The sequence below is a fragment of the Schistocerca piceifrons genome, chromosome 1 (genome assembly GCF_021461385.2).
Source record: "Schistocerca piceifrons isolate TAMUIC-IGC-003096 chromosome 1, iqSchPice1.1, whole genome shotgun sequence".
Taxonomy (NCBI): domain Eukaryota; kingdom Metazoa; phylum Arthropoda; class Insecta; order Orthoptera; family Acrididae; genus Schistocerca; species Schistocerca piceifrons.
In genome coordinates, this window is record NC_060138.1 from 878,034,831 (window position 1) to 878,179,009 (window position 144,179).

Here is a 144,179-nt window from a genome sequence, read left to right on the forward strand (position 1 = left end):
AGAAAGGCAGCACGTTTTGTACTATCGCGAAATATGAGAGAGAGTGTCACAGAAATGATACAGGATTTGGGGTGGACATCATTAAAAGAAAGGCGTTTTTCGTCGTGACGGAATTCTGTCACGAAATCCCAATCACTAACTTTCTCCTTCGAATGCGAAAATATTTTGTTGGCACCGGCCTACATAGGGAGGGACGATCACCACTGCCGCGCGCTGTACGAGATTGGAATAATAGAGATTGTGAAGGTGGTTCGATGAACCCTCTGCCAGGCACTTAAATGTGATTTGCAGAGTATCAATGCAGATATAGGTGTAGGGAATGCATGAAAATTTTAAAATTTTTCCTCCGAACTGAATGTTCAAACAAATTTCATGCTTGCAGACGGTCGTTGATTAATTCATTTCACTCGAAGAGAGGCGGAAGTTGGAGGAGTTCCATGGCAGAAGTCGCAGACAGGTGGCAGAGCCTAAGTTACAGCTGTGTTCTCAAGTTGCAGAATCACTGTGCCTTCACACTGCTCAAAGAACATTGAAGATTATGACAGCATTCCTAACACATCTGTCATGTTAGTACAGGGGAGAGTGTTGTAGTTCAATCGCAAGATAGCTATCACTGGCTCATATTTGTCAGCGCTTCCTCAGTTCTTTAGGATCCTCGGGTGCTGGTTCCAGAGAAGCAATCACTGTCATCGTCACAGACTTGTTACTTTTCCTATTTCACGGACTTAGACCCGAGAGTTATTCAGTAACTTTGCCAAATCAGAGCTTCAGTTTGTAGTCACATGGTAACATACATCTTTGTACAAATAATTGTTTTTTGTTGTATTTTTATTCATGTGCCATAGTGTTACTTCAGTCTTGAGTTTATTATCACAACCATTTCTTTTGAATGATAAATGTTATATCGTTTCCCCACCTTCAGATTCACTGCTAGAGTCAATAAATTACAGCGTTAGCAAATCCGTTGCGTACATTAAATTCAGCACTGGATCTTAGATTCGTGATTAATTTCAGATTTAGTTAGGTTCCACATTCTCACAGTTGTGGGTTCTTGCAACCTCTTGTTACGGTTCGTCCCATACGAGCATAGTCTGTTAGCACCACACCAAGACAGTTCCAAAACAGACTCAGCGTAACTTTGGTCGATGACCGTAGGTTTTTTCCCCTTTCGGCAGTCGTGTGTCCATATGTTTGCACTGGTTGCTTTCCTCGTTTTTATCGGGTCATAGCGACACAGCCAGAAATCCCCCAACATAATTACGCGGATAAAAAAGTGATCTAGATTAGTCTGACACAGTTACCACATTTCGAATGCTGCTTTGGAGTTGAATTGATATTTTAACGAACCACCTAACCACTGAGTTATATGATTGGGAATTATTGCCGTGCACTTGCACCAACTCAATATACATTATAGCTGCGTTGTTCGCCTTCAAATACGGAAAACGCAATACTGTACGATAGTCCATTTTGTGACTGGTTTACGCAATTTTGGTTTGGCACCTTTAACCGAGTGCTACAGTACTGTGGTGCGGGGATTACAATGTGCACGAGGTTTGTAGACATGTACTTGCAAGTAAAGAAAAAAGTTACGGAACTTTATTTTCTTTTTAAACTTAATGATTATCTCTGCTGCTTTTACGAACAACTCGAATGGTCCACAACAGTGGTACTCTAACTGGTCACTATCGCTGATTCGTGGGCATTCCAGCTATCATGGCGGTGTTTCAGCGGTAGGCTTTTTAAAAACATTTTCAGTGTCATTTTGACGTCAAGTATTTGGTAAGCACTTATTTTTAATAGCTTAGCTTGCTGTAATTGTGCTTTATCAATTCTATAAAGTTTCCTCCCTATTTTATAAGTCAGCGTTACTGTGGAACTGGTGGGCGCCTAGGAAATTTCACTGCTGAAAGAGATATAAAAAAAATGTTCAAATGTGTGTGAATTCCTAAGGGACCAAACTACTGAGGTCATCGGTCCCTAGACTTACACACCACTTAAACTAACTTAAATTAACTTATGCTACGCAAACACACACATCCATTCCCGAGGGGGGGCTCGAACCTCCGGTTGGAGGGGCCGCGCAATTCGTGACATGGCGCCTCAAACCGAGCGGTCACTCCGCGTGGTGAGATATAAAATTTTAAGGCAGGTAAGAAAGGTTGACTACCACTGGTGTACAAGGTGGGATCTCAGAAGGTGCATTATCCATAAGTAGTCATCCGACAGTATTTAGTTAGGTGGTACAGCAGAGCACAGCTTAAGAAGTATTTAATGCCGTCCGGACAGCCGATTGTGTTAAAGCACACGCTTTGGGGTACACGGAGGTGCGCTGACTCCTGGACGAATCCACCCGGAGGAATAACGTCGGGGGCCGGCATGTCGGCCAGCCTGGCGTTTTCCACATCCCACTAGGGGAATACCGGGCTGGTACCCACGTCCCGCCTGATTTAGGAAACGCTATCACACTTGAACATGAGATTTACTCGAGGCACAGACAGATGGGGTACACAGATTGGGTCCCAGTTGGAAGTGGTGGCGTCAGGACGAGAATTCGATCACCAGCTACCACTAACATTTTCAAAACCTATATAACATGCTGACACTGCAGAGAAAGAGGAAAGGCAAACAAGAAAAAGTTAGCAGTAATATACAGGGTGTCCCAAAAGGTGCTTTAGAAATTTCAGTCATGTAACGCAACATGTAATTAAGTTAGAGAAAGAAGTAAAGCAACCCAAAAAAGTATTTTATGTAAGGCAATGAATAAATGTTCACGTTTGTAGGTGAAACGAGCAATATGACTGAAAAAAGTTTATTTGTTGTTGTAGGTTACTGAGATCAATGATACATGAATCGAAGAAAGTGCACAATAAAAGGCACAGTGTGTGGTTCGGTTTATTGAAACAGTCAGACACCAAAGTTCAGAGAAATTCCAGTCTCTTGACCATCAATAAGAAAATGGCACAGGAGCTTCTTATAAACAGGGAGTGTGGATTGCAAGCACGCGAGCCGCGGTGGCCGAGCGGTTCTAGGCGCTTCAGTCCGGAACCACGCTGCTGCTACGGTCGCAGGCTCTAATCCTGCCTCAGGCATGGATGTTTGTGATGTCCTTAGGTTAGTTTGGTTTAAGTAGTTCTAAGTTCTAGGGGACTGACGACCTCAGATGTTAAGTCCCGTAGTGCTTAGAGCCATTTGAACCATTTTGGTTGGAAACGCCATGTAGGCGGGCGAAGAAGTGACGAAGATACAAAGATAATTCTACTAGTTTTCCAGCGATCACCACAGAAGTCCGTAGGTAAGGCTTCAAAAGTTCTGCAAATGCCCATATTGACACTAGATACTCCGGAAGCGTTTTCATCTATTTACGTACAGACTGCAACTGTTACAAGAAATCAAACAAGATGACAATCTCTGCATGATGTTGCAATTGGAAGGCAGCTTCTGAGATAACTGACGTTGACATGTTAAAACGGGTTTGCACCGGATTTAAATATCGACTGGACACTGTACGTGTCACAAAGGCAGCGAATGTAGAACCTGATTAAAGAACTAGCAACACTTTTTGAGTTGGTGCATCACAAAACCTTTACTTTTTATCTAAATTAAAAGTTAAGTTATGTGACACTGAAAGTGTACGGTTGAGACCGACGTGCATTTTATAATTTAAATGGAAACAGAATGTCTCATTATCTGTAGTAGTTGATGAGTTTAGTGTGGGAATGACTGGTATTTACGAAGTGGCTGGGTAGCGACGGGTGGTAGCTGACTTCTTAGAGAATTAGGCCTTAGTACTGCAGAAGACATTCATCGATGGTTTCCCAGAGGACATAAGAAGAGAAATGTGAAATATTTTAAAAATCACGGGAATAGTTGGGATAAGTTACAGAAACATTCGCGTAATCTACATCTATAAAGGCTTTCTGGGAGTAAGAAGAGTGCAAATGAAGAAAGTGGGGACTGTTCTTCAGCATCTACATAAAAGAATCAGTGACGTGAAAACGTGACTCCATAAAGGAACTAAAAGCTCACGGTAAACAGATATTAGTCCTAAGTTTTGCTCTGGCCGAAGTAAGGGAGAACTGTTGAAAGGAAGATACAGGCCGTTTCTTACAGACTTTAGCTATCGGCGAGCACAAAAACGAAATGAAGAGGAGGGGGAAGGACAATGACGATTAGAGAATGGACCGAACGAAAAGACACAACAACAAAGTTCAGGAATTTGATTGTGAAGGTTGAGAATACGTTCCTTGTAACAGCTACTTTATTTACTCTTGTTTAGAGTACTATTGGTTTGAAAATATCACATCAGCAACGCTTTTCACAACACCAGTATGTGATTCGGTTGTACATTCATAATATCTGATAGTGAATAGATTCTGTCAAAGAATATCTTACCGCACATTTCCACAACGTTGTTGTGTGTCAGTACCATACTTACAGGAAGCGTTTAGAATTGTATCAAGAGTTTCTTCTGCCCGAATGGTATACTTACCCCACTTTTGTAGCAGGTTTGTTATCTCACCTTCAGTGCTCAAAGAAGTCCAAGGAGAACAACATATGTCCTGAGCAGATACATGTGCCAGTCATTGGGTCACTTACCTCTCGTCATCTTGGAGGGGTGGCAATTATGTATGCTCTGGACTCAAAGGTATTAGAAGACTTGGCGAATGTGGTGTCTTTCGCGTTGTGGATGGACACAGGAATACTGGGGCAGTTCTCTGTTTACGGACGAGCTGCTGTTGAACCAGGATAGCTACTCTCGTCGTTCGCTCGTATGATGTACATCCGGTGACATTTCATAGTCGGCCACTGTGGCCGAGCGGTTCTAGGCGCTTCAGTCCGGAACCACAGGTTCGAATCCTGCCTCGGGCATGGATGTGTGTGTTGTCCTTAGCTTAGTTAGGTTTAAGTAGTTTGCGACCGAACCGCCGAATCTTTCCATCAGTAAATGGGGTATGTTCTCAACTGACTCGGTTGTTTTAACCCCTCCACTGACGGAATGACCCGCTTCCTACTTCCGTATGTATAAAGCCAATACGGACTTGTAGCTGTCACGCCTTTGCGCTTACTGCTACGTATTTTAACCATAAATAGCTCAGCCCTAATGGTAAGAGTTAGTAGTGAATTCACGTTATTAATCTTTGAAGACAGCACAGCTGCCACAAGCTCAGCTCACTTTTACTCCACTCCTACCCTCGCCATTGCACCACATTAACTAGGTGCTACATGGACCTTGCTAAATTCACTTGCGTATACATTTTTTGACCGTTACTCGCCAGTATTTACCTATTGGATTAGCACACTCCTAACCGGACTATTTCTCAAAGAGCTGTGATGATTGAACGGGTTCGATCCACGGCCTACAGTGCCCTACAGTTCACACGGTAACACTGCCTACCTGACCCACTTAACTTGGTAGTGAGCTTATGTATCCAATCACCACTGCTAGCAGCAGTGGGTAATCCTATCAGCACGACGAGAGCAGCAGACTTACCGTCGAATCCTCCTGAAAATACTTATAACTACGGTCGCCAGCTCTGAAGGAGCAAAAGAATAAATCAGTTTTTTGGCTCGTTTCAAAGTGAAACGGCTTAAGTTGAATTTAAACTTAATTCTGAATATTACTATTTCTGATCATTCTAGGTGATTCTACAAAGCAAATACTCTCTCAATTTCTGTGAGTTGGCTTGGTAATTACCACCAAGACAACTTATGCAACTTAGGTTAACAAAATTCTATCCTTCAACTTATTTAATGATTTTGGAATATTACTCTTTGGACAATTGCTATAGAATTAGTTAAGTGACTTTACTTGAAAGGTTACTCAGAAAAATTTAAGTAACTATAAATAGGCGACTCATTCTGGTGTGACTATTGCTCTTTTCAACATTTTTAAACGCTAAAGTATTCTACAACCAAAAGAATTGTAAATGAAAGAGGCGATGGTGGCCTCAGTCTGATTTCACTACACTATGTTTCAGGTTACTACACTTTACAATGAACAACATGCGTCGTAATTTTACTCATTACTATATTCTGTCCTCTGCACTTGCACAAAAGAAAACTGGTATTCTCCTTTTACGTGTATACAAAGTTCGACTTAACAATTGCAAGCAGTCTTGCCTTGGGTAGACGTGTCGGTGCTGGTGGTGGGATGCATGTGGCTAACGCAGCTCTTCACGCCTCATGCCCTTAATGGCGGCTGGAACTACGAGCTGTAGCACTCGTATAAGCTACTGCACGTCCGCCATAAAATCTGGGCGCAGGAACTCTTACAATCAGCCCCAGTGGCATAGAGACGGCTTCGACAACCATTCGTCGCGTTCTAGTTCACAAACGGCGACGATATTCGCCTCTTCGCGGTTGCACAATCACTTTTGCGTGAGCACAGTTACGCACGTCCTGTCACGTCAACACTCTCCAGGCCATTCCCTTGTTCAGTCCCTGTGTCTCCAGCTACCTCTAGCTATGCTTGTATCACCAAGAGTGGGGGCGTTCCCCTACCATCTTTTCACTGAAATCATTTAGTATTTAAGAATATTTATATTTATTACCCTGGAGTTCATACCAGTCATAATAATTTACTACTAGCGCCTTATAACATTAAATCATACACTAATAACTTATAATTACCAAGAAAAAGAATACATTTGACTCCGAGAGCTTAGCGCATTGTCTGAGACAGTGCTAATTCCCAGTTTCGCCAATAGATGGCATCAGGGTGCACTCCCGGGCAATCTCACACCAGCGCGCCCGTTTCCGACGCGCGGGCTCCAAATTACTGTCAGCCCACCATTTTTTCAGTTCCGTTACACATGCCCCGCTTCTTATTGAAGTATCTAACAGTGGTAATTCAATAAGAAGTCTCTCCTATAATGAATCTGAAATTTTCATTAAGCTTTTTACCAAGGGTTTTCCCTTTCTTACTGATACACCTCGGTACTTATATTACTTATTTAAAATTAAACACCAATTCTTTCTATCTTTCCTGCTAAACATTACATAAATGATTTACATATATTCTTTACAATTTTCTTACATCTAAACACAGTACACTTTAAACATCTTTTTTACAAAATTTTTAAATACACTTCTTTTATCTCAGGCAAGTAAAACACACTTTAAGCGCCTATTACTTTATAGCCCGTCCTTTTCACTTTACCTCCTCACTTTTCTACCTCTTCCACAACACTTATTTACACATCTATTAAGGCTTTCTTAGAAGCTCAGTCTTTCCCAGTCTGTTTAGTCTCTACTTAAACTAGAAGTTTCATTAGAATACTGCAACATATTTTAGTGAACATTTACCTTTCACATAGAACAAAAGAAACAAAACTATTTACATATTGGTTTACTTTAATATTTATTTATATATTTAATTTCAATCTGGTAGAATTCGTGGTTCATACCTTTTGAGATCCACTATGTTTCTTACTCCCAGGCGTTTGCCTGTTAATGGGTACTCTAAATAATAAGCGTTCACATTGGGTATGGACACTATTTTAAATGGTCCATTATATATATATTTAAATTTGCTGATCTCGTTATTAATTTCACTTGACTTTTCATGTGTTTTTACAAGAACGAGATCACCTATTTTGAATTTAGGATTCCTTACTTTTTCGTCATAACGACGAATTCTCGCATCTGCTTGTTTTCTCATCTTGTCTTTTACTAAGTTCTTTTTACTATCATAATCTAATTCAACTCTATCTGGAAATTCTAGTAGGTCTTCTACTAGACTTTTACTTCTCGTCTTTTTCAGGATTTCTTCTGGAGTAAATCCAGTGCTCTCGTTTGTTAATGAATTCATGATTTCTTCGAATTCACTCACATACATGCCCCACTTCTTGTGGTTGGTATGGCAGTACGTCCTAAATAACCGACCTATCTCACGCATATATCTTTCTGCCAGATTGCTTGATGGGTGATAAGCTGAGATATGTACCACTTCTACCTGTTTCTCAGTTATCCCATCCTTCCACATTTTTGAGCAAAACTGAACACCATTGTCTGATAGTATTCTCTTTGGCTTCCCTACTTTCACAAAATAATCACACACCATTTTATCATACACAGCTCTGGCAGTAGCTTTTCTCAAGGGATATAGCTTTATATACTTTGAGAAAAGTTCAACTGCTACAAATATGTATACAAAACCCCCCCTGGTTTTCGGTAATGGTCCAAAGATATCTACTGCTACTATTTCTAATACTTCATCAGGTTTTATTGATTGCATGGGCCCTTGATTAGTTGCATTTGTTACTTTCGCCTTTTGGCATAGATCACAAGATCTTATCCTCTGTGCTACCCTTCGTGCCATGTTGTTAAAGGTAATGCATTCATCTAACTTATCGGTACACTTCCGTGCACCACAATGGCCATATGCCAAGTGAACATAATCTATCAGCACTTCAGTGTGTTGTTCCGGCCAACATACTCTCCACTTCCCTGGATTATTTAATCATTGAAGATACAGTACCCCTTTATGTATTTTATATGAAGCCCTTATGTTAGTTGCGTCTGGATTGTCAAACTTGACCTTTACCGACTTGAGTGCATCATCACTTTGATATCTTCGCATATTCCGACATATTTCCCTAATTTTTTCTCTCCCTTTCGCTTTTTTGAAGTAATTCACCTCAAAAACATCTTCCCTATTCTTTACACTTTCTAGTGTCTCACATCCTTCCGGTAATCTCGACAAAGCATATGGTACTGCATGTTCTTTCCCTTTAACATACTTGATCTCTATATCAAATTGTTGTAAAAACAGCGCCCATCTGGTCAACCTGTTATGTAACAATCTGCAGTCCTTCAAAAATATTAAAGCTTTGTGATCTGTATGGACCACAGTCTTATGCCCCCATAAGAAAAGTTGAAATTTCCTAAAACCCCATACTATAGCTAAAGCCTCCTTCTCTGAAACCGTATAGTTTCTTTCGTACTTAGACATGGTTCTACTCGCAAATGCTATTTGTCTATGAGTTTTTTCCCCATCTATCAGTACCTCCTGAAATATGGATACTCCCATCCATAATCTGAACTATCTGTTGCCATGTGGAATGGTTCACACAGGTCAGGGTGCCATAACTTTATGTTTTTAGCCAAATTGTCTTTTAGCCGGTTGAATGCTGTTTCACATTCCTCAGTCCACATATACACACTGTTCTTCTTAAGTAGGTTGTTCAGATGTGGGCTATTGAACACCTGATCATCCACATACTTACGATAAAAGGAACAAAGTCCTATAAACGACTTTAGTTGTTTTTTATTCTTGGGAGCCGGAAAATTTCTTATTGCTTTGACTTTATCGGGATCCTTTTCAATTCCCTCTGGTGTTACTATGTGACCTAAGAACTTTATTTCTTTCTTCACAAAATCGCATTTTTTCAGGTTCAGTGTCATTCCTCCTTTAATTATAGCTTTGAACACCCTGTCGCATAACTCCATGTGCTCTTCCCATGTCCTTGTAGCAATTAACAAATCATCTACATAACCCGTGATTAGCGAACTAAGTTCACTCCCTAAAATTTTGTCTAAAGCCCGAATGAACACTGAAACGGAAGTATTTAGGCCAAATGGTACCACTGTGAAATGGTAGCATTTGCCATTGAATAAAAATGCCGTGTACTTCCTAGACTCCTCACTTAATGGGATTTGCCAGTATCCTGCAGTTAGGTCTAAACTAGTCATGTACTTTACACCATAAAACTTCTGCAATAAATTATCTATGTTCTCTGGACGATCCAACTCCCTCTTCACTACTTTATTCAGAGTACGAGCATCTATCACTATTCGTACACTTCCATCCTTCTTACCTACTATCACCAGTGGGTTATTATATGGGCTAGAACTCCGTTCAATGACCCCACATGAAACCATTTCATCTATTTCTTTTTGAACTGCTTCTTTCTTAGACATGGGTACATTATATGGTGGTTTAAAGAAAGGTTCATGCTCCTCTACCTCCATGCAGTACTCATAATTTATCACTCGTCCCGGTTTGTCCGAAAATACTTCCTGATTTTCTTTCAGAATTTGCCATAGATCCTCCCTTTGGGCATCAGATAGTCCTTCCGTTTTACCCACTACATTTCGAAGGAGTGTCTCCTTATTTCCATCTTCAACTATCTGCCTCACCAGACACCAATCGAATTTTTGACCTATTCCTGAATCATGATCATCTCTAAATTCTACCCATCTCAGCTGGTTCTCTTCCATTACTCTAGATGATTCAAATGGTATTTCTAATACCGCACTATCATCTTTACAAACTATTATCCCTTTGGCACAATCTATAATTACTTTCTGTTTTATTAACCAGTCAATGCCTAAAATGATCTCGGCACTGAGCTCTGGAACTACTAAAAATGCATTCGAAAATAGCTTGTTTTTTTATCTTAAATTCCATCATCACTTGATGTTTAACAGGTTTACTACATTTCCCTGTTGCCCCTATCACTTTTACACCTGTTACTGGCATCATGACTACTCCTCGTTGCTCTTTGATCATCTCAAAAAATGCGTGCGAAATAGCACTTATTTGAGCACCCGTATCCAACAATACATATAAATCGTACCCACATACATTAATGGGCAGGATTGTTTGCATCCTATTGTCCTCTTTCATACTTTCTTTATCTTCCCATAATAAATCCTTTTCCACCGCCAAGTCTTGCCATATTATTTTTCCGGTTTTTATACTGACCATTCCATCTGGAGGTTTCTTTCTCCTTTTCATCCTAAATTCTTTCACCACTTTTTCCAATAGTCCTTCGTCTAGGCTCTTTAATGCCATCTCGTTCTCATTCGAATCTGTCATGCCTGAACTCTCGGTTGCGGAATCGGAAACTTCCTCTACTTCTTTTTCTCCCTGGATGCTTTCTGATGATTCTGACGATAATTCCTCCTCCTTAGAAATATTACCTTCTTCGGATTCAAATAATTCTCGCAAATTATAATCCATTTCTCTACTTTCCCTTTGTTGGATAGTGCATTCGCCACTCTTACTTTCATTATTTTCCCCTACTAATGGAATTCCAGTCTCACTCAATTCATTTGCTTCAGTACTACAGGGATCACAACACTCTTTCTCTTGGTTAGATATACTTTCTCTAATCTCTTTAAAATAATCTTCATCACAGTCATGTACTCTTGCTGTCACTAGGTACACATCATAATCGGTATGGCTCTCTAACACTGTCATATTCGGGTCCAAATTAATCACTTGAGTGGAAGATCTTTCTAATTGTGCTGGCTGGCTTTTGAGCTGATGTACATATTCTGCATACGAGGTAATTTCTGAATCGGCATGCGTCTCTGCACCATGCCCCTTTTTCTTATCCACCCTTTCCTCTTTAATTACTTCTCGATGCGATTCGTCGACTATTCGTACGAACCTTTTACCATAAGTCACATCACTCCTACCTTGCCCCTGCCTCTCTGCACAGTTGCCATCCCTACCGACAAACAACGCCTTCTCTGACTCTTCCATCATCAATTCGTCACTCTGACCTCGAATTGTACTTATTTCATTCACATGAGCCTTCCCATCTGGTCGATATCCTTTTCATACTTCATTTCCCTTAATAATTCCTCCCTGCTCTCTCTCCTCTGTTTGCATCCCTGCATTATACTTCGCAAAGTTTCGTTTATGAAACTGCTCTTCAGGCGAACGACGCACTATCCTACTATAGTACTGAATACTCCGATCTTCCCTATATTTGGGCCATTTCTTTCTTTCCGCGCGCGTTAGGCCCTTGACCTGCGCGGTATTTAGTTTTCCTGATTTTGATAATGCATCCCGTTTCCCTGATAGTGTCCTCTCCCTCGCTGAGAGTTACCTCCTCGACCTCTTCCTCTCATCATGTTAATTTGCGGTTCATTCCTACCACCTTTTACTATTCCATTCTGATTTCTGAAACCTCGAAACTCTCTAGTTTCACGCCACCTATCTTCATTCTCGATTTTTTCTAAAAATTCATCGAATGTTCGATGAGTGCCTCCTACATAACACTTTGAATCGTCAGGTAGCTTTTTCCACAACTCCCACACTATCATCGATTCTGATCTACGATCTTTAAGATACTCCAAACGCTTGAACCATCCTTCACAGTATTCTTTCATGAGCCCACGCCCATGTTCTGGCATTCTGGCGACAACGAATTCTCTCCACAACCTATCCCTCTGTTGTGTGCCCCAGAATTCCTCAAGGAACATTTCTTTGAAGTCTGTAAACTTCAAATTGTCGATATCCAAATTCAATCCCCAACGTTTAGCATGACCTGCTAAAGCATCTATTACTAAATTAATTTTTTCTTTATCCGACATGTCTGTTGGTAAGACACGTTCACAATTTTTTATAAAATCCATTGGATGCCATCCACCTTGTTTCTTTTGAGGATCGTATTTTTCCTCCCTACTCAGTATTTCCGATTTTTGCATTAGCAATGGGATACCACTACAGTTAAGAAACGTCTGATTCTGAACTTGCTGACTTAACAATTTTATCTCATTACGCAGTGTATTTTCCTGCTCCTGCACACATGCATCAAAACTCAACATGGTATTGCGCAGTGTTTCAATATCAGCTGCCATTTCTTTAACAATCTCTTTCTTTACAACTGGTACTATCACCTGTAATTTACTTTCAATTATCGGTTCTAATTTTTCACTAACCAAAGGTTCCACTGATTTCTCTATTTTCTGAATTTCGGTATCAAATCTTTTCTCTATTTCTCTGACTTTTCTCTGAACATTTGTTATTTCAGCCCTAATGCTATTTACTGATTTGTTTACCTCTGTGATACGTTGGCTTCGCATATTCAAAATATCTAAATTGGCTTTTATTTTACCAGATAGGTTTTCATCCAGTTGAGATATATGACTAGCCATTTCTGCTTTCAAACTAGCATTCCCTTCTCGAATTTGCGCCATCATACTATTTAACAAACTTGTTAATTCCATATCCTCTCCCTTGTGACTTGCATCCACAGATACATTGGGTTCACTTTTCACTACCTTTGGTTTCACTTCCCGTTCCTCCTGTTTTGTGGGTGTGGATTCATCTATAGGATTTTCCAACCCTACAACAGTATCTATGGTCCCTGATTCTGGGTCTGACCTTGTAATGTTTTCGTCTTGCTTGTTACTATTCGACTCCATCTTATGCTGCTGTATTTCGTGCCTAATTGAAATGTTGATTAAACCAAGTATTACTTGTTTAACTCCTACTATTGGACTTTCTTTTGCTGCTTTGCAAGTTGTCGTCTTGAACTTACCAATTGTGGTATATTTGTCTACAACAGAATTTAAAATTTAAAATTTTCTTGAAACTACAAGTTTATATAAAACACTTTTATTGCAGCCATTATTCTACAAACCTGGTAAGTCCTGTCACGGTCGCCACATGCGACCGAACTGCCGAATCTTTCCATCAGTAAATGGGGTATGTTCTCAACTGACTCGGTTGTTTTAACCCCTCCACTGACTGAATGACCCACTTCCTACTTCCGTATGTATAAAGCCAATACGGACTTGTAGCTGTCACGCCTTTGCGCTTACTGCTACGTATTTTAACCATAAATAGCTCAGCCCTAATGGTAAGAGTTAGTAGTGTCCTTGGATTAGTCAAGTTTAAGTAGCTCTAAGTCTAGGGGACTGATGACCTCAGATATTAAGTCCCATAGTGCTCAGAACCATTAACATATTAGCATTAATGAACACTTTTTTAAAGTCCTTCTCATGCAACTGCACTTAAAAACTTTTTTTTCCTTTTTTCCTTACAGGCTACAGATTTTAAAACAAATTCTTCCATGGAATTGTTGCAGTTGTCGAGGAGAAATGATTTTAGGTTAGATTTAAATTTGCTTTGCTACGTGGCAGGCATTTTATGTTATTCAGGAAATGATCAAAAATTTTGCTTGCTTTATATTTAACGCCTTCTTAGCCATGGTCTCCGAGCTGATAGTCCGTGCTGTTGCAAACGTCGTCGAACTGTTCGTGGAAATGGTTGTTGTCTTGCAAACGTCCCCATCTGTTGACTTAGGGATCGAGACGTGACTGCACGATCCGTTACAGCCATTCGGATAAGATGCCTGTCTTCTCGACTGCTGGTGATACGAGTCCGTTTGGATCCAGCATAGCGTTCCTTATTACCCTCCTGATCCCACCGATTCCATATTCTGCTAACACTCATTGGATCTCGACCAACGCTAGCGGCAATGTCGCGATACGATAAAATGCAATGGCGATAGACTACAATCCGACCTTTATCAAAGTCGGAAACGTGATGGTACGCATTTCTCCTCCTTACACGAGGCATCAGAACAACGTTTGACCAGGCAACGCCGGTCAACTGCTGTTTGTGTATGAGAAATCGGTAGGAAACTTTCCTCATGTCAGCACGTTGTAGGTGTCGCCACCGGCGCTAACCTTGTGTGAATGCTCTGAAAAGCTAATCATTTTCAAATCACAGGATCTTCTTCCTATCGGTTAAATTTCGCGTCTGTAGCACGTCATCTTCGTGGTGTAGTGTATATAAACAGGAACATATTTGTATTTTTGTGCTCCGATATGTGCATTCGCCTCTGTTAACCATATGGCTCAAGAAATAAGTTGGCAGCAAGAAATAAGTTTGACAGCACGTACACAAAATTTATTGTACTGTACCTCGACGAACTGATAGTGAGCCCGATCAATAAATTGGGTTGTTGGGTTGTTTTGGGGGAGGAGACCAAACAGGGAGGTCATCGGTCTCACAGGAATAGGGAAGGAAGTCGGCCCTGCCCTTTTCAAAGGAACCATCACGCCATTTGCCTGAAGATATTTAGGGAAATCACGGAAAACCTAAATCAGGATGGCCGGACGCGGGTTTCAACCGTCGACCTCCCGAATGCGATTACAGTGTGTTATCCACTGTGCCACCGCGCTCGGTAATCATTAAATATTTGAAGATAGATGTGATTACGACTATAAATTATTACAGAAGCCACTTTACTAGTGTATTACCTAAAACTATATCCTCATGTAATTAAATCCAATGTATCGATCGAGTTAAGAAATTAAGTTGAAAATATCCACAAATACATTTTATTCGTGTATCAATAATTTCATCTGAAAAAGAAAAAAAAAAGAGCGACTCATAAAATCGTGTTGCATATAAAGTAAAAATATTAGAAAAAAATTCGATTCTTCAAAATAAATGAAACAGGACATAAATTTTGAAAAACGCTCATTCAACTTTTATGTTGTAATTTGATACACGTGTACTATTTTAAATTTCAGGTGAAGGCTTGTTCCATTGTGTGTTAAAAAAAAATTGGAGGTGAACGATTTTGGGCACTGGAAATGGTCGTAAGGCTAGATTATGTTGTGCTGGTGACGGAGGAGAAGTATGTCTAGGGATCTGCGACAGTAACCGAGCGCCAGCCTGCTGGACCGGTCCTCTTTCTGCAAATCGATAGGGGCGGATACGTGGAAATGACAAGTGAGAAGATTGGGCACTCTGTCTCGACACTGTTCTGCGAAGGTTGAAGTCCGCCTCGACTGCAGGACAGCGCCGAGATCGCTGCCGCAACAAGAAACCGGAATAGTTTTCTCATGGTCGCCTGAAATCCAAACAAGCGTAGTATCTGACGAAGCACGTAACACTCAGCAAGCTGATTCTGCAGCTTACCCCGGAGGGGATAATGGATGCCTATGGAGCGAGCGCATCACTTCTAATGAGACCATCGTCAGTGTGACGTTAAAGACCAACATTCCCGTCCTACACGTGTACAATCGGTACACACGTTTAATCCAGTGCCATTTGTTGCATGAATTTCTTCGAAAAGAAAGAAAGCTATCATTGCGGTTTGATTCGAAGACTTACTCATATTATATATTTGACCGTATTGTGTACAATGATCATTCTCCCCCCTTTTACGCCAAATGAAATTGTTGCAGTTCCTGTTCAGGACTACCACTACCGGTTTTTGGTCTTTATATTAGGCCACTTTCAAATGGTTCTGAAAACTGCCATAAATGCGATAGTTATTTAAACATTGTAAACAGTAAAATACGAGAGAAGAAAGCTTACACACGTATAATTTCGGCACAGATCTCACATTATCCTGTAGAGAAACGACGTGCAAATGATAAAAGTATAAGCCAGATGGATTCAAAACGCTACGTGCCCAACGATTCCAACAGTCGCGAAATCAGCACATGGAGAAACTGACAACGAAAATTTCTTGCAACCTGAAAACAGAACACCTACTTTCGTTGCGAGGATAAATATAATAATTCTGAAGGTTTTTCATATGCTGTAGATGTACGGAATGGTGTATGTTGTTCACGAAAAAGAACAAGGCTGGTGACATTCTGATGTTCACCCACGTATTGGTAAAACGGACTGCGTAAACAAAAGCCTGGATCTTCCGAGTATCGATAAAATCTAGGATCTGGTCACGGGTACGTTGAAAAAAGACGATATCAGAAGCGGTCGACTGTTAAATTTATGGCAAAACTAGAAAGACATTTATGTTACCTCTCGTCTAGTCTAGAACGATTTTTTGGAAAGATGTCTGCATCATTCAATTACGCGGTTACTGCGTGGTTCGAAATTAATAGGGAGGCTCTCAGTATGTCTGTAGTTCTCTCTGAATACCTAAGAAGTTTTTCATGTTCTTCCAAATAATAAGGTTAGAATCTGTTGTCTGTATGTCCTGATACGTCTAGAGTGTGGAGTCTTTCATCACTCCGAGTGAAAGGGCATCGAATGATGGTTTCATTAACTGGTGGATTTTTCTGTCTCTGTCGATGTTCCATGAATGTTTGTTATTTTCAAGATTTGAAAATGTTCCTAAACTTCTGGCTTAAAATAGAATGATTCTTCCTGTAAATGAGAACCAAAACGTATCGTGTTATTCTATATTTTTTTCGCCGAGCCGTATTCCGTGTTTAGTTAGAGACGGCGGCATTCTAGCATTTTTGTGATGAAATCTGCAATTTACTTCGTTGGTGACAATGGATTTGTGGCCCTTAGAGCCTAGCCTGAGGCATGCTGCCGTCCCTAATAATTCGTCCCTACTGCGAGAGACATCCTCATATTCTATAAAGACGTAGTCAGTTAATTTTCAACGCCAGCTTGTTTAGCTAGGTGAAACAGAGAGCTGTTTATTGTTGAACACTTTGGCTAGCTGAACTCCCCTCACAATATCTGGTTGTATACTGTCAATTCTCTAAAGTTATTTTTCTCATTTACATGTACGTAAATACTCCGCAAATCACTGTGAGGTACACGGAAGAGGGAACATAGCGTGGTGTGGGGCGGCGAATAAGTTGTAAAAATATATTGCTGTATAAATGCTTGCATGTTGAATCAGTTTCTGGCTTTTAGAATGTTGTTAATGCTGTCTTTCGCCGTTCTCAACACTGGCTCTCTATTTACTTTTTAGCACCCAGAAAGTGATTTAACAAAACGTGAAGCCTGCAATTGGAGTTCCTAGTGCCCACTTCATCTGAGAATACCATTATAGCTGCAGCTTATAGCTCTGAGGAATTAGGAGATTGTCCGGGATTTCTAATAAAAAACGATTTTCCAAAATAGTTGAGTATATTCTGAAATTCACTGATAAAAAACACAAGTATCCCTACAACCTAACTAACAGAGCACTTCAGAGTCTAATGCGCTGATGCAACTATAAATGTCCGAATTAAATGTTAAAAAGAATGCTCGCCATAATTTGATGAAATATTTCATCAAACGCCACGCTAAATATTTGGTAGAATGTCTGTCCCGCGACGGCACGTGAAAATACCACAATACGCAAACTGAAGCTAGTTAATGAAAATCATCCCAGAATTAACACTATACGGCATCCGAGGCTGGTTGTAGCAATGATACCGACGCGACGCGACTCCCGACACAGATGCCGTGCTATCCAGCGTCTGGAGAGAACTGGGGCCTTGCTTCCTCGCGCAGCGTTCTTATATATAAAGCCGCGGTGCGGACGGCTAAGGGAACGCCTGATCAAATCGGCTCTCCCGACTAGCCGCTGGGCTAGTAATGCACCACTTCAAGTTACATAATAATTTATAGCTTCTTTTGCTGATGGCCGATGAAGCTCTTAATTTAAATGTGCATTCAGCACGCAGGTAAGTATTGATAATAAAATTTTGATGTGGCTAAGTTAAATATTTTGGGCGAGAGAATTAATTAAATTACACTGCACGCAGTAGATGAGCTCTGAACTGGCCCTTTTGAGATCCGCTATCGCTATAATTTTATAGGTATTCAAAAGAAACTTTTCACATCTTCATAGTCATAGTGGACCTCCAACCTATTTAAATCTAAACATCCTAGCCTTATTTATTAGCCTACTTAATCTATCTTGCTTCCTTCAGTTTTGAGACAAAAACCAGAAAATCATGAATTTCCACTAAAATCTTAATTTGTGAAATCCAAAGTACTGTTTTTATTAAATCATTATGAAAGATGAATCTAAATATAAATTTTGAAGTCTCTAGCTCTTTTCTGTTGCGCCAATGATTTTTTCAGAAAAACGTCCAAATTTCGAAAATGGCTGAAGTTATCGAACTGATATTTAACACACATTAATTTAGTATTATTCCTGACATGCTAGAAAAGTTTTAGGTCATTTGCTTCATTTTTAAGGTATTGCGCAACATTTATGACGTCAGAGCTAGTTACAGCAGACTGGCTGGCACACAATGGAAACTGATGTGAATTTACTACAGTGTGAGTAGGCTGCTTCCCTACAGTGGTACCACATGTTAGAGTTTCTTCCTGTTCCAGTCGCATATGCTCCCATACGTGCTGTTATTGGTCTGATCTTGTCTCCAAGATTCCTACGCAGGGGCTGAAGAAAACCTGTAGATTCTTCACTTACTACTAGTTAATCAAATTCTGTAAGTACGCTTTCGCGGAATTATTTGCGTCTGTCGTCAAGAGTCCGCCATTTCAAATTTTTACATTTTCCTAACGCTCTCCTCTGAGTGAAACAAACCTGTATCATACGCGCCGCTTTTCTTGGTGTGTAAGGGGCAATCAAATAAAAACGAGATATATAGAAGAAAAAAAAACCGGGCAAATGCGAGTATGACTTACTTATGTCTATAGATTACAATAATAACTTCACTGAAAATACCGTTGTTTGACCGGTACTCGCTCCTGCGAACCCCCGGTTTCCAGCCACTCGTTTTACCGCTTGATAACCTCTACCTATGTAGTTCATCTATAGGTTTTGATGAATGAATTTGTATCAAAATATGTTACATATCTGGCCGTATCTTTGGTTATACTCACTTAGAAACTTAAAGTTCATACACTGTCAAGGGATCGTTGATCTTGGTACCTGATACCTCTGTTCGCTACTGAGAAAAAGGGGTTTTAACACTGCGGAATTTTACTTCTGTCAAATTTTATAATTTTTGGTCAACAGGAAGTAAGTACCTTATAGGTTTTGATGAGTGGATTTGCGAATATCAAAAATGGCCGTGTCTTTTGACTGCATTGGCCTAGAACCTTAAATTTTTCACACCGCCAAGAGACCATAGACAGTAGTATGTACCACAAAATTCAGTTTTATACCTCTACCCTTTACTGAGAAAAAGGGGTCTTATAAGTTGCAGAGACAGACAGACAGACAGATGGACAGGCAGATATACAGACAGACAGACAGACAGACAGACAAACAAACAACAAAGTGATCCTATAAGGGTTCCGTTTTTACCTGTTGAGGCACGGAACACTAAAAAATAAGTAAACAGTTCAGTATTTCAAAAGTAATCGGCGTAACTGTAAATAAATTTATCCGACAGTGAGACAAGACAGTCACTGCTTTCATGGAAAAATGTTTGTGGTTGTCTACGTAACCACGATTGTACTCAGGGGTGCACCTCCTCAAGAAAATCGACGTGAAAGCTTTCTTCAAGACTTCAAAAATAAGGAAATCACATGGGGAGGGATCTGGACTGTATCGAGGATGTGTAAGGACCTGCCCACTCTGTGACATCTGCCAGATCTCTTTTTTTTTCCTTTATTGTAGTTTCCATTCCCCATCAGGGGCGGGCTGGAAGCAGCATAAGCTCTGCTCTTCAGCCGGCCGGATCTCTACGCGTGTCGGTGCGGAGGGATACCATTTGCTCTGTTGTGGGCGTGGCCATCTGGATATGTAGCGCCACCTGTCGGTCTTGCGGCGAGTGACGGTGAGTACGGTGCGAGTGCGGTGTCCACTGGTGGCCAGTCCGTAGTTACTATAATCGCCTAATTCGGAGCCGCGCGATGGCTGCGTCGTATGCGGTCGGCCTAAACACTACAAATCATTCAATTTTTTTAATTTAGACTGCTGATATAGCAGTATTTCGTTTTTTTCCTTTCTCTTTAAACGGATCGTCTAATGATGTGTATCTAAGAGGTCGAAATAGCGATGATACCATTTATGCGACCGGAGGCTGACAAGTACAATAAACTGAAGTTGTTTGCAAGACAGTCACCATGTTTCTCTTACGCATTACGTCTTGTTTATCAATCATTGCCTCAGTTTGGGTCTTGACCTACTTTCACTCGTGATGTTATAGTTGATTTGATCCATAACAGACCGTAGGAAATAACAATTGAATTTATACGACAAAGTGAAGACACCATCGTGGGGTGTGTGGTCGTTTAACACTGGCCTTTGCAAGTGAGATAATTACAGCATCATTTCAGTCTGTTGACTGACAGGCTCATGCTGCAGCGTGAGTATTAAGTTCGGTGAAAATTAAGTAAGATGTGCTGATTTTTGAGAAATTTTCCTGCCATACATAATTAAACATAACTCGTAAATCTGAACACCTAAGCAATTGGAGATTGTCTATTTACCGATAAAGATAGTTTCTTCAAAGTTTTTGAATAGAGAAATTAATGATTACTTTCATAATGAAATATTAATTACTAAGTTTACTAATTAATTACGCTATTTTTCGGCAAAGTTGCTGTGGGAGAAAGCAGCCCACAACATACAGCTGTGCCCCACTATGCCTGTGCTTGGGCGCCGTACACAGCTGTTTAATCTACGGATGCTAAAGCCCAAGTTCCTGATACAGCTAACATGGTACCGTTACGACAGTAGAGAAATGACATACGACATCTGCAGTTAGAAGTACAAATAAGTTTTACCAATACAACTAAATGAAATGGACATAGCTTTGCTGCTCTGTGATAATTCATTTTTACCTTGCTTACCACATAATTTATTGCACAGCTAAGAAATAATCATAAAGCGTGTTGATATGCTAGACCCCAAATCCAACGGATACGAAGTATCGAATACATCAGCAATGATTTTGAGCACCAGTTCAGAACTCACACTACATCCCTTAATCTGCAAGAATTTTGTTTCCTACACATACTCGTCTCGTGCTGTCTATTTACTCCCACGCACGAAAAACTCATAAAATCGATACACGACGAAATGCAACTGTGTTGCGTGCCGAAAGTTTCAAACACGCTCTGAGGTGGACGGTCATAATGTTGAGATTGATCACTGTGTATCATGCTCATTTCTCGCAGTCATAGTGAGTTAGAAGAATCGATACGGAGCAAAATTTCTGTTACTTAACACTGCCGCATTCATTTTTTACGTCCGGTGTCCATATCAAGGTGGATATCTAGAATGATCCTAATTTTCAACTTTTAGCGATAAACAACAGGATATTTTTCTTTGCGTGCTGCAGTTAACAGGTCATACAAACGCTTAACACAATTATCTAATAGATTAAGAAAAACTCCAGTTTTCATCAATCGTTTACTTTGAAATTGTACCTACGTATGTTCAGTGCTTCGTCCTCTCTGTATCAACGTGTGTCTTAAAGACGTAAAAAGTCCTGAATATTTCACCATAAAATCGACATGACTCGCCTGGAACGAAAATAAACATAGTCAGTGTCGGACCTTGTGGTAAAGCGTGTGGCTGGAAACAGAATAAACGTGATTTGGAGTCCCGGTCGAACGACTGAGTTATTCTGTCTGCTTTTTACCTAGCCTTCGCCACTCAAAGAGATAAAGATTCGTCAGGAAATACAGGTATTTTGGATTCAGTGGTAAATGTAGGTTCCAGGCCGTTCCGCGGTAGGGTTACTGGGATACGCTAGGGACCATCAAGTCATTAATGTGGCGTCTAGTTGAAAGACATGCACCATGCCGTTGAATTATTATTATTATTATTATGTAGTCACTAATCAAAAAAACCTTAGCAGCGATCTTCATTCCTCGTGACGGCATTCAGGATAATACAGAACAGTGTCTACAAAGCTGACTGCCATTTCACCGTGTCTATCACATAGTCAGATAGTGAAAGAATGGCCGCTTTCCCCGCTAGTTCTGACGTAATCGCTGCAGCCAGCACTCAGGACTCCACGGTAACGAAACTTAAGGCCTTTATTAGAAAAGCATTTAGTAGTTAGATCCTACAACTTGTCTTTGTAAAGCGGCAAACATTTTCAATGGAAGCATTTTGGTAGAGACCATTGAAACAGTTCGCACAAAACAGTAATGTCTTACGCTCTACGGCCACAGATCTTACCCATGTTACAACTGGGAAAAAAGTGTGCTGTTTGCATAAAGGATCGCACAAGGAGAGTACCAATTCGTCTATATCTGCATACATACTCCCCAAACTACGGCAAGGTGCAAGGCGGAGGGTGCCTAGTACTACTGTATATTTCCTTCCTGTTCCTCTCGCAAACAGAGCGAGGGAAAAACGACTGTTCAAGAGTCTCCGTACGAGCGATAATTTCTCCTGTCTTTATGGCCCTTACGCTAAACGTACGTTGTCGTCAGTAGAATTGTTCTGCAGTCGGTCTAAAGAGCCGGTTTTACAAATTTCCGCAATAGCGCCTAGCCCAAAACGAGCTTCGTCTTCCCTGAAGGGTTCCCAATTGAGTTCACGAAGCATGTACGTAACATTACTTTCAAGTAATATGAATCCACTGCTTACATGTTTTTTAAAAAACCTGATAGCTGAAAGGTAGACGACATCATTTAAAAAGTACTCATAATACTTGTATGATGATCGAACACACCAGTAACAAATCTAGTAACACGCCTCTGAATTAATTCGGTGTCTTTCTTTAATCGGACCCGTTGGGGATCCCAAACACTCGAATAATACACAAGAATCGTTCATACTAGCATTCTATCCGCCGTCTCCTTTACGCTTTCCCACAATCCTCCGAATAAAACAAAGTCGAGCATTCGCTTTCCCTACAACCAACATGATGTGCTCATATCAACTGGCCTGGAGACTCTAAAAAAAAAAATTGATCAATGAATGCAAGAGTCCATGCCAGTTGCGGTGACTCAAGTAGCCCCTCTCTGTGTACGCAAACCGTTGCCAACACAACGAAAAAAAAATGCCGTAGGAACAAAGGCACGTGGTTGTAAAAATATAACGCGGTGCACTCTCTAATTTTCCGTACGTAGACAATATGCATAAAAAACACCACGGTATAAAACACCATCGCATTATCAAAAATTTCTCAAGCGAAGGGTTCCCACACACTCTTATCACAAACGACTAACAACAGCTCATATCGAACAGTAGAAAACCATTTGTCAGTAGCACGGAATTGCATATGGGAACTCGGTACTTGTATCACACGGAGAGTAGTGGTGAATCCGGGCGATTAATAAGAACCTTCGACACCCAGCATGCACTGCGACAAACGGGGTGACTTCTCGAGGCTGTTAACCACCAACGAGGGCACGCTTAACCGTCATAGAACGCTGAATAATAGTATCTAATTTTATAGATGAAATTCTCGTGTACGCCTTACAGTCCCTTCGAGAAAATTTATTTGCAGGTCAAAATTTTCCACTGCCTTTTTCATGCCTTTTATGCAATATCTGTACAAAATTTAGATTTTCTTGCAGTGTAAGTAACGTAAAAATTGAAGATAAGGAAAGTCCCCCCCATCCCCCCGTCGTCCCAGGGACTCAACCTCACTACCCTAGGATTACCTTTCTACACTCTTCCGATAAACCAACTGGTACCTTGACACTATGCTAACATAAATGGCTCCTGTCGCAATCGATTCGCGCCAAAAATCCTATTTTGTCTAAATGATTGGCCCCTGGAGCTCCCACTGATGTTATTTTCATTTCTCTCTAACCCTTGCATATAGCATAAATTTGGACGAAATCGATTATGATGAATAGTCGCGGTCCCTGTGTCAGTTTGTCTCACGGCAGAATCTTGTGGAGCATTGCAACTACGGCATAAAAAGTATTTATTTTGCAGAAGTGTGCAATAAGAATATTGTAAAAAAGTTGATACCGAACATCTTGCAGAAGCATCTTCAGGGACATAGCGACCCTTACGTTTACTTGCCAGTACCTATACTTCCTCATGGTATATTTGATTAACAGCAGTAGTGCATTAAGGATGAACTCAGAAATTCACAACCACGATATTAAAAGAAGAAATAATTTCCACATTCCTTAGTCATTCTTTCCACAACATGGCAGGATCCTTTGCCGTAGGGATGTAAAGCCCTGTACACCTAGTATATGTGTTTGTTAGATCCTGATTTTATCAGTAGAGAGACAACTAACATAGGTCCATATAAAGTTACATACATGCATAGTTTAATATATTAGATGAGAACAGGAATTGAAGAGTGCAGGAGGGCATGTAGTGGCTTTTCTTTGAGCATTTGTTTTTCTCCTAGTCCACAAATATAAAGTATTCTAGAAGTAATTACAATAATGATCAGTTTGAGTCCATTAGCGTTTGTCATAATTTGTTGCTAGTATACCTCATAAGCTGTAATTGACAACGACAAAGACATTGTACTACAAATGACATTTGGCAAAAGTATGTTATAAAATACGTTATTAACAGGGAAAATGCTTAAATGATTTACCTTAAATTCGCTTCTATCGCTCTCTCTTACTTTCTACCTTCCACGTTGTACATGTCTCGCATATACAAAAATTGTGTTTGGCATTCCTTTGAAGTTATCAGGCTCAGCCGGACGCATTTGACTTCTTCAAACACGCGTGAGACAGCCTTGGCACGACAATGTTTGTTGTAATAATTCTTACTTTTCGCGTTATCTATGTACTGCTCCTCCTAGACTGAATCTATGAAACATGTAGTTCTCTTTGTGGTGTAAGCTGTACTGAACTGCGATGGAACCAGCCAATTACGTAAACGTAGACAAAAACGAACGAACTCTGTCTTGGACACCGAGCGCTCTTATTTATAATAAATAACGTCGAGAATATTTTAGGAAACTTAAAAAAATATCGATGTAGTCCAGGGGTGGTAGACCATTGTTACTTACAGTCCACTTTTCTATCTCTGTTAATAACAAAATTATCTCACCGTCCATCTGTTCAACGGTAGTGGTGATTTATGAAGTAGGGAAGTAACTAAGTAGGGAAGTAACTTTACTTCATAAAATGTATAAAGCAGTTACAGCAAGTGAAAGCATATAATAATAATTATTTATGAAGTACGTGGTCCGCCCCTGGTAGCTGAGTGGTCAGCGCAAACGATTGTCATACGTAACGGCCCGGGTTCGATTCCTGGCTGCGTCGGAGATTTTTCTCTGCACAGGGACTGAGTGTTGTGTTGTGTTTTCCTTATCATCATTTCTTTCCCATCGACACGCAAGTCGCCGAAGTGGCGTCAACTCGAAAAACTTGCACCAGGCGAACGGTCTACCAGACGGGAGGCTCTAGCCACACGGCATTTCCATTTCCATCAAATGCGTGATCTCAAAATTTTATAGAACCTAATGAAAAAACTTTTAAAACCCCACCACGAAAGCTGGAACGCCAACTGGTCGGCGGCAAGGGCCACGTTGACTACCACTGCGTAGTCGGACATGAACCTGCGATTTTTACTTTTGTAGATCACGACCACTGTCAATTACGTTACACCCTCTACGGGACAGTATTGTCCAAATTAAAATACATAATACACTGAAGGAAGAGAATCGCAACACTAATATATAATAAAGTAATGAAATTTCGTATATACATTTGTCTAGGTAACATATTTCAGTGGTTAAAATTGCAGGATCACAAGTTAATTTAAGTGCGAGATAAGCCATTGCAAATATGGACTGCTGATACGTTAATAACGGGCGTAACCGCCAGAAGGTTGACCGCAAACATGCAGAGGTGCATGCGTTGTGTTGTGGAAGACACCCCCTGCAATGCTGTACTTTAATGACAAAGTGGTTCAAATGGCTGTGAGCACTATGGGACTTAACTGCTGAGGTCATCAGTCCCCTAGAACTTAGAACTACTTAAATCTAACTAACCAAAGGACATCACACACATCCATGCCCGAGGCAGGATTCCAACCTGCGACCGTAGCAGTCGCGCGGTTCCAGACTGTAGCGCCTAGAACCGCTCGGCCACAGCACAAGAGCTTGAATCACTAGACTGAAGCACAGTTTTGCAGTCAGGATGTTTGGAATAACCACGAGACTGCTCCTGTTGTCATACGAAATCGCACCTCAGACCGTAACTCCAGGTATATGTCCAATGTGTCTATCTTGCAGACTGCTTGGTTGTAGGCCCTCAACTGGCCTCCTTTTAACAATCGCTGGCTCCGATGCAGAACCGACTTTCATTAGAAAACGCGAAAGACCTCTACTCTGCCTTCCAATCTCTCGCTTGACACCACTGAAGTCGCATACAGATGTGGTTTGGGGTCAGCAGAATGCACGCTACAGGGCATCTGGCTCGGAGCTGTCCTTGAAGTAACCGACTTGTAACAGTTCGTTGTGCCATACTGGTACGAACTGGTGCTCAGGCTGCTGCTGTAGATGCTGTAAGATGCACCAGAGGCATACGCTTAATACAATGGTCTTCCCTCTCGGTGGTACCACGTGGCCGTCCGGAGCCCGGTTTTCTAGAGATCGCGACCATCGCTGTCACTAATCATGTACAGTGGCTACATTCCTGCCAAGTCTTTCTGCAAAATCGCAGAAGTATCATCCAGTTTCTCGTAACACTATTGGTCGACCTCATCCAAAGACTGCGAGGTGTTGATTATAGCGTCTCTGTCACATTAAGGGCATTCTCGACTAACATCAACTCGCCCCACGCACTCCCGTAGGTAACTAATGCTCACGACGGTTATAGCACATACTTCAAGCGACCTCATTTTCATCGTCATAATGGCTCTCCTAGCGCCAGTCTTATGCAACTAGCGCGAAATTTGAATAGACATCATCTTTCGTATGTAGATGCACGCTTACCAACTTTCCATTATGTCGTACAACTCCTCCTTGGTGTTATGAGTTTTTCCCCGTCAATGTACATTTCCCGCATTTTACTTCTTCAAACATGCGGGGTAGCCCCTTGGCTCGACAACGTTTGTTGTAATAATTCTTACTTTTCACGTTATACGCTGTATATGCACTGCTCCTCCTTAACTGAATCTATTAACCATGTAGTTCCCTCTGACGTGTTACGTATGCTGAATTGCGAGGGAACCAACCAGTGACATAGACATATACAAATTTGAAGAAACGCTGTTTTGGACGGAGAGTGCTCTTATTTATAATAAGATCATACTTCTGTTGCATTAATAGGAAACTCCTAGGGTATCTTAGAAAATATAAGAAGTATGGATGTAATCCAGGTGTTTCAACGTTTTTTTAGTTTCAACCAACTTTTATATCTCTGTTAGTAGCAAAATTTTGCGACTGTTCAGTGGTCCGGTACTACTGGTGAAATACTAAGGAAGTAACTTTGCTTCATAAGTTAAATATTGTTAAAGCTTATATTACTTACCAAATACTTCATGTGAACATTTTATTAAAACCTAATGGAAATATTGTTAAAACCTCTACCGCATACAGCCCACCATGAAAGCTGTAACCCTGACTATTGTGCAATAGGGTCTAGATTGACTAACACTGTGTAGTCTAACACAAACCTGATATCTTTACCTTTGTACGTCCCGACGACAACCTATTACGCTAGTTTCTACAGGACAGTATTGTGCAAGATGTACTATATAATATATACAGATGTCTAAAGACTGTAATCTTAGATATCACATCTGATACTCGACTGTAACAAATTCTACAAAAGCGACGCCCTTTTCTTAAATCATCCATGCGCCGTAGCATTGAGATGGCATACTTTCAGAGCATATCACTTGTAATAATAAAAGCATTAAATAAGCGTAGTTCCCATCAGTCTGTTATAATAAACCACACCAAAAACGACGGATTTTCGAAAGATCCCCAACATGCAGGTGCTTGGAAGCAGTTTATGTTCATGTTTACTTACTTTTTTTTTTTACTTTACATGTGGCAAGGGCCTTATCGACCATACGCCTGCTCTATGAGCCTCTTCCACTTCTGCCTGTCCAATGCGCTGTTTGTCCAGTTGCTGCTGCTGTTCATCCTCGTTGTGTCCTCCCAAACGTTATACCGCCATCTGGTTCTGAGTATCCCTCTTCCTCTCGTTCCATCTATTGTTCTGCTGTATGCCATTCTAGGTAGTCTATTCTCTGTCGTTCTTGCTATATGGCCTGCCCAATTCAACCTTCTCCTCTTGAACACTTCGACGATGTTACGGTGTTTGTACAGCACTCTTAATTCTTCATTTCTTCTTATTCTCCATTTTATGTTCTTTTCATCGTATACAGGTCCAAAAAATTTTCCTTACTACTTTTCTTTCGAATATTAACAGTTTTTCTTCATCTTTCTTTCTAAATATTAATGTTTCACATCCATATAACGTCACAGGTATAATGGTCGATTGATATAAGCGGATTTTGAAGTTACTGCTAAGTAACTAAGTTCTTATAATTTTGATGAAACTAAAAAGGGTCTTGTTTGCTGTTGATAAACGGGCATCTATTTCTATATCTGTTCTGTTGTTATTACTAAAAATACTTCCTAAGTACTTGAAGTGGTCAACAGTCTTGAAATTGAATCCATCAACAGTCAGAGGCGCATCTTTTCTGGTTTCCCTACTTATGGGCAGGTATTCTGTCTTTTCTTCATTAACATGTAATCCTGTTTTCTCAGCAATTTCGTAGTAATTTTGCATCATTCTGATTAATTCTGTTTTGAAACTACCTATTAGTGCTACATCATCTGCATAGGCAAGTCTTGTAATGTTCACATCCTGTAGCTGGATCCCTTGTGGACTGGTTTCAGAAAATTCTCTGTCAGTCTTCTCTAGGACAAGGTTAAATAAAATAGGTGAAATGGCATCCCCTTGTCTCAGTCCAGTGTACACCTTAAAATCTTCAGTTTCTGCTACCGGTATCTTTATGCGACATAAAGTTTCATCTATACACATTTTAACTAATCTGATTAATTTTGATGGTATTTTAAATTCCTTCATTATATTTAGGAGTGTCTGTCGTTGTATGCTATAATAGGCCTTTTTAAAATCTACGAATAATATGTGGACACCTACATTGAATTCTCACGCCTTCTCAGTTACTTGTCTTAGGGTGAATAAGTAATCTAATGTCGATCTGTTGCTGCGGAAACCGCATTGGTAGTCCCCAATCAGTCCTTCTGTTATTGGTATCAGCCTGTTTAATAGGCAGCTCGATAACATTTTGTAGGTGACATCCGGTAAGGCAAATCCTCTGTAGTTATCACAAGCTAGTGGATCATTCTTCTTAAATATTGGGGCACACAATTGCAGTTTTCCAATCTGCAGGAATGGTTTCTGTCTCCCAAATTGTTTCTATTAATGCCTGTATTTCTAATTCCAGTTGTGGGGGTCTGTTCTTTAATAACTCAGCATATATCTTGTCCTCGCCACAATCCTTGTTATTCTTTAATTTCTTTATTGATTGCTGTATTTCATTTACTGATGGGGTAGTAACTGTATCAGCTGTATCAATTGTATCCGGTTCTTCCAATCTAAAGTAAGAGTGTGGTTCATTGCAGTTGAGAAGTTGTGAATAGTATGTCTTCCATCTGTTTTGTATGTCACTTTTGGTTGGTCAGTATTTTCCCATACTGATCCTTTATAAACTGTTCCCTTTTATTGAATTTACCAAAGGATATTTTTATATTTTGATACATCTGCCTTGTCCTGTGATGTTGGAAATCATCCTCTGCTTCTCTGATCATATTGTTATAGTATTTCCTTTTCTCTTGTCTTAGGGTTCTTTGCGTTTGTTGGCGGAGTTTATAGTATCTTTCCTTCAATGTCATATTGTCCCTTTCTTTAATCCATGCATTCCTCGCATTTCTTCTTTCCAGCACTTTTTCTTGACACTTTGTGTTAAACCAAATTTTATTAGGTCGTTTTCTTTCACCTATGATTTTGAAAGCTGCTTCTTGAGTGCAGCCCTTCAAGTGTAGCCATCTGCTTTCGACATCCTGTGGTTCTGCATTGGTCAGTCTCGGTTTTGTTAGAGTGCTTTTAATTTCTTTTGTAAAATTTTCTTTTATATCTACTTTCCCCAGGTTTCCTAGGTTATATCTTGTAATTTCTTCTCTATTTCTGTTTACTTTCCTTTTGAGTTTCCCTTTCATTTTTGATATTATGAACATGTGGCCTGTGTCACAATCCGCTCCCCTAAAGGTTCTGACATCTTTAATTCTGTTTTGGAACCGTTTCTGGATAGCTACATGATCTATTTGATTGACTACCTTTCCATCTGGTGATATCCATATTCCTAAATGGATGCGTTTATGTTGAAATTTTGTGCTGCTTATTCTGAGGCCATTTGTCATTTCAAAGTTTATAAGTCGAACCCCATTCTCTGAACTTTCCTCGTGTAAGCTAAAATTTCCGATGGTTGGCTTGTAGATTTCTTCTTTTCCTACTTGTTTGAACTCCCTCACTGAGTCATCTATTGATTTATGAATGTAGAAACCGGTTCCAAATTCATGGCGCTGATTGCAGTCTCCATACATTATTGTCCCGTCTGCTGTTTTCAGTGAACCTGTTCCCTGCCATCTTACTTCTTGGAGAGCTACCAATTGCACTAGATATTGTCTTAATTCGTTTGCTGGTATTTGGGCAGTTGCACGACGATACAGGTTTCTGAGGCTGGCGTTGAGTATCCTGATCGTTTTTTTTTTTTTTTTTTTTTTTGTTGCATGAGTGGGTTGGTAGCTCTCTGCACAACCCCCAACCTGGAGGACCAGGAGTCTTGATTTTGGGGTACTCTACCCCTAGGAGGGTTGCCTTCACCACGGCTGAGCGAGCCTCTCTTGCCAATGCTAGTTTTGGTCCACCCCAGGTATCTTATTTCCCCAGTACCCTCTTTATCTAGAGAGCATTCCCCTATCCGCCACCTGGAGAGGCGCCTGATGGGGGTCTAGCAAACCCCACATGGGAGTTTATGTTCATAACATGCAAAATTGCAGACCAATATCCTTAACATCGGTTTTCTGCAGAATTCTTGAAAATATTCTCAGCACGAATCTAATAAATTTGAATACACTTGTAACTGTGGTCTAATGCATGTGTGACTAGTCATGTGCATTTACAAATTAGGTTGTTTTACGATGTTTGAATACGTGTGCTCGCACTGTGTAACAATGACACAAATCTATTTAACAGGACTGACAACGACATACAAATATCACCTGGATCCCTCATCTCTGCTCTATCAAATCCAAAGCCCACAGCCGCCTCCGACTCCTCAACTCCTCTCTGGCCAGACATGAGGGTTGAACCACTCTACTATCCTCCACACCTACAAATCCTTAATCCATCCCATCCTCTGTTACGCCAGTCCCACCTGGATATCAGTCCCTCCCCCCGAAATGCTATACACATTTTAACTAATCTGATTAATTTTGATGGTATTTTAAATTCCTTCATTATATTTAGGAGTGTCTGTCGGTGTAAATCTCTCCAGATCCTCGAGGCCATGCACTCCGCCTCGCCTTCTGTATATGCCTCCCGTCCCCCATGTGGATCCTCTATGACCTGATTCCTCTCCCCCATCTGCCCCTATCCTCGAACATATCTGCATACTCTACACCTCCTGCTGCCTTGATCCCCCTCATCCCCTGGTTACTCCTCTCCTCTCCAACCCCCGCCCTTTGCTGCACCTTCACTGTTGCGTCCCCCCTACCCTCCATCTCTACACCCTTCATCTCCTTTCCCAAGGTGGCTTCCGTCAACTTCCCCTCCCGAATGATGCCCTCTCTCCCTCCATTTATCCCTCCTATCAACTCTGATCCTCACCTGCCCCTCGTTTCCTCTGTCCTTTTCCCGAGCTCCCTCTCCCCCCTTCCATCCTGTTTCTTCACCTGCCTACCCTCTCTCTGCCTCCCTTCCCTCCCCTGAGTCATCTTGCGTTTCCTTCCTCCACCTTTCACCATTCCCTCTCGTGTCTGCCCTGCTCCCCCCCCCCCCATGAGTCCTCTCCCTCTGTCGGTTCCCCCCCTTCGTATTTCATCCCCCTTTTTTTCCCCCTTCATCTGCCCAGGTCCCCCCCCCCCCCCCCCCATCTGCCATTGCCTGTGGTGTGTCATCTTTGTGCCGACTTTTTAGTGCAGTGTTTCCAGTGATTGTTAAGTGTCGTGTGACTTTTCCGAAGTGTTGTGAACTGACATCATACTGTCGCTGGCAGTGATTTTTATATCTCTTGGGAACAGAAACCAGACTGTCGCTGTGTTTTTTTAATTGTCTGTCTGCTATTTTACCTGTCTGCTTCCTGTGTATTTTGTTCTCATCACCCACCATTTGTTTTATGTTTTAACTTTCCACAATTTTCCGCCGTTTTACAATTTACGCCACCGTTTTATCGCCTGCTTTTATTGTTTCTTATCTTCTTATGTTTTAAAAATTCTGTAGGCTGAAGAGCAGCGTACTAAGCTGCTGCCAGCCCTCCCCCTACGGTGGGAATCGAAATCCAATAAAGGAAGAAAAAGACATACAAATGCGTCAGCTTACATTACGTTGACATGGCTTAAAACCATAATATCGGCACTTAACAATGGCCTAAGGCAGAAATTGCAATAGTGCAATAAAAACTTATAACAGTCACTGGAGTAAAGATAATGTCCAGCAAAAAGTATAATAAATTTTCTTGACAGAAAAGCTTCTGTCCACGAATGAGCACGGTTTTGGAAAGCATAGCTCGTGTGAAACTCAGCTTGCTCTTTCCTCACATGATATCCTATGAATCATGGATGAAGAGCAACATGTAGATTCTATATTCCTAGATTTCCGAAAAGCGTTTGACACGGTGCCCCACTACAGACTGTTAACGAAGGTATGAAAATATGCATATGTGAGTGGCTCGAGCACTTCTTAAGTAACAGAAGACAGTACTTTGTCCTAGACGGCGAATGTTCATCAGGAGTGCCCCAGGCAAGTGTGACAAGATCATATATATATATATATATATATATATATATATATATATATATATATATATATATATATAGAGAGAGAGAGAGAGAGAGAGAGAGAGAGAACATGTGAGTTAATGCAGATGAGTAGGAAAGACATTGCCGTAACATTCAAATACAACATTAGGGGTATGCTGCATGAGGCAGTCATGTCGATTAAATATCTAGACGTAACACTGCAAAGCGATGTGAAATGGAACGAGGATGTAAGGATTGTAGTAGGTAAGTGAAAGGTCGACTTCGGTTTATTTCGAGAATTTTAGGAAAGTGTCGTTCTTGTGTAAAGCAGATCACTATAGGACATTGAGTGCGACCCATTCTTGTGTACTGCTCGAGTGTTTGGGATTTATCCTGTGTGGAACTGGAAAGGAAATGACTAACGTGGTCCAGAGGAAATGACACACCTCCCTGCAGCCCTCCAGCGTTAAACGCTGTGATTCGCCGCCTCATAGCTTTATTGCCGCCATGTTCACTCAACAGTGCAGTAGGCCAGCGCCGGTTCAAAGTTCTGTGTGTATGCGGTCTGTTCTTTCGGACATATTCGAAAGAACAGACACCATTTTCATCCTGCAGCCATTATCAATCAAGACATATAGGAGCTACGATATATATCTGCTAGCGGGCATTGATTTACATGAGAGGGGGTTGTCGAAAATTTGCACCTGACCGCCTCTCGAACCCAGGCCTCCTGCTTACTAGGCAGATGCTCTGAACTCTGAGCTATCCGGGCATAGCGATCATGGCAGCTGCAGGGACTACTCTAGCGCACCTTCCGCCAGACCCAAATTCTCAGCTTATCCTCTCACTATTAATGTAGTGCCTCGTGCCCATTATCCTCATTACTCGCGGCGTTTCGCCGATTCCTGTACGAGTTCGAGCGTGGTGTGCATCTGCATTGAAGGAATCATTGGCGGTCTCGCAGTGATTATATATGTGGTGCCTGCTCTTTCGGACGCCACGAATAATGAGGATAATGAGCAGAGGCACTGTGTAAGTAGTGGCCGGGTAAGTTGAGAATTTGGGTCTGACGGGACGATGACCACTCTGTCTGAATACCTCAGAGCTCTTACCTGGGTGCTAACATGTTCGCCTCCCATGCAAGCGGGCCCGGGTTCGATTCCCGGCCGGGTTGGAGATTTCCTCCGCTCGTGGAGTGAGTGTTGTGTTTTCCTCGTGCCGGCACGGTGGCTCAGCGTATTCGGTCAGAGGGTTAGCTGCCATCTGTAATAAAAAAAATTTAAAAAAACTGAGTGAATGGAGCAACGCAGAACTTCAACGGGTGTCATGGGACGTCCGCCCCGAACAAACACAACGAACAATACCGAACAAAATGAGATAAAAAAGTGGTCAGAGTATCTGCCTAATAAACTGGAGTCCTGGGTTCGAATCCCAGTCCGGCACCAATTTCAATTTTCAACTTTCCCTATTGATGTAAATAAATTTTCAGTGGTAGCGACATGTAATTCCTCTGTGTCTTGAATGTTATGCGTTCATGTGCGATACCGTGTGTTCACGTGTAATTTCAGTCTTCTGAGGAACGGTTCACTGACGTTTATTTGGTAGTGAGAGAAATGCAGGAATAAGGGCCTATGTGTAGTGCTATTCCGATCGGTGAGTATAAAGGTCGAGAAAACATTAGGAAACAATCTAAAATTGTCTTTTATCGAATGTACTGAAGATTGGTTATTAATTTAGCAAACAGTGAAGAGGACAGGAATAATATAAATTTTGCGCAAGTTCATAGGATGACAATAAAAGTTGTGGTAATTCCAAAAGGACTGTACTCCTTATTAACAGTGCAGTAACATTGGCAGAATCTCTGGATGTGAGCACGTGTTTTGATTCTCCAAGAAAGGGATATAAATTGCAATGGAAATTAACGGAAGCCGACCGTTGTGGTCGAGCGGTTCTAGGCGCTTCAGTCTTGAACCGCGTGACCACTACTGTCGCAGGTTCGAATCCTGCCTCGGGCATGGATGTGTGTGATGTCCTTAGGTTAGTTAGGTTTACTTAGTTCTAAGTTCTAGGCGACTGATGACCTCAGAAGTTAAGTCGCACAGTGCTCAGAGCCACTTTGAACCATCTATAAGGTTTGAGAATGTTCATATATTATTTTCAGTCCAAATATGACTGTATTTGTGGTGTCACCGCCAGACACCACACTTGCTAGGTGGTAGCCTTTAAATCGGCCGCGGTCCGTTAGTATACGTCGGACCCGCGTGTCGCCACTATCAGTGATTGCAGACCGAGCGCCGACACACGGCAGGTCTAGAGAGACATCCTGGCACTCGCCCCAGTTGTACAGCCGACTTTGCTAGCGATGGTTCACTGACAAATTACGCTCTCATTTGCCGAGACGATAGTTAGCATAGCCTTCAGCTACGTCATTTGCTACGACCTAGCAAAGCGCTATTACCAGTTACTATTGATGCTGTAAAACATGTACCGTCAAGAGCGATGTTCACCATTTACGGATTAAAGTATTCCAACAGCTACGTCCTTTTTTGCTAAAGTCTAACTTCCTTGTCCTGTTCCAGACCTCACGCCATCCTGCGTGAGCTAAAACGCGTGCCTTTCGGCTTCCTGTCATAGTGGGTTGGCTCTCTTGCCAATCCACAACAGTATTTATGTTTTCCCTGAGGTTGAAGTAAAAAATAATAATAGTTTTTCTCCAAAATTTCGTGTAACGTTATTTTTTATTTATTTCTTTTCGTAGCAGCTGGCAAGAACTCTTTTTTGAAAAATACTGCGTTAAATTAGAGATGAGATGCATAATATATTGTCGGAATTTTTTACAACATTCTAAATTATCACTGGTAATCCATAATGAGATTTTCACTCTGCAGCGGAGCGTGCGCTGATATGAAACTTCCTGGCAGATTAAAACTGTGTGCCGGGCCGAGACTCGAACTCGGGACCTTTGCCTTTCGCGGGCAAGTGCTCTACCAACTGAGCTACCCAAGCACGACTCCCTCCCCCTCCTCACAGCTTCACTTCTGCCAGTACCTCGTCTCCTACCTTCCAAACTTTACAGAAGTTCTCCTGCAAACCTAGCATCATTGGTAATGCTGTAATACGGCGAGATGATCTTAAGGTGCCTATTTTCGTGATGGCTGCTATGGTAGTGGTACAGGGTACCCTCCTCCACGCACCGTACAGTGGCTTGCGGTGTATGTATACAGATGTAGATGAACGCTGTAAAAACCATTGTTATTGAGTTCCACTTAATATCGCTTAATCCAATATGGTTGCTCCTAAGTTCTGCTTGTGTCGTAAAACCGATGTTACGCCCCATTAGCCACATTCCTCTCCGCGACGCAGAAATCTGACATGGAAGATTCTTCCTTTCAAGCTTCACATTGTAGTGGAACGTGGAATTCACGCTGTGACGTCACTAGCTCATCGTCCACAAACATTTTCATAATAGGGATAGGAGGAGGATATTGGTGTTTAACGTCCCGTCGACAACGAGGTCCTTAGAGACGGACCACACGCTCGGACTAGGGAAGGATGGGGAAGGAAGTCGGCCGTGCCCTTTCAAAGGAACCATCCCGGCAATTGCCTGGAGTGATCTAGGGAAATCACGGAAAACCTAAATCAGAATAGCCGAACGCGGGATTGAACCGTCGTCCTCCCGAATGCGAGTACAGTGTGCTAACCACTGCGCCACCTCGCTCGGTATAATAGGGATAGCGGTTATCGCTGAAATAACTAGTTTTCGGGAATATCGCTTTTTTTCCACTCCGGTTTAGCGTGACTGTAAAAACCACTCAAAATACCCGGTTTATGAAATAATCAATTTTCGGTTTTTTATTGCCAATTTTCCTACAAAAGAAGTAGAAACCGACAAAGACTGGAAAATTTTGGCACGTTGAGTTTCTTGACACATGGAATCAAAATACTGTGCGATGATGCTGACATGGTTGCTAAGGATTTCAAACCTGTTGAAGAATGGAAAGGTCGGTGGGAAGCAGTGACAGATGTGCACCTGCATAACATCTTGCTAAACTTCCAAGTGGATTCGACCTACTACGCAAGACCTGGACTACTCTCAACAGAGCGCCGAGCGAGGTGGCGCAGTTCAAATAGTTCAAATAGTTCAAATAGTGGCTCTGAGCACTATGGGACTTAACATCTGAGGTCATCAGTCCCCTAGAACTTAGAACTACTTAAACGTAACTAACCTAAGGACATCGCACACATCCAAGCCCGAGGCAGGATTCGAACCTGCGACCGTAGCGCTCACGCGGTTCCTGACTGAAATGCCAAGAACCGCACGGCCACACCGGCCGGCGTGGCGCAGTGGTTAGCACACTGGACTCGGGAGGACGATTGTTCAATACCGCGTCCGGCCATCCTGATCTAGGTTTTCCGTGATTTCCCTAAATCGCTCCAGGCAAATGCCGGGATGGTTCCTTTGAAAGGGCACGGCCGACTTCCTTTCCCGTCCTTCCCTAATCCGATGAGACCGATGACCTCGCTGTCTGGTCTCCTTCCCCAAACAACCCAACCCAACCCAACCCAACTCTCAACAGAATTCGTACCAGCCATGGCCGAAGCAGGGATGCTCTCTTTAAGTAGAAGAAGCTGCCCAATCGAGCCTGTGACTGCGGGGCTCCATACCAGACTGTTCACCACATTGTCAGTGAATGCAGGATTCGAGCCTATCACGGTGCCGAAGAGGACTTCCTGCTACTAACTCCAGATCCAGTGCGCTGGATTGAAGGACTGGATATTCAGTTGTAAAGACGAACTTAAGTTTCTTGTGTGTCAATATGTACATATGTATATGTAATTTAATTTCATGATATGTCTGTATTAGCCATACGCTAAATAAATGAATAAACTGAATTAAATAGGAAAACAAAAGAACTTCGTCCATCTACCGTCCACTGCTTTTCTCGAAAAGTGATAAGTGGTTGAACACTACGAAAAGTCACCAGCAGTCTCCTGATGATTCTAATTTTTTGAAACTCTGCTCAAAATTCTTTTTGTAGTCGAGGATCATACCGGTATTCGGGCATTACGAATAGTCAGTGCTAAAGGGAAAAGCTAAGGTCGAAAACCTTACTCTTTTTTATTTATTACAAATGGCAGACAAATATTTAATGGTTCAAAGCAAATGAAGCATTGTACTTCATTGCTGTGTCACTTGGTAAAAATATTTCGAGACCAAGGGTTGGTGTCATGTCCGGCGACGACAGTGAGAAACTACCGTACCGACCAGTCGGAGAAAATCTTGCACGCTGCACGTACACGGGTACCTTAAGCCACAACACACGACATCAGGGACATTGTTGTCTGAGCAATGCTGTACGAATTCTTACGCCATGTGTTTGTTGCTCGTTTCTGTTGATGTTGTTATTAAAGTAGCATTGAACCGTTTTCCCATTCTCTATAATAACCCAATATTTCAATCCTGTGCAAATTTCACAAATAAAGATCACTCTTTTCTTTTTTTAAAAAAAAGGTTTATTTTAAAACGAAAAATTTTAACACTTTCGGTTTTTTACTCGGTTATCAGTAAAAAGTAATTAAAAACACCTGTTGTAAACGAGTCCAATCAAATACCGAAAAATACCATTTCTTGGGAACTAAAGTACCGGTATCGGTTTTAGTTGGTTGGTTGTTTGGAGGAAGAGACCTAAACATCGACGTCATCTGTCTCATCGGATTAGGGAAGGACGGGGAAGGAAGTCGGCCGTGCCCTTTTAGAGGAACCATCCCGACATTTGCTTGGAGTGATTTAGGGAAATCACGGAAAACCTAAATCAGGTTAGCCGGAAGCGCGATTGAACCGTCGTCCTCCCGAATGCGAGTCCAGTGTGCTAACCACTGCGCCACCTCGCTCGGTTGTATTGGTTTTAACGGCCGGGTTTTCCCATCCCTATTTCACAGCCCTTGAGAGAATGGCTTAAGGAAAAGAGATGTCGGTTGCTGACCGGAGAGGCTTTCTGCGTAGAGAGCGATCCGACGGCCGAAGACACGGAGCGGCGCTAAGGGCCGTCCACTGTAAGGCGCCGGCGGCACGCCACTCTTTATTAGCCGGGCCAGGCGGGCAGCACGCGAGCTCCCTGCTACGTCTGCGGCGTCCTCCAACAGGTCTCCGCTCCGGCGCACGTGGTGGCCGGCGACGGCGGCCGAGCGTCGGCGGAAACGCGCGACGCGGCCGCGGCAGGCGCGCCCGTGGAGCCGCGGCGGCGCAGTCTGTCTGCCGGCGGCCGTGGGCGTCCACGCTTCCAGCGCGCCACACGCCTGCCGCTCCGCCAACCTCCTCCAGGTAACGCCGCAGCTCGCACAGCCACACACACCCCCGAACACTACCGCCACCCCACGTACTCACTCCCGTCAGGGCTCCGTATTTTCAAAACACGTATCTGTTCAAATTTTAACAGTCTGCAGCAATTTATCGAATCACAGAACTATGGGTGACATGGTAACAACCATCACCTAACCTCGATTTACTTAATAGTGTAGTACTCAATACTTCGAGAATTTCAGAATTTCTATCGTTACATTTTTGATACCGTCTGGCGATCCTACAGTCAATGATTTACAAAGATCGTAACGAAAGGCGCCACTAAAAGCATTACTTCTTAACTGGGGATTCAAGTGAGAAGATATGTTCACGATTATTTATATACGTTTTCGCGTAAATGGTTATTAGTTGTCAGTATTTCCTGCTTATGTAATTCTCATGTTCTTCTATAACATTTTTCCTTTGACAAGTGTCAGTAAAGAGATCAGAACCTTAAAAATACTGTTTATCTTATATATTTTTCAGTCTCCGATGACTCAAACGGCACCATTACCGGCTTCGCCATGTTTCCAAGTCATCATTAGATGATACTAGAAGCAAGTTAGGGTGTGCAATTTGCGACCGCCAGCTACTAGTTAGCTATTCGTGTATTTCATCTACAGGCGGGAGTCACCCAGCCTGCTCCTAGTATCAATCGATGATGTATCGTTAACAAGCCCAAACCGTTATCAGTGATCTGAGACAATAAGCCTTGCCTTTTTTTTAAGTTAAAGACAAATATTCCGTTGATTTACGAACAAAACTACGGTTCCACTTTAAAGGGAAACTCAAACAAGGTTTTGATCACACGTTATTACTACTTGTGATTTTGCAGATACCCCAACTGCAGTTCCGTTGTTGCCGAAAGTTAGCCAAAATGTTAATTGCTGACTTAATTTATTGGCTCCCTCCGTAACATCCACAAATAAAAAGGTAAGGTATGTACTTAATGAATCAACATAAAAAGATAGATGAAGGGACCCTAAGGACAAGTATTATTTTTGTATTTTATGTTCGCCGTATCACATCAATCAAAAATGACAGTCGTCTGAAAAATTATATACGTCTTTAATTCTGTAACGACGTAGACCCTTAATCAAATGAGATCCAAGGTATCAAGAACTCGCAAACAATAATAGTAATGTAATGTGAAAAAGTATACCTCTTCCTAACAGTCATTCGAAAATGTTACGTCGGTACAATGACAAATGATTTTTAGGCTACACACATTCGCCTCTGCTCTGTACTTTAAAAACTTCGCCCAAAACTTAATAGTAAATGCGACGAATTCTCTCGAAGCCACAAACGCTACCAGAAAGTCGCGCATATCTTCACGTATCACTGACGACCTTAGAGCGTATGCTCTAAGTTATTTGTGAGCGTGACCTGGATACATCTAAGCTTTCATCACTCTATAAAGTTATTCGGAAGGAAGAACAACCCTTCCGTTAATGCGGACGATTTAAAAGAAACGCCATGGTCTTCGTTACTGTTATTGAGTAGGCATAACGGAAATAAGTTTTTTGAACAGTGTGTGAGGCATTAACATCTCGAGACAAACAAAATATTTTACAAAATTCAAGTCCCGAAAGGCACATGATTCGTAGGCAAATGTACTTATTCCCCTGTCTTCACTTGATAAGCAGTTGACTTTAAACTTTAAACTGATTCACATTTTCATAAGAATTCTTTACAGCGGTTAATTTCTACACACCGGATACGCGGAACTCATTAACGGTTCACTGTGCTAAGACTGCCAAAAAATCAGACTTAGACCTGAAAACAGAAAGGTAAGTATACTCTTAGTTAATTATTTATACGAATAGTGCTTGATAACTACGTGATGTTTTCATGATAACGAGACTGTAAGAGTTTCTGTTTGTAACAATGTCAGGAAATCTTCAAGCAGGATCTGGTAATTAATGCTCATATCAGGATGTCAGAACTTTCATCACGGACATTGTGCGTTACTGTTACATTTCTAGAAGTACATATCCAGCACGTCATAAGACTTTAGTCACTGCTCAACGGCACTGGTAGCGAAATATGTTGCTATGTCTTCTATGGGTATGCTACATAGAAACACCATAACGTCATCATGAACAAAAATTATTTCGTTTTCCTGTATACTAGATCTTACTTTTAGTGATTTCGTAACTACAGGTATAATGTCTCGTGATTTAACTGGTTTCCTCACACGGGACAGAAGTTAAAGTTTGTGCAACTGACACTAGAATCGGAATAGACAGGGATGAAATATACAAACAATGACGAGTTAATTATGTTAAGAAACTGAAGATGTGCTATCAAAACACAATGTGTGTTTTAATAAATATTATTTACTTTACAAATGAAACTGAGTGACTGTTCCAATACCCACCACAATGACAGAATTATTGTAATGAGTGTTTAAGTATTAATGAAATGCTGAAGGTTACTTTTGTCACGTTCACTAGGCAAGGGTTTCCTATTATCTTTCAGCGCTAGTTCATTTCACTCTTTATATGTTGTGTGCTTGTGAAAAAATAATAGAGAACATGGTCGTTATGGCGTATGTAGCTTGTAAAAGCTAAGGCGACGTGAAGAGTACATTCACATTCGTAACGCGTAAATTCATCTTCTACGTTCTACGTCACGTTTAGTACACAGAAACACTGTACTCGAGCTTCCATATCATCAACATTTGATGACTTATCGAGCCACCTTATCTTTCGCAATTTTGGCGCCTGCTCGTTTCTTACACTTGTATGTATACGTGTGTGAAACTGGTAGTCTCGACCGAAACGACTGAACAAAACAAAAATTGACTGGTTCCCTCAGCGCTTCTAAAGACGTCGCGAAGTACTGCAAATCCGATACGAATATGCTACCTCGGAGAACAAATAGTTGTCATCTGGTACGTTAAAGCTTATAGTAAATTTGCAAGGTTGTATATTGTGTGAGGCTAAATGGAGCGGTGAGAACAACATAGGATATGTAAGGGATCGTTCTGAGTGACCACGAAGGTAGTACACCGCAATGGCTGCCGTGTGCAACACGAGACGAAAGCTGGGCGAGTCTTTGGATGGTCTGAGGCAGTTTTAATCACGTGGAAGTGAGTTCTTTTATTGGAAAGAATCAAAATGGTCACAGAAACGCTGAACAACCGGATTTTTCTGTTTTCATACTTTTTCGTCGAGTTGCTGAAGGCCGAAACGGTACCAGGGACATGAGGAACGCTGATATGTTGCCTAGCTTGCAAAAGTTTCGGGTTTTAGCGCAACTGAAAATCTGGAGCATCGATTGGAACAGAACTTCTATCTTTAACAACTATATCCACAAAAACTGGACGAGCAGCGCGAATTATTGTAACAGGAATGATTTGGACATTGGTCTCTTCTACGTATACAGGTTAGTTAAGTCCTTGCCACAGTCATTCGCAGATATTACACAGGATCGTGCAGGTGTTACATACTACTAGTAGGGAAGTGATTAACTTTTAACACAATGAGCTTAGTTTCTTTTTTTGTTTTCCTTCGTATATCTCTCGAAAAGGCCATGATATTAAAATTAGAGGATTTCGGCCTTCACATGCAGGCATACCGACAAGACGATATTGCAGTTCTTGTGTTGCTAAGAAGAATGATGTAACGTTCCTTCGGACATTCATGCATATCTTATTTATACGCCGATACCGGGCTGCTACTTGCAATTAAATTGTCCTCCCCTGTACGGGTATTACATAATGCGCGTACGAGTCACAGGTTGTGACGTAGGTACGACGACATATGGAAGTTCGGGACTGGCAGTGAGTCATGTACGCGTATCCAAGGGGACAACTAGCGTAAAGCGGAAGATTGCAGATTCGGCACAAATATTTTTTTTTTTTGCATTCCCTTATACATCTGATAGTTGTTCGTATTCGTAACTAACAATACATTTCACATACCAACTATCATTATACCAGGACGCAATTCAGAACTTGAAAAGAAAAGCGGGGGGGGGGGGGGGGGGGGGGGAGAAAAGCGGGGGGGGGGGGGGAGGGAGGGGAGTGACTGTGGGCATAAATAGCTTCCGCCAGTCATCATAATGTCGCTTCCAGAGTGTAGATGTATTAGTGAAGCATTTGTATTTTTTAGTTATTGTATGACGAAAACAAATACAAATACGCAACATTTGTGAACAGATGTATATCATCATAAGCCTGTACATTACATGTCCAGATTTAGTTCCCTGATACATTCGTTCGCTTCATCCGCTGCATGGTCAGTGTCCATTACTGTTCCTTTGTACACTCGAAAAGAATACTCAACAACGATATGGTGGGTTGACTCTAAGGAAGGGCCACTGTCACAGTTTGTGGAACCAGCCCACACCCACTTACGCACTAGATAATGACATCTATCTTGTCCGGATCGAATGCGCTTCATCACCTCTCATTGATATCTGGGGCAAATATATCAGATATATTGCATGTTAAATTTTTTTTTTCAATGACTAACTTCCGGAATAGTTTCAATCACTAGTTTATCCATCTTCAGTTTCAGTTATCTGTTCTGTTGGTGTAGTCATACATTTTGTATCTATGACGATTTTTAAACACAGAAATACAGAAAGCTGCAACCAGTCACTTTTTAAAAATAGTTATTTGCTCCATACACCGGTTTTCGAACCCTGTCAGGCTCATCTTCTGATGGTGCACAGAAGATTGCATAACTGTTTAAAAGCGTAATGCTTGGTGCTGGCTCTGTGAAAAGAGGATGGAACATGCTTCAATTCATCCCTATGAGTATTTTTTGTGTGGTGATTTGGATCCAAAAATGAATTCTGTACTTACTGTGACAGTATGTGCGGCTTTGTTGTTATGGACTATTGGTAACAAATCACTCACTTTGTACAGGATATGTATGTATATACACCGTAGTTACGAAATTCTCCAGCATCCAGCATGCGCTCTACAACTGTTTCTTGTTACAAAGATCTTCATACGAAGATGCTACTGTGCTCAGACATTATTTGTTTTTGCTTGAATGTAATAAAGTCGACGTGTGCTCAGATACTTTATCAAAACTGACGTTAAGTCGAATTCCCAAAATAAAATAAATACATAAGTTACTACAATAACAAACTTCAAATTATCTGGTGTCTTATTTCAGTTCTTACACCAACATTTAATACATTTTATGGAAAATACTTTAATCAAAACCGGTGTTAATATGAATGCACAGACAGTTGTATAGCACAGGCCGGATGCTGGCAAAATTTCGTAACTGTTGTGTATGCACATACATATCCTGTGAAATGTGAGTGATGTGTTACCTATTGCCCATAACAGTAGAAGTTGATATTAAGAACAAAGCCTCCCATAATGTCGCAGTAAGTGCAGAATCTATTTCTGTATCCATATCGCCGTATAAACAATACTGATAGGGGATGCATTGAAGCATGTTCCATCTTCTTGCCACAGAGCCAGCATCCAGCATTACGCTTTGAAACAGTCATGAAAGCTCTTGTGCATCATCTGAAGTTCAGCCTGAGAAGATACGAAAACCGGTTTATGGAATAAAAAGCTGTTTCAAAAAAGTGGCTGGCTGCAGTTTTCTGTATTTATACTGAATTAACAGTTACGGGTCGTTAAACATCCTTAACATATAACATATATTGATACGGGCAAGTCTTCAGGACCAGATTGTATACCGATTAGGTTTCTTTTAGATTACGCTGATACAATAGCTCCCTACTTAGCAATCATATACAACCGCAGCTCACCGATAGATCTGTACCTACAGACAGGAAAATTGCGCAGGTCGCACCAGTGTTTAAGAAGGGTAGTAGGAGTAATCCATCGAACTACAGACCTATATCATTGGCGTCGGTTTGCAGTAGGGTTTTGGAGCATATACTGTATTCAAACATTATGAATCACCTCGAAGGGAACGATCTATTGATACGTAATCAGCATGGTTTCAGAAAACATCGTTCTTGTGCAACGCAGCTAGCTCTTTATTCGCACGAAGTAATGGCTGCTATCGACAGGGGATCTCAGGTTGATTCTGTGTTTCTGGATTTCCGGAAGGCTTTTTACACCGTTCCTCACAAGCGACTTCTAATCAAGCTGCGGGCCTATGGGGTATCGTCTCAGTTGTGCGACTGGATTCGTGATTTCCTGTCAGGAAGGTCGCAGTTCGTAGTAATAGACGGCAAATCATCGAGTAAAGCTGAAGTGATATCAGGTGTTCCCCAGGGAAGCGTCCTGGGACCTCTGCTGTTCCTGATCTATATAAATGAACTGAGTGACAATCTGAGCAGCTCTTTTAGGTTTCGCAGATGATGCTGTAATTTACCGTCTAGTAAGGTCATCCGAAGACCAGTATCAGTTGCAAAGCGATTTAGAAAAGATTGCTGTATGGTGTGGCAGGTGGCAGTTGACGCTAAACAACGAAAAGTGTGAGGTGATCCACATGAGTTCCAAAAGAAATCCGTTGGAATTCGATTACTCGATAAATAGTACAATTCTCAAGGCTGTCAATTCAACTAAGTACCTGGGTGTTAAAATTACGAACAGCTTCAGTTGGAAAGACCACATAGATAATATTGTGGGGAAGGCGAACCAAAGGTTGCGTTTCATTGGCAGGACACTTAGAAGGTGCAACAAATCCACTAAAGAGACAGCTTACACTACACTCGTTCGTCCTCTGTTAGAATATTGCTGCGTGGTGTGGGATCCTTACCAGGTGGGATTGACGGAGGACATCGAAAGGGTGCAAAAAAGGGCAGCTCGTTTTGTATTATTACGTAATAGGGGCGAGAGTGTAGCAGATATGATACGCGAGTTGGGATGGAAGTCATTAAAGCAAAGACGTTTTTCGTCACGGCGAGATCTATTTACGAAATTTCAAATGGCTCTGAGCACTATGGGACTTAGCATCTATGGTCATCAGTCCCCTAGAACTTAGAACTACTTAAACCTAACTAACCTAAGGACAGCACACAACACCCAGTCATCATACGAAATTTCAGTCACCAACTTTCTCTTCCGAATGCGAAAATATTTTGTTGAGCCCAACCTACATAGGTAGAGATGATCATCAAAATCAGAGCTCGAGCAGAGAGGTTTAAGTGTTGGTTTTTCCCGCGCGCTGTTCGGAAGTGGAATGGTAGAGAGATAGTATGATTGTGGTTCGATGAACTCTATGCCAAGCACTTAAATGTGAATTGCAGAGTAATCATGTAGATGTAGATAAGCTTATCTTCTTTTTTTAAAATCTCGCAATTTCTTTCCCATTGTATAGTCATTTTATTTTTGGTAAACTGAAACTACCAAGAAATAAGTTTACACACAGAAACATCGTTGTAACAGGTATTCGCCACTGAAGATGGGCAATCGAGTCTTCGAAACGCGCCATAAAAGTTTTTCTCTGTAAGTGAGTGGTAGATTTATTTATTGTAAAACGGAGAGTATTATCAGCTAAGTCGTACTTGCATTAAAGCTTCCGCAAAAAAAAAGAAAAAAGGAAACAGCGGAGGTGAGGCTAATGTGGGCAACAGAGTGCATACAGCGAGGCGTGGTGGTGTTGCCGTTGCCAGGGCCGGTCGCCGGGAGGAGCTGGCTCGGCAGCGCCCAGCTCCCAGCTCCCAGCTCCCAGCGCCGCGCCTCTAACAGCGGCGGCCCGCCGATGCCATGTCCTGCGGCAGAGCGCCCGCCGTCGCACACCCGTGGGTCTCCGTCCTGCAGGTAACACACCGGCCGAGCCAGCGCGGCCGCGCTTCACTACTGTACTGTGTTCATCGTAAGAGTAAACTTGGTGTAAACATTACACCGTGCGTTCTTCCGTGTGTGCTGCAATGTCTGTGGATTTCCATTCCCACAGGGAGGAAGCCCAGCAGTCTCGAGTACAGTCAAGTACGATAACGGCAATACGTTTTATACTGTGCGTTGCGCTCACATCGATTGGCGAGCAGAACCCGGCAAGTGTCCGGGCGGTGTGGCCGAGCGGTTCTAGGCGCTTCAGTCAGGAACCGCGCGACTGCTACGGTTGCAGGTTCGAATCCTGCCTCGGGCGTGGATGTGTGTGATGTCCTTGGGTTAGTTAGGTTTAAGTAGTTCGAAGTTCTAGGGGACTGATAACCTCAGATGTTAAGCCTACATAGTGCTCTTAGCCATTTGTACACTTTTTTTTTTTTTTTGGGCCCGGCAAGTGCCATAACCCGATTTTCTATAAACAGTGGAAGAGGAACCAAAATAAGTGAACACTTGTCTCGGATCATGCATAGAAACTCGACCGTTTCAGAGAAAACAACCGTCAAAATTTTTCGACAAAATTTAGATGCCTTTTAATGCGCAATAAGCTCAGACGGGCTGGTGGCATAGCGGCTATGGTCGCGGCCTCTGAGGTCTGCCTCCCGTGTTCGAAACCCGATTATTGTTTTTATTTAATTTTAAATTGTGTTTTTCATCTACCCACGTCGGTAGAAGGCTACTACACCAATGTTTCTTACAAAGTTAGGAGATACAAGAGCGTTATATTAATTGTAAAATTACAACTAAGTTTCCCAATAAGTATCATATATTTATTATACAGGTTGATCCATTGACAGTGACCGGACCAAATATCTCACGAAATAAATGTCAAACCAAAAAACAACAAAGAACGAAACTTTTCTAGCTTGAAGAGGGAAACCAGATGGCGCTATGGTTGACCCGATAGATGGCGCTGCCATAGGTCAAACGGATATCAACTGTGTTTTGTTAGAATAGCAACCCCATTTTTTATTACCTATTCGTGTAGTACGTAAAGAAATATGAATGTTTTATTTGGACCACTTTTTTTGGTTTGTGATAGATGGCACTGTAATAGTCACAAACATATGGCTCATAATTTTAGACCAACAGTTGGTAACAGGTAGGTTTTTTAAATTAAAATACAGAACGTAGGTACGTTTGAACATTTTATTTCGGTTGTTCCAATGTGATACATGTACCTTTGTAAGCTTATCATTTCTGAGAGCGCATGCTGTTACAGCGTGATTACCTGTAAATATCACATTAATGCAATAAATGCTCAAAATGATGTCCGTCAACCTCAATGCATTTGGCAATACCTGTAACGACATTCCCCTCAATAGCGAGTAGTTCGCCTTCCGTAATGTTCGCATATGCATTGACAATGCGCTGACGCATGTTGTCAGGCGTTGTCGGTGGATAACGATAGCAAATATCCTTCAACTTTCCCCACAGAAGGAAATCCGGGGACGTCAGATCCGGTGAACGTGCGGGCCGTGGTATGGTGCTTCGACGACCAGTCCACCTGTCATGAAATATGCTGTTCAATACCGCTTCAGCCGCACGCGAGCTATGTGCCGGACATCCATCATGTTGGAAGTACATCGCCATTCTGTCATGCAGTGAAACATCTTGTAGCAACATTGGTAGAACATTACGTAGGAAATCAGCATACATTGCACCATTTAGATTGCCATCAATAAAATGGGGGCCAATTATCCTTCCTCCCATAATGCTGCACCATACATTAACCCGCCAAGGTCGCTGATGTTCCACTTGTCGCAGCCATCGTGGATTTTCCGTTACCCAATAGTGCGTATTACGCCGGTTTACGTTACCGCTATTGGTGAATGACGCTTCGTCGCTAAATAGAACGCGTGCAAAAAATCTGTCATCTTCCCGTAATTTCTCTTGTACCCAGTGGCAGAACTGTACACGACGTTCAAAGTCGTCGCCATGCAATTCCTGGTGCATAGAAATATGGTACGGTGCAATCGATGTTGATGTAGCATTCTCAACACCTACGTTTTTGAGATTTCCGATTCTCGCGCAATTTATTTGCTACTGATGTGCGGATTAGCCGCGACAGCAGCTAAAACACCTACTTGGGTACCATAAACAATTGCAGGTCGTGGTTGACGTTTCACATGTGGCTGAACACTTCCTGTTTCCTTAAATAACTTAACTATCCGGCGAACGGTCCGGACACTTGGATGATGTCGTCCAGGACACCGAGCAGCATACATAGCACACACCCGTTGGGCATTTTGATCACAATAGCCATACATCAACACGATATCGACCTTTTCCGCAATTGGTAAACGGTCCATTTTAACACGAACACGGGTAAAGTATCACGAAGCAAATACCGTCCGCACTGGCAGAATGTTACGTGATACCACGTATTTATACGTTTGTGACTATTACAGCGCCATCTGTCACAAAGCGAAAAAAGTGCTCCAACTAAAACATTCATATTTCTTTGCGTACTACACGAATATGTAATAAAGTACGGGTTCCTATTTTTAAAAAACGCAGTTGATGTCCGTTTGACCTATGGCACCGCCATCTAGCGGGGCAACCATAGCGCCATCTGGTTTCCCCCTTCAAGCTCGACGAGTTTCGTTCTTTGTAGTTTTTTCGTTTGATGCTTATTTCTTGAGATATTTGGCCCTGTCACTATCAATGGACCACCCTGCATAATGTGGGATGGTTCTGGTATTCTTATATTTCATTATTATCTTCATTCATGTATTTTATTCGTATGTTTACTCTTCAGGAAGATTTGGGGCATTCTCTTGGATGATATCGACTGGAGAAACATTCGAAACATCGAAATTTCGAACACCACTCTCTGTGTCCGAGTGGTTCTCGGCGGTTCAGTCTGGAACAGCGCGACCGCTACGGTCGCAGGTTCGAATCTTGCCTCGGGCATGGATGTGTTCAAATGGTTCAAATGGCTCTGAGCACTATGGGACTTAACTTCTGAGGTCATCAGTCCCCTAGAACGTAGACCTACTCAAAACTAACTAACCTAAGGACGTCACACACACCCATGCCCGAGGCAGGATTCGAACCTGCGACCGTAGCGGTCGCGCGGTTCCAGACTGTAGCGCCTAGAAGCGCTCGGCCACACTGGCCGGCATGAATGTGTGATGTCCTTAGGTGAGTTAGGTTTAAGTAGTTCTAGGGGACTGATGACCTCAGATGTTAAGTCCCATAGTGCTCAGAGCCATTTTTGTACCGAACACCACTAGCACTGCGCGATGGCAGCTTTGCCACAGCGACATTTCTTCGTACGAATCTCACTCGCTAAGGAAACATCGTTAACGTCGCTGAAGACTTCACACGCTGACAAAAATTTGCGGCAAACCACATATAACGCATCACTTTTCTTAAAGCTGGCGCTTGCAATCGAGCCTAACCGAGATCTACAGGAATTCCACCGAAAACGATTTCAAATAATTTTTTCATTCATTTGTGTTTTTTTTCTAGAGTATTCATCGGGCATACAGTTAGTAGACGTATGAGAGCAACGTAATTTCAATATACATTGGAAAAATTCGTGTAGTAACCTTCTACCAATATGGATAGGTAAAGGAAAAACAAAAATCAAAATGATAATCGGTTTTCGAACACGGAACACAGAAGTGTGAAACCGCAACCCTTGCTACTGTGCAACCGCTTCGTCTGAACTATTTACTAGCTAAAAGGCACATAAAGTACCTCGAAATCTTTGACTATCGTTTTGACGGAAACAGTCTACGGATAAGCAGAGACACATGTTCCATATTTTGACTGTTCTTCCACTGAGTAAAGTTTCTGGGAAATCGAGTTACGGCACTTGCCGCCTTCTCATCGTGAGCGATAATACAGGGCAACAGCTTTAACGGCGTATTTAACTTGGACAGCATAGGCCAACCAGCTGGTTCAGCCAACCTGCAGTGATGGGAACAATTGCAGTTAAGACGTAAAAAGATAACGCCAGAGGAAGGAAATAGCTTCGAATGACATTTAATTTTTAAACCGAATGAAACAATATTCAGCAAAACTCCATCAATACCGCACGTTCCTTAGGGGAGCAGACGGAAACCGGAGCACGATCTCGATCTTAGCTAAAAAAGTATTGTAATTAAAAACAAGAGTTATGAAAATTCCTAACCTATGCACAGGGTCATTTTTCTGCCCGAGCTATGTGTGACTCAAAAACATATTGCAGGGACTTCATCGTGTAGTTTAATACTGAAGCCACTGAATGTATTACTTACAGTCAGTCGTCGGTAATTCTTCCATATCCGAATACGAGAAATATATTTCACTAATGGAGTTGTCTTCTGCCACGTTGATAATGAATCGATCAACAAAAGAATCCACGAAGCTATCCATATGCCATGTTTTCTCCTTTAATGACGTGCCGTTTGTATCCTATCAGCGTTCGGCAGTGACGTGTGACAAAGCATCGTGCATTAGTTCCAGCTCTAATATCTTGTAATTTCTCGCGACAAATCCCGTAACATGGTTCCAGATCTTTTCTGTAGGACGCAGATCGGAGTGTAAAAACTGTAAAAATGCAGCATTTTATTGTGTGATCGATTCCGTGAAAATTGTTTCCCATGTTTCTACAATATTTATTACTCTGGCTCGTGTGAGACCACGTCTGTGGTATAAAACAATGCACCCGATTTTTCATTTTTGTCCGGAAATTTAATTTGTTATATCGGATCATCAAGAATTTATATCTGAAATGGAAACGGGTTGGGTTGTTTTGGGGGAGGAGAAGAGACAGCGAAGTCATCGGTCTCATCGGATTAGGGAAGGGCGGGGAAGGAAGTCGGCCGTGCCTTTGAAAGGAACCATACCGCATTGGTCTGGAGCGATTTAGGGAAACCACGGAAACCACGGAAAACCTAAATCAGTATGGCCGGACGCGGGATTGAACCGTCGTCCCCCCTATGCGAGTCCAGTGTGCTAGCCACTGCGCCAGCTCTCTCGGTAGAAACTGGAATTTTGTGTTTAATACGTAATTATAAATAAGAATACATGCATTTTTCGTAAAAATCTGGATTAGATATTTGTTAATTAGCATATTTTTGACGAATTTTATAATTAAAAGCTGTAGATATTCCAAAGTGAATGAAAAAATAAAATCCAGTCGAGAGTTAAACCAGTGAGCCGTGGGCTATTCCAGATTATCATGTTACTACGTACACTACCGACTCAGCTATGCATCCTGTTTGCAAAAGCGCCAAAAGTATAGTAAATAAAGCGCTCGGAAAACTTCAACGCTGATATTATTCTGTAAACTTGTGGAAAACTTTGAGAGCAACCTATTTCTCGCCACTTTTTAACGGTGTTCCACGCGCATGTTTCTCTGCAGTACAGAAAGCAGCGTTAGCCGTGTTGACCATACGTACCAACAGCGCGACATTCAGTGCACAACAATACAGAGATGCGACTGTACACGCTTTTTGAGATAAAAACTACATCGCTAAATTATGATTAAGGAAAACGTTAATGGCGGTTAATACATTAAAATATCTGTTTCATTTACCGTAACATATTAACAACAAAACAAACACCCTCCGAACACCCCATGAAGGCTCAGAGGTAACCGAGGGCGGCCGCGGTGTCATCCTCAACCCTTAGGCGGATACACATACGTATCGGCCTATGGTCAGCACACCGCTTTCCCTACCGTTGCCAGTTTTCGTGACCGGCACCGCTACTTCACAATCAAGAAGCTCCTCAACAGACCTCACAAAGGCTGATTGCATCCCGCTTGCCAACAATACTCGGCAGACCCGGACGGTGACCCATCCAAAGGCTAGCCACGCCCGACAGCGCTTAACTTCTGTGATCTGGGGAGAACCAGTGTTACCAATGCGGCTAGGCCATTGGGGTAACCCAGTAACGGCACATCTAATAAAGAAAGAGCCCTATCAACAAGACGTGTAACAAACGCCAGTATACGTGTGCCATGGCTGCTGACCAGTCACTGGGAAGGAGGTGTTCTTCTTGCGAACAACTACTGAGAAATCATCTTGGGTATTAATAACCGCTTCAGCTGTATTTAGTCCTTTATTATTGTATCACTACCGGTGTCGTGGCGCTAAAAGCCACACCTTCAGGTGGACATGTGACTAATAAAGGACTAAATGCAGCTGAAGTGGTTATCAATACCCAAGATGACTACTCATGGTTGTGATTGCCCCACCTACAAGTTTGATCTGCACTATTGAGAAAGTTTAGAAGACCGGCGTTTGTAGCATACTACAGAACGATTCTCCTCCTACCGACTTACAACTTGCGTATGATCCACGAAGATACGATAACAAAAATCAGTGCTCGTACGAAAGCAAGTAGACAGTTGTTTTTCGCTCGATCGATTTGTGGGTGGAAAAGGAGAGGGAATTATTAGCAACGATACAAGGTACCCTGCCAGCCGTTGTGGCCGAGCAGTTCCAGGCGCTTCAGTCCGGAACTGCGCTGCTGCAACGATCGCGGGATCGAATCCTGCCACTGGCATGGAAGTTGTGATGTCCTTAGGTTACTTAGGTTTAAGTAGTTCTAAGTCTAGGGGACTGATGACCTCAGATGTTAGGTCCCATAGTGCTCAGAGCCATTTGAAGCAGTTTTTGAACAAGGTAGCCTCTGCCACGCACCGTATTGTGGTTTGCGGAACTTGTATGTAGATGTAGATTCCACCACTGAACGTTTACGCTCGTATCAGTCTCTGTGTACTGTACTTTGACGGTCGCAGGTTCGAATCCTGCCTCGGGCATGGATGTGTGTGATGTCCTTAGGTTAGTTTGGTTTAAGTAGTTCTAAGTTCTAGGGGACTGATGACCACAGCTGTTAAGTCCCATAGTGCTCAGAGCCATTTGAAAACTGTACTTTGACAGGCCTAACTTAACGATTAACATTTATAGTTTGTTAGTGTTGAAGATATTATATTGTTTTAAAAAAATTATATGTAGATTATTTTGGTTCTCAGTTGCGCATTCTTTTTAGTATGACTAGTTTCCATCTCCCTGGATCATCTTCAGATCTATGTAGAAGCTTCAGCAACCCGTCGTGTTGGTAGCAGAATTACACATTAGAATACTGACATAGATATGAAGATGATCCAGGAAGACTGAAACTAATCAGAGTGTAAAAAAATGAAACTCAGACTGAAAAAATAAACAGCATATAAATTTTTACAATATCAGCACAGTTTCTGAAGTCTCTCACGACGGACAATTTTTGGTTTATGGCATTGTAAAACGGCTACGATGAATTTGTAAACGTCTCGCTTGAGTGCACTAAAATATCGTAACATAAGTGTCAGCATCTAATGAGAGTTTCATGAACGATTAGATGAACTAAGGGCGCCAAACATGATTCTTACTTTCAGTTGCTAAGAGCGTCCTTGCTTGCCAGTGGGGTTTGTTTGATAATGTTCGTTATTTTGCACGTATCTTTTTGTTACTGGAAGTTGATTTTGACAGTATTTGCAACTTGTGCGTTAGATTGAACAGACAAAAAAAAACGTATTTTTCGACGTAATTGAATTTGATGATAAAATCAGTAGGTTGGCTTTCGAGAATTACGCCACATAGGCAGCAATTTTGTAGCCTTCGCTGCCATTGAAACTACGGGTTGCCATTGTGCGTGTTCAGGCTGCGTGCTACGTGATTTCCTGGACCACTTCGGCCTGTGAAAATACCTTTGTGCGTCGTCACCTGGTGCGAAAACGAGCAGCCACGTCTTCATCTGCATCATTACTTTTCAATCAAACCACTATGTGTGGTGGAGCATAGGTCTACACGGCCCAGCAGTACTATTTTACTCTTCCTGTGCTATTCACGGATGGTGCGCTGCAAGAAACCGTCACTACGCCTCCGCGGGGGATTGAATTTCTCTCATTTCACTGCCAAGATCATTACTTGAGGCATATATCTCGTAGCAGTTTTAAAATGAACTGGGTAACTTGTATTAGAGTATCAGTTAATATGTCTGCCACAGGCTGCAGCTGTTGCACATGTCAGAACCTTAATCTTAACTTGTACATCAGTAAACTGGTCGGTAGCAACACTCATCTTCGATATCTTCCTACCTTTTGTAAATTTTTCGATTCGCGAGATTGTTATTTTTTAAGTATTTAATTATATTTATTTAATTATATTTTCTTTGCACTGAAACCTTGCTTGTTGCTTTTTTTCTTGTTCCGTGATATCTTATGAGGCAACAATTCCTATGAACGTACCCAATTCACCTCCTCCTTCTGTCCCTTGAGAGTTCTCCACAAGTGAAACTTCCTTGCAGATTAAAACGATGTGTCGGACTGGGACCCGAACCCAGGATCTTTACCCTCTGTGGGCAAGGCTCCTACCAACTGGGCAGCCGAGCACAGCTCACTTCTCGTCCTTACAGCTCTTCTTCCGCCTGTGCCTCATCATCTACATTCCAAACTCCTCCACAAGTGTCCATCCTCTTCCATTCTACTCGAAATGCATTTGATCTCCTGGTTGCGTCAACGATTTTCTGTTTTCTGCTACTTAGCTCCTTAAACCTGGTGGCGTATTTCAATTTATCTCCATTCTTATTGATATTTAGCTTCGTTGATGCTTTGTTTCATGTCAAGATTTCAATTTGTCTCATCTGTTTCCGTATTGTTTTTAAGTGAAATAGCATCATTCACAACTTCTTTTCGGTTATGAAAACGGTGCGATGATTGCGTTAAGACATTTATAGCATACAGCCCAGACGTAAAATTCTCCCATGGACGAGTAAAAAGCATCCGTTTGTTCTCATCTGCATCATCTCTTCCGGCAACAAGCTTCAAAAATATATTCCAAATCGACCACGAGCAAAAATTGACAAATTGGTACGCATGTTGCAACACTATAATGGATTTCACTCTTTGTGTTCAGCAGACCAAAACGGAAACAGATGATAAACCAGTAGCTACGCTATTATCGGCCTTAAATCGCCATAACACGTTTTTTGTAAACTGGGGCCAAGATTGCCAGTCGCCTTCTGATATCAGTTACTCACCTGCCGAGCAGGTTCTAAACGCGACGAAAGTCAGAGCTCAAAGCAGAATCGATATGTAAAAGTGCGCCGGTTCGGGGGAGGGGGAGAATATTAATAGAGTCTTGCTGCCAACACGGGTTGAATTATGGGACCCTGCCTATAGCAGCATATGGCACCCCGTTACAAGTTCGCAGATGATTAATTGACCTATCGCTTCTCTGTGTTCCGCGTGCCTTTAATCCTTAGGAGTACTACCGTGCTTTCCTTTGATATACACTCCAACCACTGCAATTCGAGGGTCAAGACAATCCGGCACCAGCGCCTAACTACTTGACAGAGGATGATGTGTAGCGGTCGCGCGGTTCCAGCCTGTAGCGCCTAGAACCGCTCGGCCACTTCGGCCGGCAATTACACTCCTGGAAATTGAAATAAGAACACCGTGAATTCATTGTCCCAGGAAGGGGAAACTTTATTGACACATTCCTGGGGTCAGATACATCGCATGATCACACTGACAGAACCACAGGCACATAGACACAGGCAACAGAGCATGCACAATGTCGGCACTAGTACAGTGTATATCCACCTATCGCAGAAATGCAGGCTGCTATTCTCCCATGGAGACGATCGTAGAGATGCTGGATGTAGTCCTGTGGAACGGCTTGCCATGCCATTTCCACCTGGCGCCTCAGTTGGACCAGCGTTCGTGCTGGACGTGCAGACCGCGTGAGACGACGCTTCATCCAGTCCCAAACATGCTCGATGGGGGACAGATCCGGAGATCTTGCTGGCCAGGGTAGTTGACTTACACCTTCTAGAGCACGTTGGGTGGCACGGGATACATGCGGACGTGCATTGTCCTGTTGGAACAGCAAGTTCCCTTGCCGGTCTAGGAATGGTAGAATGATGGGTTCGATGACGGTTTGGATGTACCGTGCACTATTCAGTGTCCCCTCGACGATCACCAGTGGTGTACGGCCAGTGTAGGAGATCGCTCCCCACACCATGATGCCGGGTGTTGGCCCTGTGTGCCTCGGTCGTATGCAGTCCTGATTGTGGCGCTCACCTGCACGGCGCCAAACACGCATACGACCATCATTGGCACCAAGGCAGAAGCGACTCTCATCGCTGAAGACGACACGTCTCCATTCGTCCCTCCATTCACGCCTGTCGCGACACCACTGGAGGCGGGCTGCACGATGTTGGGGCGTGAGCGGAAGACGGCCTAACGGTGTGCGGGACCGTAGCCCAGCTTCATGGAGACGGTTGCGAATGGTCCTCGCCGATACCCCAGGAGCAACAGTGTCCCTAATTTGCTGGGAAGTGGCGGTGCGGTCCCCTACGGCACTGCGTAGGATCCTACGGTCTTGGCGTGCATCCGTGCGTCGCTGCGGTCCGGTGCCAGGTCGACGAGCACGTGCACCTTCCGCCGACCACTGGTGACAACATCGATGTACTGTGGAGACCTCACGCCCCACGTGTTGAGCAATTCGGCGGTACGTCCACCCGGCCTCCCGCATGCCCACTATACGCCCTCGCTCAAAGTCCGTCAACTGCACATACGGTTCACGTCCACGCTGTCGCGGCATGCTACCAGTGTTAAAGACTGCGATGGAACTCCGTATGCCACGGCAAACTGGCTGACACTGACGGCGGCGGTGCACAAATGCTGCGCAGCTAGCGCCATTCGACGGCCAACACCGCGGTTCCTGGTGTGTCCGCTATGCCGTGCGTGTGATCATTGCTTGTACAGCCCTCTCGCAGTGTCCGGAGCAAGTATGGTGGGTCTGACACACCGGTGTCAATGTGTTCTTTTTTCCATTTCCAGGAGTGTATGTGCCCGCTGGGTTCCCCGCCGCCTAATAGAAGACCATAAAGAGCAACGAAGCACTAACTGTGATCCGCTGTAAATACTGTGCGTGCATTGTTAAGCAAATACATTGTTATAACTGTACTGTTTACGGTTTTATGTTTTAATATTTTTATTAATATATAAGTGGCGTTCAGTAAGTAATGTAAAACAGTGAACAAAAGCACAATAGGCCGTTGTACAACGCATCTGCCATCACCGCAACAAAGTCGTGCAGACCTGTCCGATCTCGCGCCAGGCGACCGGCGGCACGCAGCTGTGACTCTTGCAATGCTGGAATGTGCGGACGCACCTATTCGCGGTGAACGACGGATCACAATCAAACACTTCGCTGCACAACTGGAGGTCGCTGTTGGTAGTACTGACACACTCGTCCACTAGTTGGGGTACTCAATTATGTGCCCAAAAAATGGTTCAAATGGCTCTGAGCACCATGCGACTCAACTGCTGAGGTCATCAGTCCCCTAGAACTTAGAACTACTTAAACCTAACTAACCTAAGGACATCACACACATCCATGCCCGAGGCAGGATTCGAACCTGCGACCGTAGCGGTCGCGCGGTTCCAGACTGAAGCGCCTAGAACCGCTCGGCCACAACGGCCGGCAATTATGTGCCCGCTGGGTTCCCCGCCGCCTAATAGAAGACCATAAAGAGCAACGAAGCACTAACTGTGCAGAATTGTTTGCGCTGTACGAAGCAGATCGTAACGATATTTTGTCGAACCGGAAAGAAGCGACAATCCGTGGAGTGGCGGCCCACGAAATATACTCGGAAGAAAACACTCGTGGCCACACCCTCAGCCGGCGAAGTCATGCTGACTATCTTCTGCGACTCTGAAAAATTATTCTGTTTGATGTGCTCCCACATCGAGCAACAATCAATTTGACGCGAGTTGTGTTATCATCAGAAAATTAAAGAAACGACTTCAGTATCTTCGACGCCACAAAAATACAAATGAATTACACTACTGGCCATTAAAATTGTTACAACAAGAAGAAATACAGATGATAAACGGGTATTCAGTAGACAAATATATTATATTGGAACTGACATGTGATTACAATTTCACGCGATTTGGGTGCATAGATCCTGAGAAATCAGTACCCAGAACAACCACCTCTTGCAAAAATAACGGCCTTGGTACGCCTGGGCATTGAGTCAAAATGAGCTTGGATGGCGTGTACAGGTACAGCTGCCAATACAGCTTCAACACGATACCACAGTTAATCAAGAGTAGTGACTGGCGTATTGTGACGAGCCAGTTGCTCGGCCACCATTGATCAGACGTTTTCAAATGGTGAGAGATCTGGAGAATGTGCTGGCCAAAGCAGCAGTAGAACATTTTCTGTATCCAGAAAGGCCCGTACAGGACCTGCAACATGCGGTCGTGCATTATCCTGCTGAAATGTAGGGTTTCGCAGGGATCAAATGAAGGGTAGAGCCACAGGTCGTAACACACCTGAAATGTAAGGTCCACTGTTCAAAGTGCCGTCAATGCGAACAAGAGGTGACCGAGACGTGTAACCAATGGCACCCCATACCATCACGCCGGGTGACGAATACACATTTCCAATGTGGGTTCACCGCGAGGTCTCCAAACACGGATGCGACCATCATGATGCTGTAAACAGAACCTGGATTCATCCGAAAAAATGACGTTTTGCCATTCGTCCACCTAGGTTCGTCGTTGCCATCTATGATGCAGCGTCACGGGTAACTGCAGCCATGCTCTCCGAGATTTAAGTCCATTCTGCTGCAGACGTCGTCGAACTGTTCGTGCAGATGGTTGTTGTCTTGCAAACGTCCCCATCTGTTTAGTCGGGGATCGAAACGTTGCTGCACGATCCGTTACAGCCATGCGGATAAGATGCCTGTCATCTCGACTGCTAGTGATACGAGGCCGTTGGGATCCAGCACGGCGATCCGTATTACCCTCCTGAACCCACCGATTCCATATTCTGCTAACACTCATTGGATCTAGACTAACGCGAGCAGCAATGTCGCGATACGATAAACCGCAATCGCGATAGGCTACTACAATCTGACCTTTATCAAAGTCGGAAACGTGATGGTACGCATTTCTCCTCCTTACACGAGGCATCACAACAACGTTTCACCAGGTAACGCCGGTCAACTGCTGTTTGTGCATGAGAAATGGGTTGGAAACTTTCCTCATGTCAGCACGTTGCAGGTGTCGCCACCGGCGCCAACCTTGTGTGAATGCTCTGAAAAGCTAATCATTTGCATATCACAGCATCTTCTTCCTGTCGGTTAAATTTTGCGTCTGTAGGTCATCTTCGTGATGTAGCAATTTTAATGGCCAGTAGTGTATTTTCTCTCGATAAGAATGCAAGGTCTCAGACAAGTCTGTGTACACGAGAAGAGCTCACAAAACTTCGTTGGACGGTTCTTCCTCATCCATTCTATAACCCGGATTCGCACCTTCCGACTTCCATTTGTATGGCCCGATGACGGATGCAATCCCCGAGAGGCAGTGCGTAGACGATGGGGATATTATTGATGCAGCAAGACGTTGGCTCTGACACCGCCCCGTAGAATGGTGCCATGCGGACGTGAAGGTCCTCCCAGTAAGGTGGCGCAAGACCGTCATATTGAACTAAGATTATGATGGAAACAGTGTTTTATAGCTAAAAGTGTGGGAAATAATATGGTGTATTGGCATCCTGGATAAAACCAACAAGCTCACTTGTTGAACGCCCCTCGTATATTTCTGCCTGGGATCACACGAGGGGTGTCAGTACTTGTTTAGGCTTATTACCAAGTTTTCATCAGTCTATCTGTTTGAAAAGATTGAAAAGGGAAAGAGTGAAACTCTGGAAAATTACAAACCAAATTAGCTAATATACAGAATCAGTTTTTCGTATCCGACAGGGGCGGCTCCTGCACAGGTTTGCAGGTTTTCGGTACCACCAAGGATAATTCTGTTAAATTATAAATCCTTTTTGAGCTTTCTGCACCTGTGAAGAAGTTGCGCGCCATTTATATCTTTCGAAATTTCTGTGCTCTGATCAGCAGAGTGGGACGAAAATTTGACAACGGCGAGTTGTGTTGCACTGGACCCGCGAACGCTGGCCTCAGTGTCTCGGAAGGGTTGCGGGGCAATGGTTGGCAACGCTCGTGTCGTGTACGGGGCTTGTGTGTATAAACACCCCAAAGCGAACCACCTGGGGGTGGAGGGTGAAGAAGGGAACGAATTGAGCTGCAGTCGCCCCCGACATACGGATGAGGCATTTTCTCGACACACCGCGAGGTTGACAGAGCGCGCGGACGCAGGCTGCAAAATCACTTCAGGACACTGGTAGCTCCTACCGTGGCTCGACTGATGGAGTTTGCAGCCGCAACGTGCGACGCTATAGTGACAGAGCTTCGCGCATTCAACTAACAACCAACAATGTTGACACCAAGAGCTCCAATTGAGGGTTTTACAGATTTACCTTACGGATGCTAAAGCTGTTCCCTTTATCCACTTCAAATAAATTCCTAATTACGAGGTATAAAATAAAGCCCTCTCCACATTTTAGCACAACAAATAAATAAACAGTGCAAAGTAGCTGGTACGCTCTCAGTGGCCCACCTGCCCCTCCCTTTCTGAAGAGAACCGGATCTGTCAGATCTTCGAACAAAGCAGAAATCTCGCGCCTCCCTACCAGATCCCTTGTAGCTGGGAGCGAAATAACGATCTTATTTTAGTGTGCAGAGGATTTTGAGACAGCAAAAGAGTAATTGAAGTAGTAAAACAAGTAATTTTCTTGCTCACTGAACCCATCGATTTACGCAGTTTTGAAGAAAAATAAGAAATAAAAGGGCTAGGTAGGTCGACTTCTATTTTAACCATTTTTCAGGTAGTTAAAACGAAAAGTTGTCGACTCAGTAAAAAATTTAACTCCGAACGGTCCAGCAAGCATGAATACCTGTGTGACTGTGATTTGGGGAACACCATGTTTTGTTTTCCTTGTTTATTATTTCGAGAGCTATCGTGGACTAAACACAGTCTGTGACATTCGACATCTGCACTAGAAAATTAGGAAACACAAACTTTCTTCAGTCCAGGTGAATAATAAACCGAATCTGTCAAGTCTAGGAAGTGTAAATATTGCTACCCAATTAGACATTGGGTACGAAAGGTCGATGCCATTAAACAACCAAATAGTCATCAATAACTGGTACATACTAAATCAATTGATAACTGAATTTGCTTCTGTGGTGCGTTGGGACTTGCTCTCAGACGACACGATGAGACTCAGTCATGTTCGAATCTTGGCATTTTTCGTGCCTTGATTAATTATAGTGAAGAATTAGACTTAGTATTAAAATCGCATGTAGAAAAAGTAAGTTTTCAAAGCCACCTCTAAAATAATCGAGAACGAGCTCCTTCAACGCGTGCCAAGTCTGCCAAGAGGAAATTAGAAAGTAAGTACGGGTGCGGAGTTTTTAGTTGTAATATCTGACGAAACCAGTGATGTAGTCTGTGTTTTGCAGATGATTATTGTACATAGGTACATGATTAATGGAAGACGAGCTAAAAGATTTTGGGATGTCATAGCACCAGAAAAGCATGATGCTCAGTCTTTGGCAACGTACATCACGGAACATAAAAATCACCATTTCGAAGATAGTCCACTTAAACTAGTAGCACAAACATGTGATGATGCAACAGTGATGAATGTTTCGTCACGCAGAGTGCAGGCTTTTGCTGATGAAAAACTTTACAATGCTTCATATGTTTATTATTATGGTCACCAGTTGAATCAAATAATGCTTAAAACCGCTTCGATTAACAAAAATGTGGGATCATTTTTCACCAAACCTCAGGGACTTTGTAGATTCTTTTCAACATTTCCACAAAGAAAAGCGGTCGGCGATGAAATAGTGCGGAAACGTCTACCACATTTAGTGCCTACTCGTTGCAATTTCCAGTCAAAGAGTGTCAATGCTGTTTTCGACTTATTTATTTCTCGTTCAGCTACAGGCAAAGCGTGATACACTTACAAACATCAACATAAAAATTTAAATTAACATTAACAATGATTTACAATAAAATTTTCAGGGTTTCCAGCCACAAAAGTGCTTGGTCACTTATCACATGTATGTCCATCAGATTTCCTCCCTTAAGTCCGTGTACGTCGCACTCAACTATATGCTGCATGGTTTGACTCTCTCCGCACTCACAATTGGGGTCCTGGGAGAAACCCCACTTTTTCAACAAATATCCGCACCGACCAACACCTGTCCGCAGACGATTTAGAGTTACCCACACTCTACGTTGGAGTTGGAAGCCTGGAACTCGTTGAGATGGGTCCTCAATAAGGAAACTGTTATTCACTTTGCTTTCCTGCCATTGCTGTTTCCACAGGTTATCGATATCAATCTGTTGTTTGAGTTCTTTCCAGAAGGGATTTCTTGACATCAATCTGTCAGGGGGAGGAGGTAGGTCCCTGAACTTTTCTTTGTACCTCTGGATTGCTCTTTCACGTCTAATCGAGGGTGGTTCGATATTGGCAAGGACGGGCAGCCAAGGTTTCGGGGTGGGTCTTACTGTTCCTGTTATGAGCCTCATTGTCTCGTTAAGTTGCACATCAATATATCTGACATGCCTACTGCGGGCCCAGACGGGTGCGCAATATTCCGCTACACTATACAGAAGTGCCAGTGCTGATGTGCGTAGAGTTTCAGTGGAACATCCCCAGGTTGTTCCTGCCAGTTTCATTATGATGTTGTTTCTTGTTTTCATTTTTTGGGCGACTTCGTACAGGTGGCTCTTATATGTGAGAGTGCGATCTAGCTTAACACCCAGATATTTTGGCGTTCTATCGTTTTTCAACAATTTACCTTTTATTTGCACTTTTAGCTCACGATTTGCATCTTTGTTACACAGGTGCATTATTGATGCCACGGATTTAGTCGGATTTACTTTGAGGTGCCAGTTGTCATAATATTGTTGTAGTCGTTCCAGATCCCTGTTTAAAATTTCTTCCAGTTCTTCGAAAGTGTTGGCGTGAGCCGCGATAGCGATGTCATCTGCATACATAAAAGAACGAGATTCCAGGTTTGGGATGTCCGCTATGTATAAATTGAAAAGGCATGGAGCCAGCACAGACCCTTGGCGGAGACCATTTTGTAGTGTCCTGTAGCTGCTTGTTTTCCCATTCAGAGATACCTTGAATCTCCTGTTTATCAACATATTTCTGACTAGATCTATGATCTTCTTGCATTTCACGACTTTTGACAGTTTATACAGTATCCCTTTTGTCCATACGGTGTCGTATGCTGAGGTGAGATCTAATAATACCATGCCCGTTTTCTTTTTGTTTTGGTAACCTCTTTCAATGAAAGTGGTTAGGGCGAGAACTTGGTCGCAACAATCTCTTCCTTTTCGAAAACCGCCTTGCTCTGGGGGAAGAGCAGCTTCTATTTTACTTTCTATTCTGCCTAGGATGACTCGTTCAAACAGCTTGTAAGTGGTGCACAATAAAGATATCGGTCTATAATCTTTAGCATTCTCTCCTGTTTTCCCTGGTTTCTGGATGACTATGACTTGTGCGTTTTTCCATTGCTTTGGTAACCGGCTGGTATCTATGATATTAGAGAAAAGAGAAGACAGCCATGCTCTTCCCTTTGGCCCGAGGTTCTTCAAGAATTCTGGAAGAAGGCCGTCACAGCCAGCTGTTTTACCAGGTGACATTTTCTTTAGTGCTATATTTATCTCTTCTTGTGTTACCCAGTTCGCTAAACCTGCTTCCTCCTCGCTTGCATCTAGCTCTTCGTTCATCAGTTGGTGCAGTTCTTTTTTCTTCGAGGCGGAGGCATGGATTCTGGATGTTTGTAGTATAGAAGAGCATATCTTGTTAGGGGTCATTTTATTATTGATGTTCCGTCCCTTGAATTGTGCTCCGCCAAGTTTCCTCAGTAGACTCCAGCTCTTCTGTGAGGAGTGCGTAAAGTCCATTTGTTCCATTCGCTTTTGCCATCTCTGTTTGCGTTCCTCGTCCATAGCTCTTATGAGCTGTTCTCCTAGTTCTAGATTCTCTGTTTTGTTATATTCATCGAGTAGTTGTTCGCACTCCTTTGTCCAGCATGGGATGTATTCTTTCCGCGCTCCTCTTGGTATTGAGTTATGTGCCGCTTTAATAATTAACTTCGTAAATCTGTCGTAATTTTCTGGAATTGGGGGAATTCTGTTTACATTATTTTCAATGGTATCTTTAAACTTAACCCAGTTAGCCTTCCTGAGGTTCCAGCGGGCTATAGGGGGGCTCTTTATTACTGGTATTTGGATCCCAAGGTCTATAATAACTGGTCTGTGTTGGCTCCGAGGAATACGGCTCAGTACAGTTCTCTTGGACGGAAGTGCTATTCCAGTTTCTCCAGATGAGACAAAACAAAGATCGGGCGTTGATGTTGTGCCCCACGCTCCTGAACAGAAGGTGGGGGTATCTTTTGCATCGTATATTAATGTATAATTATTTATATCTGCCCAGTCTGCCAGCATGAGTCCTTCTTTGTCTCAAGACTGATAGCCCCATCTGGGGTGGTGGGAGTTAAAATCGCCAATTATGACTGCAGGGTGTTGTGGGTTAGGTAAAACAGGTTGTTCCCATTTCTCTGAAGGTGGCTTGTACACGTTATACACAGTCATATCGTTTAGTTTGATTCCCACGGCAAATTCGTGGTGCATAGTTTCCTCAATATTATCAACCAGTTCTTTCTTGATCAGTGTTGCAATACCGTGTTTATTATGGGCTTTATAGCCCACAATTTCATAGCCTGGTATTAGAAGTCTCGAGATATTTTCTTCTGATAGATGTGTTTCCTGCAAGGTCAGCACATCAATTTTTTCTTCTGTTAGTAGCTTTGTGAGGATGTCTCCTTTTGTCCTCGTGTATCCTTCTATGTTAACTTGGCATATACGTATTCGTCCACGCACTTGGCTCCGGGGGGGAAACTGAGGCATTTGTCTCGCTCTCTTGCGTAACTTCGCCTGTGAGGGCCGGGAGGTATTACTACGTCCGGCCGCCGTTTGGTGGTGACATTTGCTTCTCGTGTCGCAGCTCGTTCTGAGCATTTCGATTTTCTTCTCGCAATGCGATCGTTGTGCGTTGTGCGGCACGATACTGGGGGGGGGGGGGGGGTAGGCCACGTCGAGGCTGTCACCATCTACCCCTGTTTTCGACTATAGGGAACGTACTATCTAATATATGAATAATATAAGCAACGGGGAAAAACTGTGTGGTGAAAATACAGTCCTACATGATATATGTGGACATTTTGTATAACACAGCTACCGAAAAGGGATATTGACCCAGCTCATGCACAACATCAAGTGACAGCCTCTGAGAATAAAATTACAAACATCAGGTAACGCGTGATTGAAAATTCGACAGATTTGGACGAATATTATAAAGGAGAAAGAACTGGAAATGGAAGAGTGCTGTACAAATTACTGTAGGACGCAAAAAAAGTATGTGACGTAATTTACAGAGTGAAAGGAAGATTCAAATTCTCATTCTACCAGAGAAAGCCACAACTTCCAGTTTTCCTGAGCTGCTGTTAGATGCTGTTCTTTTTCAGAAACAAAGAAACTTCGAACAGGACTCTTTGTTATTTATGGAAGAGAGGAGTACAAAAGTAAGGGGGAAGCTTTGAGCTTGCTGGATTACCTAACAGATAGTAGTCTTTGTGATACATTGACCGAATCTGTGAAACTCCTGCAAGAGAAAACTACAATTACAACGACCACGTCAGATGGAGAACGTTGTTTTCCATCACCGAAACGTATCGGAACCTTCTTACGTAATATTATGGAACAAGGAAATATATTGGCACTTGCAATACTATCTATCGAACGAGATTTCATTTTATAATTCCTGACTTCAGTCAAAGCGACGAAAAAAGCATGCCAAATGTAAAAGAACGCAAAATCCCCAAGATTGTCAAAGTTTTACAGAAGTTGGAAATATAGCGCGTAATTCAATGCGAGATGCTTTTAATAATTTTCACAACGAAATTCCGTCTCGAAATCTGGCAGAAAATCCAAAGAGATTCTGGTCATGCATAAAGCACACCAGTGGCAAGACGCAATCAATACCTTAACTGCACGATAACAACGGTGAAGTCAGAGCAGAGATATTAAACACGGTTTTCCGAAACTCCTACACCAAAGAAGACGAAGTAAATATTCCTGAATTCCACTCAAGAACAACTGCCAAGATGAGAAACATAGAAGTAGACATCCTCGGAGTAACGAAGCAGCTGGAAATGGAGGAGTGCTGTACAAATTACTGTGGGACGCAAGAAAAGTATGTGACGTAATTTACAGCAGCAGGGTTTTGGAACATATACTGTATTCGAACATTATGAAGTACCTCGAAGAAAACGATTTATTGACACATACTCAGCACGGATTCAGAAAATATCGTTCTTCTTAAACACAACTAGCTGTCATTTACCTTGTGAACCAGTCAGATTCCTCTCAGAATATGCGGATAAAATAGCTCCATATTTAGCAATTATATACAACCACTCGCTCATAGAAAGATCCGTACCTGAAGGCTGGAAAATTGCTCAAGTCACACCAATACCCAGAAAGGGAAGCAGAAGTAATCCGCTGAATTACAGGCCTATATCACTAACGTCGATTTGCAGTAGGGTTTTGGAACATATACGAGGTGCATTCAAGTTCTAAGGCCTCCGATTTTTTTCTCCGGACTGGAAAGAGATATAAACATGCGCATTGTTTTAAAATGAGGCCACGTTCATTGTCAATACGTCCCAGAAATGGCAGCACCGTACGGCAGATGGAATTTTACCGCCAGCAGCGAGAATGAGAACTGTTTTAAATACTTAAAATGGCGACGTTTTCCTTACTTGAACAGCGTGCAATCATTCGTTTTCTGAATTTGCGTGGTGTGAAACCAATTGAAATTCATCGACAGTTGAAGGAGACATGTGGTGATGGAGTTATCGATGTGTCGAAAGTGCGTTCGTGGGTGCGACAGTTTAATGAAGGCAGAACATCGTGTGACAACAAACCGAAACAACCTCGGGCTCGCACAAGCCGGTCAGTGGAGAGAATTGTTTCGGGGGATCGCCGAATGACTGTTGAACAGATCGCCTCCAGAGTTGGCATTTCTGTGCGTTCTGTGCACACAATCCTGCATGACGACCTGAAAATGCGAAAAGTGTCATCCAGGTGGGTGCCACGAATGCTGACGAACGGCCACATGGCTGCCCGTGTGGCATGTTGCCAAGCAATGTTGACGCGCAACGACAGCATGAATGGGACTTTCTTTTCGTGGTTTGTGACAATGGATGAGACGTGGATGCCATTTTTCAATCCAGAAACAAAGCGCCAGTCAGCTCAATGGAAGCACACAGATTCGCCGCCACCAAAAAAATTTCGGGTAACCGCCAGTGCTGAAAAAATGATGGTGTCCATGTTCTGGGACAGCGAGGGCGTAATTCTTACCCATTGCATTCCAAAGGACACTACGGTAACAGGTGCATCCTACGAAAATGTTTTGAAGAACAAATTCCTTCCTGCACTGCAACAAAAACGTCCGGGAAGGCTGTGCGTGTGCTGTTTCACCAAGACAACGCACCCGCACATCGAGCTAACGTTACGCAACAGTGACTTTTGGCTTTTTCCAACAATGAAAGACACTCTCCGTGGCCGCACATTCAGCAGCCGTGCTGCTATTGCCTCAGCTATTTTCCAGTGGTCAAAACAGACTCCTAAAGAAGCCTTCGCCGCTGCCATGGAATCATGGCGTCAGCGTTGTGAAAAATGTGTACATCTGCAGGGCGATTACGTCGAGAAGTAACGCCAGTTTCATCGATTTCGGGTGAGTAGTTAATTAGAAAAAAAATCGGAGGCCTTAGAATTTGAATGCACCTCGTACTGTATTCGAACATTATGAAGTACCTCGAAGAAAACGATTTATTGACACATACTCAGCACGGATTCAGAAAATATCGTTCTTGTGAAACACAAATAGCTTTTTATACTCACGAAGTAATGAGTGCTATCGACAGGGGATGTCAAATTGATTCCATATTTTTAGGTTTCCAGAAGGCTTTCGATACCGTTCCTCACAAGTGTCTTCTAACCAAACAGCGTGCCTACGGAGTATCGCCTCAGTTATGCGACTGGATTCGTGATTTCCTGCCAGAAAGGTCACAGTTCGTAGTAATAGACGGAAAGTCATCGAGTAAAACAGAAGTAATATCCGGTGTTCCCCAAGGAAGTGTTGTAGGTCTTCTGTTGTTCCTGATATATATATATATGTTAACGACATAGGAGACAATCTGAGTAGCCGTCTTGGATTGTTTGCAGATGATGCTGTCATTTACCGTCTTGTAAAGTCATCAGATGATCAAAACGACTTGCAAAATGATTTAGGTAAGATATCTGTATGGTGCGAAAAGTGGAAATTGATCCTGAATAAAGAAAAGTGTGGAGTTATTCACATGAGCACTAAAAGAAATCAGCTAAATTTCGATTACGCGATAAGTCACACAAATCTGAAGGCTGTAAATTCAGCTAAATACTTAGGGATTTCAATTACAAATAACCTAAATTGGAATTATCATATAGATAAAATTGTGGGTAGAGCAAACCAAAGACTGCGATTCATTGGCAGAACACTTAGAAGGTACAATAGGTTTACTAAGGAGACTGCTTACACCACGCTTGTCCGCACTATTCTGGAGTATTGCTGTGCGGTGTGGTATCCGCTTTAGGTGGGACTGACGGATGACATCGAAAAAATACCAAGAAGGGCAGCTTGTTTTGTATTATCGCGAAATAGGGGAGATAGGGTCACAGACATGATACGTGATTTGGAGTGGTAATCAATAAAACAGAGGCGTTTTTCGTTGCGATGGGATCTTCTCATGAAATTTCAAGCACCTGTCTTCTCTTCCGATTGCGAAAACATTCTGTTGCCACCCACCTACATTGGGAGAAATGATCATCACGATAAAATACGCTATTGGCCATTAAAATTGCTGCACCACGAAGATGACGTGCTACAGTCGCGAAATTTAACCGACAGGAAGAAGATGCTGTGATACTCAAATGATGAGCGTTTCAGAGCATTCATACAAGGTTGGCGCCGGTGACGACACCTACAACGTGCTGACATGAGGAAAGTTTCCGACCCATTTCTCATACACAAACAGCAGTTGACCGGCGTTGCCTGGTGAAACGTTGTTGTGATGCCTAGTGTAAGGAGAAGAAATGCGTACCATCACGTTTCCGACTTTGATAAAGGTCGGATTGTAGCCTATCGCGATTGCGGTTTATCGTATCGCGGCATTGCTGCTAGCGTTGGTCGAGATCCAATGAGTGTTAGCGGAATATGGAATCGGTGGGTTCAGGAGGGTAATACGGAACGCCGTGCTGGATCCCAACGGCCTCGTATCACTAGCAGTCGAGATGACAGGCTTCTTATCCCCATGGCTGTAACGGATCGTACAGCCACGTCTCGATCCCTGATTCAACACATGGGGACGTTTGCAAGACAACAAACATCTGCACGAACAGTTCGACGACGTTTGCAGCAGCATGGACTATCAGCTCGGAGACCATGGCTGCGGTTACCCTTGACGCTGCATCACAGACAGGAGCGCCTGCGATGGTGTACTCAACGACGAACCTGGGTGCACGAATGGCAAAACGTCATTTTTTCGGATGAATCCAGGTTCTGTTTCCAGCATTATGATGGTCGCATCCGTGTTTGGTGACATCGTGGTGAACGCACATTGGAAGCGTGTATTCGTCATCGCCATACTGGCGTATCACCCGGCGTGATGATATGGGGTGCCATTGGTTACACGTCTCGGTCACCTCTTGTTCGCATTGATGGCACTTTGAACAGTGGACGTTACATTTCAGGTGTGTTACGACCCGTGGCTCTACCCTTCATTCGATCCCTGCGAAACCCTACATTTCAGCAGGATAATTCACAACCGCATGTTGCAGGCCCTGTGCGAGCCTTTCTGGATACAGAAATTGTTCGACTGCTGCCCTGGCCAGCACATTCTCCAGATCTCTCACCAATTGAAAACGTCTGGTCAATGGTGGCCGAGCAACTGGTTCGTCATAATACGCGTCAGTACTCTTGATGAACTGTGGTATCGTGTTGAAGCTACATGGGCAGCTGTACCTGTACACGCCATCGAAGCTCTGTTTGACTCAATGCGCAGGCGTATCAAGACCGTTATTACGGCCAGAGGTGGTTGTTCTGGGTACTGATTCCTCAGGATCTATGCACCCAAATTGGGTGAAAATGTAATCACATGTCAGTTCTAGTATAATATACTTGTCGAATGAATACCCGTTTATCATCTGCATTTCTTCTTGGTGTAGCAATTTTTATGGCCAGAAGTGTAAAAGAAATCAGGGGTCACACAGAAAAATTGAGTGCTCGGTTTTCCCGCGAGCCCTTCGAGAGTGGAACGGTAGAGAGACAGCTTCAAGGTTGTTAATTGAACCCTCTGCCAGGCACTTTATTGTGAATAGCAGAGTAATCACGTAGATGTAGATGTGAAAGAGCGACTGAAATCTTCGCAAAAATGAAAGAAATAAGAATGGAATTCCTGCACAAGTGACCACCACACGGCAAACGACAGAGATGCAATCGAACGTCATCAATATCGGTGTTGCTGAAACAGGCTAGTAAGGTAGGCCAACTTTTTGCGTAAGTAGAGTTGCTAGTCGTCTTAACTTATTTTATTCTGCAAAATAAAGCTTTATTCTGTGTACATGGCTTGGTGCAGTTGTTAGTAGCTGCTGCAATGACATGAACAACCGATCTGTTTACGAGTATGCTATGGATTACGCGCTGATTTTCTTTCCGTTGTTAATGTTATTCGTGGTGAGCAAAATGCATCACTATTGGTTTTTTTTTCTCATGAGCCGCCACTGGTATCTGATGGTAATTTGGTTGGTTGGTTGTTTCGGGGAAGGAGACCAGACAGCGAGGTCATCGGTCTTATCGGATTAGGGAAGGACGGGGAAGGAAGTCGGCCGTGCCCTTTGAAAGGAACCATCCCGGCATTTGCCTGGAGCGATTTAGGGAAATCACGGAAAACCTAAATAAGGATGGCCGGACGCGGGATTGAACCGTCGTCCTCCCGAATGCGAGTCCAGTGTCTAACCACTGCGCCACCTCGCTCGGTGGGTAATTTGGTGATAGCCGGTAATAATACCAGTGGCGTGATCAGAGCCTAAACGTTTTAATAATAAAATGAATTACAAGGATGGCACTGTGTTTGATTGTAGCCATCCTCCTACGGAATGTGAAAACGAACGTGGACGAATCGTGACAGGCAAAACAAGAAGACGCGACAGATTTTTGCGTCATGCAGAGGAACCTGGTTTATGAGATTCAAGATCGCTTTGAATGTCACAAGCAGATGTTAGGAGAGCCATATTGGATTACGTCGTTTACAGTTAAAGACCATCTTTTTTGGTTTTTATATTGTAACTTTGTCATATGAATACATACTGTCTGAAGCACTGGTACACTGAGGTTATCTCAAAAATGCGTCGTTTTGTTATTTGTTGTTTTCGCTACAATAAAACGTCAGGGAACGTCATGTCAGTGCTTTAAAGACTTTTTGTATTTGTTGCTTTTCGTATTAAAATTTGCCCTATCAAAGGAAGGGCGCAGTCAAGATTTATCAAAAGCGTCATGTTATTGGTACTATTTGTTATGAATAAATATCGGGTAATGACATACTAAGTGTGATCAAAAAGTAGCGGGAATCTTTGTTTTGCTTAAAGAATCTTTATTTGTTCATCAAATTTCTCCCGTTCAAGGCAATCCCCCTCAGATATAATACACTTATGCCACACTTTTTGGGGTCTTGGATGCACTTTTGGAAATCACTTTCCGTTATGGTGTTCATCTTCTTCAGCGACTCTGTTGTTTTTCCTCTCATTAGTGACGACAAAACGTCATTTTGTGGTTCGCTTCAGCCTCGGGAACAGGAAGGAGCCGCGGGAGGGGGGTGGGGGGTGGGGGGGAAGGTTCGACGGATATAGTGATTGAATCAACATAGCGGTTTTGTTTTTTGCCAAAAAAGTCACGAACAAGTTTGGAGGTGTGAGACGGAGCATTATCGTGATTCCATTTCCACGAGTAGTCTTGCCACAGTTCTGGTCGCTTTCTTCTGATTACTTCGCTCAAATGGTGCATAACGTCCAAGTACTATTCCTTATTGACCGTACGACCGTGAGGTAAGAACTCATGATTCACTATCCCATCGTAATCGAAACAATGAAAAGGATCTGCACATGTGATCGAACTTATCGAATTTTTATCGTCTTTGCCCCCCTCCCCCCCCCCCCCCCCCCCCCATGAACCATGGACCTTGCCGTTGGTGGGGAGGCTTGCGTGCCTCAGCGATACAGATAGCCGTACCGTAGGTGCAACCACAACGGAGGGGTATCTGTTGAGAGGCCAGACAAACGTGTGGTTCCTGAAGAGGGGCAGCAGCCTTTTCAGTAGTTGCAAGGGCAACAGTCTGGATGATTGACTGATCTGGCCTTGTAACAATAACCAAAACGGCCTTGCTGTGCTGGTACTGCGAACGGCTGAAAGCAAGGGGAAACTACAGCCGTAATTTTTCCCGAGGGCATGCAGCTTTACTGTATGATTACATGATGATGACGTCCTCTTGGGTAAAATATTCCGGAGGCAAAATAGTCCCCCATTCGGGTCTCCGGGCGGGGACTACTCAAGAGGATGTCGTTATCAGGAGAAAGAAAACTGGCGTTCTACGGATCGGAGCGTGGAATGTCAGATCCCTTAATCGGGCAGGTAGGTTAGAAAATTTAAAAAGGGAAATGGATAGGTTGAAGTTAGATATAGTGGGAATTAGTGAAGTTCGGTGGCAGGAGGAACAAGACTTCTGGCAGGTGACTACAGGGTTATAAACACAAAATCAAATAGGGGTAATGCAGGAATAGGTTTAATAATGAATAGGAAAATACGAATGCGGGTAAGCTACTACAAACAGCATAGTGAACGCATTATTGTGGCCAAGATAGATACGAAGCCCACACCTACTACAGTAGTACAAGTTTATATGCCAACTAGCTCTGCAGATGACGAAGAAATTGAAGAAATGTATGAAGAAATAAAAGAAATTATTCAGATTGTGAAGGGAGACGAAAATTTAATAGTCATGGGTGACTGGAATTCGAGTGTAGGAAAAGGGAGAGAAGGAAACATAGTAGGTGAATATGGATTGGGGGACAGAAATGAAAGAGGAAGCCGCCTGGTAGAATTTTGCACAGCGCACAACATAATCATAACTAACACTTGGTTTAAGAATCATGAAAGAAGGTTGTATACATGGAAGAACCCTGGAGACACTAAAAGGTGTCAGATAGATTATATAATGGTAAGACAGAGATTTAGGAACCAGGTTTTAAATTGTAAGACATTTCCAGGGGCAGATGTGGACTCTGACCACAATCTATTGGTTATGACCTGTAGATTAAAACTGAAGAAACTGCAAAAAGGTGGGAATTTAAGGAGATGGGACCTGGATAAACTAAAAGAACCAGAGGTTGTACTGAGATTCAGGGAGAGCATAAGGGAGCAATTGACAGGAATGGGGGAAATAAATACAGTAGAAGAAGAATGGGTAGCTTTGAGGGATGAAGTAGTGAAGGCAGCAGAGGATCAAGTAGGTAAAAAGACGAGGGCTAGTAGAAATCCTTGGGTAACAGAAGAAATATTGAATTTAATTGATGAAAGGAGAAAATATAAAAATGCAGTAAGTGAAACAGGCAAAAAGGAATACAAATATCTCAAAAATTAGATCTACAGGAAGTGCAAAATGGCTAAGCAGGGATGGCTAGAGGACAAATGTAAGGATGTAGAGGCCTATCTCACTAGGGGTAAGATAGATACCGCCTACAGGAAAATTAAAGAGACCTTTGGAGATAAGAGAACGACTTGTATGAATATCAAGAGCTCAGATGGAAACCCAGTTCTAAGCAAAGAAGGGAAAGCAGAAAGGTGGAAGGAGTATATAGAGGGTCTATACAAGGGCGATGTACTTGAGGACAATATTATGGAAATGGAAGAGGATGTAGATGAAGATGAAATGGGAGATACGATACTGCGTGAAGAGTTTGACAGAGCACTGAAAGACCTGAGTCGAAACAAGGCCCCCGGAGTAGACAATATTCCATTGGAACTACTGACGGCCGTGGGAGAGCCAGTCCTGACAAAACTCTACCATCTGGTGAGCAAGATGTATGAAACAGGCGAAATACCCTCAGACTTCAAGAAGAATGTAATAATTCCAATCCCAAAGAAAGCAGGTGTTGACAGATGTGAAAATTAATAAGTCACAGCTGCAAAATACTAACACGAATTCTTTACAGGCGAATGGAAAAACTAGTAGAAGCCAACCTCGGGGAAGATCAGTTTGGATTCCGTAGAAACACTGGAACACGTGAGGCAATACTGACCTTACGACTTATCTTAGAAGAAAGATTAAGGAAAGGCAAACCTACGTTTCTAGCATTTGTAGACTTAGAGAAAGCTTTTGACAATGTTGACAGGAATACTCTCTTTCAAATTCTGAAGGTGGCAGGGGTAAAATACAGGGAGCTAAAGGGTATTTACAATTTGTACAGAAACCAGATGGCAGTTATAAGAGTCGAGGGACATGAAAGGGAAGCAGTGGTTGGGAAGGGAGTAAGACAGGGTTGTAGCCTCTCCCCGATTTTGTTCAATCTGTATATTGAGCAAGCAGTAAAGGAAACAAAAGAAAAATTCGGGGTAGGTATTAAAATTCATGGAGAAGAAATACAAACTTTGAGGTTCGCCGATGACATTGTAATTCTGTCAGAGACCGCAAAGGACTTGGAAGAGCAGTTGAATGGAATGGACAGTGTCTTGAAAGGAGGATATAAGATGAACATCAACAAAAGCAAAACAAGGATAATGGAATGTAGTCTAATTAAGTCGGGTGATGCTGAGGGAATTAGATTAGGAAATGAGGCACTTAAAGTAGTAAAGGAGTTTTGCTATTTGGGGAGCAAAATAACTGATGATGGTCGAAGTAGAGAGGATATAAAATGTAGGCTGGCAATGGCAAGGAAAGCGTTTCTGAAGAAGAGAAATTTGTTAACATCCAGTATTGATATAAGTGTCAGGAAGTCATTTCTGAAAGTATTCCTATGGAGTGTAGCCATGTATGGAAGTGAAACATGGACGATAAATAGTTTGGACAAGAAGAGAATAGAAGCTTTTCAAATGTGGTGCTACAGAAGAATGCTGAAGATTAGATGGGTAGATCACATAACTAATGAGGAAGTACTGAATGGGATTGGGGAGAAGAGAAGTTTGTGGCACAACTTGACCAGAAGAAGGGATCGGTTGGTAGGACATGTTCTGAGGCATCAAGGGATCACCAATTTGGTATTGGAGGGCAGCGTGGAGGGTAAAAATCGTAGATGGAGACCAAGAGATGAATACACTAAGCAGATTCAGAAGGATGTAGGTTGCAGTAGGTACTGGGAGATGAAGAAGCTTGCACAGGATAGAGTAGCATGGAGAGCTGCATCAAACCAGTCTCAGGACTGAAGACGACAACAACAACATCGTCTTTGGCTCATCTGACAGTTTCCATTGGGACGATTGGTCGTTGGTTACGAAGTGATACTCGTATTCACATGTTTCGTCATCTATATGATAGTGGCACACCCAAAAATATAGGTGCACAAACTAAATGTTTTGTGGCATATCGAGTTCTGGGAAAAGGCAAAAGGTATTTGAAGAAATGATGAACCGACGTTACAGTGGCCTTCTCCCGGGTCTATTGACAGAGCCACTGTAAACATCGCCGAAACATTGGTTTCCCCAATATGGTTTTTTACGTTATGATGCTGTACAATATTCAGAAAACTTTTACGTCATCTGACCCTGGCCGCGGAAATTATGCAGTAATATATGCCATGCTCCGTATTAATTTGTTTTAAAATACACAGTGTAGTTCATACAGCGTTCAAGACGTCGATATAAAGATGTTAAATAGCTCAGTTAATTAAAGCTTATCAACACGGGATCTAAATTCCTCTCCTTTATCTTCAGTATTTGCACCTGTGGTTGTGTTCACTAATAGCAAGCTAACTGACCATTTCCGGCTTAGAAAATACCAGCAAACCCTCCCACACCCGATCCTATAAAGAATCGAACTCCCCTGAATAAAACGTCTTATCTCGCGATGATATAATTGTAGAGGTCCATTCAGTGGTATTTGTGGATAGTGTTTGGAGAATACTCTGGTGTTCAAAATTAAAGCAACAAATCACTGTTTCCCCGTCCTGTACTTAATTTACTATATAATCATACAAACTGTTAATAGATGTCCGTACGATCGTGTTGTGCACGGAAGATAGCATTTATGTCAACGGAAAACCACGCCAACGATGACGTCAGGGCACCTATAAAACGGAGTAGAGTTTGTGGGATAGTCCCACATCCACAGTCACTGTGTATACAGGGTGTTACACAAAAAGGCACAGCCAAACTTTCAGGAAACATTCCTCACACGCAAAGAAAGAAAATATGTTATGTGGACATGTGTCCGGAAACCCTTACTTTTCATGTTAGAGCTCATTTTATTACTTCTCTTCAAATCACATTAATCATGGAATGGAAACACACAGCAACAGAAAGTACCAGCGTGACTTCAAACACTTTGTTACAGGATACATGCATCCACCCTCCGTCGCATGGAATCCCTGATGCGCTGATGCAGCCCTGGAGAATGGCGTATTGTATCACAGCCGTCCACAATACGAGCACGAAGAGTCTCTACATTTGGTACCGGGGTTGCGTAGACAAGAGCTTTCAAATGCCTCCATAAATGAAAGTCAAGAGGGTTGCTGTCAGGAGAGCGTGGAGGCCATGGAATTGGTCCGCCTCTACCAATCCATCGGTCACCGAATCTGTTGTTGAGAAGCGTACGAACACTTCGACTGAAATGTGCAGGAGCTGGCTAAAATGGTTCAAATGGCTCTGAGCACTATGGGACTAATCATCTGTGGTCATCAGTCCCTAGAACTTAGAACTACTTAAACGTAACTAACCTGAGGACATCACACACATCCATGCCCGAGGCAGGATTCGAACCTGCGACCGTAGCAGTCGCGCGGTTCCGGACTGAGCGCCTAGAACCGCTAGACCACCGCGGCCGGCTGTGCAGGAGCTCCATCGTGCATGAACCACATGTTGTGTCGTACTTGTAAAGGCACATGTCCTAGCAGCACAGGTAGAGTATCCCGTATGAAATCATAATAACGTGCTCCATTGAGCGTAGGTGGAAGAACATGGGGCCCAATCAAGACATCACCAACAATGCCTGCCCAAACGGTCACAGAAAATCTGTGTTGATGACGTGATTGCACAATTGCGTGCGGATTCTCGTCAACCCACACATGTTGATTGTGAAAATTTACAATTTGAATCGAGGAAGTTCAGTACATACTGACGAAACTAAAATGAGCTCTAACATGGAAATTAAGGGTTTCCGGACACATGTCCACATAGCATCTTTTCTTTATTTGAGTGTGAGGAATGATTCCTGAAAGTTTGGCCGTACCTTTTTGTAACACCCTGTATGGTCACAGACGGTGCAGTATGGCACAGAGAAGACGCCTACCAGACTGTCTTCGGTGGATGGCCATAGGAAGGATGGAAGCAGGAAAGTCGGAAACTGATGTCGCCCGATGGCTTAATGTGAATCGTTCTGTTGTTCCTCGGATATTTCGACAGTTTATAGAGACCAAAACCGTACCCCAAAGACAAGGGCAAGGCCGACCACATGTGACATGAGAAATAGAGGACCGTTATTTGGGTGGAAGGGCACGACGGTAACGCCTTATAGTACTGCGCAGCAATTAACATCTGACCTCGCAAAATCCACTAGACGTGTTGTATCGAGGTAAACGATGTAGAGAAGGCTCCGACAGAGTCGTCTTTATTGTAGGAGACCTGCTGTATGTGTGCCTTTGACGCGTCTTCACAGAAGAAAGTCTAGAGTGGAGCCGTCAACATGCCACCTGGACAGTCGAAATGGTGGACCAATGTTCTTTTCACAGATGAGTCCCGATTAGGTCTGGAGAGTCATTCTCGACGGATTCGCATCTGAAGGGAATGTGGAAGACGATACCGAGACCCGAACATTGTAGAAAGAGACCGATCTCGAGGGGGACCGCTAATGGACTGGGCAGCGATGGCCACTCGGATACTTCATGAAATTGTGCAGGCGAGTCGGAGAGGTTTAACTGCTGTCTCGGGATCTCATGTACGGTTTTTGCGAGGTGCAGTGCACCCAGACTTCGTACTGATGAACAATAATGGTCGACCTCATAGAGCACGATTGGTTGATTTTTTCTTGGAAACGGAAGATACAGCAATCATGATGTGGTTTGCTAGCTTTCCGAATTAGAATTCCATAGAGCATGTCTGGGATGCACTAGGGAGACGGGTTGCATGATGCCAACATTCACCAACTACTCTCCAAGACTTGCGAGCAGCTCCGCAGGAAGAATGGACGTGACATTGATGACGTTATTCACAGCATGCTCCGTCGTTGTCGGGCCTGTATTGCTACCCGAGGTGGTCACAGGCCGCTGTGAACATATTAACCAGTTGTCAGAATGCGTGCGCAAATCTTAAGTTGGCAAAAACGAGAAAATTTTCGTCTACTGTTATGCATGTTGGAGTTGTTTACATTCTGTTTTCTTTACGTTGACTCTACTTTGGTATCATCTGTTTATACCGTTTTGCGGCGCCGGCTGCGGTGGTCTAGCGGTTCTAGGCGCTCAGTCCGGAACCGCGCGACTGCTACGGTCGCAGGTTCGAATCCTGCCTCGGGCATGGATGTGTGTGGTGTCCTTAGGTTAGTTAGGTTTAAGTAGTTCTAGGGGACTGATGACCACAGATGTTAAGTCCCATAGTGCTCAGAGCCATTTTTTTGTTTTGCGGCAAAGTAGACGCAACCCTGCAGAAGTTCCGTTTGTTGCTTTAATTTTGGACGCTAGTGTATGTTGAGAATAGAGCTAGTAGCAAAGAAGTAATATATTAATACATCCGGCTTGATGCTACTGTTTTACTGCATGAACAGCGAAAACGTAAGCGAAAATTTTTTTTGTTTCATAATTTTGTGTTGGGCGTTATCAGGGAGCAAACGCTTTGCAGAGGTTTAAAACAATGAATAACATTTGTTTGAAGTAGCTAAGTGCTATCTTTCTCAAATACTGGATGCATGTAGTCTGCGAGTTATGCTGCCACGTGACATACACAGTTTCTCACTAATACTTTACTTATTGTGTTAAACCTTTAACGTAAGGTCGTAGCTCTTACATTGCAGATCATGAAAGCATTTTAAATTTCAGTAAGAAAGTGTATGAAACACTGAAAATCAAATTTTTGTTGCACTTGCAAGCCTTCAGGCAAGCAGGCAATGCATCTCGCACCGGTTTGGCCATTTGGTAATATAGATTTTTGTTTGGCCGCATGCACTCTTTATCACCGTAAACGTAATGAGAGGAAACTATTAGTCATTTAAACTCTGTAACTTTGAGAACATTTCTCGTGGAGAAACAGCAGTCTGGCTAAAAGTGCATTAAAATCGATTACAAACACTCTCGACAGCAAAAATATTTGTGTCGATGTAACCGGTTTCATTCGGAATTCAACCATCCTCAAGCCTTCATACCGTGATGGTAGACAGTGGCAGTGAATGGAGCGGTTGTTGTAACTGCAGCAGTGTATGTTCGCGGAGTTCGACCACCCCACACACCGCTACCGCCTACCATCAGGGCGTGAGAGTCTGATGATGGTCAAATACTGACCGGAACCGGTTATCTTCTATATAGATGTTTTTGCGGTCGAGACTGTTTGTAATCCATTTTTAAAGAAGGTAAACTCCCGTTCGTGTCTTGTGGTATTCGGACAAAATAGTAGAACGGGTCGGCACGTGTCTTCGCTAGTGTTGAAATCTGGTCAGAAATGCGCTATGAAGATGACTCCTCAGCCACAGCAGGGGTCAAGTGTCGCTGGTCCACAGACGTGTATCAAATCCGTGTTGGTCTCATGTCTTGTCTTGTAAGTCATAAGCTGTCGGATTATGTCTCGCTCTGCTAAACACATTACATTTCATAACAATGCTAACTTCTGTTTCAAAACTTAGGACGAAACTGGAACTATTTAAGGAGTTTGTGCTGCGGCTCTTAGCTACGTACACAAGATATTGGCACAATACCGTTTTCGTCGTTATTCTTCTAACGGTGGGCGAACTTACCTAACTGGATCTAATGAGGAGGAGATAAATTGAAAGAAAATATTTTTCGCAGAAAAGGAAGAAAAGAAGAAAGATTAGGCTTTAACATACCGTTGACATCGAGACCATTAGAGACGGAACACTAGCTCGGAATATTTCAAGGATACGGAAGTAAATTGACCGCCCCCTTCCAAAGGAACAATTTCGGCATTTGCCTGTAGCGCTTTAGGAAAAATCGCAGAAAAACGAAATCTGGATTGCCGGACGGGTCGAAAATAAGCCGTTGCCTATAGCTAAGCGCGTTCAGTTGTCGAGTTCAAGGTAAGCGTGTCGTATACGGACCTCATCATTTCTGGTTTTGTTCGGCGAATCAGCAAGATATAATCCTTAATGTGACATGCATATCGGCCAGAACCGACGAAGCTGAGTTAAAGACATTCCTCTTGTGCACAAATGGGGAAAATGGTTAGCTCTTCACCATCATTAGGTAGAGCAGGGAGTTAGATAAGCTAGCCGCGAGATTGAGTTGCGCTTCCAGAGGAGACGGTGCGGCTCTCTCTAATATCTGCTGTACAAGCCTTATGCCAGAAGTGCACCATTTATAGCTCTGACATCTGTTCTGATTTTATCTAAATCTCTAATTCAGATCCCATCAATGTAATTTATATCTTTAACAAATTCTTGTTTCACTTAACCACGACACGTTGTGCGCTCGCTTTGTCCCGTGGCCACCACAACCAGAGGGTTCTGCAACTGTTAACTATTTTATGTGGGGTTCTATAACGTCTAACATCACAATTGTACGCTGATTCTAAAATCCTTATCGCAGAGCCGAATCTGTTATATAATGTGCATCAGTACAGTTGTAAAACTACCGTAGGCTCCCGTAGACCATCATAAGTACGTGTAGACTGGTCGTTTTCCTATAATAGCTTTCGTCAGTTGATCTCGTAACCGGGTTAGTATCACGTTGGGCGTGTTGCATACCTATCGGGCGTTACCTCATTTGGATCACTTTGCGTTTGCTACTAGTCTCTTCTTAGGTTCCCCTAGCCACCGAAAGCAGTGAACCGTCTAGAAACTAAGTGAGGATGTATAAAGGACAGCATAATCTACGGAACATTTTTGTTCTACACATAGTTATCCTCCTGTCTGTTACTTAAAACTGAACAGCGTTTATAACAAAACTATGTTCTACATATTTACTCTCCTGTATGTTAACTTAAAACAAACACTATTTATAACAAAACTTTGTTCTACATATTTATCCTCCTGTCTATTACTTAAAAATAAACAGTATTTATAACAAAACTGAAATTGTCAATGTTTAATTTCTGTTTCATTAGAAAATTGTTGATATCTAACGCGAAACAAAGGGATGTTGTAGCAGCAAAAATAAAAAAAAAAATCATATGGCGCTACAAAACTCAATCTTCTAAAAAAAGTAAAGTTAAAAAAAAAACTTTGTAAATATCGCTTCAATGCGTCGTTGAGCTTATATAAAACATGTTTTTGTTAGTTATAAACAACTTTCGCATCTATCAGTAATAACTGGAAAATCTTGCTTTCGATCATTGTAAGGGCCGTTCTATTGAGTACAAAATAACAATAACTATATAGATTTTTTTATGCTTGTGTATGTAAACTGTAGCTGGATAAAAAGTAATTGCTTTGCTTACATAAAAGCTACGAAGTTGCGGGATCAATTAATTTTTATTACTTATAAAATGCCATTTATATCTTATCAGGATATAAAATACTCAGTGGACACGGATCGATATGCGGTTCTAATTAAGTGAAATCAAACAAACAAAAACCAAAAAGAATTCGTCAGCTTTCAGTTTCTCTCTCATACACTCGTTTATGTTCCTTTCCCTGCCAATGCTACTAATACTTCAGATAGTCCTACCATTTATCATTTATGTGCTGTGCCAGAACTACCGAACCGTAGTTGTGGTACAGCGCAGGTCTATACGTTGGTCTTTACACTACAGATGTAGATCCTCCAATCAAGAATCTATTTTCCATTTATTTCACGGTAAACTGTAAATGTCGTATGACGTTGTTGGCTTTGAAATCGCACGCGGGTGGGTTCAGCCGGCTGTCGGAAAAGCTGTTCTTCTTCCTCGCACATTGGTCCTATTCCTTGGCGATATGTGAAAGCTGTGTCGTAAGCGTATTTCGTGGAGTTTAGGTCAGTCCAATGGAAGCGTGTTTGGTGTTGTGCGATGACCTTTGTGTTGTATGACGATGATGATGATGATGATGAGAGAAGGGAAATGATGAAGCCCGGTGTCGGCACATAACCTACTCTTCTCGAATAGCACCATGGGGCCGCCGACCTTAACGTTCCAGTAGGACAGGCGGATCACCACCAACTGGGTCACATGCCCTCATTTCTGCGGAGAAGTTTGGAATTTAATCCAGGTCACTGGCGAAAAGACTGGTGATTATGAATTCACACCACCGTCTCTCCCCCCTTCCCGGTCAAATAATGCCAGTAAAAATTTCATCCACCGCCAGGCTTCGGACCGACTGACCCTCGAGCCGAGCGCCTGCGTTAGCGACCTCGGCTACAGGGACGGGTATTATTTTGCGACATAATGCACTTGTTGGGGTTCTTGAAGAAATGTAGTGTGTCCACACGTGGCCACCCTTCCTGAATCGTCGCCGCCTCACGTTGTACAAAAAGTGAATTTACGAACATTGGTTTCCACTTTAAAAATTATCAGTTTACAGTGAACATACTAATCGTTCCGCAGATTCCGTCCATGCACCCACCTTACACTATAGGACAACGGGTAACCAACGAATTAGGAAGACGCATTCCCAAGAAACTTTAACACCATCTTTCTCAAACTTGGTGGCCTAACAGGGTCCAAACTATGCAGTTAAAGACAGGGGTTTCTATCGAAAAATCACCAGTTTGCCATCATGTGCAACATGATAAGAGTTCTCAGAATTTTTTCTGTACGCCCCGCACTGGGAATCAAGGCTTTCGGCGGCCGCTATTGCGGTGTAAACCCCCTTCCCCAGTTACTTTCTGCAGATAACGACGGAGGCTGGCACGGGAGCGCCACTCGGTTGTGGCTGCGTCGATACTGCAATAGTAGGTTCCGGTCAGCTTGCCTATCATTTCCAGCACATTTCTTTTATATTTTGTGAAACGTTTTTGCGGTTAACTGCTGTTACATCGCTTGAAAAAAAGCACACATTTCCATGGAGGAAGAACATGCTTCATTATCACGACTGATACAAAAGATTACGACTTTACCCATGCAGCAAAATTACGTCCCGCTCTTCGTACTGTAATTTAGCGAAGGCCTTCTTTACTGTTGCGAATAGTTGCACGAACTGAAAGCGGATATTAATTCCTACGTTATTCGCACTATTCCTATATACAGAAAAGTTCATTATTCTGTTTCAGAAAGACTTTACGACTCTGAAGATGTTTTGATTTGTCGATTCACCAGTAGAGTGTAGGCGTTTGAACGTCGTACGTCGTTCATACCTTGCTTTAGTCTGTTACTTGTTTTGTAATAACCTACTGTAGAAAACACAAAGTACTTACAACAGCTATTGAACAGTTTCATAATATTTCGAGTTCAAATACCGAAGGTCAGAGATGCACTTGTCAAGCTGGATGAAATTTCTCGTGGTTTAGCTCTTTTATCTTTGCAATCATTTCTGATACCGGCTATCACAGCAGTTGCTCCTTTAATAGTGAAGATGAAGGATAAGTCAGAAAAGAAGGAATACAATTTTCAATGTAGGTAACGACAGTACCGGTAGATTTTACTGGGAGCTGTACTCGCGTAATTGTCGTCTGGAAAATATAACAGTTTCGTTCTATTCTCCCATTATTCATGTTGTTAGTAATACATTTTGCATACGTAGTTACCATACTCCAGTTAATGTTTCCAACCTAAAAAAACCGTGTGATTTTTAGGTAAAGCCAAAAGCACAAAGAACCAGAAAAAAATGCTAAGGATGGACTGTTCAGCGAAGATTAATTTTCAGGCAATTACATCTGAAGACAATGACAAATGATGTGAATAAAGTAGAGCATTATAGAAGACAAATGATGTAAAAAAATGGAAAAGGCGGTCATAGTCTAACCGCATCCCAATCCGTCTACAGCAAAGACGCTCTTACGAAATACACACGAAAGAAATTTTAAAAATAGTCAATAGGTATACGTTAAAAAAACAGTCAATAGGTATACGTTAAGATTTTCGCTGCGTTAAACGAGTTGATTCACTCGTCAATCATTTGTGAAAAGTTTTTTTCTGTCATGAACCCAGTGACCAAACCAGCCGTGAATGTCAGACCCAGAGCTGTCAACGTATCGGCAACACGCTGTGTTCGCCGTCACATGTCCCCGTTTCCGCTCATGGCGCTCGGCAGCATTTCAGGGCGAACGAAAAGTGTTGTGTAACACAGTCGCTGGCGTTACCTCCGTGCCGATAGTCACTCCACTGAATCACATGAGCACTGCACCGTCTAACACCAGCCATCATTCTGAAGTTCAGAGAGTGCTCACAACACAGCTGTAGTTATTTGAAGCACACACACACACACACACACACACACACACACAGAGAGAGAGAGAGAGAGAGAGAGAGAGAGAGAGAGAGGCAGAAGCGAAAATGGGAGAAATATACTCGACTTTGTAACGAAATGCGCAGTGAATGGCCATCAACAATGTAGTTGATTGCTGTACACACGAAAGCACTGTTAGTCTCGTACGTGGAAACCTTGTTACTTCCAAAGCTTGGTTTGGATGAAAAATGTGATAAATATACAAACGTGCTCTGCAAGTTAGTTTCGAACTTGTTTATGAATAACGTCTAGCTCAGTTTATTCAAGGACGACTCATTTAAAAAATTACTGGCTTATTGTTAAAAAGTAAAGCACAATAATATATTTTCTAAAGAGTCCATAATTATCTTCATCAGAAGATAATAACGGAATACAGTGTGGAGTACATTATATTTCAGTAGTAAGATTCCATGGTTCCCAAAGAGAAGAGGTGTAGGACGCATATTTTATTTATGTGAAATTCAGTGAAGTAGATTAACTTTTACATACTATCCTATTACGGGGAAAAAGTAATTGCAAAATAAAATAAAACAAAAATGGTTCAAATGGCTCTGTGCACTATGGGACTTAACATCTGAGGTCATCAGTCCCCTAGACTCAGAACTACTTAAACCTAATTAACCGAAGGACATCACACACACCCGTGCCCGAGGCAGGATTCGAACCTGCGACCGTAGGAGCAGTGTGGTTCTAGACTGAAGCGCCTAGAACCGCTCGGCCATAGCTGCCGGCAAAATAAAACAGTTTTAAGACTTTCTGTAAAGTTACCCTTCGGCGGAAAAAATACGACTTGTCCATCAAATACGTTCCTTTAATTGAGTCTCAAAAGCCACCATATCAGCCACAAGGCATTTTTATATCTATACTTGTACCATCTACATCAGGGCCGACCACGGTTTGCTAAGCTTCACGCATGTAGCGTGTGCGGGCCGCGTTCTGGCCAAGATCCGACATGTCGCTCGGCTTTGCTCGGTCCTTCTTGGAAGTTCCGAGATCAGCGCGACATTTCATTTAGCATTGCGGCGCCGCATTTTTCGGTAGGCAAAAACTTTCTGAGTTCGAGAAACTCGTGCTGTCAGCGCTATATAACCTTCGCTGTTTGTTCGTTCTAGTACGTTCACAAGCCCAGCTGCTGTCTGCACAAAAAGAGACAATCTAGCGATCTATTGTCGCAAATCTTTTAAAATGAGTGGGAATGACAGAAGAGAGGTACGAAAGTTCTGAGTTCGCATAAGTGACAGATAATGGATATTTGCTGTGAAACGACAGTACCATACCCAGAAAGAATTTAAAGATGAAGATGACAATGAAAGAGCAAAGAATTACAACTATTCATTGTTCTGTACTACATCCAAAAGAACTATGTGCTACATTTGTATGCCTGGACCGCGGGGTACTTTGTTGGTATGAAAAGTAAAATTTCTGAAGTGGCACGCAGTATTCCATTGACCACTGAAACTGTTTTCAGTGGAACTTCATATGTCACTGCAAAGTACGTTGGTTAAGTCAAGGGACATGCCTGAAACAATTTTTCGATTTAAAATGCGTTACTGTTGACTTTATGAAGGATAAATTAGAACAGAACATCCAGAATGGATTGCAGACTTCGCATTTTAAGTGGACTTAAGTGCACACTGCCTGCAGTATGACATGACAAGGTAATTTTTCTCTGATTTGATAGAGGCGCATTTAAAAAGAAAATCATGTTGTACGAGGGACACATTCTGACAGACAATCCAATTCGCTAAGCTTACTGGTGTTACAAAAAATGAGAAGTTTCAAGAATTCATTGTAGCTTTAAAAGAATTAAAAGGATATTTTTATAAAGATTTCGAAGACATTGTTAATCTTACATCTGTTACCGATCTGTTTTCGACACTGTTTCCCGTTTCAGTTGAAAAGCGCCGCTGTGCATGTGCACATGGAACTGACTGAACTGCAAGGGTTACGATGAAAAGCCTTTTTACATTAAAACTGTCCAGGCGTCTACATTGCTTTCTTCACGTGGCGTTCCCACGTCTCCATAATGTGATTGCAAAAGTCATTCAATATTTAGGTGACGTAGGTCTGTGAAACTAAATGAGTCACGATTACATGGCAACTTGAGTGTGAAACTCTGCGAAGTTTTCTGTGTCTGTCCGCATGCCGACGGTCTGTCACAAGTAAAAACTATATTATGTCTACAGCGCGTCAATTAAATAATACTGAAAATTTGTTTTGTTTGTGACCTATGTTGTTGAGAAATGTGAAATATAAAACGCAGTAGTGTGCAGTGCGACAGCGCGGCGCGTTCGCAGTTTACCCTTCTTCCCCATCCTCGCGCTCCGACATCGTGGCATGACGGTGGAGGAAATGTAAAGCGAGGTTGAGCGCTTTGGCACTCGTGCCCGGGCATGGCTCGCGGGCCGAAATCTTGGCAGCCCATTATCAACGTAAAGAACAAAACTTATCGAATCTTCTGAAAATGGAAGTAGATAATCATTTATACAGGGTGTTACAAAAAGGTACGGCAAAACTTTCAGGAAACATTCCTTGTACACAAATAAAGAAAAGATGTTATGTGGACATGTGTCCGGAAACGCTTAATTTCCATGTTAGAGCTCATTTTAGTTTCGACAGTATGTACTGTACTTCTTCGATTCACCGCCAGTTGGCCCAATTGAAGGAAGGTAATGTTGACTTCGGTGCTTGCGTTGACATGCGACTCATTGCTCTACAGTACTAGCATCAAGCACATCAGTACGTAGAATCAACAGGTTAGTGTTCATCACGAACGTGATTTTGCAGTCAGTGCAATGTTTACAAATGCGGAGTTGGCAGATGCCCATTTGATGTATGGATTAGCACGGGGCAATAGCCGTGGCGCGGTACGTTTGTATCGAGACAGATTTCCAGAACGAAGGTGTCCCGACAGGAAGACGTTCCAAGCAATTGATCGGCGTCTTAGGGAGCACGGAATATTCCAGCCTATGACTCGCGACTTGGGAAGACCTAGAACGACGAGGACACCTACAATGGACGAGACAATTCTTCGTGCAGTTGACGATAACCCTAATGTCAGCGTCAGAGAAGTTGCTGCTGTACAAGGTAACGTTGACCACGTCACTGTATGGAGAGTGCTACAGGAGAACCAGTTGTTTCCGTACCATGTACAGCGTGTGCAGGCACTATCAGCAGCTGATTGGTCTCCACGGGTACACTTCTGCGAATGGTTCATCCAACAATGTGTCAATCCCGATTTCAGTGCAAATGTTCTCTTTACGCATGAGGCTTCATTCCAACGTAATCAGATTGTAAATTTTCACAATCAACATTTGTGGGCTGACGAGAATCCGCACGCAATTGTGCAATCACTTCATCAACACAGATTTTCTGTGAACTTTTGGGCAGGCATTGTTGGTGATGTCTTGATTGGGCCCCATGTTCTTCCACCTACGCTCAGTGGAGCACGTTATTATATGATTTCATACGGGATACTCTACCTGTGCTGCTAGAACATATGCCTTTACAAGTACAACACAACATGTGGTTCGTGCACGATCGACCTCCTGCACATTTCAATCGAAGTGTTCGAACGCTTCTCAACAACAGATTCGGTGACCGATGGATTGGTAGAGGCGGACCAATTTCATGGCCACCACGCTCTCCTGACCTCAACCCTCTTGACTTTCATTTATGGGGGCATTTGAAAGCTCTTGTCTACGTAACCCCGGTACCAAATGTAGAGACTCTTCGTGCTCGTACTGTGGACGGCTGTGATACAATACGCCATTCTCCAGGGCTGCATCAGCGCATCAGGGATTCCATGCGACGGAGGGTGGATGCATGTATCCTCTCTAACGGAGGACATTTTGAACATTTCCTGCAACAAAGTGTTTGAAGTCACGCTGGTACGTTCTGTTGCTGTGTATTTCCATTCCATGATTAATGTGATTTGAAGAGATGTAATAAAATGAGCTCTAACATGGAAAGTAAGCGTTTCCGGACACATGTCCACATAACATATGTTCTTTCTTTGTGTGTGAGGAATGTTTCCTGAAAGTTTGGCCCCGTATATATATATATCAGAGACAACAGCGAAACCCCACACTACATCATGTCTGACGGCTTCAAATTTTGACTGTATAATTGCTCTGTGATTATATGGAGTTGATGCAGTCTACTTTCTGCCATTCTAATTAGATGATACTCATGAAAATGCTCTTTCTTCTATTCCATAACAGTTTAACTTTTTACGTGGAGATTCGACGCAGCTCTGTAGACCGATTTGAATGTGGGTGAAGGATCGAAGTCTATTTGCTTCAGGGACCAACCAGACATTTCGATAAGTGGTTCAGAACAAACATGAAAATATTAAATCAGAAGAAGCAGATATGTATCTAAACCGATGCCATCCCAAATAGGAGACATAACCGCTGCGTCACATCGCTCGGTTTACGAAGAGAACATCATCCACAAGATGTTGATAATATTTAGTTAGTACGAATGTGAAGCAATTAAGTAAAGGTAAAAGTCAAAGGTGGGTCAAACGTCGTAACCGGATACTTTTATAGACAATCTGCTTCAGAATCCGAACTGGTAGAGAGCACTTCGAAAAAATGTTGTGGATTAATTTCCAAATCATGTTTTTGTAACAGGGTGTACAGTCCCTTCATTCGCCTGCGAGAGAGAGAGCAGTGGATGCAACCTCGGTCGGTCGGCTGCCATAAGCTCGTGATCCGTGCACCGTGTGCGTCCAATGGCCAATATGTGGATCTGTGATGTGTGAATGTTCATATAATTCACCAGAACCTGCTGTCGTTCACTGCAATCTGAATGGATCTAATCATCATGCAGTCATTGTAAATGTCAATCCTAAATATTGGCCTTACGTGTAAGGTGTTGAAAGCCCACAATGATCACACTGACACTGAAACAGAAGTTGACAAAATGCAGACCGAAATTGTTTCTCTGCGGTAGATCTCAATTGTCGTACGAAGCCCGAATGACAGATGTTGAAATAAGAACGAAGAATGGGAAATAAACAAAAATTGTGCAAGAGAAGAAAGCGAGCTAAACGTGATGAGATACCTACACAAATTATACACAAGAATTTATTGCCCTTCTAGCAACAGTTTATCACCAGTCGCTGGAAAAAAGAACGGAAAAAGGCGCAAATCGCTCTCCTTGTCAAGTAAAGTCTTTTTACGAATGTGCATAACTATAGGCCTACATTGGTGACGTCCGTCTGTCGTAGAATTGTGGAACACGTCTTATGCTCACGCATTACGAGCTTTTTGAAGAACGGGAACTTCGACTGTGCAAATCAAAGTAGATTTCGAGAACAGCGATCTTAGGAAACTCAACTCTCTCTACATGTGCGCGGTACGTAGTAGGCAGTAGATACCTATGGCCAGGTTGATGCTATCTTCCTCGACTCTTGGAAGGCACTTAATACTATCACCAAGTGAACAAATTAAGTATCAGATTCATGGTGTTCCGCGTCTTTCATATACTTGATGAACTTTTTTCTAAGAACTCCTTTAAAATGGTATAACATTTCTCTTTTAACAATACGAAATCGTCAAATGTAAAAGGAGCTTCGCAAGTGCCTGAAGGGAATATCATAGCAGCACACAGTGAGCCAACTCGCTTCAAAACCTTGTCAGAATAGAAGAGAATGGTGTGCGTTCCGGATTTAGTCCTGCGAAATGTTTGGTGCATACTTGCCTAATGTCTCAAATCGATATGACATGTGCCATGACAGTTGAGGTGAACAGCGAATCGGACAACGACACATTTTTCATATAATTTCTGAAAACATTTCACGTGGATAGCCGGGGTAAAAGTAACTCAAAAATGGACACAAACAGTCTCGATCGCAAAAAACATTTCAATGGCACCCGGTTTTGGTCAGTTGACGTCCACGGAGTTACGGCTTCATTCACCGCCATCGCCTACCATAATTATATGAGGGTCTGGTAATGATCAAATACTGATCGAAACCGTTTAGCATCGAAATAAATATTTTTGCGGCCGAGACGATTTGTGTCCGTTTTTAAAGTACAATTTTCATATATTGTTTATGTGGCCTGTTCAGTATATGACAGCGATTCTGCCCAGTTGTCAGGATAAAATAAGATAGGTGGCCCTCCAGGAGGTATGTTTATAGCACTTTTAATCGCGTAATGACGTCTATCGACTTAAAAATAAAGTACTACCGATATTATCCGAAATGGTTGACAATAACATTTCCACTTCTGTAAATGGCTCTCCTACTAGCTTAATGGTACAGTTAACGAACTCAAATGAATTTGCATGCACATATTTGCATGATTTTAGTGAACGGTCATTTTTCTATCGTGTGGCAGTGCCACTTCTACATCTACATGGATACTCTGCAAATCACATTTAAGTGCCTGGCGGAGGGTTCATCGAACCACTTTCACAATTCTCTATTATTCCAATCTTGTACAGCGTGCGAAAGAAAACCTATGTCTTTCCGTACGAGCTCTGATTTCCCTTATTTTATCGTGGTGATCGTTTCTCCCTGTGTAGGCAGGTGTCAACAAAATATTTTCGCATTCGGAGGAGAAAGTAGGTGATTGGAATTTCGTGAGAAGATTCCGTTGCAATGAAAAACGCCTTTCTTTTAACGATTTCCAGCCCAAATCCTGTATCATTTCAGTGACACTCTCTCCCATATTTCGCGATAGTACAAAAGGTGCTGCCCTCCTTTGAACTTTTTCGATGTACTCCGTCAGTCCTATCTGTTAAGGATCCCACACCGCGTAGCAGTATTCTAAAAGAGGACGGACAAGCGTAGTGTAGGCAGTCTCCTTAGTAGATATGTTACATTTTCTAAGTGTCGTGCCAATGAAACGCATTCTTTGGTTAGCCTTCCCCACAACATTTTCTGTGTGTTCCTTCCTATTTAAGTTATTCGTAATTATAAGTCCTAGGTATTTAGTTGAAGTTACGGCCTTTTGACTGATTTTTCGTGTAACCGAAGTTTAACGGATTCCTTTTAGCACTCATATGGATGACCTCACACTTTTCGTTATTTAGGGTCAACTGACAATTTTCACACCATTCAGATATCTTTTATAAATCGTTTTGCAATTTGTTTTCATCTTCTGATGACTTGGTAAAAATGGATACCTCATTACTGAAATTATCTCATAAATTACTATCTGCAAAAAATATCATAAGGGTTTCCTGTAGATTTCTTGGGGAGCTATTTGGAATTGTGGTCATAAGTCGCTTTAGCAAACTGGCAAATAATTTTTTTTACAAGATAAAAATGTTCCTGAGTAACATTATTTTTTCGCGAAATGCTGCAGAAATACTCAAATTTTGCCCAGAGAACTCTAGAATTAAACATTTCTATCAATAACTCTGAAAAATGTGTATTTCTTGAAAGTCAGGTGCCAGCTTCACCGGACTCACAATATTCTGTAATGACGTCCGTTGTCGACATCAGTCCACATAGCTTTGATGCACGGATAAACCATAATAAAAGTTGCTCCGCTGCCGATTGGTCGGCTTCCTGAACATGCGCAGTGAGCTCGGAATAAAGATATCTGGGATTACCGAGACGATTTTACATGCACATATTCCAGTGAGAAAACGATACATGTCGTATCCCATCAGCTTCTGGCATCTTCGGATCCATTCATCTCGAGAGTCCAGAAAATGATAATTGAAGAACATCAACAGTAAATAAAAGTTATTGATAACTTGTGTAATAATCAGGATTAGTAATTGAGTGTACTGGGACCAGTCAGTCATTCTGTATAGCTGCACAGTATTCTCAACTTGAAACCTATCTCCAACTCACTAAAACGATACTCAAACTTCCAACTGAAATTTCTGTTACTACAGTTTCAGTCATACACCAACACTGTGAAAATAAACGCATCGGAGTACGACATACGACTCAGACTTTTTTAAAAAGATAGTATCTCGCATTAGATGCACAGAAACTTTTTAAGGTCCTGAATCATATGTGGCTGAAGCAGACAGTCTGACTGTAATTCTAGTTCAGTCACGGTCTTTTTCGCCAGTCAGATCGATCACGATAAATCTCCTCTTTCATGTGACAGTTTCTAAGCATAAAACGATCAGGAGTTATTCCTAAATCACTGAACTTAATTTTTTAATTGTACGAATCAGATTTTGGTCTCAAAGATTTCTCCTCGGCAAGGCTTTTAAACCCTCGAGGCCCCTGAGCTGCTGCAACAGGGACTACTCTCGTACAGACCGGCCGCTCTCCACATCCAGCTTTCGCCAGCTGCTGAGGCTTGCCCTTTTACTCTATCAGAGTCTCACGCTCGCGTGAATTACGACGCACAGACATGAGAACCGACGGTTCACCGCCGTCTGCTGCAAACTAACCTGGGGACACGCTTCTTGGAATTATGGTCATTGCGTCGATTTCGACTGATCGCTGGCCTCTGAGTTTCAAATTTAGTATTTTAGAATGAGTCCAGTTCCAGCCTGTTCTGCAGCTGCGATCACATACTTAGGACGTTGAGGTGGTGACGTGATCTCGAATCGTGGGTACTGAGGCAACGTCAGTCCCACGCGATTCCGTAGGGAGATTTTAGAGCCAGAAGTTTTTACTTCCTAACCCTCGAGAAACTGCTCATGCCATATTTCACTGTGACAAACGGTGGCTTATGTTGTGAGGAATAAACAAGCTTTCATCAAAAAGCGACAACCTACCATTCTTCTGGCCAGAAGATTCGCCTGACTCACTTGCCATTGTACATCACTGCTGCCCATTAAAACTAAAATACCATGAAGGCTGCGTGAAACACTCAAACTGGCATGACACCTACAACATGCTCGGGCAGGTAACCGATTAGCTTTTCAGCGCAGCCTCACAAATTAGGTAGGCACAACGCTGTAAATATTCTGTATACAAGAGACTCAAAATAAAGCTGGCTACCCAGCTTTGATGATATGCCGCATGTGCGAAAGATGTAAGTTTAGTTACAGGGTATGAAATACACAGTTCAAAAGTATCCAGACACCCTAAAACACTGACCGAAAAAAAAATCACAACACCAAGAAGGAGTTGTGCGACAAAGCGAATGTTGATGAGCCTGTTTCTATATCTGAAAGATGATGCCTATTCAGATTTCGCGCCACTTGCATAGGAATGGAGCTAGTTGTTCCACTATGAGAATGCAAATCAGGTTAAATAGGCTACACACTGTAATAATAGTAAGCGTTAGTTACCTTTGAGATTGGAGGTGGTGTGTTGATGTTAGTCGAGAGTGCCTTTAATGCGACAAAGACATCATCGACAATACCTCACAGCGTCTTAAACAGGCCATGTAATAGGGCTACGAGAAACTGGATGTTCCTTCTGCGATACTGCAGAAAGACTTTGCAGGAACGTAGCCACTGTACGTGACTGCTGGCAGCCGTGGTCACGCGAATGTACGGTCGGACGCAAGAAGACCGTGCTCCGGACGACCACATGGCACTACCGAGATGAAAAACCACGTGTTCGGCGTACGGCTCTGGTCCATCGTACTGCACCTGCGTGATACAACGAACTGTTGGAAATTGGTTACTTGAACGACGCCGGCCGCTGTGGACGAGCAGTTCTAGGCTCTTCAGTCCGGAACCGTGCTGCTGCTACGGTCGAATCCTGCCTCGGGCATGGATGTGTGTGATGCCCTTAGGTTAGTTAGGAGACGAGATACTGGCAGAAGTGAAGCTGTGAGGACGGGGCGTGAGTCGTGCTTGGGTAGCTCAGATGGTAGAGCACTTGCCCGCGAAAGGCAAAGGTCCCGAGCTCGAGTCTCGGTCGGGCACACAGTTTTAATCTGCCGGGATGTTCCAGGTTTAAGTAGTTCTAAGTCTAGGGGACTGATGACCTCAGATGTTAAGTCCCCTAGTACTTGAAAGACAGCTCTGAACCAGGTGCCCTATAGCGTGCATTCCACTGACCTCAAACCACCGCCATTAGAGAGCGAGAGCTCCCTGGAGGGCAGAGAGGAGATCTATTGTGTTTTCTGATGAAAGCTGTTCTGCCGCGGTGCCAGTGACGGCCGTATGTTGTTTAGAATAAGGGCAGCTGATGGCCTGCGTGCTAACAGCATTCTAGGGGTTGTTTTCGAACAGGATAACGCTCACCTACATACCGCTGTTGTAACCCAACATGCTCTACAGAGTGTCGGCATATTGCCTTGGTCTGCTTAATCAGCATATTTGTCTCCAATCGAGCACATATGGGCCCTCATCGGACGACCATTCGAGCGTCACCCACTACTATCATTAACCGTCTCTATACTGACCGACCAAATGCAATAGGCACGGAAGGCTATCCCACAAACTGACGTCTAGCATTCATACAACGAAATGTATGCATGTTTGCATGCTTGTATTCAACATTCTGGTGGACACACTGGTTATTAATGCATCAGCATTTGCAGTGTTTATCTCGCGCTTACATTAACTTGTGATCTTGCAATGTTAATCACTTACATACGTTACGCAACAAATGTATTACCGAAATTTCATTACATTAATTACGTTTGATGTTGTGAAATTTTTCCCGCCGGTGTCTAATGTGGAACTGAGCACTAGAAGGCACGAGAGAAGGACCTGCCAATATAAAAGGAGGTGGTGAATCCAGTTTTGTGAGTAGAGATGCAGTAAGAACAATATGAATCGATCGGGAGAGCTCAGTGACTTCGAACGTAGACATAGTCAACAAGTGTCGTTTCATTAATAAGTTCATTAGGGTCCATTCAACACTTCTAAAGTCGGAAGAACAACCTCAGGCTAAGCCAACTCCTGGCAGACCGCTGGTACTGATGGACAGGGACTATCGAGAAGGGCGCAAGGGGGGCTTCTAAAAAGTCGCCTGAAGTCAGCGATTTAAACCACTCGTTATTTCCGAAGTGCTGTCAGCAGTCAGACTAGCGCCATGACCGCGAGCAGAGTAAAAAGAATGAGGTGCAATGGTCAGGCAGCTTCTCATAAGCCTGTGAGTAGTCAAAGCTAAGTGAAGCTTCAAGTGGGGTAAGGAACGACGACAATGGACAATGGATGCCTGGAAACGAGTGATATGGAGTGATGAATCAAGCTATAATCCATGGCAATCCGATGGAAGCGACTGGGTTTGGCGAATGACCGGAGAACGTAACCTACCAACACGTGTAGTGCCAACAACGAAGTACGGAGAAGGTATGATATGTTTTTTTTTTTTTCGTGGTAGGATGTGGTTGCCTCACTGCGCTTAAGAGAGCGATAAATGCAAAAGGACAGGCACATATCTTACAACACTGTGACCTGTATACAATAGAAGAATAGTTCGAGACCTTTGTGTAGAGCTAGAACTTAAACTTCGCTTCAGACCCGAGCGTTCAACAGCAATTCGTTGTCTGGTTTCGTAACATGAGGAGAAATGGGCTGCCATTCCTCCACAGACATTCAGACCTCACTGAAGGTGCCCCCAGCAGAGCTCGAACCGATATATAGGTCAAGGTTGGCCATAACTTCTATTAATGTCCACTAATAGTAGTCCGGATTGTTTTTATCGGATAGCGTATTTTGTTGGTCAGTTTCGTTTTGCCCACCCAGTGTAGGAAAGATTAAACGGCGGGCTTCGCATTCGTAAATCGCATCTGAATCTTGATGTTTCTGATAAGATTGTTCTATGCCTCTAGCGTCGAACACCTGTCAGAATATCACAGCAGCAAGTCTTTTCCCTGTCGATACTGCGGTTTATTGTTTTGCGATATTTGCATTCGCTTTGCGCAGGATCAAATAACTGTCATGTGAATATGGAATCAGTCGGTTCAGAAGAGCCATATTCAACGCCATGTAGGATCTCACCCACCCTGTTCGACTAGCATCTGCGATAGGAGGTATATCTTAAAATGAAATCATTCTGCCTTAGACACTTAAAATATTATTTATTGCGACTGCAATCTCGACACGTGGTCGTTTTCAAGCGTTCTGAAAACAATGTAACTTCAAATCTAACACACGCAATTACGAAACTAACAAAGATTGAAAGTGTAAATTTCGAAGCTACTTACGTGTACGTGGGATGTTGTAGCTCACCCAATAATATGTGGGATGTTGTAGCCCTCCAACTAATATAAAGTTGTGACATGCTATATAAGAGCGGTGAGGATGTAAATTTAGCTGCTGTTGAATATATCATACACTTTATAAAGCTGGTGAAATAATGATAATTAAGTTTAAATTTCATGTAGCAGGAGTGGTAAAGGGATCACAAAAGAGGCAAAGATGAAAAGATACAGTGTGAGGTATGGAGTGCAAAGATGCTAGTATATTGAGTCGATATCATGTGGTTTGTGAAATATGTACGAAGAAAGGAGAAAAGCGAAGGAAATATTCGTTAAATAAAAACGGAATGATACTGAAAATATAGATTAAAATTATTTAAAAAGATGAGGGGTCAATAAAATAATGCCCATAAAACCCAAGCATAGAAAAGCGTCTAATATCTCAGACATAGGTGAAAGTAGCGGTCCACGTACCTAAAACAAGCGCTAGTAATGTATAAATGTAGGAATGAGACAACTGCTAAGCAGCAATAAGTATAGCTTGGTCTAGAATATTTGCCAGGATTGAAACGGCTAAAGTCATTCATATCAAAACACACTAGATTATAAGATGTTCCTGAAGCACACGAAGATAAATTCATAACAACACATGCAACTGCCCTAAACATCATGTCAGTGCTTTATATTATTGAGTGAGTTACAACGTCAGACGTAAGTAGCTTCGAAATTTTGACTTTCAACGTTTGTCCGTTTATAATTATGTCTATTATGTTTGACGACTCGTTGTTTTCAGAATGCTTGAAAATGACCAACAGTCGAAACTGCAGTAGCAATAAATAATGTTTTAACAGCCTAAAGCGCAATGATTTCATGTGAAAAAATTCACGAAAGCTGTGGACCCAGTCATCATTAAACTTCTGGAAGGTATATTGATTGCTCGTTTATGCAACATCGTCCAGTACTTTGAACCAGGAAATGGGCTTCTGTAAAGCGAAACAAATGTCCATATTGACTTCTGACAATCACGGACTGTTAGCAAATGACGTTATTGATGTATACTCTACGACCATGATAAATTATTTGACCCTGTTTCCCTTCCGTAGGTCATAATTCGTCAGTACTGAGATGGCACTGAGCTACATGAGCACTCCTTGGAGACGGTTCCGACCAATCAGTGTGGGTTTCGCACCGTAGTTGAGCGGTCATCAGGATTCCTATCTAAAATAATAATAATAATAATAAAAATATGTGTGTGAAATCTTACGGGACTTAACTGCTAAGGTCATCAGTCCCAAAGCTTACACACTTCTTAACCTAAAGTACCCTAAGGGCAAACACACACACACCCATGCCTCCGTCGGGACCAGCCGCACAGTCCATAAACTGCAGCGCCCAGACCGCTCGGCTAATCCCGCGCGGACCTACCTAGAAATTTCAATATTCCGTCGCGTTCAAGAAACGGCGCGATATTGCTGACATCATAGCAAGGAGGGGGGGGGGGGGGGGTTGGGGGTCGAGGTACACATCATCCTATGTACCCTCTAACGGTGAAACGCTCATGAGGTAATTTTTTAAATGATCGCTTGAAAACATTGCGATAACGGGCAACCAAACTTCTCATATTTTATTTGATAATGTATGACCTATTGCAATTTACTTCTGAAATAAATTTTTGTCGAAGTTTAACTGCCAAAAATTAAAGCAGAATGTTTCAAAAACGTTCACCGATATCACAAGACAGTGTTTTATACGTGATCGAAGACAGAACATTGGGACGAATTTGAACTTACGCATCGAAACGAAAAGCTTACCTTGTCGAATCACGTGGTTGCTGGTTTTCGAAGTGGGGATATATTGCAGATTTAAGTTTTTTATTCTTTAGAGCGGTAAAGTTCTTTGGCCATTTATAGGAATACAAAGTATTATCTAGAATACGGGTGTACAAATATTTAGCATCAGTGAGTGTATCTTTCCAACAGCATATTAGGATATCAATTTCAACATATGTGCAGTATTTTTTAAAATATCATCCCTCACTTCTGATATTCGGGGGGCGAGGGCCCTAAGAATTTATCACAGACGAACGGTATGTTTATTTCTCATGTGGGACACAGATCTCTGTCACATTTACTTCGGTAGTTAATAATCAGTTTAGTGGCACTACTGGTTTGAAAACTACGCAGAATTATCGCGTAAGTCATATTGCACTGCCACTCAGCGAGGGGAGCGAGATTAGTTGGCTGGATGTGTAGACAGACGAACGCAGACACCAAACGAGTGGTGGACGGTAGCAGTGTGAACACACTACGTGTGTGTATGTGAGCGTCTGGGCGCGTTCGTGTGTCGTAAAATGAGCGCGGCGCTAAGCGAACACGGCCGCACAGTGTGCTTTGCGGTGCTGTGCGTGCCACTAAACGCCTCAGCGGGATCAGCGGTCACTAAAGTACGATATTACGGTCCGCTGACACTTCCATCACTCATAAGCCCCAACAGCATCATTAAAGTTAACATCCTCACCATGAACAAACGTACTGCAATAGCTAAATGAGTTGTTCCTATGTATGCCGCACCAGTGACCAGAAAGTAAGGCATAGTCAGGAAGTGAGAGCTATATTTTGAGATTAACATTTAATGTGCCTAATAAAAGAAGGTAGACCCTATTCGCAAAACTGTAGTGTACACTGCCAGACAAAATATGAAGCACCAAGAAAGGGAGGAGTAAACGAAATGAAACTACAGTTTGTATGAAACTATATCGTAATTTCTGCTATTACAATTCGAGTCAAATTTATTGTCAGTATGAGCCCACTTACCAGTATGATGCTCTGGTCTGGATGCTCGAACTGCTTCGACTGGGAAAGATGTCATACAGCAGATATGTCCTCTTCATAGGTAAGCTGGCCTGCAACTGTCGTAACTGATCTTCGACATGTAGAATACTGGAACTGGGTCCGCCTGATTCTATCAGGGAAGGATATGGGGGTCTTCCTGATCATGGAAGTACCTCACCATAACGCAGACAGTTCATAGAGGCACGTGACATATGCGGACGAGTTTCGCCCCGTTGAAATATGGCACCCCGATATAGTCGCGTGAAAGGTAACACATGACGATCCAGAATGTCCTTTATGTACCATTGAGCAGTGAGATCTCCATCAATCACTACCAGCCGTGACCAGAAATCATTCACAACGAGCCCCCGCCCCATGTCATCAGGAGTAACACCGCTGTGCCTTTCCAAAGGTTGGAAATCTAGACATCTTCCCAAGTTGCCTTGCCAGCGGTGGTCGTCCGTGGTAGTGCAGAACCGCGATTGATTGCGACGACATTCTTCAGCAGTCTATGCTTCCCGGCTACGACTCTATTCAAAACGCAACCTTTCGTGTCAGTGTGTAAACGGCAGCTCACGCGTGGAACCGTAGTTCCCTATTTCGTCAGTTAAATGATGCGAGATGTTTGATAAGAGTCCATTACTTGTTTTCCGATGGCAAGTACAATGTGCTTGGTGCACAATATGGCGGTCCTTCCGTATGGTGGTGAGAGGTGGTCGACCGTAACCCTCGCGATGAATATGCTTGTCTACACATTCCCATGCAGTCCAGCTTCAGGTCACTGTCACATCCGAATGTCCCACAAATCTGGTCATTGCACTATTCGAGCAGCTGGCCAAACGAACACCCATAAGAAGGTCCGTTTCAAACTCTGTCGTGTGCTTCCAAAAGATCTAGAAAGTACCAAAACTCGTAAAATATGTGCCCCAGCACCAGTCACGTAACATGTGACACAGTTTCCCTCGGCTACCTCATGGAACTGGCGGTGACAAGAAGGTCCAAGGGCTCTATTTGCAGTCGAGAAATTTTCAAGAAAAAAGAAAGCTTTGCGAAGATTTGGAATCATCCCCAGCGGTGGCTGAAGGACTGCAATTCATTTCTCCCGATTGTGAAAGTTATCCACCAGAACAGATCACCTGACACGGACGGGTTCTATCGTATACGTAACTGTATCACTTAAATGTGGTGCCTCCTGGTGATAACAATTTAGCAAACGAAGATGTGAAGTTACTTACTATCTCCCACGTAAAGATTCCCTACGTTACGGCCCTCAGCAAGCTATAACTACAACGTTTTTCATTACAGTTACTTCATTTTGTGTTGGATCTCAGATTAAAAGTTAAGAGTTATTACCATTTAAGTAGTTAAATATGTCGAATGCCTAGTTATATGAATGAGAGGGCCTGATGGCCCTAATATTGGCAGGACAAGAAAATAAATAAATAAAAAAATAAAAAAAAAACATTTTCTATTTACGATGTTTCTACGGGTTTAACGTGCCCTCTTTCCGTCCAGATAAATGTGCAACGATAATCATACAGTAAATTGAAGTTGGACCATCTGCGAAGAAAACATTTTTTTCATTCACTGGTTCGTACTCTATTACAAATTTTACTGACTCCACAATAAAGACACTGTCGAAGGTGTGCTGGTCATCTTTGTGTTTGCATTCCACAGCGTGTTTGAAGTTGCTCGATGGTTACTTAGAATCAGCATATAGAGACAGATATTTACCGTAAGAAGCCTTGAATAGCAGTCGCAACAGATTAAGTCATAAGGACGTTCCAACGAAGTTTCTTGTGCGATTTCATACATCATTATAAAAGAGATGGATCAAAGCGATGGTTAGTAAGAAAACAGGGTGCATAGCGTAGGTAATGAAAGTGGCTTGACAAGAAGTAAGACTTAACATTCAACTATATCTATAGCACTGACTGTAGATCGAAGCTGTGTCCTATTTTTAGCGGTTTCAACGAAGTTTATCACCTTTTGGATAATGTCTGCTATTCGTAAGTGGTGGTTAAGATGAGCTTCTTAGTTTTAAATTTGGTCTTGTTGGTAGCCAATGGATGTTTAGACACATTTTCCGTTATCTCGTGGTGTTACTGAAATGACTGTAATGATTTTTTCACTCTGTAGGTGGAGGAGGATGTCAGAGCTCTGATGCAGTGTCGCGTCAAGGGTTTTTCAGGCAGGCGATCTGGCAGTGAGGCAGAGGGAGTCTCAATCAGGCATGTTTTTACCTGATAACCAAGGGAAGCTTCCCAAAGACCTTGGTCAGAACCGGTAGATGGAAGCAATTCTTAATAAAATTCTCTCGAGTTTCCAGCCGCATCGAATGGTTTAAGCTCCACGAGTTTTCGATCGAACACTCCTCGGCAACAATTAAGTGGTGCTTTTTGTTGCTGCTACCGTCCTTATATAGCAGCGCTGCCATCTGTTACGTCACTGGTGCTCACTCCAGAGCCACATAATGTAATGTTATCGTGGCGCGCCCGCCCTGCCTGCTTCAACCTTCCAATGGCCAAGCCCCAAGCCGTGCACAACTGCAGGCCACCGTCTTTATTGACGGTGCTGTCCGACATTTTTGTCTCGATTGTTTCTTTCATGATGCTACCCCAGAAACTAATAGTTCGTGTAATTGCATATGTCTCTTCGAATCAATACGATGTCCGTTTTCTATAGCGTGCTCCACTACCGCCGATTTCTCTTCATACCGAAGGTGATAGCATCACTCGTATTCCACACCGTGCTGTTGAATAGGAGGCATGGTCTGTTCGATATAAACCTGTCCACATGCACACGACATTTTATACACTGAAGACTCAAAGAAACTGGTTCACCTGCCGAATATCGTGTAGGGCCCCTGCGAGCACACATAAGTGTTTAAACTCAGAAGAGGGTTCCTGGAGCCAATCTGTAGCAAATCTGGACTTGTGAGGTGTGGCATTGTCCTGCTGGAATTGCCTAGGTTCGTCGGAATGTACAATGGACATGAATGGATGCTGGGGATCAGACAAGATGCTTGTGCACGTGTCCCTGTCAGAGTCGTATCTAGACGTATCAGGGGTCCCATATCACTCTAACTGCACAAGCCCCACACCATTACAGAGCCTCCAGCAGCTTGAACAGTCCCCTGCAGACATGCAGGGTCCATGGATTCACGAGGTTGTCTCCATACCCATACACGACCATCCGCTCGATACAATTGCAAACGAGACTCGTACGACCAGACAACATGTTTCCAGTCATCAAAAGTCCTATGTCACTGTTGACGGGCCCAGTCGAGGCGTAAAGCTTTGTGTCGTGAGTCAACAAGGTTAGACTAGTGAGCCTTCGGCTCCGAAATCCCATATCGATAACGTTTCTTTGAATCGTTCTCACGCTAACCTTGTTGATGGCCCAGCATAGAAATCTGCAGCAATTTGCGGAAAGGTTGCACTTCTGTCACGCTGAACGATTCTCTTCAGTCGTTGTCGGTCCAGTTCTTGCAGGATCTTTTTCCGGCCGCAGCGATGTTGGAGAATTGATGTTTTACTGGATTCCTGATATTCACGGTACATTCGTGAAATGGTCGCACAGGGAAATCCCCACCTCATCGCTACCTGGGAGATGTTGTGTCCCATCGCTCGTGCGCCGACTATAGTTCTCCGGTACCGCGCGCCGCGGAATTTGAATCCGCGCCAGACGTCATGGACGTCGAAGACCCATAGAGGCCGTTGCACCGTAAGCTGTGGCGGCGCGCGCCACCTGTCCCGCTTTTAGTGTGGGGGCGCCACAGTGGAACACGTGGTCCCAGCGGCCAATAGCGGCACCCCCGATAGACTACTTAAGCGCCGGTATCTCGCTCAACCAGTCAGTCTGATCTCGCTTACGTCGGTTTACACCTCGCTTGTGCTAGACTGCTTACTTCCTGATTCGTGTTCGAGTGGACGTGTTTGTTTCCTTGTGACTGTTGTTCGGTCTTGTTGTATCCGTTCTGTCCTTCGTTGGTCGTGTCCGTCCTCTTCCGTTGTGTTGTTGTTCGCGGGTCCCGCCGCGCCTTCCGTCATTGCTACCCCGCGACCGTCCTGGTCGCAGTTACAACAAATTCCACGTTCAAACTCACTTATATCTTGATAACCCACCATTGTAGTAGCGGTAACCGATTAAAAACTGGGCCAAACACTTGTCTTACATAGGCGTTGTCGACCGCAGCGCCGTATTCTGCCTGTTTACATATCTCTGTATATCAATACGCATACCTACATCAGTTATTCTTTGGCGCTGCAGGGTACAATCCTGCGTTCTGAAACACCTGTCGTCCTTCACAGGCATCCGCATATTCTTAATTCTGGGACAAAGTGTCGGATACAAAAATTTGAAAGCCGATTATGTGAAAATGTATTTATTAATGTGAATACAGAGTAGGTTCCTGATCTGCTTGGCATGTGTGATGTACCCATGTCGCAGGCGATGCAATCGATAACGATTTCCGTTGTCGGTGCCAGGAAGCAGTGAGCAGCTTTATGCTTGCATGGTCTAGGGGTAGCTTCTTTGATTTATAATTAAAACGTCTTCGGTCCCGGGTTCGATCTCCGCCACTGCCTAAATTTTGATAAATAATCAGCATTGGCGGCCGGAGACTTCCGGCATAAGAAGTCAGCCTCATTCTGCCAACGGCCTTGTCAAAGAGGGCGGAGGAGCGGGTAGAGGTTCAGGGCACTCTCTTGTCCTAGGGGTGGGAAATTGCCCCTAAAGGCGGAAGAATCAGCAATGATCAACGACATGAGGATGCAGAAGGCAATGGAAACCATTGCATTAAAGACACGTAACGTGTATCCACAGGACATGTGGCCTGTAATTGAAGAAGTGTCATGATGATCTCTTCATTGGCAAAAGATTCCGGAATAGTCCCCCATTCGGATCTCCGGGACGGGACTGCCAAGGGGGAGGTTACCATGAGAAAAAGATTGAATAATCAACGAAAGGATAACGTTCTACGAGTCGGGGCGTGGAATGTCAGAAGCTTGAACGTGGTAGGAAAACTAGAAAATCTGTAAAGGGAAATGCAAAGGCTCAATCTAGATGTAGTAGGGGTCAGTGAAGTAAAGTGGAAGGAAGACAAGGATTTCTGGTCAGATCAGTATCGGGTAATATCAACAGCAGCAGAAAATGGTATAACAGGTGTAGGATTCGTTATGAATAGGAAGGTAGGGCAGAGGGTGTGTTACTGTGAACAGTTCAGTGACCGGGTTGCTCTAATCAGAATCGACAGCAGACCAACACCGACAACGATAGTTCAGGTATACATGCCGACGTCGCAAGCTGAAGATGAACAGATAGAGAAAGTGTATGAGGATATTGAAAGGGTAATGCAGTACGTAAAGGGGGACGAAAATCTAATAGTAATGGGCGACTGGAATGCAGTTGTAGAGGAAGGAGTGGAAGAAAAGGTTACAGGAGAATATGGACTTGGGACAAGGAATGAAACAGGAGAAAGACTAATTGAGTTCTGTAACAAGTTTCAGCTAGTAATAGCGAATACCCTGTTCAAGAATCACAAGAGGAGGAGGTATACTTGGAAAAGGCCGGGAGATACGGGAAGATTTCAATTAGATTACATCATGGTCAGACAGAGATTCCAAAATCAGATACTGGATTGTAAGGCGTACCCAGGAGCAGATATAGACTCAGATCACAATATAGTAGTGATGAAGAGTAGGCTGAAGTTCAAGACATTAGTCAGGAAGAATCAATACGCAAACAAGTGGGATACGGAAATACTAAGGAATGACGAGATACGTTTGAAGTTCTCTAACGCTATAGATACAGCAATAAGGAATAGCGCAGTAGGCAGTACAGTTGAAGAGGAATGGACATCTCTAAAAAGGGCCATCACAGAAGTTGGGAAGGAAAACATAGGTACAAAGAAGGTAGCTGCGAAGAAACCATGGGTAACAGAAGAAATACTTCAATTTATTGATGAAAGGAGGAAGTACAAACATGTTCCGGGAAAATCAGGAATACAGAAATACATGTCGCTGAGGAATGAAATAAATAGGAAGTGCAGGGAAGCTAAGACGAAATGGCTGCAGGAAAAATGTGAAGACATCGAAAAAGATATGATTGTCGGAAGGACAGACTCAGCATACAGAAAAGTCAAAACAACCTTTGGTGACATTAAAAGTAACGGTGGTAACATTAAGAGTGCAACGGGAATTCCATTGTTAAATGCAGAGGAGAGAGCAGATAGGTGGAAAGAATACATTAAAAGCCTCTATGAGAGTGAAGATTTGTCTGATGTGATAGAAGAAGAAACAGGAGTCGATTTAGAAGAGATAGGGGATCCAGTATTAGAATCGGATTTTAAAAGAGCTTTGGAGGACTTACGGTCAAATAAGGCAGAAGGGATAGATAACATTCCATCAGAATTTCTAAAATCATTGGGAGAAGTGGCAACAAAACGACTATTCACGTTGGTGTGTAGAATATATGAGTCTGGCGATATACCATCTGACTTTCGGAAAAGCATCATCCGCACAATTCCGAAGACGGCAAGAGCTGACAAGTGCGAGAATTATCGCACATCAGCTTAACAGCTCATGCATCGAAGCTGCTTACAAGAATAATATACAGAAGAATGGAAAAAAAATTGAGAATGCGCTAGGTGACGATCAGTTTGGCTTTAGGAAAAGTAAAGGGACGAGAGAGGCAATTCTGACGTTACGGCTAATAATGGAAGCAAAGCTAAAGAAAAATCAAACACTTTCATAGGATTTGTCGACCTGGAAAAAGCGTTCGACAATATAAAATGGTGCAAGCTGTTCGAGATTCTGAAAAAAGTAAGGGGTAAGTTATAGGGAGAGACGGTTCATATACAATATGTACAACAACCAAGAGGGAATAATAAGAGTGGACGATCAAGAACGAAGTGCTCGTATTAAGAAGGGTGTAAGACAAGGCTGTAGCCTTTCGCCCCTACTCTTCAATCTGTACATCGAGGAAGCAATGATGGAAATAAAAGAAAGGTTCAGGAGTGGAATTGAAATACAAGGTGAAAGGATATCAATGATACGATTCGCTGATGACATTGCTATCCTGAGTGAAAGTGAAGAAGAATTAAATGATCTGCTGAACGGAATGAACAGTCTAATGAGTACACAGTATGGTTTAAGAGTAAATCGGAGAAAGACGAAGGTAACGAGAAGTAGTAGAAATGAGAACAGTGAGAAACTTAACATCAGGATTGATGGTCACGAAGTCAATGAAGTTAAGGAATTCTGCTACCTAGGCAGTAAAATAACCAATGACGGACGGAGCAAGGAGGACATGAAAAGCAGACTCGCTATGGCAAAAAAGGCATTTCTGGCCAAGAGAAGTCTACTAATATCAAATACTGGCCTTAATTTGAGGAAGAAATTTCTGAGGATGTACGTCTGGAGTACAGCATTGTATGGTAGTGAAACATGAACTGTGGGAAAACCGGAACAGAAGAGAATCGAAGCATTTGAGATGTGGTGCTATAGACGAATGTTGAAAATTAGGTGGGCTGATAAGGTAAGGCATGAGGAGGTTCTACGCAGGATCGGAGAGGAAAGGAATATGTGGAAAACACTGATAAGGGGTAGGGACAGGATGATAGGACATCTGCTAAGACATGAGGGAATGACTTCCATGGTACTAGAGGGAGCTGTAGAGGGCAAAAACTGTAGAGGAAGACAGAGATTGCAATACGTGAAGCAAATAATTGAGGACGTAGGTTGCAAGTGCTACTCTGAGATGAAGAGGTTAGCACAGGAAAGGAATTCGTGGCGAGCCGCATCAAACCAGTCAGTAGACTGAGGACAAAAAAAAAAAAAATAATAAAAAAAACAAAACGCACTGCGAGCGGCGCTTGCAGCTTGAACACAACAACCGCTTAGGCCCTCCGATACACTGTTGGAACTGCAACTGGACTATGTGAGTTAAGGTGAGACAACAATCCTACCGTCGAATGACAACTCTTAATCGACTGAGCTAAAGCCTACGATGAACTTTTTCGGGATTAGTAAACCGTCGCTTAGTGCTGGAAATGATACTTTGTACCAGACTCAATACATTTAAGACAGTGCCCTGTGTCTGACGTACTGCAGCCATACGAGAATTCTGTTCTATGGAAGAGTGTCTGAATGGCCTCTTTGTGCTACTACGTTTTGAAATTGACCAAGGGACTAAACTCTGCTTCCAACGAAAGATCCAGATTACAGTCATAATGCATGGCTTTTCGTTGTCTTGAAATGCTTATTCGTCGCAGAAAGTACTCGCTTCGATGTGATTTCTGACATTTTCCCGGCGTATTTATTCTTCCAGTAATTTTCGGGTTTGTAGCCGGATCCCATCAACATTCTGCCACGATATTTCGGCCCAAAGATGTCCGGCCATCCTCAGGTGAGTAGATGAAGAACTGCGATTACAGTTCATGTAAAACTTTGTGGTGGACGGGTAAACGAGCCTAGGTCGTTTGTCTTTCACGAGAAAGTGCTGTACCAGCTGAGCTATCCAAGCACGAATAACAAGCCGACGCCAAGATAAGAAAGTCTACTAGTTTGTTCACGAAAAGATCTGTTTGTTTTAAAAGAGGAGCCTCGTAATATTAAGAGACAAGTATTGATTGTTCAAGAAGCGGGATCTTGCTTATGTTGGAAGAGATCTTATCTAAAAGAGAAAGGAGAGAAATTTGGTTTGTTTTAGAAGAGGAGCAATGTTCATTCAGAAGACGAGTCATTTTTAATAATGGAAGAGAAGTTTTTTTGTTGTTTCGACGAAGAACCGTGATCGTTGTGCTACACTTAAGCGGAGTACTGCGTTTTATGCTTTAATAAAACGATGAGGAATGTAGAAGTTAGAAGCCATAGAAGGCTTTCTGAGGAGAGACATGGTGGCCTGTAAGGGGAGATGGCAGAGACAAAAAGACAGTCGGTGCAGCACTTGCAAGAGATCGCCAAGGGGTCAAGTTCGAATCCCGGTCCATAACACAGATTTAATCAGTTAGGAGGTTTCAATATAGTCATTGTTTATAATATTCACAGGATTTATCAGGATTGTCACTGAGTGAAACGACATACTCTCCTTCTTCATTATTGTTGCCACAGCCACATACTTGTTAAATAAACGCGGCATTTGTGAAACGAAAGAAAAGTTTTAACAAACAACAGCTTGAGTGAAAAAATGTCGAAGTCATTCAAGTGACCCGCTGTTTAAAACACAGAGCTCCCATTTGGACGTACATTAGTTCAACGTTTCTTCTGGTAACAAAGAGGTCATATGAGATACTCTCTTCCATTTGAAGCCTACTCCACAGATTTGTAAAGGAAATTTAGTGGCACTTGGAAAATGTTACCTTCCGGTATACCCGAAGATCGAAAACGCTTTCAAATGGTTCAAATGGCTCTGAGCAGAATGGGACTTAACATCTGAGGTCATCGCTCCCCTAGAACTTGGACCTACTTAAACCTAACTAACCTAAGGACATCACACACATCCGTGCCCGAGGCAGGATTCGAACCCGCGACCATAGCGGTCGCGCGGTTCCAGACTGCAGCGCCTAGAACCGCTCGGCCATAACAGCCTGCCGAAAACGCGTGATGGTGTGATGTTCCTCCCAGATGTAGTCCCTTGGGTTTGTTACTAACTTCATCCGTACTGGCCAGCATCTCAGAGAGATATAACCTCGATTTCCCAATTCCCAGACTATGTACCTATATGTCCCAAGTGAAACGAAAAATTTCCCTCCAGTGCATCATCAGACGTTTAACATGGTGGTTCATTTGCTACTTTGCGGGGGGGATTACCTTCCACGTCTGTCAGTTAATGTACTGGCTCTCTTCCCGCACTACACTATATGAGGCTATATCAGAGTAATGTACACGTCACAGATACGCAGTACCGTACAGAGGGAAAGCGGGACCCTACCTCAGTAATTCTGAGTGTCCCGACAACCCCCGGGAGTAGTACGTCATATAAGTCGTAACTATAATAGCTCATTGTAGCGAAAACCTCAAAAATTTCTTGGCCGATTTACTTCAAATTTTTACACGATATTGTCGTAAACATTTGGACGGACAGTGGCTACGCGCTTTTTTAAACAACAATGTACAGGTTTTCTGTTTGAAACTAATGCGAGAAAGAAAATGCTGTGCTGTGAATATGTGCGGTTTAGTTTTCTTTCTCGCAACCAGTTTTCACTACAACAGCAGCGCCTTTAAACCGTTAAACAAATTGTCAATAAAGTCCTTCTGGGCTGTTGACAGCACTGTCAGCTCAGCACAGCCTTGAGGAAGGCCACTTGCTATAGTGACCGATACGTCGGACAATTTCATACACTAACAATGCGGTCAACAGCCCAGAAGAATTTCATTGACAGTGACAACGGCAGCGGAAGGCTAAGCTTACATTAAACAGCAAAATTTCATACAGAACAATGAGCGGTTCGTGTCTTCCTCGCAAACAGTTTTAACAGAAAACGTGAATGTTTCACACACGTCAAAAAACGTTTTGTCTCTCACTGGTTCCCAGAACTCCTGAAGGTAGACGTTGACGCTGGATATTGTATCACAGACACAGGCCCTTTGACTGTTCAGAGATGTCACTAATCACGCCCAAAGATGTAAAAAACCATACAAGAGCAGCGCCTATTAGACGTAGAATGTCCGAAAGCCGATCAGTTCCAGTCATTCCAACAGGAAGCAGGCGGCTCGTGTTGTCTGTAGTTCCCCATACTTAAACGGTCAATACCACGGTTCGATCGCGTCCGCATTGTTACTTTGTGCTAGGAAGTGCTCTCAACAAGGGAAGTCTCCAGGCATCTCGGACTGAACCAAAGCGATGTTGTCCGGACATGGAGGAGATACAGAGAGACAGGAACCCCGATGACATTCCTCGCTCAGGCCGCCCAAGGGCTAATACTGCAGTGGATGACCGCTTCCCACGGATTATGGCTCGGAGGAACCCTTAAAGCAAAGCCACCATCTTGAATAATGCTTTTCGTGCAGCCACAGGTCGTCATGTTACGACAAACTGTGCTGAATAAGCTGCATGATGCGCAACTTCGCTCCCAACGTCCATGGCGAGGTCCATTTTGCAACCACGACACCATGCAACGCGGTACAGATGGTCCCAACACCATGCCGAATGGACCGCTAAGGATTGGCATCACGTTCTCTTCACCGATGAGTGCCGCATATGAATTCAAACAGACAATCGTCGGAGACGTGCTTGGAGGCAACCCGGTCAGGCTGAACGCCTTAGACACACTGTCCAACGAGTGCAGCGAGATGGAGGTTCCCTGCTGTTTTGGGGTGGCATTATGTGGGTCCGACGTACGCCGCTGGTGGTCATGGAAGGCGCCGTAACGGCTGTACGATACGTGAATGCCATCTTCCGACCGATAGTGCAACCATATCGGCAGCATATTGGCGGGACATTCGTCTTCATGGACGACAGTTCGCGCCCCTACCATGCACATTTTGTGAATGACTTCCTTCAGGTTAACGACATCGCTCGACTAGAGTGGCCAGCATGTTCTCCAGACATGAACACTATCGAACATGCCTGGGATAGATTGAAAAGGCTTGTTTATGGAAGACGTAACCCACCAACCACTCTGAGGGAACTACGCCGAATCGCCGTTGAGGTGTGGCACTATCTGGACCATCAGTGCTTTGATGAACTTATGGATAGTATGCCACGACGAATACAGGCATGCATCAATGCAAGAGGACGTGCTACTGGGTATTAGAGGCAGGGGTTGTGTGCAGCAATCTGACCCACCACCTCTGAAGGTCTCGCTGTTTCGTGGTGCTACATGAGCAATAAAAAGGGCGGAAATGATGTTTACGTTGATCTCTATTCCAATTCTTTGTACAAGTTCCGGCACTCTCAGAACCGAGGTGATGCAAAACCTTTGTGTGTGTGTTTTTATGGTTTATCGGCTTATGATTAGAATGCTACAGAATACTACTACAGAATCTGAACTGTCTGAAACTTTGTAATTCTACCCTTTCACAGATTAGAAATATGCGAGATCGTTGTGGAGGAGGTCTCTCTCTATCCTGTGTACCAATGATCCCAACCGATTCACACACTAATTTTAAGGAACTTTAATTTCCAATCAGTGTCTTGTTTGCAATAACAATAAACATGCCTCACTGTCAGAGAGAGAGTGGTGAAGAGGAGATGGATAGGAAGGAAGGAGGGGGGGGAGGATATGGACAGAGAGACGTTGGGGGGGAGGGGAAGGATTTTAGTGCGTATATCGAATTCCAATACATATTTCGCAATTGCAAAACACTGCTGAGTTCACTAGTATTTTAGAGAAAACGATTCAACAATAAATGTCTTACTCTTAGATGCATCAATGGTTCTGTACTAATATCTAATTTTTACGAAACGGTAAAAAATTGTAGACATCTGGCCATTATAATTGCACCATCAGGCAGAATAGAAAATATCTAAATTTCAGTTAGTATATATATGCAGTATACCAGGGACAATAATGATTAAATTTATAGGTGCTTTACGAGTACTTATGGTGCGAAATCTGGAATACACAGCCACCACCGCTGAAAGTTACGATGGTGTAATCCGCCTGGGTGCCGAGTCGAACTGAGCTTGAATGACAGAAACGGATACATCATTCCATGGCGTCTGGCATGTTTTTCGGAGTTCACCAATCGTTGCGACTGGGGAGTGGTAATGCACCAGTCTCTTGGCAACTCATGGCCAAATGTTTCCATTGCGTGGGAGACGTTGTGAACGTATTGGCCAGGGCAACAGTTGAACACCTGTGTCGAGGTAGGATACGGGAAGATGATAAGGGCTTGGACAAGGTTACGGCAAGGAAATCGGCCATGTCCCTTTCAGCAGAGGTATTCATACATTTGACCTAAATCGAGACGGGACGGAGATTTCAGATTCACTTTTCCCGAATGCGAGATCAATGCTGCTCGACAGACTCATCATAAAAGCAAACCTGATTCAAACAGACACAAACGCGATGACTGGTCAGCAGCCATAGCACACATACACTGATGTTATTACGCTCTTAGAAGTAGGTCCAACTTATGCATTAGGTATCTTATTATGAAGTCACTGTAAATAGAACTTTAAGACGTTCCCCTGTATTAACAGCCATCAATGTTTTCTTAATCGTATTTTAGCTATGTAGTTTTTATTTCAAAAATCGTGTACAATCGCAGTCTCTGTAAACGCTACTTGTGCTCTAACTGTTGCGCTGTTAATACATCCTGTGAAATTGCTGACACTGCTTCCCGTTTCGTAGTGAAACAAGAGCGCGGTACATCATTATAAAATGGGGATAAACAAGTTATTAATATTTTTCACAAGATTATATACAAAATTAGCTTTGAATGTTTTCGAGAAACAATACTTACTAAATATAAGGCATAACTAACTTAGCTCAGCCGGCCGAAGTGGCCGTGCGGTTAAAGGCGCTGCAGTCTGGAACCGCAAGACCGCTATGGTCGCAGGTTCGAATCCTGCCTCGGGCACGGATGTTTGTGATGTCCTTAGGTTAGTTAGGTTTAACTAGTTCTAAGTTCTAGGGGACTAATGACCTCAGCAGTTGAGTCCCATAGTGCTCAGAGCCATTTGAGCCATTTAACTTAGCTCCCGCTGCTTCGCTCGCCAAGACTGAATGGGCTGCAGATATTTCTTTCTGTTTTTACTTAATCGGGGTGGCGGCAGGAAAGGCACCCAGCCACCCCTTAACATTAACATGCCAAATCCGATTAAACATGGCCGGCTCTGCGTAACCGTGGGACAAGGTGCAAGCGATAGAATGGATCTTAGAAACGATAATTAATAAATATGTAGAATCGTGTATTTATTAATAACATTAAAATCTTACATCGTCCATATTTTGGACATAAAGCTGAGCTTCTTCATGACTTAAGATTATTAAGAAACGCCATTACAAATATTAACTGGTATTGCTGATTTCATTGTTTCTCGATTACTCGTAATGCCTACCAGGTGTTCAAATTAATGAAAAACAGTTTTGCGCGGCTTGTTTAGAAGAAGGTAAAACGATGGAAACTGTTGAGATGATATTCGAATACGTAATCCGTTAATAAAACAGTGCAAAAAAATTCAACTTGAAGTCAGCTAGGAGAAGGAGTAAGACAAAGGAAGAAAGAAAAGAAGGTGTTTCTGATCCCATGAAAGCCTCTTCAAATTAATTCTAATATTGTACTTTAGTTAGAAAAGTGTGGGCCTATAAAGAAAACTACGTTAGAAAATCCGCTGCGTAGCACGGCTTGTTGTAAAATGAAATGTAATAAATTAAAACTCTTGTCTGAACAATGACCGGAATCAGAATCTGTGCTGTAATAGGAAGATATTAGTAACATGTTTGTTTTAGCTGTATTCTTGTTTGCTGGACCATTTCTAAACAATATACTCGGTGAGTTATAGACGTGTCTTAACAGCCGGCTCACTTAACCGTATTTTACAGCGCGTTCTTTACTTTACAAGAATTAGGAAAATAGAATACACAGAATATGACTATAAAATGAAAGTAAACACTGGGCAACAAAAATGGGGATAGGATAGCTTACAGTTATATTTCTGGATGAAGCTGACATAGTCGTAATTAGTGACATAACATCAGCTATGTTTAAACAGGTGTAACGAAAGAAATGTGTAGTATTTTCGCAAATTATCCCAGATATCTCCTGAAATTGCTAAGGAAACCACTGTTCCATCTAGTATGGCAGTTTTATAATTAATCAGAAATGCAATTGGAAACTTCCTAATAAAATAGAGGAAAATCGCGAGATGAAGGGATTGTAAACGCATACAGTTGGAAGAACAGAATCCACCCAAATGTGAAACAATACCCGGCTGCTTTATGAAAATATTGTGATGACTGGGTGTTGTGTGCTGTCCTTAGGTTAGTTAGGTTTAAGTTGTTCTAAGTTCTAGGGGACTGATGACCATAGATGTTAAGTCCCATAGTGCTCAGAGCCATTTTATGAAATTATTCTGAACACACTAAAAACAAAAGATTATCTCAACAGTCTCTTTACCATACTTAACCTGAAAACAATGTAAGTACTTTGTGTAAAAAAAGAAGATGAAAGGTTATAGAGCTAAAATTTCACTTCAGGATTCGGACACGATGCTCTGAGTCTACGTTCAATTACGACACTCACAGAAATTTCTAGACTGAGGAACACAGTGATACGCTCAAAAATAAGTTCTACTCATTGTCTCACACAACGCGATTTTACCAACTATACAAGACCGATCGCCTGCTGTGACTGACAAAGTGTGTGTTGCTCGCAGAACGAAAGTAGTTTCTTTGTATTTATTTGGTTTCATGCTATATTCGCCAATGTACAAGCTACATTTTGTTTATACGTCCGCATATGACGCAATTTTTAAATTTCCATGTTATTTGGACATGGTTATGTATTCAGATATAAATATTTAAAACAAAACGAAATGAAATGTTGATGTCTGAGTCTTTTTGGTGGATTCCTCTGACATGATAGATCCTTAGACCATTCTTTCTTAAGGGTACAGTAAGAGATGTAGTAATGATACCTTCGGTTGGTTCAAATTCCGGTACAGTTTTGCTTGCTTTGTCCGGTATCTAGCTCACGTTATATTAAGGTGCGTGATATAAATCCTCTTCCTCTTCACTGTCATGACGGCATGTTGGGCAGTCTATAACTTTAATTTTATTAGGGTGACTAAGGTAACATCCTTGTCCTAATCGCATTCGGATTGCGAGAACGCGACTGGTGGGAGGACGAAAGCAGAGAAGGTTTTGTGTCAGGAGGCATTGTGTGTGTATTGTTTATTGAACTGAGAACCTAGAAACGACGGAGAGGCTTCGTCCCGCCGTAGCCCTCAGTGGTTCACAGCCACACAACGGGCCACAGCAGTCCACCCACCTCACCACACCGAACCCAGGGTTATTGTGCAGTTCGGCCCCCCGGGAAAGTCTCATACCAGACGAGTGTAGCCCAAAATGTTTGCGAGGTAGAGTAATTATGGTGTATGCATACATGGAGGCAGTGTTTATGCAGCAATCGCCGACATAATGTAACTGAGTGTGGTGTGTGTACTGTAAGGCCTTCGGTACACACACCATCAGATTATTTGACTTGTCTCTCTAATGAAGTAGGCGAGTGTCAGCAATATGTCTCGTGGTCTTATTGTGGCGTGTTTATCTTCTGTGGTTAGGTCAGACGATAGAAATGCCACTTGCACACTTAGAGTAGCAGATTGACGGTGACCAACTTTAAACAGAACTTGATTAATTTTCACACACATTTATTAAAATAATAAGCATAAAATTACTTAACTTGATTCTAGATGCCATTTACAATTGCGAATCTGAAGTTCCTTTGGTCTTGTTACATTAATCTTATTCTCACATATCTCTGATACTTGACAAAGTGTCTATACATTTATCTTCGTGGCTATGTACAGGAATATGATAATCTTCTTAGGTGCAGACTGAAACTTGACTATAGACTGGTACAGACTATTGCAGACTGGTACAGACTGGTGCAGACAAATGCAGACTAATGCAGACTGACTAATCGGAGGTCTGTACACTCGTTATAATACCTCGCGCGTTCATGTATCACTGTGCAAGTGTGATCCGCGAGGAGAAAAGTTTCTACGTTAGCAGCAGTCTCATTGGTTGCATTACATATTAATCGGCAGAAGCAGAATTTGGTCCGTCTCTAAGGCAGCGCCATCTCGTAGTGTGCAGACGGACGAGCGCTGCGCCTGCGCTGTTGTGCTTAGCGCGGCGTGCTCTAGTGGGAAAGTTGTGTACGCGCTGACTACGCGGAACTATGTACACAACACTGAGGCAGATGGAAAACCGCCTTCAAAACCATCCACAGGCTGGCCGTCACACCGGATCTTGACACAAATCCGGCGGGAGGATTCGTGCCAGGGACTGGCACACCTTCCTGGTCGGGAAGCAGCGCGTTAGACCGCGCGGCTAGCCGGGGTGGCTGTCAGGAGGCATTCTCCCACATCAGTCCTTGCCGGTTTCCATGGAAAGATGGTGGTTTACCTGTTGCCACCGGTAGGTGCAATTAAAGAAGATTCAGAAGTAGTTATTTCCATTAGTTACAATCAGTGCCTTGACTCGCTGTTTTCATCCACTGTCAATGCCCGTCGAGAATTCGCAAGGCGCGGTGGCCAACGTCGAATTCTTCGGTCGCGGCTGGCTGCTACTGTGGCCGTTCGCCGCCCGCGATGACTCTGGCGCTGGCCACACCACGGTGCCGTGGTAATGAGTGAAAGCGGAGCATGTGTTGGACTTAACATACGCCGATCTGAGGGGTGCTTTAGCCCTCCCGCTCACCGCCTTTCTTATTCATCTGTTGAACCGCGATGACGGTTGTCGTGTAGCCGCGTAGTACGACGATCTTTCAAGTAAACACTGGTCGGTCGACCATAGTATCAGGAACGCTGAAGTTCTGTCCTGGGACAATAGAGAAGACCCCTGGGCCCACACATCTATGACAGTGGCAGGATGTGGGGTTGAACTCTGCGTCAGGTGATAATGGTAGCGTCTGTTGTTGCTCACAAGGGAAAGTCCCCGTCGACCTTCCCCCCGCCCCCTCAGATTCAGTCGTAAGATGGCATGGCCCAGTGGATAGCCCGTTAAGAGCTGAACACTGATCAAGCATGAAAACAGGAGGTTGGGTTGTTTTGGGGGAGGAGACCAAACAGCGAGGTCGTCGGTCTCATCGGATTAGGGAAGGATGGGGAAGGAAGTCGGCCACGCCCTTTTCAAAGGAACCATCCCGGCATTTGCCTGAAGAGATTTGGGAAATCACGGAAAACCTAAATCAGGATGGCCGGACGCGGGATTGAACCGTCGTCTTCCCGAATGCGAGTCCAATGTGCTAACCACTGCGCCACCTTGCTCGGTAAAACAGGAGGTAGGTGTACTGAACTGTGAAAAAAGAAGCAAAACAGAAACTGAACGGTCCAAGCTCAAGATATGCAGCATTGAGATAATTGTGTAGTCGCGGCGTCGTGTTTATGTTGTTACTTGAGCCCCAATTTTTTTTATTTAACGAAATTACGAATTTTTCGCCCAGTCGCTGGTGTGACCTTCCTCCTTGCCTAGTCTTGGCAATTGGCATTGTATACATTGGTTACAGAATATGTCATGTGGTAAGAATACATTACCGTCGCAAGTAAATGTAACGAATAGTGAGGGCAGGCCCGTTGCTGCATCGACCTGTCACAGAAATGAAAATAACAAATAATCGGGTGTGAACTATGTTACAAAAAGAGAATTCAAAAGTCAAAGCTTCCAAACGGAATGCAATAATCATAACATGTGGCATTTGTGTAGAACAAATAGGAGGTACGTGCGTCTGAAAGTCCCTTTCTTACACTTCGCTGTTGCAAACGGGAATTACACCACGGCACAGACATAAACCTGAATACAGGGAACAGACACGTTAATAATCGGACGCAAAGTTCATAATTCTGTGAAAAAGATGGACATAACACGATGCCGTGGCTGCAGATACGAATGCTACATATCTTGAGGTTGGTCCGATCTCGGTTTCTATTTTGCTTCTTTTTTTCTTAGTTCAATTCACATTCTTCCTGTTTTTATGATTTATCTGTGTTCAGGTTTTGACGGTCCACTGGGCCATCTTACGCCTAAATCTGAGGGGGTGCAGCGGGGAGTTTTCTTTGTCAGTAGTGTGCAGGAAATCTACAACAGCCTTTGCCAGGGGTCACTCTAGTCTACTCAGGGAATCGAGTGCAAATGTGATGTACGCCATCGATCAGTCTGACCGACTGTCTCAGCAGCTAATCTGCTGGGGAATTTGTGGACCGAAGTTGTACCTGTAGTCACTTGTCATGACTGCATAGGTCTTGCTATTACGAAGGCACCAGCGATTCTCACTCTGCCATGCTTGCTTAACGTGTTTGTTGTAGTGTAGAACTGGTTCGTAAAAGCTCTTGGTGCGCGTTGGTACATAACAATAGCTTTACTTTCTTCAAGTAACGAAGATGACGTGATCTTGTCAAGCCAGAGCAGCTTGACAAGACCACAACTCACTACACTACTCCTGAGGTCCGCTGTGTGTCTTGTCAGAAGCGCCGTTGTTGTGTTACCCCTGACCCACTCTCAGTGGTGAAATGTTATTCTTCGCGCCCGCCTTGTGTCGACACCACCATAATGTAAGCGAGGTAGCTCCACTCCGGGCTTTAAAAATTTTAATCGTTTGTTGCCTTGTACAGGTTGGCATACAACAGTATTATAAGACTAGATATCTGGTGCAGTTTGTGATTCAAACTGTTCCTTTAAAGTTCCAGCTGAATGCAATCATAAAATCTTCTTTCGTTTCCTTGAGTTATTGTACACATCCTCATCTATTCTTAATTTGCTTGTTAGTTTAATCTGATTTCGTGGATTTGGCCTTGAATAATATTTCCTTTGGCATTCCGTCCACTATTTCGCTTCCAATGATGCGTTGATGTCCTTCGATAGAAATAATAGTATTTACGTCACAGTCTACTTATCTTGCGTTATGAATCAAATTCATTATAAAGTAGATTGTAATCAGAGGGGGTCTTATTCTGACATGGTGTTTCTATTTTCTTTACAGACCTTCTGGAGTCTGTTAGGTTTAGAGCTTTTCGAGATTTGTAGCTCATTCCATAAGTAACCCTTTCTCGGAGTGATGATTTGACGTTTCATTACGTATAGCAGACATTTCCGTAGTGTTTGGTAATGGGCGGTAGCAAGAAAATTCCGCTCCCTCTAGTGTCTTGGAGCCGCAGACATAGATTTGGATGTTATTTCGCCAACCGTATTGTAGGGCAGACTGTGTTTTTTGTTTTTTACGTACTATTTTACAATGAGAGCGAATAAAATACTTGTTTTCCCAAACAAGCTATCTCGTACATATACATGTATCCAGGTAAACGGTTGTCTTGTATGATCAGTGCTAAGAACGCAGAGAGCTGATGATAGCTTGTCATAAGGAATACATTCTGTGAATATGAACCTTACATTTTGCTGCAGGAGCTCGTGTAGTTGCTGCACTTTCCTGACTGTCATGCTCTTGGGGTACGTGTGTAGTTTTAATAAGAACCAGTAACCGCAACCCCGGTGTTGTAAAGACTCGATCTCTAGTGTGTAAAAAAAGTTTGAAACGTCTGATTATCTTACAAATGAGTTAACGTCTTTTCGGATGAAACCGCAAAACCTCAATAATGTTGGTTTTGTTAGTTTCGGGTTATACACCCATAGAACCGAAAATGTCAAAACCAAAATAAATAAACCATCAGTTTTTTTAATTCCATAAAACAATTTATACAATGGTCTTGAGAACTGTTTACACGTTTCTCAAAAGCTGGTTTTTCTCCTAAGTTTTGTATCGCGCGGTGATATGATTTTGCAGGTACATTTAATGGTATAAAATATTTTGAAAACATTATCAGTGATCTTATATTAATATGACAAATTAAAAAACAGTCTCGATCGCAAATTTATTTGAATCGGGGTGACCGGTTTCAATCCTTAAGGATAATCTTCAGACTCCAGAACGGCAGGTGGACTTCCATGGAGCAGGCTGCGCCGATCCAGTACGCAGTAAGTTCAGTGTCGTGGATTGGCGCAGACTGCTCCAATGGAAGTCCACCTGCCGTTCTGGAGTCTGAAGATGATCCTTAAGGATTGAAACCGGTAACTATGATTAAAAGAAATTTACGATCAAGACTGTTTTTTAATTAACATTTGGTTGTAAATGTGGCCACAGTCTGCAAAATGAATTGCAAATAGAGTTAGTAGTAGAGAATTAATACATTAAAACGTGCTGCCTGCTGCTGAAGTTTTATTGCGCGAATATCAAAAATGTAGTAATTGATAAACTTTTTTTCCTTCTATTATTTTGTGAGAAGTGACAGAAATAGTTTCGAAAAAGTTCGAAGTTATTTGTAAAGTTTGTTGAAAGTTGCTAAGTGCTCATTTTCCCAAATACTATTTCAACACAGTATGCGTAATTTGTGCGCTGTAGCCTCATGAGTACACACATTTCAAAATTTGATAGCTAGTCATCGCGTTAAACTTTTAACTTAACGTTATACCTCTTAGTGAATAAATTATGACAGCATTTTAAATTTTTAACTGAAAATTAAATTTTTGTTGTCCCTGGACTCCATTAGATTGGTAACCTGCAACTAAGGCTGTGCACCGTTTTAGCCGTTTAGTAATGTACAAGGTGATAATTATTGAACTACACGAAAAAAATCGTAAATTCGTTACGAACTACAGCATGCACACACTTTATTCAACATGTAAACATCACTACAGATATTCGGATCTAGGTTGTGACATATTCGATATGCCTGTCATCATTGGTGGTGATGTGGTGCAGACGAAAACCGAAATTTGCATGACTCGCTGAAGTATCGGAACATCATGCTGTCGATGACCTGAATGGCTGTTTTCAGCTCATCAATGGTTTTGAGGCTATTGCTGTATACCTTGTCTTTAATACAACCCCACAAAAAGGAATCACATGTGTTCAGATCAGGAGAATATATCGGCCAATCGAGGTCCATGCCAGTGGCGTAAGGGTACCTCAGAGCCAAAATGCGGTCTCCAAAGTACTCCTCCTGGACATAAAACCTCTTCTGCTTCGATGGGGTTGACCTCCGTCTTACATGAACCACATCTTGTCGAAATCAGGGCACTTTGGATAATGGGGACGAAATCGTATTCCAAAATCTTCACGTGCCGATCGGTAGTCATCGTGCCATGAAGGAATATCTCACCGACTATTCCGTGACTGAACATTATACACGACACAGTCACCCGTTGAGTGTGAAGACACTTCTCGATTGCGAAATGCGGATTCTCAGCTCCCAAATGCACCAATTTTTCTTACTGAGGAAAATAGCCTTGGTCGCTAAGCCAAATGATACATATCATATCAATTCCCATCATGCCCCGCTTCCAACCGTGCAGTTTGAACGTCCTAACGCAAACCTTTCAGAAGTTATGACGATTTTATTTCATTTAGTTCAATAATTGTCACCCTGCAGATTTCTTTGCTAATAACTATCGCCGAGTTTGGAATTGTGTTTCTTTTCCTTCTACAAGTAGTAAGTTGGTCGGTGATGTGGATACAGCACTCAAACATGTTGTCAATTCTCTGTAATATAGCTTGGCTAGTTTCTCTAATACACCACTTGGTGCGTTCCCGTAGGACGTAAAGCCATAATCTAGTGCTGAGCGCGGAAAAATCTAACCCACAAGATGCGGCACACGTTCCTTAAATATGCACGTTTCCCATTCACTCCTAACTTAAGTCTACTGTCGAGTGTAAGGTTTAGAAAAAAAAGTGCAATTTGTTTAAAAACCTTACATTCGATTGTGCATCTGCTAGCTCTCTTTTAACCACTAAAATTGTACATTTATCAATTTGTGAAAGATATATCAAACAAAGCAAACATCTCTATCATTAAGTCTACTGTCGAGTCTAAGGTTTAGAAAAAAAGTGCAATTTGTTTAAAAACCTTACATTCGATTGTGCATCTGCTAGCTCTCTTTTAACCACTAAAATTGTACATTTATCAATTTGTCAAAGATATATCAAACAAAGCAAACATCTCTATCATTCTATTGAATAATACGATGTGTAATTTCGAAATGGCCTTTTGCACTGTTTCCATTGGTACTTTACGTACCGGTTTCGAGTTACAATCAATTTTATTAACCGCCTTTTCATTTAAGTGCTTTTACTGTGAAATCCATATTATCTCTGTAATTAGTTACGTATATATTTATATTTTACTGTTGTCTTACTACGTGTGCACATCTGAACTACGGTGTTGAGGTGGAATTTACGTACTACTTATCTGTAATTCGCTTTGCATCGCCTGAACTGGTTAATGTATGGCCAAAATATTTATGTCAAATGTAGCGTTTAACAGGAGGTATCGTTTTATATAATGTTTATTTCTGTAGATTTTCATATATAACACTAATTTAAACTTTATCAGTTAGTGTGATGATGTATTTAGTTTATGAGAAGTAACTTTCCCAGTTTTTCACTATTGCGGAGTGTAGATGAGCTCGTCTCATCGATACAAATAAAGACCTCTGCTGATATTTTCATTTGATATATGAATCGTACATAACTTGATTATCGCTGCGTACAATATATAAAATGTCCACATATCTAACATACGTAAAATTACCCCTCCCAAAATACGAAACAGGAGCAAGGACTGGGAACTACCTCTTAATGAAGAGAAGTGTTACTTTTTCCGTTGAAAAAGTAGCTAACTTTTACTACACGGTGAGTCTCCACTAGAGGCAGCCATTTCAGGAGTGATATTTTAGTGAGCCTAGGAAAGAGGTAACTTACAAAGAAGTTTCATGTATAGTCAAATTATAGTACTCTTTGCCACGCACATACATGGGATTTACAGCGTACAAATACAGATGTTGTTATAACGATGTTCTCTTGTGAATTATGGCCGGAGGGAAAGTATTCAGCATAACAGATGACTAGAAGAAATGTAATATCATCCCTGAATTGTGTATCTTCCACCCTAAGTAATGACATCAAATCATTAGCGACTGTGGTCACTCTTTATTGGTCAAGTAAGAAGCACAGATATCCTGGCAAATTCTGTCACGTGATTCGGAACAGTTGCCACTGTGGCTCTAGAAACATTTAACGACGATTATAAACGAATATCGAAAAATATTTCAGGCGGAACAAGCAGTATGTGTTCTACGCAGAGGTATTTTCAGTTGTATCGCTGCGCCTCTTATATTCGGTGCACAGCATGTCGGGTGGTTAATGGAGCTGTAAATGGAAATACGGACGATAGCGAAAAACTGTATCTCTACAGATTAACTGTGTTGTATGCGGCTATATAAAAATTGCCCTTATCTATAGACACTGAGATATATAAAAATTTGCCAGTTTCGGAACTGATATTATTTCATAACAGTACAGATACTGCAACAGTTCGTTTAGCATTTTTGTTGCATGTTGCTGGAAAAGTATTTTATTTCACGATAAGTAAATAGCTTGCACATTCCACAATAAGGCGGCACTCTTCTAGTCTGTCATTATTTCATTTTTTAACGATAGCTGATTTCAGGATGATCCCCTAAGAGAAAGAAAAATGTCTAAGAACAAATAAGGAATGTTTTATTGAAAAATTTTTAACGTAGAATTTCTGATATGCAATGTCATCTTAAGAAGAGCTCAAACGAAACATAAGGATCGACTATTCGTCATGTAATTCTACTTTTAAACATCTAATTACATTCGTATATCACGTACAATGACAAAACGTATTATTTGCATTTACGAATCCAGTATTATAATACAGCGCACTTTCACACTGGTGTCCAGTATTAAAACAACAAACTACTATTTCCCTGTCCTGCGTCTAATACACGAGAAAATCATACAGAATGTCAACAGACGTCGTTACGATTGTGTCCTGCAAGGAAGATGGCATTCCAATCAACGAACAACCACACCAGCAATGACGTCAGGGCATGTATCAAGCGGGGTCGTGTTTGCAGGGTAGTCCCGCATCCACAATCGCTGTGTACACAGTCACGTACGGTGCAGTATAGCACAGAGAAGGCTACACAGTCTCTGTTGTGGAGGGTCATAGGAAAATGGAGGCAGGAGAGTCGCAAACTGATGTTGCCCCATGGTTTAAAGTGAATCGATCTGTTGTTTATCGTATGAGACGACTGTTTATAGTTACCGAAACTGTATTCCGGAGACAAGGACTGGGCCGACCACATTTGACACCAGAAAGAGTGGACCTTATTTGACTGCAAGGGCATGACGGTGCCGCCTTACTACTGCACAGCAGCTGGCATCTGATCTCGCACCATCCCCTGGACCTGTTGTATCGAGGCAGACGGTGTACAGAAGGCTTCAGTAGAGTTGTCTTTACCGTTGTAATTCTGCTGTCTGTTTACTTCTGGCGTGTCTTCACAGAAAGGACCGTCTAGAGTGGAGCCGTCACCATACCCCCTGGACAGTCAAACAGTGGGCCAACGTTCTTTTCACAGATGAGTCCCAATTTGGTCTAGAGAGTGACTCTCGACGGATTCGCATCCGCAGGGGACATGGAAGACGATTTCGGTATCCAAACATTGTGAAAAGAGACAGATATCGAAGAGGATCCCTAATGGTGTGGGCAGGAATTATGTTGACCACTCGAACAGCTCTTCATGAAATTGTAGGGGTGAATCAGCAAGATTTAACTACTGTCTAGTATGGTGAGGAGATGTTGGGATCTCATGAGCGGTTGCTGAGAGGTGCTGTGGGCCCAGATTTCGTATTGATGGACGATAACGCTAGACCTCATTGAGCGCGGATGGTTGATGGAAACGGAAGATATTTTACACATGAAGTGGCCTGTTAGCTATCCCGATTTGAATCCTATAGAGCATGTGAGGAATGCACCTAGGAGACGGGCTGCATCACGTCAGCAACCACTCTAAGTTATGCAATTAATGTTGTTGTTGTGGTCTTCAGTCCTGAGACTGGTTTGATGCAGCTCTCCATGCTACTCCATCCTGTGCAAGATTCTTCATATCCTAGTACCTACTGCAACCTACATCCTTCTGAATATGCTTAGTGTATTCATCTCTTGGTCTCCCTCTATGATTTTTACCCTCCACGCTGCCTTCCAATACTAAATTGGTGATCCCTTGGTGCCTCAGAATATGTCCTACGAACCGATCCCTTCTTCTAGTCAAGTAGTGCCACAAACTTCTCTTCTCCCCTATCCTATTCAATACTGCCTCATTAGTTATGTGACCTACCCATCTAATCTTCAGCATTCTTCTGTAGCACCACATTTCGAAAGCTTCTATTCTCTTCTTGTACAAACTATTTATCGTCCACGTTTCACTTCCTTACATGGCTACACTTCATACAAATACTTTCAGAAACGACTTCCTGACACTTAAATCTATACTCGATGTTAACAAATTTCTCTTCCTCAGAAATGCTTTCCTTGCCATTGCCAGTCTACATTTTATATCCTCTCTATTTCGACCATCATCAGTTATTTTGCTCCCCAAATAGCAAAACTCCTTTACTACTTTAAGTGTCTCATTTCCTAATCTAATTCCCTCAGCATCACCCGACTTAATTCGACTACATTCCATTATCCTCGTTTTGCTTTTGTTGCTGTTTATCTTATATCCTCCTTTCAAGACACCATCCATTCCGTTCATCTGCTCTTCCAAGTCGTTTGCTGTCTCTGACAGAATTACAATGTCTTCGGCGAACCGTAAAGTTTTTATTTCTTCTCCATGGATTTTAATACCTACTCCGAATTTTTCTTTTGTTTCCTTCACTGCTTGCTGAATATACAGATTGAATAACGTCGGGGATAGGCTACAACACTGTCTCACTCCCTTCCCAACCACTGCTTCCCTTTCATGTCCCTCGACTCTTATAACTGCCATCTGCTTTCTGTACAAATTGTAAATAGCCTTTCGCTCCCTGTATTTTACACCTGCCACCTTCAGAATTTGAAAGAGAGTATGCCAGTCAACATTGTCAAAAGCTTTCTCTAAGTCTACAAATGCTAGAAACGTAGGTTTGCCTTTCCTTAATCTAGCTTCTAAGATAAGTCGTAGGGTCAGTATTGCCTCACGTGTTCCCATATTTCTACGGTATCCAAACTGATCTTCCCCGAGGTCGGCTTCTACTAGTTTTTCCATTCGTCTGTAAAGAATTCGCATTAGTGTTTTGCAGCCGTGACTTATTAAACTGATAGTTCGGTAATTTTCACATCTGTCAACAACTGTTTTCTTTGGGATTGGAATTATTATATTCTTCTTGAAGTCTGAGGGTATTTCGCCTGTCTCATACATCTTGCTCACCAGATGGTAGAGTTTCGTCAGGACTGGCTCCCCCAAGGCTGTCAGTAGTTCTAATGGAATGTTGTCTACTCCCGGGGCCTTGTTTCGTCTCAGGTTTGTCAGTGCTCTGTCAAACTCATCACGAAGTATCATATCTCCCATTTCATCTTCATCTACACCATCTTCCATTTCCATAATATTGTCCTCAAGTACATCGCCCTTGTATAGACCCTCTATATACTCCTTCCACCTTTCTGCTTTCCCTTCTTTGCTTGGAACTGGGTTTCCATCTGAGTTCTTGATATTCATACAAGTGGTTCTCTTTTCTCCAAAGGTCTCTTTAATTTTCCTGTAGGCAGTATCTATCTTACCCCTAGTGAGATAAGCCTCTACATCCTTACATTTGTCCTCTAGCCATCCCTGCTTAGGCATTTAGCACCTCCTGTTGATCTCATTTTTGAGACGTTTGTATTCCTTTTTGACTGCTTCATTTACTGCATTTTTATATTTTCTCCTTTCATCAATTAAATTCAATATATCTTCTGTTACCCAAGGATTTCTACTAGCCCTCGTCTTTTTACCTACTTGATCCTCTGTTGCCTTCCCTACTTCATCCCTCAAAGCTACCTATTCTTCTTCTACTGTATTTCTTTCCCCAATTCCTGTCAATTGTTCCCTTATGCGCTCCCTGAAACTCTGTACAATCTCTGGTTCTTTCAGTTTATCCAGGTCCCATTTCCTTAAATTCCCACCTTTTTGCAATTTCTTCAGTTTTAATCTACAGGTCATAAGCAGTAGATTGTGGTCAGTGTCCACATCTGCCCCTGGAAATGTCTTACAATTTAAAACCTGGTTCCTAAATCTCTGTCTTACCATTATATAATGTATCTGAAGCCTGTCAGTGTCTCCAGGCTTCTTCCATGTATGCAATTAATAATGATGCAAATTTTGTAAAATTAATTGTTGCTTGTGATGGTGATTTAAAGGAGTTTTGAAAGTTTGATTCTGAGACAGATGTCAGGAATCAACGCAGACTACACTTCTGGTTAAACAGAAACATCATGTGATGCACGATACTTGGAAATGCCTGCGTAGGTTGTTCTCTACTAACATTGTAACCTCGACAATGTTAAAATACTAGTAACGGCTTTGTGTGTCCATTGTCTTCTTACATTTCGTTTCTTCGCATTTGTCTAACAGTAGTTCACTGCACAATCCACTTCTAATATATCTACATTTTTGTTCACATAAAGACAGATATAGAAAGTCTTTCCTCGGTAAGAGTCACGTAACGAATCCGTTGTAACTTATCGTTATGTACTTTTTATAGTAGGGACATTGTGAAGAGTTGGCTTTTTTTTCATTTTAAATTCTTTGTTGGCATGATTGTTGCAAACAGCTATCCTCCAGTGGTGACTCAACGCAGACGATAATACTAGAGAACTCTTAGCGTATTCATTCACCTAATCCAGAATCGTGCTCTGTATCGAATAGCTATTGCCGCGGCCAAGCGGCGTTCGTACTTCCAATCGGCGAGGAGTCTGGCTGCACATGTAACTGCTGTATTGCTTCTCATTCTTAGGCTCAGTTATTTTATGGTTGGAAAACTTATTTGGTACCTGTCTGACATAAACGTCGGTGATTTTGTACTTGACTACACACTCAATCTAGTAGAACTTGGCGATGACTTCACTTAAAGTCTAATAACACCCAATACTGTTGTAACTGATAATGGCTTAAGGCCGAATCGTGATAGTAATATAAAATAAAGAAGTTTGCACAGTCAAATGGCGTAAATTTCAAAAAAAAAAAAAAAAAAATGTTCAAATGGCTCTGAGCACTATGGGACTTAACTTCTGAGGTCATCAGTCCCCTAGAACTTAGAACTACTTAAACCTAACTAACCTAAGGACATCACACACATCCATGCCCGAGTCAGGATTCGAACCTACGACCATAGCGGTCGCGTGGTTCCAGACTGAAGCACCTAGAACCGCTCGGCCACTCCGGCCGGCGCGGAAATTTCATTCAAACTCAATGCCCTGTTGCCCTGCAGGATAATATAGATGATTTTACCGATCTTGACGATGATTTGAAGATGGAAATTAGCATTTACTTCACAAGATGATCTTGGTGATTCTGAGACAAGAGTTTTTTCAAATATTTGCGAGTTATGGGTCACCACCTGCACAAGAGATACTGCTGATGCTTCTACATCTACATGATTACTCTGCAAGTGCTTGGCAGAGGGTTCATCGAACCACAATCATACTACCTTCCTACCATTCCACTCCCGAACAGCGCGCGGGAAAAACGAACACCTAAACCTTTCTGTTCGAGCTCTGGTTTCTCTTATTTTATTTTGATGATCATTCCTACCTATTTAGGTGGCGCTCAACAAAATGTTTTCGCATTCGGAAGAGAAAGTTGGTGACTGAAATTTCGTAAATAGATCTCGCCGCGACGTAAAACGTCTTTGCTTTAATGACTTCCATCCCAACTCGCGTATCATATCTACCACACTCTCTCCCCTATTACGTGATAATACAAAACGAGCTGCCCTTTTTTGCACCCTTTCGATGTCCTCCGTCAATCCCACCTGGTAAGGATCCCACACCGCGCAGCAATATTCTAACAGAGGACGAACGAGTGTAGTGTAAGCTGTCTCTTTAGTGGACTTGTTGCATCTTCTAAGTGTCCTGCCAATGAAACGCAACCTTTGGCTCGCCTTCCCCACAATATTATCTATGTGGTCTTTCCAACTGAGGTTGTTCGTAATTTTTACACCCAGGTACTTAGTTGAATTGACAGCCTTGAGAATTGTACTATTTATCGAGTAATCGAATTCCAGCGGATTTCTTTTGGAACTCATGTGGATCACCTCACACTTTTCGTTATTTAGCGTCAACTGCCACCTACCACACCACACAGCAATCTTTTCTAAATCGCTTTGCAACTGATACTGGTCTTCGGATGACCGTATTAGACGGTAAATTACAGCATCATCTCCGAACAACCTAAGAGAACTACTCAGATTGTCACCCAGGTCATTTATATAGATCAGGAACAGCAGAGGTCCAAGGACGCTTCCCTGGGGAACACCTGATATCACTTCACTTTTACTCGATGATTTGCCGTCTATTACTACGAACTGCGACCTTCCTGACAGGAAATCACGAATGGACTACTACACTGCAATACGACGTGTTTCAAATCCTGTATCGTATACAAAGGGATTCGGTAAAGTGAGAAAGACAGCCGTCTGCTGCTGGGAATTACTACATGCAACGCAGAGTTTTGCGGAAAATCTGCTCGACCTTAGGGAACAAGTTACTGACCATGTAAAAGTGTTTTAGCCTGGCGCGTACCTGTCGTGCTGACGTGTCCGGGCAGAGCGTGGCGTTGCGCCTGAACACGGCGGAGCTGCGGGTCTGCGGCCCAATGTCTCACTGATGGCTGCAGCCCCGCCTCCGCTAATGGAGATGCGTGCCGATAGTCGGCACGCCACGGCGCAGAACCACATGGCGTCAGACACTAGTGCGAGCTGACACTGCAACTCAAAATAAACCAAAGTAAAAAGGAAAGGAACTCGAGAGCTTTCTCGTAGTAACTTTCAAATGAATAGAAACTTCGACGAATTTCAAATATAGTCATATTAAGGGCGTTCAGTTACAAGAAGAATATAATAATTCCAATCCCAAACAAAGCAGGTGTTTATAGATGTGAAAATTACCGAACTATCAGTTTAACAAGTCACGGCTGCAAAACACTAACGCGAATTCTTTACAGACGAATGGAAAAACTGGTAGAAGCCAGCCTCGGGGAAGATCAGTTTGGACTCCGTAGAAATATGGGAACACGTGAGGCAATACTGACCCTACGACTTGTTTTAGAAGCTAGATTAAGAAAAGGCAAACCTACGTTTCTAGCATTTGTAGACTTAGAGAAAGCTTTTGACAATGTTGACTGGAATACTCTCTTTCAAATTCTGAAGGTGGCAGGTGTAAAATACAGGGAGCGAAAGGCTATTTACAATTTGTACAGAAAGCAGATGGCAGTCATAAGAGTCGAGGAATATGAAAGGGAAGCAGTGGTTGGGAAGGGAGTGAGACAGTGTTGTAGCCTCTCCCCGATGTTGTTCAATCTGTATATTGAGCAAGCAATGAAGGAAACAAAAGAAAAATTCGGAGTAGGTATTAAAATCCATGGAGAAGAAATATAAACTTTACGGTTCGCCGATGACATTGTAATTCTGTCAGAGACAGCAAAGGACTTGGAAGAGCAGTTGAACGGAATGGACAGTGTCTTGAAAGGAGGATATAAGATGAACATCAACAAAAGCAAAACGTGGACAATGGAATGTAGTCGAATTAAGTCGGGTGATGCTGAGGGAATTAGATTGGGAAATGAGACACTTAAAGTAGTAAAGGAGTTTTGCTATTTGGGGAGCAAAATAACTGATGATGGTCGAAATAGAGAGGATATAAAATGTAGACTGGCAATGGCAAGGAAAGCGTTTCTGAAGAAGAGAAATTTGTTAACATAAAGTATAGATTTAAGTGTCAGGAAGTCGTTTCTGAAAGTATTTGTATGGAGTGTAGCCATGTAAGGAAGTGAAACGTGGACGATAAATAGTTTGTACAAGAAGAGAATAGAAGCTTTCGAAATGTGGTGCTACAGAAGAATGCTGAAGATTAGATGGGTAGATCACATAACTAATGAGGAGGTACTGAATAGGATTGGGGAGAAGAGTTTGTGGCACAACTTGACTAGAAGAAGGGATCGGTTGGTAGAACATGTTCTGAGGCATCAAGGGATCACCAATTTAGTATTGGAGGGAATAGTGGAGGGTAAAAATCATAGAGGGAGACCAAGAGATGAATACACTAAGCAGATTCAGAAGGATGTAGGCTGCCGTACGTACTGGGAGATGAAGAAGCTTGCACAGGATAGAGTAGCATGGAGAGCTGCATCAAACCAGTCTCAGGACTGAAGACCACAAGATCAATAAGGGCGTTCAGTAAGTAATGCAACACTTTTTCTCTCGGCCAATTTCGGTTGGAAAAAAAATGCTGTATTTGTTGCTGTACATCGTGGAATATTCCCGCTTCACCCCTATAGTTTCATGAAGTTCCGGTATGTGGCGGCGCTTTATGTTGCCTTCAAAATGGCGTCTGTAACGGTGGTGCATATTGCGAGCAGAGTGCTGTCATTAAGTTCCTTTTGGAGGAAAATCAGAGCATGGCAGATATTAATAGCTTGCAGAATAACTACGGAGAGATGGCAGTGATAAAAAGCACGGTGAGTAGTTGGGCGAGGCGTCTGTCAACATCGCAACGACGTCGCGCAAACGTGTCCCATCTCTCGCATTCCGGCCGGCCGCATACAGCTGGGACTCCGGCAGTTTTAGAACGTGCGGACACTCTCATTCGTGGTGATCGACGGATAACAATGAGACACCATGCCGAACAACAGGGAGTCTCTGTTGGTAGGGTGAGACACTTGCCTACCAGTTGGTTGGGGTACTCAAAGGTGTCTGCCCACTGAGTTCCCTCCCTCCTAACAGGAGACCATAGAGGGCAGCGGACAATAATCCGTGCGAAATTGCTTGCTCGTTACGAAGCTGATCGCGACAATTTTTTGTCGAACATCGTCACAGGAGATGAAGCACAGGCTCATCACTTCGAACCGTAAACAATACGGCAATCCATGGAATGGCACCACGCCTCTTCTCCTCCGAAGAAAAGTTCAAAGCCGCACCCTCAGTTGGAAAAAGTCATGACGATGGCCTTCGAAGATCGTGAAGGGGTTACTCTGTTTGATATCCTTCATCACGGTGCATCACTCAATTCTGGAAAGGCCGGCCACTGTGGCCATGCGGTTGTAGGCGCTTCGGTCTGGATCCGCGCGAACCCTAAGGTCGCAGGTTCGAATCTTGCATCGGGCATGGATGTGCGTGATGTCCTTAGGTTAGTTAGGTTTAAGTAGTTCTAAGTCCTAGGGGACTGATGACCTCATATGTTAAGTGCCATAGTCCTCAGACCTTTTGAACCAAGTTTGAAATCTGGAAATTGAAGACACAACTTCAATCTCTTCGTCGCCACAAAAAAGGCATATGAACTTCTGTTTCTCCTTGACAAACCAGGGTCACACACAAGTCTGCGCACACAAGAGGAGCTCACAAAATTTCATTGGACTATTCGTCCTCAACCATCCTACAGCCCGGATCTCGCAGTTTCCGACTTCCATCTGTTTCGCCCAATGAAGCAGAACGGTAACATGCAGGCATACAGGATCTCCCAATACGATAGCGTAAGACCGTCGCACTCAACGGTGTTTTGTAGCCAAAACAGTTGGAAATAATATGGTATTTTGGATTCCCAAATAAAATCAACCTGCTTTCAGCCAAAAATGTGTTGCATTACTTACTGAACGCGCCTTGTAGTAGTAGTATTAGCAGTAGCAGCAATCGATAGTAGTAGTTGTTTTATTTATCCTTCCATCATATTTGCATTGATATTGGACTTGTCATGGCCTTCTTCTCCTTCTAGTTCCTATCCGTTCCGAATGTTGGCAACCATCTAGGCAGTGCTTTTCCTGTCACTTGCAGCTCTAAATAGGTCTGTAGATTTTTTAAGGTCCACATTATGATGTTTTTAAGCCAGGATATTCTTCGCCGGCCAACTCTTCTCTTCCCTGGTATTTTTCCTTGCGGGATGGTCTGGAGGAGATGGTATCTGTTGTTGTTCCACATGATGTGTCCCAGGTACTAGATCTTTCTTGCTTTCACGGTGGCCAGTACTTCTTTCTCTTTCTTGATTCTTCGTAGAACCTCGACATTTGAGACATGCGCTGTCCACGGTGTTCTTAACATTCGCCTATACAGCCGCATCTCTAAAGCCTCCAGCCGCTTACCCAACGATTCTGTCAGAGTCCGCGTTTCCAAACCATAGAAGAGGGTGGAAAATACGTAGCAGCGTAGAAATCTGATCTTCGTCGTCATTTCCAAGCCATAATTCCTGAAAAGGTTACTCATCTTATTGAAGACAGCCCTGACTTTTCCAAATGGAGTTCTCACCTCGTCAGAAAGATCTCACTGGTCATTTATTGTAGTGCCAAGGTACGTGTTTTTATGTAATTGCTCTATGTGATTTTGGCCTATCTTAATGCGACATGCAGGGACTCTGTTTTTACTGATTATAATTATTTTCGTTTTTCAGGTTTTACATCTAGACCATATTCAGTGCTGTTTTGTGAAAGTCTATCGAGAAGGTACTGCAAACTATCCTCACTATCAGAAAATATTTCTGTGTCGTCAGCATATCGGACGTTGTTGATACATTTTCCGTTTAAGAGCACACCCATCTCTAGTTCATCAAGAGCTTCCTTAAAGACGTGTTCTGAATAGATGTTGAAAATCATTGGGGATAATATACAACCCTGACTTCCACCTCGTAGAACGTCTATGTCCTCTGTATTTTTTCTGTCCAGTCTCACAGTAACCGACTGGTTCCAATATAGGTTCACAATTATACGTAGATCCTTATCATCCAAATCAATGATTCTTAAAATGTCAACAGCCTTCTGGTGTTTTACTCTGTCGAAAGACTTCTGATAATCAATAAAGCAGGCATAAATGTCGCAATTCATGTCTCTGCACTTTTGAAATGGTACCTGAATACTAAATAATGCTTCGCGCGTGCCAAATGCATTTCTGAATCCAAACTGTGTAGAAGAAATTAGTTCTTCACAGATCTTGTAAATTCTTTCGTGAATGTCCCTCAGAAAGATCTTTAGCAGGTGACTCATGAGGCTGATGGTCCTGTATTCACCACAAGTCTTAGTTCCGCGCGTTTTGGGCAATGTAATAAATTCAGACTTAAGTCATTCCCGTGGAATGTTACCTGAGTCATAGATGCCATTGAATATTGCAGTCAGCCATTTTAAATGCATGAGAATTTCCGCATTCACATTGTCTGGACCGGGTGATTTACCACCTTTCATTCCATTTATCGCAGCTTGTACTTATTCCAGCATAAGTCTAGGTCCTATTTCGCAATATATTTGAAGACGTTCTGACCGGTTGTCACAAAATAGTTGTTCTATGTGTTTTTTCCATGTTTCTTTAAGCTCGTCTTGCCCAAGTATTATTTTTCCTCCATTATTCATCAACCTGTTTCCTGTCCTTTTTCTGTAATTTCCTGTCACTTCCATGACTTTTTTTTATGAATATTTAAACTATCATGCTTCAATTGTAATTTCTCTATTTCATTGCACTGTTCCTGTATTTCTCTTTCCTTAGCTTCTCCTATCCGTTTCCTTATCTCCTCGTTGATATTCTTGTATTCATCAGGATTACTTATCACTTTCATCCTCCTGTCCATAATTTTAAGTATCTCTTCAGCCACACATGTCTTCTTTTTGGTGACATTGGATTTCAGATGTTCTTCTTTAACTGATTCCACTATGGAGTTTATCTTTTTAATTTTCTCTTCGATGCACACGTTACCTGACAGAGACTTTAGTTCATTATTAAGATAGATTCCTGCATTTTCTCTTATGGAAGATTCTTTTGGTTTGCGGATATCATACATTTTGACTGTTTTCTTTTGAAAGCTCTTCATTCCGATTTTAAAGATACCAACTAGTGGAACGTAGTGTGAGTTAATGTCGGCCCCTGGATAGGTTTTCATTGAGAGACAGTTGTTTCTGTGTCTTTGATTTATCAAGACATACTCATCCTGATTCTGGGTAATATTTTCTTCTGAATCTCTTGGGGACTTCCAGATGTAGAGACGTCTGGATGGTAGTGTGAAGAATGTGTTAGTTATTACGAATCTCCATTCTCCTGAAATGCACTGAGTAATTCGCGTCTCTCATTCCTTTTACCAAGAGGATCCGAAGGCGACATTATAGGTCACCATGACCTCTAATGTCGCCTTCGGATCCTCTTCCTACTTTGGCATTAAAATCTTCCATAATTATTGAAAGATCTATCTTCGGTAGATGTTGTAAAACACCTGAGATTTGGGAATAGAGTTCTGGAACTTCTTCGTCACTATGGTCTGTCGTTGGAGCGTAGACCTGAATAATGTTCAAAAATGGTTCAAATGGCTCTGAGCACTATGGGACTTAACATCTGAGGTCATCATTCCTCTAGAACTTAGATCTACTTAAACCTAACTAACCTAAGGACATCACACACATCCATGCCCGAGGCAGGATTCGAACCTGCCACCGTAGCGGTCGCGCGGTTCCACACTGTAGCGCCTAGAACCGCTCTGCCACATCGCCCGGCAATAATGTTCAGTTGTGCGGATAGAGCATTATTTGGAGTAACATCACTCTCTCTGAAACAGTTACACAATTAGGGACACATTTTGCGATTGCTTTCGATACTACAAATCCTACTCCAGACTTATACTGTCCATTAGATGTTCCTGGGTAGTAATTTCTGTGTTCATTGATGTTACAGGAACCTGAACCTGGCCATCGCATTTCACTAATGCCCATTACCTTCATGCTCATTCTTTCCATTTCTTGGATTGCATGTCGTGGTACTGCAGGGGAAAAAACCACGACACGCATACAGGGTGTCCCAGGAGGAATGGTAAATATTCAGAGATATGACAGGAATGATCATTCACAGTAAATCAATCTAGCAGTAAACATGGACTGTAAAATACAAGCCGGCCGAAGTGGCCGTGCGGTTAAAGGCGCTGCAGTCTGGAACCGCAAGACCGCTACGGTCGCAGGTTAGAATCCTGCCTCGGGCATGGATGTTTGTGATGTCCTTAGGTTAGTTAGGTTTAACTAGTTCTAAGTTCTAGGGGACTAATGACCTCAGCAGTTGAGTCCCATAGTGCTCAGAGCCATTTTTTGTAAAATAAATACGTCAATAGCTCTGTGGACTTCTTCAGTAGAAAAGATTTGTTTCACAGTATCGAAATGAAATGCACACATCTCTCAAGGTATACATTTTAGAGCCCATATTTACTAGACTTTTTTTCTTTGAATGATCGATCTTGTCATGTACCTTAATACTGGCCATTGCTCCTGGGACATGCTGCACGGGGTCAGTTCAATAAATTCCGGAACACTCGTAATTTAGCGCCAATGGTGTGTTGGAACGAAATGCGGTCTGCATTCGTGCACACACCTGTGTCTGATGTGCAACTGCCGGAAGTTTCATTGTTGCTTCTATCTCGACTTACATGGAAAACACAAAGATGAATAACATCATAAGTACACTGTTTAAGTTCCTCTACATATAGCAGTTTTCCTTAGTAACAGTAATAGTTCAATTTTTTCTTAATAGGTGGAGAATATAGTGGGAACCAATAAACTAGTATAGTTTCACTAGTCAAAGCTCTATGATTATTACAATAGGAAAGACAAACTCTAAAAGCTAATCATTCACTTCACTTGGAGTAGTTCATAAATTACTTTGCAAGACAATAAAATACGACACTGGGCCTAATTACGAGGATAATCTCAAAAGTGAAGGCTCTTATTTTTTTATAAGTGCAGAACTCTGTTTGTGTGGCTGTTGGTCACACTGTTGTGAAGAGTGCTACACGCGGTGTCTGTAAACATGCGCACGCTGAGGCGCTGAAGTCTTGGCTTGCCAGCCGTTGAGAATGGAGCTCCCGTTGGATGTTACCGCAAGGGCGAATTGCGCGCAGTTATTCGGTTTTTGAACGCAAAGGGCACTGCGCCGATTGAAATCCATCACCAATCGTCGAAAGCGTATGGTGAGTCGTGCATGGATGTCAAAAATGTTCGTAAGTGATGTAGAGGGTTTGCAGCTGGTCTGAGCGAAATTCACGACGAACAAGCTAGCAGGCTGCCTATCCCTCTCAGAGCAAGAATTGAAAGGAAAATAATACACGTTCACGCTTGGTGATAACCACTTTGCTAACTACGGTAAATGCACGTAAATGGCACAATAAAAGGTGTCCGATGGGTCCGTCGTTCAGTTTCGTCACTCATCGGATTTGTCCAGAACATTTCCCTGTTTTTCATTTCTGCCGAGCTCAGTAACCTAGCAGTTGTAGTGGCAAAATTACGTCGTAAAGTTAAACGTTGCATTTCTGTTCGTAGCGCCGGGCGCTGATTACGTCAGCATTTCCCTTCAGCCGCCTGCGTCCACCGCGATCTTGTCATTTAGATTTTTATTCATCACTTTCAGCAACTGTTTTTGAAGAATGACGATGTGGTGAACTAGCACCCTATCTCCATTAAAAATTGTCCTCTAATGCAACTGGTGCTCGATTTCTTCACGTAAGAAATCTTATTATGCCATTCATACCGCCACTCTCTCCCCCCCCCCCCCCCCCTTCCCACTCGGCCCCTCCCCAGTGCAGTCGGACTATTTCTTTTGTGCCAACCATACTTCTCACAGTCAAAGAGAAAAAGAGAATGACTGGTGGTGACGGAAGCTCAAAAAGTAGTAAGACTCCTCCACACAGTGAAAGTAAAATTATGTTCTACTACAATTTCAGATGAACAACTTCAAATATTTACCGAAAATTGTGAAAAAAATTAATAAAAAATAAAAAATATCGGCACTCGAAAATGCCACTTCGATGTCGATATATCGTTACACAGGGGTAGAAAATATCACTGATGTATATCCACAGCTATATAGAGATATTTCTAGCTTACTTCTGACAAATGTGTCTTTCGCATAGCACTTCATCATATATGATTGAATCTGGTGTTAACGTTTTGCTGTTAGTCAAACGTCAAAACAAAAAGCTTTTTCGACAATCTGGGTGGACCATTGTAATGTATGTTAAACCACAGATCTTTTATGTGAAGCTTTTTTTATTATATCTGTACCATTTCAACGGTATTCACTCCGATATATTAAACTCAAACTTTTTTCAAAATGTGTGTGTGAAATCTTATGGGACTTAACTGCTAAGGTCATCAGTCCCTAAGCTTACACACTACTTAACCTAAATTATCCTAAGGACAAACACACACACCCATCCCCGAGGGAGGACTCGAACTTCGGCCGGGACCAGCCGCACAGTAACATTTTTCAAGAGAGTGTTTTAACGGCCATATGGACAAGTATAAAATACATGTCTCTCTTATATCGCTCTACACTACAACATATTAAAAGTAGACCAAAATAGAAGTGTTTCCCATGGGTAGGTTTACTTCTAAGTTATATAACGATTAAAAATATCACCTTCTGTTTTCCGTACAGACACGGGAGGCGCCAAGAGGTAAGTGGTGCAACAAATTGAGCTAGACTCAGCAAACGTTTTAAAACAGAAACATAACGAAAAGTATACAGGAGGCTATAATTTTTCTACATCTCAGATTTTGGGAGATTGGGGATTTTATTTCATAATGTGCTGTTAGCCTACATGATCTAATTGCATAATATAATCAGAAAAATAAAGCCTTGAGGGAAAAGTAAGAACTTTTGAACGCAACGAAACTCGTTTGTTGAAGAAAACCTGACAACGGGAATAAAGACCATGCCACAGACTTTGGGAAGGGATATGGTAAGGAGACTATCACCTCTTACAATCGTAACTGTCTGTGAACATGTCTCGCTACTCATACAATAGTGCTGATAACATCAAGAAGATTGACTGCGGGACATGCTCCTTGCACCATATGCCATCTCAATAGGTTCCACAAGCGCTCAACCGATGAATGGTCCTATGAACTTGCTCATTACAGGTTGACAGCAACTGCTGGGTGAGTCTTATTTTGAATGGTGTCCATAATTGTACCTTAGTGTAAAACGAATCACTGGGGAAAAAGTGTCCAGTGAAGTGTTCGTAGTATTCAAGAAATGCATGACAGTGGTTTGAAAGAGCTCAAAAGTAGTCTGACCAAAAGGCGTGTACGAAGTTCCAACACAATCTAGCAGCATAGAACAGGAACTTGGATTACTATCTTTGTTTTGGCAGTATCTAGTCGTTATAGGAGTAAAATAGTTATATACATTCTTCGAAAATAAGAACATACCAAATCACCAAAACAGAATAAAAATTACTTAGCAGTACTGCGTTCCACTTACCGAGAAATAAGCACCTTTCTTGCCTAAGAATTTCAGAATAACTTTTCAGACAGGGCATTTGGGATTCGGGTTGGAACATAATATTAGAAAAAAGGATAAAAAGTAACGGTAAGAAATACGATGCGCCAGATGTGTATAAATTGAAATGCTGTACATGTAGTCGGTTCTGCACTAGCCAAACTTTGCGGCTAGGTTTAAGGAGCATATTGGCGCTAACAGCAAGACAGCTTTTGGTCAGCACCTACGTAACACGAATCATGTTGCAGGCAGCATCGAAAGAACTATGAAAATATTACATATAGCTCCCAAAGGATTGAAGCTTGATATTCTGGAAGAGTTGCAAGGTTATAAGAGTAAAAGTAAGGAGCCTGAAACATGTAAAATGAGCAGACTGAGCTCAAATATAATAGTTACTTTGCCATTTACAAACAAATTTTATCTAACGTATACTTTTGACGACCCGTACGCATGAGCCACTTACGGTGAACTGTTATCTTTGCCTACAGGATATGGGCTGTGCATTTTTTTATATCACAATTATTTTTACGTTACGATATAAAAAAATGACAACGGCTTGGTAACAACGGTTCCCGCCCAATCAACGAATTTAAGCAACTGTGATCCCCGCTAGTACTTGGGTGGGAGACCGTCCGGGGAAAACCGGGTGTGGTAGGTTTTAAGGACGTGCAACTCACCTAAGTGGTGTCCAATTGAACGACTTGCGCCAGACCGTGGTTTCATACGACATTTTTTTATTTTTATATGACAGTTATTTTAAATTTATTTTTTAAATAGTGAACATAAATCTGTTACCCCTTGCACAAGGGTAATGTGTCATAAGCATGGCGTCCTGCAATGCGTTAGTCTATTTATTATCGACTGTGTGCCATATTTTTAGAGTTCCTTTTTGACTACGTCTTATAGCCACTTCAAATGTTTGATCACATCTCATTAGGGCGTTGTGTTTTGAATGCTTCCTGAATTTTGACAGCTTTAATTAGTTCATTATGATTTTTTAGTATTATAATTTTTTACTATTAAATGTGGTCGTGAAATTTGAACCTGGATTAGTACTATTTAACGAACAGCGGATGACTGCCACTGTAGAAACTTGAAGGATGTAAATTTTCGCAGCGCATAAGAATATCACATGTAGCCACTAACAACCTCGACCGAGTTCACTTCGACACATTTATAACATGAACCTCGAAGCCCTCGAGAAAGACAGGCCGCGGCGCTTACGTCACGAGGGTAGGCCTGAGCTAGCTCGCTCAGATCGGCAGACGAATTGTATTTCGAGGCTGGTAGCTCGTAACTGGGTATTTATGTACGGCCGAGAGTTGTAAATTGTACTGAAATCCGCTATTACGGAGTCTTAGTGATTAATAGTACTACAACGAAAAGTACATCTTTGCATCTCGCTATAATTCAGGATCTATGCGAATTATAAATGGTAGAAGATGCAGTTCTCGGTTGTAATTAAATATCCAGTTAGTAATCATATGTAGAAGCGCAGTTAGTATATTGAGCTGAGCGAGTGAACTCAGGCCTACCCCCGTGACGTATGCACCGCGGCCCGTTTTCCTCGTCGGCCACAATGGACCTTCAGTATACTACGTACTTTTCGAGGGAGATTACATTACTCCTCTTAGTCAAGTTACTGGAACCTGAATAAGCATTTCTGTTCCGTTGTGTGCTTGGACAGATGGAAATACACATTAACAGCGAAGAATGTGATGTTAATTACACTAAGGAAGTTGTCTAATTTTTAAGGATTACGTTAACAGCTATGTGTTACTTGTAGGCTATAGCCTGACAGTGGATAATGTCGTCCGAAACTACTAACAACAAATAAAATTTTTTGAAAACAACTGTGACGGAAAATAAAATAAAATGAAATAAGACATCGTGTTTGTAGACCAACTTCATCCAGTCATCCTTGACTGGGTAACAGAGTGAAGAGGGTTTGGGGGTAGGACACTAGACTCGAATTTGGGAGGTATCGGGTTCGGGTCCTCTTCCGGCCATACAGGTTTAGCTTTCCCTTGGATTCCCCAAATAACTCGAGGTAAATGCCGGGAAGACTGAGTGAAAAGGACGCAACCAAATTTATAGTTCAGTTTACTGTCTGATTCGAGATTCAAATGGTTCAAATGGCTCCGAGCATTATGGGACTTAACATCCGTGGTCATCAGTCCCCTAGAACTTAGAACTACTTAAACCTAACTAACCTAAGGACATCACATACATCCATGCTCGAGGCAGGATTCGAACCTGCGATCGTAGCAGCAGCAGCAACGCGGTTCCTGACTGAAGTGCCTAGAACCGCTCGGCAACAGCGGCCGGCCGATTCGAGATTATGCTCTGTTCCTAAAGATATACTGACAGATGATATGGTAATTTTTGATCTTTTTTTACCTTGGAACCATTCAATGGCACACTGACGGCAGTAGCTCTAGTCTCATCAAACGAGTAACTTCAAACGAAGAAGTTCTGAAGGGTCACTTGCAGCACACGTAACGGCCTGTAATAAGATAATGGCCACCAACTCTCTCTGATGTGACAGCACACCATTCCTTCGTACATTCTGCTATGCACCGTGCGACCTTGCTCCGTGCGTCGTTAATATAGCAGTCCCAGGAGCACATCCCTACGACTGATTAGCATTTCTCCAAGTCGATGTTACATTTATACTTACTTACAAGCGAACATCACCAGCTGGACCTCATCGCTCCGACTCACTGGATCCGCTTAATGCTCGAGTATGAAGCACTATACATTGGAGTGAATGAGAGGTTAATGAAATACTATTTTGACATTGGTAACGTGCTTTGTTCATTCCGTGAAAGTGCGCTGTTTCTTCTCTTTGACCATTTTTACGTTGCGATTTACAAATTCAGTGTAAATGAATGAAACGGATGAGTGTATCATTAGAGAGGAAGCGTAGCGCTATTTAATTATTAACATCGCTGTTGGGCGTTTGCGATTTTAAAGCTGGCACTGTTGAAGCGTGGTGCAATTTCAACTGATGTGCTACTCTTCAGCGCGATTTGCATGATTACATTGTAAATAAAAATC

The 144,179-nt window shown here is 42.5% G+C and overlaps 1 non-coding gene across 1 annotated transcript; it reads right to left on the reverse strand.

The window, feature by feature from the left end:
* Nucleotides 1-36,262: 36,262 nt before the first annotated feature.
* Trnas-cga lies at nt 36,263-36,337 on the reverse strand. Its single transcript has one exon. It is a non-coding gene; the product is annotated as a tRNA-Ser (tRNA).
* Between the last annotated feature and the right edge of the window lie 107,842 nt (nt 36,338-144,179).